The following is a 132,151-nucleotide window of genomic DNA, read 5'->3' as shown; positions in this document are numbered from 1 at the left end:
TACGGTCAATTTAGAGGATCAATTTGCCTAGTCCCCATTTGCATGTCAACATGCATACTCCACACAGCACAGAAAGACCCTGTGCCCGAGCCAGGACTGGAACCTGGAACCTTCTTGCTGTGAAGGGACAGTGCTAACCACTGCACCACCGTGCCACCCCATATCATGTCATGTCATGTCATATCATATCTTCACCTGTGGCTGCTGCCCAGAAGCACCATTCTTGCTGCCATCTGTGTAAAGACCCCAAAGGGAACGCTGCTTGACAGGTAGCAGACATGGGCAGCATGTAGGAGGCCTCTGGAAGCTGCACAGGGATGAGAGTCAGGTCATGTTGAACTTGTGTAACACATTCCACATTCATGCCAAGTCTGTGTGCTTTCCACACAACAACAGCTGCAAAATCCTTAAAAAATACAAGGGCTGAAAGCAAATATGCAATATCAGTGCAGTCATAAAAGAATCAGTAAAAAAGTAATCAATCGTCAAGGTATTTGGGACATATCTGCACACACACAAACAGGTGCACGCACGCACACCCCCTAAAGATCTTTAAGTCTTGACCTTCAATCAGCCCTTTAAAATTTTGTGGACCAGCAAACGTGTCCTTACAATTGAAAATGTCATCACAGTTCTAGTGTTTTGTAAAAGTTTGATTCACAAAAGAATAAAAAGGCATGTGTACAGAGACTGTGAAATTAACCACAGGGTGAATTGGACAGAAAGGTTTTGGTGGCCTCTCTCTAGTCCGCACACAGTATTCCCTCTACTTGGGATGTAATAACAAATGGCTTAAGAGTTATTAGAGGTAGTGTGAGGATGAGGTGTGGTGAAATAACAACTGTCTGTGGACCTGAGCGTCCCAGAAAAGTGTAACTGATTAGCATGTCTTTCATTTAATGATGTGCAATGCTTTGTGTACATCATTATGAAATGATTTGATATCATTTATATGGCTTATAAAATTAGGAACAAAAGATGAGTATTTCTGTGTTGTCGTTGTTTAGTTGCCCAAAATGTACTGATATCCATAATTGATTGTTATTGAGCCATTAAACTGGAAAATGTATAAGATCCAAGTCATCTGAAATGAAAGAAATACACAGTTGTGAATCGCCCGTATAATTACAGTATTATGTTGTATTTTTAAACAACAAGTGACAAATTGACTCAAGAGAGACATGAAAAAACAACCTTGTGTTTGTTTTGCACAGAAATAATTTGACAACATGTAATCCCATCCACACCTAGAGTGTCTCCCATGGTAATGATTGCCTTCTGTTGGACGCTGTGATCACTTGTCTCATTGGAGAGCATAACAGCCAGATGGGGCCTCCAGTCACCCCACTTTTCATTACCACAGCACTGGGCAGAGAACATCAACATCAAACCATTAGTTCATTAGACACAGACTGGCATCTTTAGACTACAATAATCAAAACCATGATAAACAGTCAATGTCTGGGTGTATTACCATGGCTACAGATGGGATTCTCCCAGACAGCAGCTGGAAAAGAGTCTGGAGGGGGTCGCTGGCTGTTAGCTGGCCTGTGAACCTGTCAACAGAGCCATGGAATCACTGCATTTCTCAGGTCTGATTAGAGAGACTATGCTGCTGGGGAACTTACTGATTATGTCAATAATCAATGAAATATATCAGCTTCCATGATAAATAGTGTACAGTAAAATGTTTATGTTGTTTGACATAGGGAGCGAACATCATCATATCAGTTTGTAAACCTGTTCCGGCAGCCTTCCAGCCTCAGCTTTTGTAGGTATTTGGTCATCAAGTAGGCAAATTAATATTCTGAACTGATGACAGCGACAGCTGGAATTAAAAGCGATACTTCCCAGCCAGGTGGTCTTCGCTTTTTAAGTGCTCAACAATAGGTTTCTCGAGCTCACGATGTTTTATCCTCCTGAGTTATTTCTTTGCGACAAAGAACAGCAATAGTGTCCAAAAGCATCTGTTTACAAACTCTAACACCCATTGTCCAATATAATTCTCATCTAAACACTGTATCATTTTCACACAAACCACAAATGTAAACCTCATGATGGCCGAAAGGAAACATAGTTGGCATCCTACTCTGGGCCACACAATAGTCTGTGCTGAGTTTTGAAGCAATCCTTTTCATAGACTGCTTTAGTCTGAACCAAAAAATGTGGACAGGCTATATAAAGGAATGAACGGCAACATCTTTCATTGCAAGCTACAGATATACTGAAAACTGAATGAGGGAAATTCTCCCCACAACACAATTTTAGCCAAAGCAATACATTTTTGGAAGATTTTGCTTTCCTCACCTGTTCAGCACAGTGGTATATGCCCTGTTGTCCATTTTGCTGGCCAGAAAAAGTGCATGTCCCCACAGGTCACTGCTCATTGCCAACTCCAAGGCCTCCTAGGAAACCACAAAACCAGCACAATATGAGATGCATGGCTACTGATAAGAGGAAGTTGATGTGGCTCTATTGTTATAGCTTTAAGATCATATCTAGTACTTTTTTTTTTTAAAAAAAAAACATTACTTGGATGTAACGTTCTTTAGAGACCAGGAAACAACCAAAATCAGCTTGACAGAACATTAGAGGACTAGATGTGGAAACCTTCTTTCTCCCAGCCAGCAGTAGTTGCGTGTACCCCTGCAGGGCTTTCTTTGAGGTCTCTGAGCCGATACTGGTTCCTGTGAGTAGATCCTCTTCTTGGCAGGGTGGAGCTTCAGCAAGTTTACCTTCACTGAAGTCAATGAGTGTAGGGGTTTCTGACCCCCAGCTTCCATTTGAATGTGAGCCTTGCATCAGCAGCTCAGCTATATCTGACCCAACTATTTGCTGAAACAACAGAAATACAGGGGAATGTGCTACAGTAAAACAAGATAATTACCTGGATGCTTGATGTCTAGCTAACTGTTGGATATACCTTCCAATGAATTGATCCACTTACCCCATTCTGTCTGCATAGCAGTATTAGTAATTTCCACAAGAGGGCAGCAGAGCTCCTATCATGCAGTTTGTCATCTCTCAGGCAGGAGCCTGCCATTTGCTGGGCAAACTCGATGGCATCTACTTTGTGCAAATCTTCCCTTCAAAAACAAGACAAACTGTCAAACACACAATTCAAACACTGAATGTGACATAGATAATAACATGCAAAGATGAACTTCTAAAGCTCTGGATAATGTCAGTAATCTTTTTGTTCAAATGATTCAGCAGTGATCTTTTACAAAACAAACAGCAAAGCAACACCTAGTTAAGGGCCCAGGGAAGTTTCTTATTTCCTGCTGCTCCTGTGTCTCACTCAAGATGACCTGAGTAAAGACAAAGACAAACAGGCCAAGTGACACATCTGAGCTGATCGTTTCCTCTCTGCTTCACCCCCAACCCCCATCTGCCTTTTCCAAACCATGAAAAATACATGAAAATTCCACTTGCAGACTATTTTCTGCCTGTGACTCACACACCTAGTGATATGTGCAGTGCAGGCAGATTGGTACAAAATTTGGTTTGTATATTCTAGGATCATGACATCCGGTCCAAAAAATATTGATTGTTTTTTAAGTGGGAAACTGTGTCAGAATAGACAAAAGCAACAGATAATTACCACATCACCTAATCCTTCCCCCTTATTGAAAAATCCAAAATATATAATTTTAAGTATTTTTCATATCACAAGTTTAACTGCTGAAATCCATTTGTCTTGTCTTTATGAAGTCCATTCTTGTGCCCTGGATACTTGAGTTTTCTCTGTCACATTAGTGTGTGCTGAGTAGTACAGCAGCAATGTGATGTGATCACAAATCCTGCTTGTAGACCTGCCTCATGAAATCAGACAGTCAATTTATTCATTTATTAATAAATGTCTTCCATTGTCAAACTCTCAAACTCAAACTACAGCTACAGCAAAAAGATGAAAAACAATATTATGACTTAAAGGGGGAGTTAAGTTGGTCTTGTGTTAAAAGGGTCTCCAGATTGACAAAACCAGACATCAGTTAGCCTCATGGTGGTGCTTCTTTATCACTGAACTCCTTGGGAGTCATATTTTTAATGTGACCACCGACGACTGTGACTGTCTTTCTGCAGAATAACTCAAAAAGTTGTAGATGGATATGGAAAGATGATTGAAATTAGCTGAGGAACAAATAATACAATTTTGGAATTGAGCTGGATCTGATGACATCACATTGCCTCAGTGGAGGTATAGACTCTCTTGGTGCACACTCCTTGTTTTTTTAGGGACTAGTCCAAATGGGTCATCATTTTAAAACCAATTAGATTTATTAACTTTCAATAAATAATAAACTTAATTTGAAGATAGAAAATATTATAAATCCAGGATAATGATGTACAGCCTACCTCAAGACTGTGAAGTTCCACCTGATTGATATGCTCCTGCATGGAAAATCCAGGCGCAACCCGTATGAGCTGTCCTGCAGGCCCAAAGCTGACAACTACATGAGGGATTGAGTACTTCAGAGGAGCGGACGTGTGATCCACAGTTGCATGATCTGATGACATGAAGCGTAAAATAATTTGTGCCACAATAAACATAACGTCAACTGAACTTTGGAATAAACAATATTGGCTGATTACTCACCTGGTTGCGGGGCGTTGTCACTGTCAGCTCCATTCATGTACTGACTCAATTCACAGCTGCTGGACGATAACCCTGAGTTTTTGGACTGATCTAAAGTCTCACTGTAATAATAGGAAACCTCTTCATTCTCCTTTGAGGGATTATCCTCGTAGTAGTCTTTGAGGTATGGCTGGGAAGTGTCTTGCAATTGGTCATTCCTAAAATTTAAAAAATAAAGCTTTCGTATCCTGGAGATTTCATGATGAAGGGAAAGCAGTAACAGGCAGGTTAAGTGATCCGACACAGCCTTAGTGTCAAAAGGAACATAGAAAAATAAGTGTAAGAGTAGATACAACATTTTTTATGGTTTTCCTACATTCGGAATTCTGTCGATATTTTTGTGATTGAAATATTATTTTAAACAATCCCCTTGCATATCAACACACCCTGCCCAACATTAAACTGTTTACAAATACATTTAAAACTCCTCAAAATCCAGCTCACTTCATATTCAAAACCTGAAGATGAACAATCACATGGGTAATGGACATTTTCAGCAATATACACACAGCTCCTCAAAGACAATGTGCTTGGAGAGGCCAAACAAAAAGGTATAAAGGCAATGTTAAAGTATCAGAAAAGCACTTCCACATCTTGGTTGGAAGGTAGCAACCCATAAAGCAATTTAAGAGAAAACCTGCCCTGGAAGGTCCTGGAACAGCAGTCAGCACTTTGCTAAAGAAGACAACAACAGACCATGAAAGGAAAGAGCTCTCACCAAATAGGTCCACACCAAACCTGCGACCACTACTGCTCACCTATGCCACAACACAAAAATACCACCTGAAGACCCACAACAACCCTGAAACATGACCAAGAATAACGGCCATTATTGTTGTTAAGTCCACTGGACAACAATTTTTTCTGACCCAGAGAAAATGAGACAGAAATTGCCAGTAACTTTTACATATTTTTGACCTGACCGGGTTTTCCTTGCCACAGAACTGGCCGGATATCACCAATAGTGTTTCCAAAAATACAAAATTAGAAACATCTGCATACAACTCACAGTTACAAAGCAATGAAGTCACAAACCGGGAGTGTAGAGGTTCACCTGTACTCCTCTGTGCGGTAACTCTCTGGGTATTCCTGCCTGGATGATCTTTCATGGTAAAAATCATTCCTCCATAAGTCTTGAGGAACCCACTGGCCAGCATCTTCATAGTCAGAGGAGCATTCCATCTCATTAAGTAACTTATCGAAAGCTTTACTGACTGAAAGAGTTGTGTTGAATCACTCTACCTTTTCGTCCCTGCTGCCTTCCATAATAGTCATGGTCGTAATAAGTGTAAGCCTCCCTGTAGTCCCAGTGACTGTGGAGAGTGTAGTCATATCCATGCCTGTAAACACAAGAGAACCCTGGTGAAATTACTGAATGCATTATATAATATATAATTATACATAAGTATATCATTTTACTAGCAAGTTATCTAGTATGTCTTTGCTCATATGTAAATACAGAACTACTAAAAGTAGAAGATTGATTGACAGTCATGATATTGTAGGGTGAGTCAGGTTGGTACATGATTATGTAAGTACGCATCATGTTTCATTTTTAAAAAAGAAAATCAAATGTATTTTGATTTAAAAATTAAATAAAATATATTCATTTGATTATTTGGTATTGTTGAAATACAACAGCTCAACGTGTGATGGAGGATCTGAACTGAACGTGTTGAGATAACGTTTTTCATTTTAGCTTGATTTGAAGTCTTCCCATCCAAACATGCATAAAAAGCAGGAAGGAAACTATTTACACTGAACACCATCCCACTAACATGGCAATAAATGTAGAGATGGACTTACTGCTCCCAAGCAAATTCTGCATAGAGTGTTGTGGTATTTGTCAAAATTAAGTTGATTCCTCTGTACGTAAATAGCATCGTCTGACTCTTGAACATGTCGTTTTAGATTTATCAACATTTTCCAAAACACAGCTGGTTACAAAACAGAGCTAATTTTGGATCCCGCATCATAATATTCCAATCCAAGAGACACTGCAATGTTTGCCTTTCACAGTGACTTGGACCTTTCATTACCAAAATCTTTTCAAGTCATCCTTGAGCCCCAGTGGAAATGTAACATTTCTCTTTCCTATTTCTCCTTATCTGCTTTCAGTGGATCAATCATGCATGCTAGGTTTTTTAGTTATGTACAGGAAGTCTGTGAAACATGACTCTCAGGAAGTCATTTTCCTGAAGAACAAAAAAGCCTTCTCCAAAAAAAAACCCCCAAAAAACAGGAAATGGGACCCAAATAAGCTTCATGTAGTAAATCAAATCAAAGACAGTGATTGAAACTATACCCATTTCATTTAGAATGTTAAAACATAAACTCTATTACTGGCAAAATGAATAAATCAAAAATCAGGGCTTAACAAAAGAGAGAACGTTTGAAATTTCAAAGTGCCCTTACACATTATTAAAATTGCAGACGATACAATATCTGCTAAAGTCAAAATGCCATTCTTAACAAAGTATTGTACAACTGCATAGATTTCCTAGCCTGACAAATGCTGTTCTACAGAATACAGACTTAAGAAATTATCTTTGTTTGGTACAAATCCAACAAAAATGTAACTATAAAGTGAATCATATCACAATTCAGTGAAAACAATCGCAATCGTCTTCAAAATCCTTCAGCATTAAAAAAAATCAATATCAATTTACTGTAGACCATCATGTTAAACATCAAAATTAGCATGAGCTAAATTCAGAGGATCAATAAACACACCTGGACTGGGGTCTTTGGTGTTCTGGTGGGCCATAGTTGTAGGAGTACTGCTGAGGGTTATAAGGATACTGCTCGGGTCTGGCAGGAGGCGGACCGGTGAAGTGGGCTCTGTAGTGAGCATCAGCATGAACCCAGTTCCTGCTCCTCTCCCTGGAGTCTGCCAGTGGACACCTCCGCTCCATGTCTAGGTGGGAGTACCTGGGGTCCTCTCTGTCTTTCGATTTGTGGTGGTGACGGCCAGACTCAGGCCTTCGGTGACCTCTGTGATCCATGCTGACCTTTTTACCCAGAACCTGCCTGCCTTAACATCTGTTACTAAAGATTTGCATTTTCTACTGCTGTAAAATCCCAACAAAAATAGTAGGATAGTTCAAGTTTGTGTACTTACCACTCACGTACATATGATGTAGTCAAAGTACATCCACCAGTGCCACATAGTCTCAGACAGGACTCACAGCTGATAACAAGTTAGCATGATAACGGGAGGATAAAGGTCACGGACTAACCGCAATTATGCTGCTGCAAATTAGCGCGTTAGAAAGGAAACCTTAGCTGTTCGGTAGCTGTTATTTACACCTTAATAAAAGCCTTTCACACACACTATCCCCGAACAGTGTGTGTGTGTGTGTGTGTGTGTGTGTGTGTGTGTGTGTGTGTGTGTGTGTGTGTGTGTATCCCAGCGTGTGAACCCGCGGAAGGTAAACAGTGGAGTACGCCCTGAGGAGTTTGACAGCTGCAGTCCTACAACGCCAGGAAAGAGGAAATCACGTCCATCCTCAGAATAATTAAACGAACAAAATTAAAATCTGAGTGACAGAGACATCGCAAACCGTGTCCTCGGCTTGCAGGGTTCATGCGGGAAAATGTACTACTTTTAGAGGCGAGTCTTGCCACGTTGCCGGTGTAGTGAAGGGAGGATGCAGTCACTTTCACTCCGTCAGAGGAGGCGGGTCTCGGGTCAGATTCAGAGTCAGTTTAGGAACTCCGAGCGGGAGAATGAAACTGATTAGGAGTCAGCGCTGACAGCTTCAGGGCTGAGTGGTTGGTAAAAGGAACATCCACCAGAAGCTCTGTAACTTTTCTTGCCTGTCAAGTTTGTTCTTCATTTTGTATCCTTGCCGCCTGTTTCATGTGCAGCCTATCCCAGCAGCCTTGGGCATGAGGCAAGGTTTACCTCAGACAGGTAGCCAGTCCATCACAGGGCCAACAAATGTAGACAGACAACCATTCACACCTACGGTCAATTCAAAGTATCCAATTGGCCTAGTGAGTTCCATTTGCATGTCTTTGGACTGTGAGAGGAAGCCAGAGTACCAGAGAGAACCCACACAGGAACAGGGAGAACATGGAGACTCACACAGAAAGATCCTGTGCCCGAGCCAGGACTCAAACCTAAAACCTTCTTGCTGTGAGGCCACAGTGCTGACCACTGCCCCACCGTGCAGCCCAATTATGTTCACCAGGTCTTTTCACAACCTTGAATTTCTGACTATTGGAAAGAGGGTAAAACAGTCAAATTCCTTCAAAACTACTGTTTCTCTTGAAGCAAGTCACAGACTGTTGAGTTCTTTTACTCCTACTGAAACTATGTTATGTTGCCATGTTCTTGTGCTAAAAGACATGTCTTTTTAACCCTAAGTACCTCCCATTCCCTCCTCCTGAAATCTACCACATTGTATGGGATATATTTATATTGTATATATGTAGGCAATTTTAAATGTAAATTTCAATGCCATGATAATGAGAGAAAGGTGGTCAAAAACGTGTGAAAAAAAGATGCAATTAAAACCGGTACTTTCAGAGAATTGAACAAGGAAATTTAAATGAAATACAAAGAGTACCAGACTTACTTGTTTGTGTGTACCAGCGACTTGTTACTTGTGCTGTTTCCATGCATGTCCTTGATCAACCTTACAGTAACACTCATGAGGGTGTGACAGGTGACATCATGTTTATGTAACATGTCATCTGTTTACTCATTTGCATGTACTCACTACCCTTTTACTGAGGCCAAAAACATCCACAAAGTTCAATGACTAAGAATTATATAAACAGGAGGCAAAGCAAGGCAATTTCATTTATCTGGCTTATTATTTACACCAACCCAATTCAAAGTACTTCACATAAAATATGTATATAACATGGATATAAAATACATAAAAAGAACACAAACAATAACATCCAGAGTATATTACGGTGCAATGTAGAGTCAGAGAGACCCAGCTGAATCGTCAAGTCTTCAGCCCACTTTTAGAAGTAGGCAGAGTTCGTTCAGCTCTAGTAGCTTCCTTCTAACGTTGTTGCCGCATAATAACTGAATGTGGTGTCAACCTGTCTGGCTTTAATCAGAGCTGGCCTGTATCTGATGACCCATGAGGTCATGGCTCATACTTGAGACAACTCAGAGATAAATAGGTTGTATTTTTACAGTAGCGATACCTACTGGAAATTAAAGCTTTTTGTGTCTTGTGTGTCCATGCAGCGTCTACAATGATAATAGACTGATAATGTTTTAGACTTGAAAGACTAAGATTAGAAAAGAAAAGAATGAGAAGGTATGAGACAAGTTATCCTTTACTGGCATTGTATTCAGTACACAACAAAATTTTGTTCTGTGACTCTGAGGCCAGCAGCAAGTTAAAAAGTAAAAAAAAAAAACCCAAGATGAAACACAGAGAAACAACATTTAGTATAAATAGTAGGTGGGGTAGCACAAATCTTCATGAGAAAATAATAGATACCTGCAGCATTTTGAAGGTTAAAATAGTGCATGGGTTCATTAAGTCTGAAAACATTAAGTCTTTCAGTATCTGAAAGAGAACAACAGTGCTGTTTTACAAAAGTGCATCAGCAATACATGCATGCATTAGTGTATATCACTTTCCATTTTAGACCAGTAATTCACGATATTGAAGTTATCTAGATCGGAGTCAATAATAATAATAATAATAATAATAATGCATGAAAAACTAGTGACAGTACAGTTAACTAATGTTGAAAGCTGGCTTGAGAGATGAGGGAGTCGATCTTGAGACCAAGAGCAAACGTAAACCGACTCTTCCCTCCAGTCTCAATCTGCATCGGAGGTGTGATTACATGCAGTAAATCACTGGATCAAGGACTGCGGGTGTTGTGTAAACGAAACAATACTTCGTACCTCGACTCGCTTTGTTGTTGAAACATCAATACTTACAGTACGCTGTCTCAGCCGCTGGATGTCGCTGTTCACACAATGACACACGGCGAGTGAAGCGTGTATTTGCATGGGACCAATGGAACCAATAGGACTGGGTTATGCAAATGAAGGTTGAGCAGGACAAGGATTTTCCCACAGAACACAGCTGTAGACCTACAGAACGTGAGAACGCCAGCTACGGTTCGGTTACAGTCAACACTGGATATTATTGGATTCCACACCGCTCGGATGTGCAATATGACTTTTGAAGAAACCAGCGGGGAAAACTCTTCTGAAAGGTAGCTGTTATTTACATGCCGTCTGATTTTTTGAAGCTCGAGGGGATTTTAGTGTGTTTTTGTGTACTTGTTTTGGACGCGAGGGCAGAGTTTTTGCAAATATCGTACCGAGGAAAAGTTTAGCCTGTTCCATTGTTCGCTGGTTATTTTGCTCTAATCTGCTGTTTTGTTTCATTCTGCAATGCCTAGGTGGTCTGCTAATGCTAGCATGTATTTTTTGTTGTTAAGCTGTTGTTTTAAAGTAGCTTCTACCACTGTGTTTATGTGATGGTAAACGCTTTCATTGCTAATCGAAGGTATACTCAGTAGCATGCACTGTTACATCAGTAGCCTGTTACCATGACTCATATGTAGCCTAGTACTCACAAACGAGCTTGCTCTGACCTGCTGCTGTAGGTGTTAATCAGTCGCAGTAAATGCTGTAAATGTGCTATTTCAGGATGGAATCGGTGGCCAAAGCCTTAGAGGAGGTACTGAGCTCTGCGTTGCCTCAGGGTTGCATTACTGTTGGAGTCTACGAGGCAGCAAAGTCCCTCAATGCGTAAGTTTCAAAATAAGTAGCTCGATTTGTCAAACGGCTCACAACACAAGAAAGTTACACTTCCTTTCTTAACCCCCTCCTTCTGCTATCCTGTCTTTAGGGACCCAGACAATGTGGTGTTGTGTTTGCTGGCCTCAGATGATGAGGAGGATGTGGCTCTTCAGATCCACTTCACCTTAATCCAGGCTTTCTGCTGCGAGAATGACATCAACATCCTACGGGTGAGCAACATGAGGCGTCTGGCAGAAATCGTTGGTGGGGTGAAACCTGGAGGAGAGCCTGTGGACCTACACTGTGTTCTAGTCACTGTAAGTCATCACATGCTCATTTCCTTTGATACAGTAAAGTGTTGCATTGCTGAGGGTTTTTTTTTTTTCACTGCGATTTCCAGTAATTCCATAGGGCTGTTACTGGTTGTTCCATATGAGTTATGATTATGTCATTAAGTCATGTGTTAACAGCAGTTGTTGGTCTTCTGCAGAACCCTCAGTCATCACTATGGAAAGACCCTGCACTGAGCAAAGTGAATCGCTTCTGCAGAGATAGTCGCTGCATGGACCAGTGGGTACCTGTCATCAACCTGCCTGACCGATGAACCCAGCTTGGATTTTAAATGTATTGTGTGCATTTGGGGGTAAATAACTGCACCAGGCCTGTGTTAATGTCTGTGTTCTTTGGAGAGGGCCCCTCAGAGAGAGAGGGGGGGGGGGCGAGAGAGAGAGACCAGAGGGGGAGAAAAGAAGGACATGAGGAAGAGAAATGTTTCAACAATTACGATTAGGTCAGGGTGAATTCATCGGCCAAGGAAGGAGTGACTCAGCAATCTGGGTTACAGGATTTCCACTGAATGACTACGCCTTTCTCTGCTGGGAGGGAGAGAGAGAGAGAAGCCTTAACGGGAAACTGAATCATGTGAGGAGATAGGCCCACACGGTGGTGAGCACGAGCGACGCATAACTGGGAAAGGAAGACAGAGCCCCAGTTGACAAGATTCCAAGAAATGTGGCGGTGGAATGAACCAATCCAAGCTCTCAGCTAGAACTCCTCTTGTTGACCAAGCATTTCTTTACCTGCACATTTATTTAATATTTAAGACTTGTCACTTTGCTAATTCAAAAGGGAATGTTTTCACAGTTTAATATTATTTTAAGGGCAATGCAATATGTTGACTTGTCCACTAACTGATGTTTCTATTTGTTATCAATTTATTGAATGATATTTATTGTGCATAGTTCATGGAATTTTGTTAAATTGAATGAACAATAAACAAGCAACACTCCACTGCGTTGTTTTGTTGTGATGATTTCCAGGAAGGACAGGTTTAGCTCGCTTCAGGAAGCTGCACTCCTTAGGAGTGCATACCAGTCACGATAGCAGTCAGCCTATACGAAGCTACACATGTTGTTTTGTCCTGGCATGTAACTGGCCAGGTCATAGTGTCTACTCAATACATTTCTAGCACATTCTGCAGCTTTCGTCTCCAATACTAAAATGCTTGGTGTCTCCAGGTAGCCTTTAAGACTTAAGTTCAACTAACATCTTGAACATTTGGTTCCATACTGTTTTTGTGTTGTGGGATAGGTTGAACAAGGTTTACTCCTGCATGGGAACTGTAGTAGAATGTGACCTTTTGCACATTCTGGGGATCTGGTTGCACTGAGGGGAGGAGGATTCCCATTGTCGCTGTCTTGACAGCTCATTCCTCAGCCCTCTGAGCCTGTGCAGCCAGGGCTAAATTTACTGCTGAGTGGATTAAAAATAGCAGACGGGCAAGGAGGCAAAGACAACATGATGAAGACCTGATTCAGAGTGTGCAAAGAGAAAACCAGAACTTATTGTTGATTGTGCAAAGAGGGGAGGCACAAAGCCTTCTACACAGAGGGTCACAAGACAATGGGCGCATGAGTCAGGGCTATTCAGGTGTTCATTGCTAGAGCTGTACAGTACTTTAGCGTCAAGGCTAAAAATAGCCCACTGAATAGAGGCGTTCCCCAGCACCACTGACTCTGACAATAATAGCACTTGTAATTAACAGGCTGTGTCCTCAGAGGGGCTGACCTGCTGCAGCCTGGGATACTGAGGGGATAAGCCTCTGTGGTTGGGCTTTCAGATGGTGGATAATTAATGTACCCTTACAGTAAAACATTTTTTTTTACCAGAATTTCTCTCTAATGCCATTCCAGAGCTGTGTAGGTAACAGTTGAGGAGGGAAAAGTGGGTCAAAATTTAAGACAGGCAAGAGGAGGGGGAGTGGAATGTAGGGTGTGCCACTTTTAAGCGTAATGGATTTGTGTCCATTCAGTTTGACACTAAATGGCAGAACTACAGTTTCCAGTACACCGTTTCCTAGATGAAACATGAAAAAGGCAACAAACAAAAAAAATCTCTAACACTTTTTTGATGAAGAGTGTAACTTAAATATTCGACATACCGGAATGGGAGTTAAATGACACCTGAAAGCCCATTACATCATGTAAGAGAGTGTGAAAACAAAAAACCTGAGACAGAATAACCCCCGTGGAAGTGAAGGGTCGCAAAAGTATGTGAGATACTGGAGACCTGGGAATGTCGGCTTATCACGGTGCTCCTTTGCCGCAGTGAAGGGTAACACAATCACTGTTACGAGTCCATCATCTGACTCCAGTGAGGATTACATCAATGCCAACAACAAACATGGTCTGACCTGATTGTGGGTGTAACATCACACCTGTAAAGACTTAGAGAGGAGAGGGAAAGGGCTGCTGTGAGCAGTGATTATTATTGCATAACAGACAGGCCCTTGCACCGGGAGGAAGAACTTGATTAAGAAATGAAAGGAAGCCGGAACATATTTGTGCTCTGACCTGACAATACCCTCATCCACCTGATTGACAATGTTGAGCTGTGATTCAAAGGATAGACAATGACAATTAGACAACAACAGGCCTCGCTGGAATTATTTGTGCTGATGACTGGGAACTGGGTCAGACTAATGTTTGCATAACAGAACTCTTTCTTCAAGCAGGAAACAACTACCTTTAAAATGCAGACTTCATGTTTGCAAAACTTAGACATGTCATATTTGATAGCTGCTAGTTATGTTATAATGGATTGTAAAATGACTGTCTATGCTGTTGCATAAAGTGCAAATTGAAAGACTGAGTCGTTTTGCCCATAGAAACACTTGCGGAAAGTTATAAATCTCTGTCCTCTGCACGCTGCAATATAGTTTATGTAGCCAACAACAAATAAACTCCCACCGTCTCCTGCCAAGAAGGCTTCTATCTTCTTTTTATTTGTGTGACCATGTGAATACCAGGTCATGATGATGTATAACAGAAATACGAGTGTACCAATCGTTGGTGCCAATAGCAGAAGCTGTGGAATGAGCTGCCAATATTAACAGACAGTTGATACAACAGCAACTCAGAAGACACATTAGCAAGATTAGCATTCACTCGAGCCTAATATTTTCACACTCTTTCAGATCTGTTTGGGTCTCTACCAGGTTCTGAGTAATAATGTCTTTGTAGCTGCAGACAGATTCACTGTTTTCACCAGCTGACCACTTCAAATTTGTATGTCCGTCATTTTGCTCTGGAGAGTAAATGTGCTGTAGGTTTATCGTCTTTTATAGTGAAAAACTGCTCCATGCTGTACACGGAATATTGAGAGCAGTGGTAGTGAACTACAAAGTAGAGCTGCAGACTGTAAAAGCAAAACAATGAACTGAAAGACACTCAAATACTTTGTATAAATGAAGGGAGCAGTGGAATTGGCTGAGGAAGGCTTTGGATGATATGGTGAAAGTTCCACACACTGAGCCACAGAGGTATTATAATGAAGGTAAAACACGCTATAAAACTAAGCATTCCTGAACTGAGCTGGATTTTGTGAAGTAGGCCATTTATGACTTTTTTTTTTCAAGCAATATTATGAAAAAAAGGAAAAGTTACTTTTTCTCTCTCTTGGACTGAGACTGTGATTTGAACAAAATTTTTTAGTTTTATTAGTTTTGGATCTTGGGAACCACTTTATTCTTATTCAGAGAATTTAAATTCTGCAATAAAAGCAAATGTTAAAAACAAAAAACTGCAGTCAAAGCTGGTGTTAAAAGTGTTGCATATCTTGGTAAAATATCAGTCCATCTGAAGAAGCACAACTTTTTAGGGTTTTATTTTTCACAGGCAGGCAGCATGGCTCAGAGGTAGAGTGGCCGTCCAGCAAGATACTGAACCTCTAATTTCTCCTGACGGCCCTGCAATGGACTGGCAACCTGTCCAGGGTGAACCCCGCCTCTCACCCAATGTCAGCTAGGATAGGCTCCAGCCCCGTGACCCTTTAAGGATAAGTAGTAAAGAAAAAATGGTGGTGCGGTGGTCAGCACTGTCACCTCACAGCAAGAAGGTTCCGGGTTCGAGTCCCGGCTCAGGCACAGGATCTTTCTGTGTGGAGTTTGCATGTTCTCCCCGTGCCTGCGTGGGTTCTCTCTGGTACTCCAGCTTCATCCCACCGTCTCAAGACATGCAAATGGGGCCTGGACTGGACACTGGCTGTGAGTGTGAATGGTTGTCTGTCTCTATGTGTTGGCCCTGCCATTGGACTGGTGACCCATTCAAGGTGAACCACGCCTCTCGCCCAAAAGCTGCTGGGATAGGCTCCAGCCCCCCCGCAACATTCAACAAGATAAGAAGATGGATGGGTATAAAAATTGGATCGATGGATGGATTTTTCCAGACAGGACAGGTTCTCTCTTCTCTTCTGTGCTGCACTAAGGAACTGAGACACACAGAGACCAGTTGACTGTTAGCCATTTGGATATCTCCAAGAAAGGTCACCAAACACACTTTTCAACTAAAGTGTTTTGCATTAATTTAATTAGGGTTGTACATGTTACTTACGGACCTACCAAGATCCTGATTCTGATCTATTCGAGCCAAAATGGAAAGAGGAAGAACTACAGGTTTTGGAGCTTGAGCAGTCAAGACTTTGAGCATGCTAACCTGACCATCCACTTCAATTCATTGTGCTAAGCTAATTAGTAGTTGGCAGGTCTGAGTGTTTGTGTCTCAGCTCTCAGTGTCTATCCTCTTCTCTGGCTTTTGGGAGGATGGACAATAAGTTTATTTCCCAAAATGTTGGCATGTTTCTTCAACACAAAAGCAGTGGTAAAACAGCAATAAGGAACAAAGACGCTGATATTATCCTCTCTCTTTCTCTCTCACGGCCAACACATAGACACACACAGGTAGAAATTTACAGAACACACCAATAATCAAAACAATACATTTAGGTTTAATCCAAATGGTTGAATCAACATCACAAAACATTCAAATAAGATTTTTTGACTGAACCAGAAGAGGCCAGAAACATCAAAGATGTATTTTTGTAATTCATTGTTGAACATTGGGTATTTCTAATCAGAGTTCACATATTTATGATAAATAATTCATAATTATGCATTCACAGCACTTGTGTGGGTAGGTAGCTGAAAGTAATTTCATTAAGGTCCAGGCTGGCAAGGTTGTAAATTTAGTTGTTTTTTTCCCCCCAAAAGCAACAACACACAAATGACTTATAAAACAGCTGTACACCACTGGCCATAGGAATGAACTCATAGTAGAATTGAAGCAGAGCAGATGTAATCATGAAATGTTTCAAAGTAATATAGTCATCTGGTGTTTACATAATACAGTATAACCTTTTGCTGAGAAAAGAAGTGTAGAAGTGAGACAAAATAGGTGGTGTGATTTCATTAAACTCATTTCAACTTACTTCAGTATTTTACTGAAAACAACATGCTGACCATTTCAGGAAATATACTAATTTTCCATCCTCCCCAGAGCCAGAGTGTATCCCTCTCTTCTGTGTGTACGTAAAGGAGCAGAATCCACAATGAATGGTAGGTACTGGAGAGTGTTGGCATACCTGCCTCAAAAGTGACTAAATACCTCTGGATCTTGATAGAAGTGAATCTATCTTGTTGTTTGGCTTTGGGGACAATGGACAATAGAGATTATTTCCTGAAAAGATTCATTTATAATTTTTTTTAAATAAAAAAAATACTTTGATTTGGTTTGATTTATATCATGAATTAATTTCAATTGTATGAAAACATGAGTAAAATGGCAGATAGACTATCCTGCAAATTTTTCAAATCTGTAGTGAGTGTTAAACATCTGAAACTAGACACAAAAAATACACACAAAAAAAACATCTTGGCTGATCATGTTAATGATTTGACAATAGAAAGTTGTTCATGTAATGTATAATGCTCTAATGGAATGTAGTAAAGGAATGTCTCAGAAAACAGGAATGCAGTATCACCCCCATCCAAAAGTCCTTGTAACACACTGTAACTGCATAACAGAGGCAAAAAACCCAAACATTTAACTTAATAGTTTGTCTCTAGAAATGATCCAAAGGTACAACTGTCTGACCCACGTTTTTACAAAGATGAATTGTTGTTAGACGTCCTGTGCTAATTTGCATTTAAGAATCAGTTGGCACAGCCTGCTTTAGCTCGGTATCATTCTACAACGGAGAGCACACTTGCACACTTCCCGAATGTCATTATCTTCTGTTGATTATCACTTGCACAGAAGCTGCAACTGCTTCCTAAAGCAAGGTTGATGAAGGCTTAAAGCCTACATCTGACTGGACTCCTGATTGTGTGCTAATGCATGCTGGGATCATCAGACAGTCACAGACATACACTACAACATGACAGATAATGACACAGAGGATAAAAAGTTTAGCAAGGAGACAAACTTCAAACCTGAAATGATCAGTGTTTGTGCAAAAGCTTTGATTCAAGGCCACAGCCAGTTGTTGACCTCATGGTGTTCTTTGGTGTAACTGACTGAAAGGCAGAGGGGGACACTTTTAAATTTTGGCATGCATGTAAAGAACTAAGGGGTATGAGGCCATAAGGCAAGTTGTGAAGAGTAGCATCATCATCATCAGCATTTTACCACATAATACCCTGATTGATAAGCAGCAAAGCTTCAGGTGGTCCACTACAAAATAGTGCAAGGCTTCTTGTCCTTGAAAGGGTTCTCTGAAGCAGGGACACCCATGAGCAGTGGGTCTTGCTTGGCATGGTCTCCACAGTACCGCATCAGATCCGATGACGCTTTGGACACCTGGCAATGAAAACTCTTTACACACAGATCCTCCTTGACATACATGTGGCTGAAGCAGGCACATAGCCAAATCACTTACACTGAGTATAATATACTTATATAATAAGAAGTATAATTTCAAACATTTTTTCCCAAATGTAGTTTATATAATATAGCTTTATAGTATGGTTTATCTTTTAATGTACTGCAAAGATGTATATATGTATGTATGTACGTATGTATGTGTAAATGTGTAAGAATGTGTACTTATACATTCACATACACGTATATATACACATATGTGTATATATCTACATATGTAAATGTATGTGCGTGTGTATACACACACACACACATATATATATATATAAACTTGATATTACTTGTAAACTAGCTCTGTATATATATATATATATATATATATATATATATATATATATATATATATATACAGAGCTAGTTTACAAGTAGCAAATACAAATAGCTCTGTATATATATATGTATATATATATATACACATACAGAGCTATTTGTATTTGCTACTTGTAAACTAGCTCTGTATATATATATATATACAGAGCTAGTTTACAAGTAGCAAATACAAATACGCAGCTCTAGCTCTGTATATATATATATATATATATATATATATATATATATATATATATATATATATATATATATATATATATATATACAGAGCTAGTTTACAAGTAGCAAATACAAATAGCTCTGTATATATATATATACATATATATATACAGAGCTATTTGTATTTGCTACTTGTAAACTAGCTCTGTATATATATATATATATATATATATATATATATATATATATATGTATATATATATATATATATATATAAGTCTATTGCTTATGTAATACTTGTCCACTCTGAAATTTATATCAGTAAAATATACTTTTAGTTTTCTTTCTGTGTAGGAGTAGTACATTTGAGTTCACAAATAGCTATATTCATGTTAAAAAAGGGTCAAATCACCGCACACTGGTAAGCTGAATTATTGATTTATTATAGTGAACAACGTGTTTCACTGTTGCTTCGTCAGGTTAATTCTACAGCTCGTTATATTCACGTTTTATTTTGTACTGCAATTATACTGTGAATTACACAAATACTTAACTTAAATATTTTTAGTTTACTAGTTACATATATCAGCACTACTTAGGTAAAACTTGGCCATTAAAGTTTTTACAAGTATACTGTCACCAGGCAACAAGAAAGCATATTGAGTATCATGTTTATTTACATAAAAGTAGTTATATCAAACAAGTCTGGCAAGTTTTAAGATTATGTAAGTATTACGCCCAGTAAAAGTTAACTAGTGTTACATAACCTGTTGACAATACAATAATAGTACAGTACACAGTAGACTAGTATATCACAGAAATACAAAATTGACCAAATATACTTGAGACTTATACCTTATACTTTTCAGTATAAGGATACTTGAGCATAGCTTGGAATCACTAATAATTATATAAAAATGCATACTGTTTTGTTTTTAGTTTAACAGCCTTCTGCTGGGAGATCAAATGTGTGTTTTTGAAGGTTTGAATGCACAAGCACCTTAATCCTCTCGATCCTGGCTTCTATCCTCAGCTGCTGCACCATCCGCCTGGCCTGCGCTAGACTGCTGGAGCTCTGCATTGTCACTGATATCACAGTCCTCCGACAGCTGCACCAGAACCTGTTTCAGACATAAATATTATTACAGCAAGACTCCAAATTCATTCTGAGATAAAGTTTTTATTTGCATAACAAAAAGCTACAAAACCTTAGTGATATAAATCTATTCACATGCCTTTGGCAACTACTTACACTACCAAGGATAAAGACACAATATAACCATCAATACTGCAGAAGTTAGTACTGCCATAATCAGGTCTGCCCAATCCAGATCAATCTCTTTTTCATCTGGTAAGAGTAAATATTTGGTATCTGAATCAAATCCTGCAAAAGTTAATAGGTCAAATAAGATACCTACAATTAAAACACAATTTATTTGATAAAGGAAATGTGAGTTAATTTAAAACATCACATTTAAATAAGAAATTGACCAAGTTGTGTCTCATACTGACTCACAGGGTGAATGCATGAAGAGCTTGGCACCAGTTGGCAGTAATTAATAATCATTCAAGTGAGACTACAGGGATGTTGCTCTAATGTCAGTCTACAGCACGACAACTTCCCAGAAGAGGCAGTAAATGTGCGTACAAAATGTGGCCCAACCTAACTGAATCCTGTTTCACAATCCCCGCCACTAACTCACAATGGCTTTCTTTTCGAGGCTCATTACATCATTCCCTGTGAACTGCACGAAGAAGAAGTTGCACAGCTGTAATTTTCTACCTTTTACTCCTGCCAACTGTGGAGCAGCAGAGCTAAAAGGGGAAGCAGCCTAGTGATGTGACGTTGCTTTTCTGCTTTCTGTGTAATTTCTAGGAAGACTGAGAAAAGAGGACATTTCTAACAGAAGGAAATGTAAATTGTATAGTGCAAAGCTCTGTCAGCTTTTGTCACTGATGAACAATACAAACCAGAAAGTGTCTCTGTGGGACTGCCAGTAATGATACCCGATATGTGCTGTAGTAAGTGTTTGCTTTTAGCTTTGGTGCACAATATTATGGGGGTGTGGGGACACTGAAACGGAAGGGGGACGGACACGGACAAATACAGAACTGACTACGGAAAAGAAGCAAGACAGTGCATCCCTCTAATCCCCCCACCCACCCACCCACTCCTTTCCGCTTCCTCCACAGGAAGCAGAGTCGCCAGCTACCCTCTGAAGTATAAATGATTAAATATGGGCCAGAGCCCATGAAGAAAGAAGCCTACACAAGTACCAGTAACCAGCCTGAGCCAGTAACAGAGCACTGCTGACTTTTTAGGTAGCTGCTCTGCAGATTGCAAGATGACAATAAAACTAAGCACAATGATACACGACAGTCCGGTTGTTCTGTGCTCATGAACAACAGCAGTGTTTCAAGCCTTCAGCTGTATTGGTCAGCATGAGCAGAGAAAGAAAAATGAACTGTGTCAAAGGAGGGTCGGTCCTCAGTCTTTGACGTCTGGAGGGCCTCTGTATGACGGCAGCATTAACTGGAGCACCGTGGGGTGAAATGAGCCTGACAGAGGCACTATCTGTTGTAAAAGTTAAACAACTGTTTTACTGCATCATTGTTGTGTTTCTGCAGCTTACGACTTGGAGGAGGCACTCCTTACCTCACAGTGCTTGATCATCATTGATATTTTTCTAAAGAAAGATGCAGCAGTACACAGCTAAATTTCAAGCCAACCTTTTATTTTTCAGATTTTTAATTACCTAAAACTCATCTGTTTTTTTACCTCCCCCGAGAGGGTAATGTACTTGGTGCTTGTCAGCAGGATTACATAAAACTACAAGGCAAATTTTCCCCAAACTTAAAGTAGCAAGGGTAACAGACAACCATAAGGGTTTAATGGAACACCTTGAGGGAATTTCTTCAAATTGAATGCAAATCCAGGATTATCCAAAACAATGTGTTGGTCAAAGGTCAAGATCCCTGTGAGCCTGCATATGCATGTACAGTTGGTGGAGGTATACATGTAAAGCTGCATTTCTAGTTTATATTGATTTTGATTGAGGTCGCCTCTGTTGGAGTATGTGCTCTCTAAAGACCCTCTTCTTAATTTGGCACTTATTCTCCATTTTTTTCCTTTTCTGCCTTGAATATATGTTTTCCACTTGCAATTATATGACAAAATAGTGAAAACAACAAATGATATTTTCTTTTTTGCCTGATTTAGCTTTATAGGGACAGTTGACAGAGTTATGGGGTAGAGAAGAGATGACATGCAACAAAGGGCCAGACATGAACTGCACTGAGCTGATGAACTCTTGATATAAGTGTCATGCTGTAGCAGGAAACACTGAAATAAGCAGGACACTTTGACGGTTTCCCAGTGCTTCAACCCCTGAGGTGAAACCTGTAAAGTCATTTAGAATCCATTCTAAATCATTACAACACAATGCTGTGTGAAACTGTAGCAATTGTTCTTAAAAATATAAGCATTAATAATGTGTCCATGTTAATATCATTAATGCAATCATTATGCAAATATCAGGACTGTTAGTAGAAAGTCAGTGAGTGAGACACATTCATCTATTCAGTCACAGATCAGAGGTTTGAGGAGTACCCTCCCACTCGTTCCAGAGGTGCCAGATGTGAAACATTGTCTGTGACAGTCAGTCTAGCAGAGGTGAAGGGGTTTACAATGCGCCCTTCCAGTTGAAATAGGACCGGCTTATCCACCTGGTGTGGACAGGGGATGGGGATGGATGACAACCAGAAGAGGGCTCGACAAGGACAGCCAAAGAAAACCTGCATTTTAACCTGTGGGAATATCATCAGATATGGACCCTTTAGTGAGGGTAGGGTACTTTAATCTGATACACTACAGCTTTAAGCAGGATGCAGTTTATACACTTCTCAAGCTGCGTAGGGAAAACTATATTTTAAGCTATTGCCCAATTTTAGCCATCTAATTTTCTTTTTGAAGTAGAAAGAAGTTATAATTCCAGTAAAAAAAACACAAACAAGCTTTGAAATGTGTCACTGTGGGCTATGAATGCAGGATATGTCTTTGAAAGCCCTGTAGACATAAGAATGTCGACAGTGCCTACAGCTGTCTGCATCGTGCATGTGAATTTGTGTGTGCTCAATGTAAACATGTGGCACAGAGAAAGCATTGATACACCGATTTTAGAGTACATTTTGTATATTTTAAGTCTGACAGCAGAGTCATCCCTTTGATGTGGCTGTGGGGATTTGCACAGGTGGGCACCTCTACAGCCAAGAGAGAGCAGGTTTATAAGGGTTGCCCTGTGGTGTGTAATTCAACACACTGCTCAGATCTGCTGCTTGAATAAATGCGCTCATTGCATTAAAATGGGTTGCATATGCATTTGTGTTCTGACTGAAACAATATTGGTTTATTCTACATGGGTTTTTTTTTTAATATCACAATCACATCTCATTACACATGCTGCCATTATGCTTTATAAAGAGAGCCATAGCCACTGTTGATACCACTGTAATTCATATTCACATAAATGTCAATAGCTCATTACTAAGGCTGCCAAAATGTTTACTGTCAGCATCATTTTATCTAGCAATTATTTTTTTGAATCTTTAATCCATAAAATGTACAAAAATGAAGAACATTTGGTATCATCAACATTATAATGTACATTAAAATTACATTTTTAAAAGATTTATTGATTTAGTATTCACAGGTTTTGAAAGGGGGAGGCAGCATGACTTGGACGAAGCTTGGCCATCGAGCAACAGAAGGGTCGCTGGTTCAATCCTCACTTCCCCCGGTGACCATGTCAAAGTATCCTTGAGCAAGATACTGAACCTCTAATTGCTCCTGATGGCCCTGCGATTGACTGGAGACACATTCAGGGTGAACCCGGCCTCTCAGCCAATAGCAGCTAGGATAGTAATAGTTTCCCGTCATATAACTAACTGACCAATCTAACTTATTTTGCTAGCAGCAATTACATCTGTAACACACCAGTTGTGAAAAATGCATAATGATATGACAGTAATTATACTCTGTTATGACTATATATATATATATATATTTGTTTGTTTGTTTATTGATAAACATAGTCATAACAGAGTATAATTACTGTCATATCACTTTGTATATATAAATCTTACCACTGATGTGCCCCTGGATAAAAAAACTGACTGGATGAGGGTGAATGTTCATACAGTGTTTAAACAAGAGTTGCTCAGATGAACATAACCTCCTCTCCCAGTTTCTTCAGGCCATGCTCATCACTCATTCAGTGACCGCTCAATGACCCAAACACTCGTGTGTATGAGGCTCCTGATCATATCTTGGCTCATGATACTCGTGAGAGGGAAGTGTTTTCATGGTTTTCTACTCTAAAGTAAAAGGAGTTGTACGAGCTTAGGTCAAGGAAACCTCAAGGTTGTAATTAGCAAATAACTCAAAAGGTTTTATTAGTATTATAATCAGTTCTAATGTTTGATCAGCGATCTAACTCATCCACGAACTTCTTATGTTGATGAATAACCCTGACACCCAGGTGGGACAGTGGTCTTGCCTGCCATTACAGGGCTAATAGTTTGGCATTTGGTAAGGTATCCTTACCCTTGTTTGCAAGTTGGAAGCCAGTTGACAGCATGTGTCCTGGTCACTGCACTAGCACCCTTCCTGGTCAGTCTGTTCAAGGGGAACTGGGGGGGGGGGGGGGGGGGGGGCACTGTGATCCTCCCATGTGCAATGCCTTTTTGGTGGAGAGGAAGTTGAGGACTCCACCTACTATAAAGGAAGCACACAGTGGTCTGGGAGGGTCTGTGGGGGTCCCCAGAGCGGCAGACGGCAATGACCAGAAAGGCTTAGTAGGGTGTACTGGCAAATGGGGATAAAAATGAGGGGGACATGCAAGAAACAATTGATAAGTGAAAAATGTAAATTAAGAGTTAACAGTATTAAAATACATACAACTCCTTTTCTTTAATGTAAAATGAGAAGAGCAAAGTTGATAAGTTCAAAAAGAAAAAGTTCTGCCAAGAGAAATTTCTTTAAATGACATTCATAATAAAAGGTAAATTTGTTTTCATGTATATATGAGATTGCGATTATAGTTCCATTACAGATTTCAACTCCCAACTCCTAACTCCCTTTTGTTTAGTATAAGTCAACAGAATCAAACTAAGAGGCATTTTGTTTACATGCAAATGAGGTGTTCATTCTGTGACTGATAACCAGAAGGTGGGCTGAGCGCTGCAGCCTAAATGATTACCTATCAGCTGTCCTGTTCTACTTTAGTGGCCATGGGACACCAGCAGCACTATTATCTGTGTTTTACACCCCTAAACTGCCTGGCAACAACACCAACCCCATCCTGCTCCTGGACTGGGATCTGCCTCGGCTTCTACAATAAGCTCTGAGGCTTAGGCACATTGGAAAGGCATGGTGACAATGCAGACATGCTATCAGTATTGTGACACACTCAGGACCGCTATTTGGGTATTGTGTGCAACACAGGCACCGCGACAGAAGTTCAGAGCGTTTACAAATTTAACTGCGCCCCCATCAGCGCCACTCTCAGACAGTCTGATGCTATCAGGGAGCCAGACTGTCCAGTGATGCATGCAGAGGAAAGAGACAGAGGAACAAACACACAATGTCGCCTCTGAGGTTTGGTGGAGACAAACTGCATGAACGTCACATTCCAATCTGTGTATTATCGATGACACACTTTGTTTTTAATTGATTCTTGAAAGTTGTCAAGGGTGCTGTCCAAAAAAACTGTGTGAAGTCAGCCAACATGAAAAGAATCGCTTAAAGCAGTATTTGCACTGCAGACAAAAACAGGAGATGAGGCTTCCAAGCGGCTGAGTCACAAACTGTGAGTTTCTCCACCACACACCTTTCCCAAGAGTGCTGCAGTAGCGTGCACAAACACCTTTGCTGGGAGTGAGGTCAGCTGAAGGACAACAGACTCACACTCGAGTTTCTGTCATCCTGTCTTTTCCTCCCACCTGGGTCCCACATGCAGGAAAAACAGGTTCTTTTAAGTGTGTGAGATCACACAACCTGCAGCCAGCCATTACAAAAGTTCATAGCTTTCAGAAATATACATGTAAATCCCAGACAAATTCATTCATCTATGATCTTTCATTCTCATCCTGCAGAGACAACGTGAATACCATGCATAGAATCTGTCTTTCTATCTTTTATCTCCATTCACACACCTGAAAGTCAAAAGTAAACAAAGACCTGAGACATGTGCTGCTCTTTTCTGCATGCACGTGCTGCTTTAACTGACTTCTAAGGAGCATGTAGGTTTGTCACCAGAGGAAGTTATTTTGACTTGATGCACACAAAGCTCCACCAAAAGTGGAGCTACATCCAGATGGCCAAATGCAACGCAGAGAGTTGGTCATAAACATGAATGAGGGAATAGTTGACGATATTATGCAAAGGTGTTGCATGCAGAGGAATGACACACTGTTGCACCAGAGAGAAGCTTCCTGGACTGATTACCAACACCACCTGTTGACCCCTCCTTAGTATATCAATGCCAAATGGTACAGAGGTCATATCTTAGTTTGGTTCACTGACGTAGAGAAGACAGCTCCTCCCAAATGCAATGCATACTGTTTCTTCACACCATGCAGTAGAATAACACCATGCAATAACAATGAAAACAGCAATTACGTTTGGTGCAGGCCAAGAGGTTTTTGAGGGGTTGTTCTGTAATAGGAAATGTTCACATTTTTTTTACTGTCATTTTGCCTAGTAACAACACATCCTGGTGACAAACTTGAAATTCCTGATATTTGCATACCATCGTGAGTTGAAATATAACACTTAAAATACTATGGAGCCATCTGTGGTGCGTAACATCACCAGGGTGACCTACCGGGCTGCAGTGTGTGTTTTAACCTGTTAGTGCTGTCAACAGTTGTTTGCCAGCCATGTGGTCTGAGGAGTTTACTGTGGAGATTTTAAGCAGGATAAAACAATTTGAGACAAAGGGGGTTTACAGGGTTATTTCTGTTTTCTCCATACTGTATTTTCCTCAATTAGACATTTCAAACACCTCATAATTCTGCTGTCATCACTACAAATCCTCTCAAGACTGTCTGGGCCTTCCAGTGGAAGGATGCACATGGCCACAAGAACAGACCGTCATGCACAACAGAGTGTAACAGCTAATGAGCCCCAGAATCAGCCCAGTCTGCTCCCTGATCCAATGCTGTGTGAGAAAGCCTTTGCCTTATCTTACTGCACACACTCACCCAAAGACAACAGAAACATGCAAAGTGACTCTAAGAGCAGAAAACTTTATTGTTAAAAAAAAAAACACAAATTGCACAAATCTGCATGATTGTGTGCTTACATTCTGTATGCAAGGTGGGCAAGGCTGCTATTTCCTGTGTAGAGAAAGCGGTGACATTTTTATGCCATTGATATGGCTGCACTTTGTCTCCACCCAATCATGGGAGAAAAACTCTCACCGCCCAAAAACGCTCTCAGCAGTTGACTGAATTCGTTGGAATCCCCCAAGGAGGGAGAAGATGAGAACTGGATGAAAAGAAGGAAAGAAAAAAACAGCCCACTCTCTCCCACCAATACTTCCTGGAGCCCGGGGCAGTCCTGGTTCTGCAGGTCTCCCAGACAACTGAGCTTTGTCTAGACAGCAACCAGTGCTCTCTGCTCACTGGATAGGAATTCAGTAAACCCCGAGCCCCTCATTCTCACACCACCTTTAGCCTGCATGGCACCAAACTACCAAGTAACAGCACTCATTGTTACAATAATCCAGGATTTCCCTTCAGACAAATGTATGACGATAGTTAAAGTAAGCATTTGTGAAAATGGGTAAATTTCCCAAAGAGGGTGGAAATATGAAACTAGCTGCAGAAAATTCCTCTCATTCCACCAGCAACTGCGTAAACCAGGGCTGTGTGAAGGCTACTGCAAACTGACACATCAATTCCAGAGGCCACAGCATGGGCGGTTTTGCTTAAGGATAAACATTAGCAGCTATCCGGTCATACTGCTGCACATTTTCTTGCCACCCCAAGTGCTCTCACCTTTTCCCTACTTCCCCACACATTCATATGACTAGCTAACTGACATACCCGCCCACCACACACAGTTGCAGTTTCACGTGCAAGCTAAGTTTTCCTTGCTTTCTTCATTTCACTGATTCCATCTCGGGGGTTGTAACATTTTCCTGCAAATGTAGGTAGGGCTCAACAGGACACAAAGATTGGTAGAAACACAACAATGTGTGTTAGGCAAAAAAACTAAACACGTGCAAACAGTCAGAGGTACATTTATTCTTCACAAAGTACTGGGTCAGTCGTAGAAGGGAAAAGTGCATGCCTTGACTATGAGAGGTATATTGAGGTGGTTTCTGTACTTTCTTTTGTGAGGGAGATCATGTTTTCTGTGGTTTAAGTGGCTGATCTAATCAGCACAGAGGGAAGGTGGTAGTGGGTGATAGGGAGGTTTCTTCACTGCTGCCACCTGGATGCTTATCATGATGAACAAAAGAGAGAGACAGACCGACGGACAGACAGAGAGACAGAGGGAGGGAGGGAGGGAAGGTTTGGAAAAAATACAAAGCCTTCTGACCTCACTAACAGGAATGACTCTCCAACCTCCCCCTTCTCCTTCCTGTGAACTTTGGAGCACCTCAGCGCTGAGTGAGCACTAAACGGCACATAATGAGCAGCCGTGGGGGAGGCAGAGGAGATGGCTGTGAGCGTCAAAGCCACCGGGGCGGACTCCATGTCCATGTAGGGAGGCTCCACAAGTTGTTGCAGCTTTTGTCCCATGACATCTTCCTGTCTGGAAGTTACCTGATTGCAACTCTGCAGTCTTGACACATTAGTAATCTGGCCTTTGGCCCTAAATATTATTGCCAGAGGGAGTGCATAAATACACAGTGAGCTAAGAGATTCAGAGGAAGAGAAACAGGTATCATTAATAAAAGAAGGAATCCAAGTTATCCACATCACCCAACTATGCACAAGGGTCACTGCTGCTTAAGTGCTACCATGTTGTCATGAGATGCAATCCTATGGAAATAAGAGGCATTCCTGATTTTCTAGTGTTTTGATGTGATTTTGAGTCCTGAAATCCATGGCCACATTTGGGAAATCCTTTCAGCTTTTGCTGAGGAGTTCAGATAGACTTTGGCCAGTGTGCAAGCTAAAACAAGCTAATAGGCTACTTGGCAGCTCCATAAAAAGGCTTTTAATGTCTCTGAAGTTTTCCAGGCAGATATTCCACACCTCTAAGCGTGAAAAAAGGACAAAATTAGCCTCTCACCACAGGTTAATCAACATTGTTATCACCCTCCTGGGGCCTGATACAAAAATTACACACTATTTCTTCAACTAATATGGCAAAAATTAGGTACCTTAGAACAGCAGTTTGTGATGGTTGACACAATCTACCAATTTCACACAATGTACGGGAATACCTGGTGATGGTGCAGGTTTTCAACTAACAGCCCAGTTCCAAAGCATTACTTGTAATCACACAAAGATATATACGTGGCTTTTTAAGGACAAGGGAGAGACATTGAAAAAATTCTTGCCTTTCTTCTGCGAACTCTACATGTTCTCAGCATGTCAGTTGCACATTTAAGACATGTTTTAAATAGAATTAAATACTACAAGTAGTACAGTAATAGCACAAATGGCAGTAGAATACCCCTTGCAAATTTAAATACATTATGTTGTGTATACTGTGTGTTAATTTGCACGCTAACCACTACAAATTAAGAAGTCAGTCAGAAAAATACCTGTGCTCATACCCTCCCGGTGCTAATTTATAGTTAGGGTCTAACAGTAGTTTTTGAACTCTAGAAGCAGGGTTTTTCTTGGGGCAAGTGAATCTGGTCCTGATGCAGCAACCTGTGCTTCATGTTCATTGTCATTATCAGTCACATATAACTAGTCAAAACAAAATTAGTCAAGTCAACTCAAGTCAATTTTATTTGTATAGCGCCAAATCACAACAGAAGTTATCTCATGACACTTTACAGGTAGAGCAGGTCCAGTACCACAGTCCTTCAATGAATTTACACCCAACAATTCTCCATCAGCAAGCACATCCTGCAACAGTGGCAATGAAAACCTTCCTTTTAACAGGCAGGAACTTTGAGCAGACCCAGGCTCAATGGGGACGGCCTTCTGCTTTGACCGGTTGGGGGGAAAGAGAGCAGGAGAGCGGGGCAGAGACAAAGACAGATAATGGAGGAAGACAGATATACAGAAGGAAACAGAGGGTCAGAGTTCAAGAAGGAGAGAAACGGAAAGAGACTGATGGACAGATGGGGACGTGAGCAGGTGGAGCTACAGGTGGCAGCTTGAGCCTCTTCAGGTCTGTACCCTCCTCCAGCAGCACCCGGGATCTGGGATGTGGGGGGTCCGAAGGCTCCGGAGAAGAAGATGAGTTAGTAACACATATGAGTATGATTTATTAACACATACAGGGGGACAGAGAGGAAAGAGAGGTGGAGAGAGATGCCCAGTGCATCATGGGAGATCCCCTGGCAGTCTAAGCCCATAGCAGCACTAACTCTAAGCTTGATCAAAAAGGAAGGTCTTAAGTCTGCTCTTGAACATAGAGAGGGTGTCTGCATCCCGGACCGAAACTGGGAGGCAGTTCCGCAAGAGGGGAGCCTGACAGCTGAGGGCTCCCATTCTACTTTAAGAAACTCTCGAAACCAAAAGTAAAATGAATGATGCACTGTAACTGCTGGGTGAGTAAATGCAATTATTTGAAAATAAATTAAACAGGTCAGCTTAAAAGGCGATTATGTATCAATGAAATATTCACAATTTTTCCCCCTGTCCTCAAGTGGACAAAAAAAAAAATAGTTAATGCAGGTTTAAAGGACCATGCAAACATTTGGGAATACTTTTTTTTTTTTTTTGCTGTCTTGTGTGGAAAACCTGTCAAGGTGGCATGCTGACTAGACGCCCAAACCGCCTCAACTGGCTCCTTTCAATGCAAAGGAGCAGTGACTTCACTCCAAGTTCCTCACAGATGACCGAACTTCTCGTCTTATCCCTCAGGGAGAACCCAGCTACCACCACCACCACCACTGTGGAGATGTTTGACTACCTCAGTGTCTTCTCTCCAAGGATATTTAAGTTGATTTGCCATCATCTTCCAGCTCTGCCTCTGCTGGTATAGAGGGTGGGCTAGTTGGGTTCAGGAGGTCCTTAAGGGTTGCTTCCACAGCTGACTACTTCCTCAGTTGAGGTCAGCAGTGCCCCATCCCTGCTGTACACAACTTGGATGGCTCCTGGCTTTCCCTTCTTGAGGTGCCGAATGGTTTCCAGAATCCATTTGGTGCCAAGTGAAAGTCCTCCTCTAATGCCTCTCCTTAGCATCAGTCACACCCAAGGCTGTTGTCCCACAGGCCCATCAATCCCTTGCAACTGCCTCTGGAGGACCCTGGGATAACATTTCCCCAAAAGTCTCCTTTTTCAGTCAGTGTTCACCAGGAGGGGTACAGCCCCTTGAGTCCCCTAAAACCCTGAGACAGAGCCACAGCTCAGCAATGGAAGCTTTGAACTTTCACCACTCTGGTTCAATGCCCTTCTCCTTAACAGGGATGCTGGAAAAGCTCTGCCAGAGGTGAGAGTTGAAGGTCATCCGAACACAGACCTCTTCCAGACAATCCTTGTTCTCCCACCCAACGTAATTAGGCTTTCCATGTCTATCCAGAGGCCTCCCTTGGCATCTGACCCAACACACCACCAGATGGTGATCAGCTGACAGCTCAGCCCCTCTCTTCACCGAGTGTATAAGATATTAAGCCTCAGGTCTGTCACTCATCAATCATCAACATTCATCCAAGGGTGCCCTGGTACCTGGTGCTGTGAAGAGAATCCTTATGCTCAAACATGGTGTTCACGAAAGAAATGCCATGACTTGCTCCAAAGCCCAAAAACAAAACACCACTTGGGTTCGGATCCTTTTCTTCACTATCATGCCCTTCCAAGCGTCTCCGTTGTTGTGCATTTGCACACTGAAATCCCCATGTAGAACTATGGGGTCCCCTATGGGAGCTCAGTGCAGGACTCTGTTCACAGTACAGACATGTCCCCAGAGACCGTTTCTGCAGCCTGGCCCCTCTGCCTTCACCACCACTCTTAGGATAGTGCATCCAACCCCAGTGATTCTCCCTGGTAGTGGTGGGTCTGTAGGGATCAGAAGAGTCCACATTGCTCTTTTTGGCTGTGCCCAGCCAGGTGAAAAACCCAGCCATCAGGTGCTCACCAATGGGCCTACTTTCTGAACCTGGCTTGACATGGGGGCCCCAGGCTTTCTTTAACAACAGGGTCAGTCAGTCAGTTCTGAATCATTCTTCGTCTGGCCATTCACCTGAGACCATTTTGCCAAGGGAGACCCTATCAGGAGCGCAAAGATCCAGAAAAAAACAACTCCCAGGTTCATAGGCGCACACAAACCTCTCCACCATGTTTCGGGGATGGTTCCCATCCACTACCATTTACTATGCTAAGCTAACTAGCAGTCAGCTGGGCTCTGAGGGTCTCAGCTCCTAAATGCAGAATGGTTTATACATTATTTTGTTGCGTTGCTCTGAGGATTTCTCATGTCGACTACATAAGAAGAGTTCGGCCTTATAGTTGTGTTATTTGATGGTAAGAGTATTGTCACAGGGGTTAAGCTTGCATATGCAGTAAACATACACACAATGCATGGTAGGAGATCATTTACAATGCAAATGCATAATATATACATACTAATCACTAGGAATGGTGCAGCACAGCATGCTTGCATACCTTGCTGCACTCTGTGAACTCCAGTCACAGAATTTTCTGTGGCACAAATTGAACATCTGCTGGTTCATTTCAATTGCTCAAATCCTGCATGCGCTGTGCTGCAATTGCCGGTAACACTCAACAGCTTTTTTCTGGAGAACATAAACAGAACATAATCTGATGATGAAAAGTAAACAGAAAAGTTTTGAATACACATTATCACAGTTTAGTAAATCATTGACATGAGTGAGAACATTTACACAATCATAAGGTCATGAAGACCGGGTAAAGTCTTGTCCTAAAAAGGCCATGTAACTGTAGTTGCAACTCAGTGCAAAAGTAAAGGAAGTAAAGGACACTCACACCTAGTCTGGTGCACAGAGTTCAAATGATGAGTGGGTCTTTTTCAGTCATGCATTTTGAAGCTTTATAATGCTGTATTCATTCAAAGCAGTGACCAGGATCTCACAGGGAAAGTATGTGAGGGCCGGTTGCGGTGGTTTGTTTTCAGAACAGTGTAACTCCAATGGAACGCGGGTGCAATGCTGAGCAGAATACCACCCTGTTCCACTCCTAATGAACATCAATCAAAGGCACATTTTTACAGCGGGACAGACCACCCGCTGTATACTTTCTAGTCAATGCAATTAAAGAAACTTATTTTTGGACTGGAAAATATTTCTTTTGCCACTGTCTGGTGAAGGAAAATGTTTCAGGAGAAAAAAATCAAAGCAGGAAAGGGCCGCTTGTAGAGAAGAATCCCAGGCATGTAACCAGTGGCTGGGGTAGATTTTCTGGGCAGGGTGACATCCTGACTGTTGCTCCTCTCTACAGTACCAGACGTTTATGTTTGTTAACTGGAAGCCGACATTCCCTGGAAGGCTTCCACCCCAAAGATCAGGGTGGCTGGAATTCTTGTCTTGGAGACACGTGGCACAGGGGCGTCTCAAAGTGGACACATGCTCAGATAAAGCAAACTGCGTGGACTGTTTATTGTTAGGAGCCTGCTGTAAGGACTGGAGGTTTTGTAATAGCAGACAAATTGTTGCTCCACAGAAGCACCTTCCTCTCGAAGATTTTCTACGCAACATCAACTAGAATAAAGGATAAAAACTTACAGATTCAATTACATTTAAAAACACAGTACAGCTCTGGGTTAATGCTAATGTGCTCACAATGACAATACTAACATGACACATAGATATATCGGGCCTTTCAACATCACATTTTAACATGTTCTCTTGCTCATTTTTTTTGCCAACTAGCACTTAGCTAAGGCTACACCCATTCAAAGATGCTAGCAGAGTGTTCTGTTTTTCTTTTTTTTCCCAACCACCTTATTACTCCATCCATTCTGCTATGCTTAGTGCATCTGTGCTTAGCTAGCCAGCTGCCTCTCATGGCACCCTCATCATTGGACATCACCGCAGAAATTATGAGGACACAGAGATGCAGAAGTGGAGCAAAGCGCAAAGGGAGTAGGGTGACGACAATAAAGACTAATAGTGGAGAGGGCATTTAAGATGTAAAGTATATTTGTCTGTTATTATGGGCGACAAATTTGCATGATACTGTGTCATCCTTTACAGTGGCCTATTTGATCCAGAATCCTTTTATGACAAAAGCGTTTTTAGTTTTAAGTTGTACAATGCACTCACAACTACTAAGGTGCCAAGGAAATTTACTTAAAAGGATTTGGAAAAAAGGTCTCTGCACAATTAGATCCATGCCATCCTTTTCTTTACTTCTTCCCAAGCTCTCGGTCAGTTGACCATCATTAAGGTAATGTACACCACACATACAGCTGAGACACAAATACGTCTAAAAATGAAGTAATTTTGCATTATTTTGATTTGCTATGTTCAATAAATTCACATTGAAATCTAAGTTGAAAGCAGCAGTCATTGCAATGAAATTCCTGGAAATGGTTGTGAAATTCTCAAAGCAGTTCTCACAAACTTCCACAGGTGCAACAGGATTATTTTAGTCATGAATGATGAAGGAAGGAAATCTAACTAGAAGCAGACAAGAACACCTTCTAATGGTTTGGTTATGTATTTGCTTAACACTTGCAAGCAACACAAAAACAACTAAGTCCTACAAGTCCTACTGTGGACCAACAATTACATCCACACTTGATAATATGTCCCAGGAGGGGTGTGTGGCCTCTAACATCTCAGAACTGTTTCATTCACAGTAGTGGTTTAGTATGGAGCCCCGGGGTGGCCATAGAGACAGAAACATTTTTGTAGAGGCCACAAGATGTAACTAGTTGCCTCAATTTACTCATGTTATTCTTTTAAACAAGTTATATCTTGTGACTATATTTTTTCTCTCTGTGCCCACATTCTTTTTCTCTTTATGTCTACTCCAGGGCTCCATAGCTTTGTGATGGCCAGTTTGGACATTTTAGTTAATTCCCACAGAGCATCATATGGAAAAGACATTCATTATCTTTCATTTACAAAGATTTTCCAGGTGAAAATGGAAAAATCATAAATCCATGGATGAAGGAGCCATTGATACTATCTGTGTCCTGAGGCTTAACGTGTGGCTGCTTCTCCAGACAGAATAAATATCTGCAAGCATTCAGGACCTATGGAGGCCACCAAAGCACACTGATGCTGTCTGAGGCACCACAGAATTAGAGTATATGAATGTAACAAAACAACAACAACACATTTGTATTGTAAAACTCTTGAAGACTGGGATTTGTTTTACCAGCAAAGTGCAAAAGAGTTTGAAAAGTTCCATCTTACAGATCAAACTGGGTTTTTTGGGGTTTTGTTTTTTTTGCTTCCAGGAAATAAATGAGAGTAGGACAAGCGTTGCAAGATGGCAACACAACCACATGCAGATGATATGATGTGTTGGAAGCAGACGTAACAGTTCAACACATGCGCACACAAAAAAAAAACCCGAAAAAGAAGTCACAACCAGTGCCAAGTTTCTGGTCATGTCAGGCATAAAAACTGATGATCAAATAAGTATTAACCACATTATTTCCTGCACGGGGAAGAGACACTCCCACCTCTTCCCATAGTTAACAAATATGTGTGTGTATGTGTGCACCAGAGGGTGTGGGAGGAGGGTTGGGGGTTGTTCAGGAAGCCGACATAGTACAACCGAGCAGCAGGCAGGAAGATGTCCATATATGAGCAGGCCTTTATAAAACAGGATGGGGGACATGCCTGAGGAGGCCTGACATGTCCACTGGGTGCCTCAATAATGCAGCAAATGTGTACACCTCCTCCTACACCCATGATAAACACAATGAAGTGCTCAAGAAATGAGGCTGCACCTGGCTCAAACTGTCATTCAAACTGACTGCCTGACTACCCACCTGCAATTATGTAATGATCATAATAGTCAGATCTCAAGAAGATACGTTATGAGCCACAGAATACACCCTCCTGATGCCCAGGTGTGTATGTCCAGAGAGCCCATAAGCTAATAAGCAACAGACAAATATGTACATTCATCTAACTTGAAATTGATTAAAATGACAATTCTAGATCCTTCTATATTGTTATGATTAACTAGATAATGACGGTAAATGATCAAACTATATTATATAAAAAAGAGTTTGTTTCCTCATCTTTACTATTCTGGCTGTGCAGTCTTTCACATGTGAAAGTGTTTCACTCTTTGGTCATGTGGGCAGTGATGCATAGAGATACTGCTGCCATCAAGTGGACAATATACATAACTACAGGACATAAGCGTGCAAATTCACTGGAAATGTCAGCTGCGGAAGAGATGTAAGAACGTCCATGTCATTTTCATCTGGTATTGTAGTTCTCTGAATACACAACAATCCAGACCATTATAGAACAATTAGTGTTCAATGGCATTCAGGTCTCTGCTGGGATTGCTAGGTCAGATTTTTTTCTCAGTTAGAAGGTTTAGACTGCACACGCCAGTGCAGTCTTAAGAAAATTAAAGTTATATATGATATATGTAATGTCAAAGGAACATCCAGATTGAAATTTTTCCTGTGACCGGCCTTTGGTGCAATCACATACATAAATGAAAACACATAGATACTTCCTATACAAAAAAACACCTGGATAATTAACTGGAAATAATAGAAAGCGAGTGACCAAGTTGCACTGCTGCAAAGATGGCCTTTTTGAAACTGGGGCTGTCTAAGCAGTAGAGAGGCAAAGATATTTTAAGTGCCTGGTACTACATAATCAGAGAAAAAAGAAAAGAGCTGTAGTCACTGTTTTTGCTCAAGAGGGAATCTGCCAGAATGCACCAATCTTGTCTTCTGAGACGCAGTCGATGGATTATTGGACCCAACGTGCAACGTTTTTATGAAGTTTGGAGCCAGTATATTTTTGATCTGTTTGCTGATAAAAGAAATGAAATTAAAGATACCCTTTGCTTCTGCTGCATCTGCCTGTCTGTAGTTGAGATATGTCCCGCCCTAGTCACTAGTTTGATTTACTTTTGCTGAATTACTTTATAAAAGCTACGTTGGTAATTTATCTGATTCTAAATTTTATTAGACTTCATCAGAAATGTTGCTGGAAGCTCCTTGCACTTTTATGTTTCTAAAGTAATGTTGAAAATTGTCTTAAAATTTTGTGGTGGAGTTTGTTTTGGACACCAAATTGTTCATTCTATTGAAAATGTTTTAAAATGAAATATTTATTGAATAATTAAAAAGTAAGATTATTGAGAATTTAAAATATTGGCTAACTGTCTCCTTGATTACTTATAATTAGTATCCGTACTGACCCTGACAAAAACAAAAAGATTGGTCCCCTCCTACCTCAGAGATTTGTTTCAGTATCGTTGGCAAGTAAGAAATCAAAATACAGTTTCTATGCTCAGACAAATGATGCCATAATATACAAGTATTGACCTGTGACATATTCATCGAATCCAATCCAGCACTGTAAATATCTGGGACTCCAGCAAACATGGGTAGATGGTGGTAACGTTCTTCAGTGACGGTAAGACTCTCCAGCTCTTGCCACTTAAAAGTGTGAAAGATTAATACGACTGACAGCACGACTATTATGTTGCCCCAAATTTAAAATGGATATCGTTATATTATTATCATTTTTTGGCCACAATAATCAAACAAAGTGTTTTTATACAGTGTGTAGTGTAGCCGCACTGCCTCTTAATGGTAAATGGTAAATGGACTCAATTTATATTTATATATTCTACCTAAGCGGCACTCAAAGCGCTTTACAGTGTCATCTCATTCACCCCTTCACTCACACACACACACCACACACACACACACACACTGGTGATGAAGGCTGCCATACAAGACACCAACCTACTCATCAGGAGCAATTATGGGTTCAGTATCTTGCTCAAGGACACTTCGACATGGTCACCGGGGTCGAGGATCGAACCAGCGACCCTTGGGTTACTAGATGACCACTCTACCCCCGGAGAAGATTGTTTACTGGAACTGCAGAATAATTCCAGCAACATATTTTACCATCATTTTAAACACAGAGCAGGTTTTAATTACTATATGAGAGCAAGCATTATTTTAATGCATCTCACAGGGTGTTGCCCTTGTTGGATAACATGGGACTGCTCAACGGCTACTCTGTGAAGTACATGTATTAGCCCAGAGTTTACAAGTAGCAAGTACAACTTTAAAACTTAAACTAATTCATGAAGTAAATTAAAAACAAATGTTATTTTAAGGCATCACTAGCCCTAAAGTTTGGAGGTCAGTGATATCTTGTGTCTCTTATGTTGAAACCGAAACTACAACTGATAAATACATCTGGCACTGTAACACAGTAAAAGTAAAAATAATGTATCAAAGTTATACCAAACTCTTTTAAGTTCATCCTTGTGTTCCAGAACCTCAAGGCATTCCAGAGATATTGTGTTACCATGAATGGGAAGTACAGATGGATCGGTGGGCGACCCAAAAACATGCCTGCAGTTTTTGGTGGTGCAGAAGCATAAAAGTCATAGTAGCACCTCTTAACTTCAGAGAACATACCTTCACCAAGACATCTTCCTAAAAAACACGTGCTTCAATTCAACTTTTTTTAAAATCCAAAAACAGCATCTTTTCACTTTGTTGAATGGATCTGCCACAAATTCAATGTGTTCTATCCCTGTCCATGATACTACCTTCTGCCAAGTTTGGTGGCAATCTGCAGTTCCAACCCGAAGTCTCCCACCAGATGGCAGCATACCACTTGCAGTAAATAAAGTAAGGTAGTGACAGGAAAGATATCTTGGATGGATTCATTATGATTGGACAGTGAAGCAAAGTTTGTCATGAGATCTTCCAGTCAGATACAAAGATAGCTGTAGGAGGGCTGTCCCTGCTCCAGCTGAACCCAATGAGAGCTGGTCTACAGACAAGGTCACTGACCCGTGCGGGAGATGTCAGGGATCATGCACCAGGACTTCAGGGCTGTGCAATCAGCGTCAATCTGAAAGAAAAAAAGACAAAACACTAAAGAGTGTGACCTGTAGACTCCCATCAGTATTGTGTACCCCAATGAATAGAGGTTTCCCTTCAACTGAAAGGGGTTGAATGGTTTTGAAATGGTATATCACATTTTTCATGTTCTTCAAGAACATTTTGCAGTGTACAACTCACGTTACAATTACGTCATTAAATAGATATTAATTAATAAGATATAGAAAAATAAAGATTAATACATTCAATGTCAAAGGATTTGTGATTAGTAGTGAGTTGCAATTATTCAATAATGTATGTTTCAATAGGAAATGATAAAAACCAAAGGAATAATCCTCTCAAAATTTCATCACTGCTTTCCTCATGATCACATTCTCAATCCAGAAAATGGACAACAGGGCCAATGTCTACCTGATATTATCTTGGAGAAATACTAGATTTGCTACCTATTTGCAGTGGGCCCCGCCCGCCCTCAACTGGACAGGCTGTATAGAGGGAGGGAGACTGGGCAAATGGATGCAAAAAATCTCATTGATGTTGCCATGTGTTCTACAATTGAGAGTCGGTCCGAGTGTCTTAGTTTGAAAACTGAACGTATGCCATGCCGATTGTCAGTTCTCCCACCACTTTTGATCTGCATTGTGCCATAGAGAGAGTGACACATCAGTGGGAGACCAATGTGTCTGTTGTGTTGCTTTGTGATTCATCATTAAGATTTTGCTTTAAAAAGGGCATGATTCATTTAACCTTTTACAAGCATCAAGTTGTACTCACTCATTGTGTTGGTATTTTTGTCAAGTTATTTTCTTAATATTCAAGTATTGACTATTGAAGCATATCTATTTTATCCTAACTGCAGGACGTTTTTCCTTACATATTCTGAACAGAGAATTCTAGTCTAGTTTTATGTGGAAAAAAATCCATCCATTTTCTACCACTTATCCCATGAAGGGTCGCAGGGGGGCTGGAGCCTATCACAGCAGCCTTCGAGTGAAGGAACCAACCCTAGAACCTTCTTGCTGGGTCATTTAGTGAGAAACAGTTTTTATTGGAATCACAAGACATATGCGATTCATGCTATGGAGCGGAACTATAAATTGGATTAGTCAGGCCATAAACCTATTAGGGGCAAAAAGATCTTGCATGAAATTGGAACTACAAGTTGGATCAGTCAGGCCATAAATTTATTGGGGTAAAAAGTTCTTGCATTCAACCTTGTAAAAAGAATACTTTTCTGCTTCTGGTGGACTTGGCAGTGTGCCGAGTCCGTGAAAAGAACAGTATATAAAAAACAAATCATCCTTCTTCATCAGAGCAAGCAGTAAATCATGATTCGGAAAATAAATACTAGTTCGCGAAATAAAAATTGGACACCACACACACTTGTCAGACAATACTGCTAATACCAGGTAAAGTTGGGACATTACATAATTAGGACCAATTAAAAGCTTAATCAGAAACAGGAATAAATAGATTCCCTTTTTTTTAATATGGAGGGTTAGCTATTTCAGCTGACTGATCAACAAAAATGTATTTTTGGGAACACAGTCAGCTCAAAGATGCTGCCGTATCATAACAGAAATACTCATGTCTGCTTCAATTAAAAACACTATCATAACAGAAATACTCATGTCTGCTTCAATTAAAAACACTATCATAACAGAAATACTCATGTCTGCTTCAATTAAAAACACTATCATAACAGAAATACTCATGTCTGCTTCAATTAAAAACACTATCATAACAGAAATACTCATGTCTGCTTCAATTAAAAACACTATCATAACAGAAATACTCATGGTCTGCTTCAATTAAAAACACTATCATAACAGAAATACTCATGTCTGCTTCAATTAAAAACACTATCATAACAGAAATACTCATGTCTGCTTCAATTAAAAACACACTATCATAACAGAAATACTCATGTCTGCTTCAATTAAAAACACTATCATAACAGAAATACTCATGTCTGCTTCAATTAAAAACACTATCATAACAGAAATACTCATGGTCTGCTTCAATTAAAAACACTATCATAACAGAAATACTCATGTCTGCTTCAATTAAAAACACTATCATAACAGAAATACTCATGTCTGCTTCAATTAAAAACACTATCATAGCAGAAATACTCATGTCTGCTTCATTTAAAAACACTATCATAACAGAAATACTCATGTCTGCTTCAATTAAAAACACTATCATAGCAGAAATACTCATGTCTGCTTCAATTAAAAACACACTATCATAACAGAAATACTCATGTCTGCTTCAATTAAAAACACTATCATAACAGAAATACTCAAGTCTGCTTCAATTAAAAACACACTATCATAACAGAAATACTCATGTCTGCTTCAATTAAAAACACTATCATAACAGAAATACTCATGTCTGCTTCAATTAAAAACACTATCATAACAGAAATACTCATGTCTGCTTCAATTAAAAACACTATCATAACAGAAATACTCATGTCTGCTTCAATTAAAAACACTATCATAACAGAAATACTCATGTCTGCTTCAATTAAAAACACACTATCATAACAGAAATACTCATGTCTGCTTCAATTAAAAACACTATCATAACAGAAATACTCATGTCTGCTTCAATTAAAAACACACTATCATAACAGAAATACTCATGTCTGCTTCAATTAAAAACACTATCATAACAGAAATACTCATGTCTGCTTCAATTAAAAACACTATCATAACAGAAATACTCATGTCTGCTTCAATTAAAAACACTATCATAACAGAAATACTCATGTCTGCTTCAATTAAAAACACTATCATAACAGAAATACTCATGTCTGCTTCAATTAAAAACACACTATCATAACAGAAATACTCATGTCTGCTTCAATTAAAAACACTATCATAACAGAAATACTCATGTCTGCTTCAATTAAAAACACACTATCATAACAGAAATACTCATGTCTGCTTCAATTAAAAACACTATCATAACAGAAATACTCATGTCTGCTTCAATTAAAAACACTATCATAACAGAAATACTCATGTCTGCTTCAATTAAAAACACTATCATAACAGAAATACTCATGTCTGCTTCAATTAAAAACACACTATCATAACAGAAATACTCATGTCTGCTTCAATTAAAAACACTATCATAACAGAAATACTCATGTCTGCTTCAATTAAAAACACTATCATAACAGAAATACTCATGTCTGCTTCAATTAAAAACACTATCATAACAGAAATACTCATGTCTGCTTCAATTAAAAACACTATCATAACAGAAATACTCATGTCTGCTTCAATTAAAAACACTATCATAACAGAAATACTCAAGTCTGCTTCATTTAAAAACACACTATCATAACAGAAATACTCATGTCTGCTTCAATTAAAAACACTATCATAACAGAAATACTCATGGTCTGCTTCAATTAAAAACACTATCATAACAGAAATACTCATGTCTGCTTCAATTAAAAACACTATCATAACAGAAATACTCATGTCTGCTTCAATTAAAAACACTATCATAACAGAAATACTCATGGTCTGCTTCAATTAAAAACACTATCATAACAGAAATACTCATGTCTGCTTCAATTAAAAACACACTATCATAACAGAAATACTCATGTCTGCTTCAATTAAAAACACTATCATAACAGAAATACTCATGGTCTGCTTCAATTAAAAACACTATCATAACAGAAATACTCATGTCTGCTTCAATTAAAAACACTATCATAACAGAAATACTCAAGTCTGCTTCAATTAAAAACACTATCATAACAGAAATACTCATGTCTGCTTCAATTAAAAACACTATCATAACAGAAATACTCATGTCTGCTTCAATTAAAAACACTATCATAACAGAAATACTCAAGTCTGCTTCAATTAAAAACACTATCATAACAGAAATACTCATGTCTGCTTCAATTAAAAACACTATCATAACAGAAATACTCATGTCTGCTTCAATTAAAAACACTATCATAACAGAAATACTCATGTCTGCTTCAATTAAAAACACTATCATAACAGAAATACTCAAGTCTGCTTCAATTAAAAACACTATCATAACAGAAATACTCATGTCTGCTTCAATTAAAAACACTATCATAACAGAAATACTCATGTCTGCTTCAATTAAAAACACTATCATAACAGAAATACTCAAGTCTGCTTCAATTAAAAACACTATCATAACAGAAATACTCATGTCTGCTTCAATTAAAAACACTATCATAACAGAAATACTCATGTCTGCTTCAATTAAAAACACTATCATAACAGAAATACTCATGTCTGCTTCAATTAAAAACACTATCATAACAGAAATACTCATGTCTGCTTCAATTAAAAACACTATCATAACAGAAATACTCATGTCTGCTTCAATTAAAAACACTATCATAACAGAAATACTCAAGTCTGCTTCAATTAAAAACACTATCATAACAGAAATACTCAAGTCTGCTTCAATTAAAAACACTATCATAACAGAAATACTCATGGTCTGCTTCAATTAAAAACACTATCATAACAGAAATACTCATGGTCTGCTTCAATTAAAAACACTATCATAACAGAAATACTCATGTCTGCTTCAATTAAAAACACTATCATAACAGAAATACTCATGTCTGCTTCAATTAAAAACACTATCATAACAGAAATACTCATGGTCTGCTTCATTTAAAAACACTATCATAACAGAAATACTCATGTCTGCTTCAATTAAAAACACTATCATAACAGAAATACTCAAGTCTGCTTCAATTAAAAACACTATCATAACAGAAATACTCAAGTCTGCTTCATTTAAAAACACTATCATAACAGAAATACTCATGTCTGCTTCAATTAAAAACACTATCATAACAGAAATACTCATGTCTGCTTCAATTAAAAACACTATCATAACAGAAATACTCATGTCTTCTTCAATTAAAAACACTATCATAACAGAAATACTCATGTCTGCTTCAATTAAAAACACACTATCATAACAGAAATACTCATGGTCTGCTTCAATTAAAAACACACTATCATAACAGAAATACTCATGTCTGCTTCAATTAAAAACACTATCATAACAGAAATACTCATGTCTGCTTCAATTAAAAACACTATCATAACAGAAATACTCATGTCTGCTTCAATTAAAAACACTATCATAACAGAAATACTCATGTCTGCTTCAATTAAAAACACTATCATAACAGAAATACTCATGTCTGCTTCAATTAAAAACACTATCATAACAGAAATACTCAAGTCTGCTTCAATTAAAAACACTATCATAACAGAAATACTCATGTCTGCTTCAATTAAAAACACACTATCATAACAGAAATACTCATGTCTGCTTCAATTAAAAACACTATCATAACAGAAATACTCATGGTCTGCTTCAATTAAAAACACTATCATAACAGAAATACTCATGGTCTGCTTCAATTAAAAACACTATCATAACAGAAATACTCATGGTCTGCTTCAATTAAAAACACTATCATAACAGAAATACTCATGTCTGCTTCAATTAAAAACACTATCATAACAGAAATACTCATGTCTGCTTCAATTAAAAACACTATCATAACAGAAATACTCATGTCTGCTTCAATTAAAAACACTATCATAACAGAAATACTCATGTCTGCTTCAATTAAAAACACTATCATAACAGAAATACTCAAGTCTGCTTCAATTAAAAACACTATCATAACAGAAATACTCATGTCTGCTTCAATTAAAAACACTATCATAACAGAAATACTCATGGTCTGCTTCAATTAAAAACACTATCATAACAGAAATACTCATGGTCTGCTTCAATTAAAAACACTATCATAACAGAAATACTCATGTCTGCTTCAATTAAAAACACTATCATAACAGAAATACTCATGTCTGCTTCAATTAAAAACACACTATCATAACAGAAATACTCATGTCTGCTTCAATTAAAAACACTATCATAACAGAAATACTCATGTCTGCTTCAATTAAAAACACTATCATAACAGAAATACTCATGGTCTGCTTCAATTAAAAACACTATCATAACAGAAATACTCATGTCTGCTTCAATTAAAAACACTATCATAACAGAAATACTCATGGTCTGCTTCAATTAAAAACACTATCATAACAGAAATACTCATGTCTGCTTCAATTAAAAACACACTATCATAACAGAAATACTCATGTCTGCTTCAATTAAAAACACTATCATAACAGAAATACTCATGTCTGCTTCAATTAAAAACACTATCATAACAGAAATACTCATGTCTGCTTCAATTAAAAACACTATCATAACAGAAATACTCAAGTCTGCTTCAATTAAAAACACTATCATAACAGAAATACTCAAGTCTGCTTCAATTAAAAACACACTATCATAACAGAAATACTCATGTCTGCTTCAATTAAAAACACACTATCATAACAGAAATACTCAAGTCTGCTTCATTTAAAAACACTATCATAACAGAAATACTCATGTCTGCTTCAATTAAAAACACTATCATAACAGAAATACTCATGTCTGCTTCAATTAAAAACACTATCATAACAGAAATACTCATGTCTGCTTCAATTAAAAACACTATCATAACAGAAATACTCAAGTCTGCTTCAATTAAAAACACTATCATAACAGAAATACTCATGTCTGCTTCAATTAAAAACACTATCATAACAGAAATACTCATGTCTGCTTCAATTAAAAACACTATCATAACAGAAATACTCAAGTCTGCTTCAATTAAAAACACTATCATAACAGAAATACTCATGTCTGCTTCAATTAAAAACACTATCATAACAGAAATACTCATGGTCTGCTTCAATTAAAAACACTATCATAACAGAAATACTCATGGTCTGCTTCAATTAAAAACACTATCATAACAGAAATACTCATGTCTGCTTCAATTAAAAACACTATCATTACAGAAATACTCATGTCTGCTTCAATTAAAAACACACTATCATAACAGAAATACTCATGGTCTGCTTCAATTAAAAACACTATCATAACAGAAATACTCATGTCTGCTTCAATTAAAAACACTATCATAACAGAAATACTCATGTCTGCTTCAATTAAAAACACTATCATTACAGAAATACTCATGTCTGCTTCAATTAAAAACACACTATCATAACAGAAATACTCATGGTCTGCTTCAATTAAAAACACTATCATAACAGAAATACTCATGGTCTGCTTCAATTAAAAACACTATCATAACAGAAATACTCATGTCTGCTTCAATTAAAAACACTATCATAACAGAAATACTCATGTCTGCTTCAATTAAAAACACTATCATAACAGAAATACTCATGTCTGCTTCAATTAAAAACACTATCATAACAGAAATACTCATGTCTGCTTCAATTAAAAACACTATCATAACAGAAATACTCATGTCTGCTTCAATTAAAAACACTATCATAACAGAAATACTCAAGTCTGCTTCAATTAAAAACACTATCATAACAGAAATACTCATGTCTGCTTCAATTAAAAACACTATCATAACAGAAATACTCATGTCTGCTTCAATTAAAAACACTATCATAACAGAAATACTCATGTCTGCTTCAATTAAAAACACTATCATAACAGAAATACTCATGTCTGCTTCAATTAAAAACACTATCATAACAGAAATACTCATGTCTGCTTCAATTAAAAACACTATCATAACAGAAATACTCATGTCTGCTTCAATTAAAAACACTATCATAACAGAAATACTCATGTCTGCTTCAATTAAAAACACTATCATTACAGAAATACTCATGTCTGCTTCAATTAAAAACACTATCATTACAGAAATACTCATGGTCTGCTTCAATTAAAAACACTATCATAACAGAAATACTCATGGTCTGCTTCAATTAAAAACACTATCATAACAGAAATACTCATGTCTGCTTCAATTAAAAACACTATCATAACAGAAATACTCATGTCTGCTTCAATTAAAAACACTATCATAACAGAAATACTCATGTCTGCTTCAATTAAAAACACTATCATAACAGAAATACTCATGTCTGCTTCAATTAAAAACACTATCATAACAGAAATACTCATGTCTGCTTCAATTAAAAACACTATCATAACAGAAATACTCATGTCTGCTTCATTTAAAAACACTATCATAACAGAAATACTCAAGTCTGCTTCAATTAAAAACACTATCATGACAGAAATACTCATGGTCTGCTTCAATTAAAAACACTATCATAACAGAAATACTCATGGTCTGCTTCAATTAAAAACACTATCATAACAGAAATACTCAAGTCTGCTTCATTTAAAAACACTATCATAACAGAAATACTCAAGTCTGCTTCAATTAAAAACACTATCATAACAGAAATACTCATGTCTGCTTCAATTAAAAACACTATCATAACAGAAATACTCATGGTCTGCTTCAATTAAAAACACTATCATAACAGAAATACTCATGTCTTCTTCAATTAAAAACACTATCATAACAGAAATACTCATGTCTGCTTCAATTAAAAACACTATCATAACAGAAATACTCATGTCTGCTTCAATTAAAAACACACTATCATAACAGAAATACTCATGGTCTGCTTCAATTAAAAACACACTATCATAACAGAAATACTCATGTCTGCTTCAATTAAAAACACTATCATAACAGAAATACTCATGTCTGCTTCAATTAAAAACACTATCATAACAGAAATACTCATGTCTGCTTCAATTAAAAACACTATCATAACAGAAATACTCATGTCTGCTTCAATTAAAAACACTATCATAACAGAAATACTCATGGTCTGCTTCAATTAAAAACACTATCATAACAGAAATACTCTGGTCTGCTTCAATTAAAAACACTATCATAACAGAAATACTCATGGTCTGCTTCAATTAAAAACACTATCATAACAGAAATACTCATGTCTGCTTCAATTAAAAACACTATCATAACAGAAATACTCATGGTCTGCTTCAATTAAAAACACTATCATAACAGAAATACTCATGTCTGCTTCAATTAAAAACACACTATCATAACAGAAATACTCATGTCTGCTTCAATTAAAAACACTATCATAACAGAAATACTCATGTCTGCTTCAATTAAAAACACACTATCATAACAGAAATACTCATGTCTGCTTCAATTAAAAACACACTATCATAACAGAAATACTCATGTCTGCTTCAATTAAAAACATTATCATAACAGAAATACTCATGTCTGCTTCAATTAAAAACACTATCATAACAGAAATACTCATGTCTGCTTCAATTAAAAACACTATCATAACAGAAATACTCATGTCTGCTTCAATTAAAAACACTATCATAACAGAAATACTCATGGTCTGCTTCAATTAAAAACACTATCATAACAGAAATACTCATGTCTGCTTCAATTAAAAACACTATCATAACAGAAATACTCATGTCTGCTTCAATTAAAAACACTATCATAACAGAAATACTCATGTCTGCTTCAATTAAAAACACTATCATAACAGAAATACTCATGTCTGCTTCAATTAAAAACACTATCATAACAGAAATACTCATGTCTGCTTCAATTAAAAACACTATCATAACAGAAATACTCATGGTCTGCTTCAATTAAAAACACACTATCATAACAGAAATACTCATGTCTGCTTCAATTAAAAACACACTATCATAACAGAAATACTCATGTCTGCTTCAATTAAAAACACACAACGACCTTTTCTTTGTCCTTCGATACCGATCACATCACTTCCCTCACACGGAGCCACCCACTGGATGGGAGGCATTGAAAGATTATTAAATGTAATGACATAAGTTTTAGTAGGATACTCATTCTCCTTCCATGTAACACGCAGCCATACCACAGAGCCCAGGAGTGTTTTTGTGTAACTGTGTCCTGCTTCCATCAGCTCTACACAAAGCACATCTATAAATATCCTACACTCCAGCAATGAGGGACATAGGTCATCCTCACTGGTGACTACATGTGGACCTTGTCACTTGGAGAGCAACAGTAAGGTAGAACATTCTGCTTAGGAACAGATGCATAATAAATAGGTCATTAATTTTCAAGAATAAATAAGCAATAACAATTCATCCTGTACAGGGCTGCACAATTACTCAGAATTAATAGCAAATTGCAATATGGTCTACTGCATTTTCAAATTGCAGAAAGGTATCATACTATTTGAGACCAATTGTGTGAATAATATAACCATTTTAAATTAAATGTTGTAGTGCTGCAGAAACGCCTTGCTGATACATTATATGCTTCAGGTGTAGGACAATATATTCATGCCGTACAGGTCTCCACAAAAATTATATCATTTAATGGGTTTTTCAATGAAAATGTATATAATGGTGTAAAATTTAACATTTCCTTAAAAATTGCAAATCAAATTGCAATTGTGATATCTATCAAAATAACAGTGATTTGATTCTTTTTTTAATGTAGTTCTAAACTTGTATGGTTTTCTTGATTTAAATGGCAGTGATTATGAGCTTAAGAAGTTATTACAAACACACACCTACAATGAACATACACATATTTATACCTAAAAGTATCAGTCAAAATGATGATCTAAAATTTATAATGTATTGTTAAGGGCTGATGCTACACATTGTTTCATTGTGGCAAAAGTAGACAAAGGACAAAAACCCAGTACTTGAGTCAAAGTGTATATACTCCTAGTCAAATATTACTCCACTGCAAGTGAAACTGAGTTAAAGTACTGAGAACTTGCTTTAAAAATTATGCAATTCTTCAACACATTGCCGTATAGTTTTCACAGAGCATTTAAAGAACCATGTACTGAATCTCTGAAGCCACCAGCTGTAATGAATAACCTCCTTGTGGTACCATGATGGGACATAAAGCCTTTAGAAACAGCTCTTAAATGTATCGAAATGCAATTGAATTGACAGTGAATCAAAACAGGTATCAGCTTGAGAGAGAAAAAAGCAACACAGCTGACATCACAAATTGGTAAATAAAAATAATGACAACTTCATCAGTGCAAATACTATACAAATGTACTAAGCACAGTACCCATGTACTCTACTTAGATACTGTGCATCAATGTCTCAATCAAAGAGGTCACGTGATCAAGTGGATATTGGTTTGTCTGACAGCAGATTTACTAAAAAACAGCTGTATATTAATTTTAAGTAAATTTGGTTGGATGACAGAGGTCCAAGCAGTGGTGTTGGCTGAGCAGGAACCAAATGCAGAGATGATACAGGATGCACAGAAATCAAAACTTTGAAAAGACCAAAATAAACAGAAGACAAGTGATGATCGGGTGCCAAGAGGGCTAAAAGCAGTGGTTGAAGTGACATGAGGATGTGACAAAGACTGCACCCAAGGGCAGGAAAAGAGCTGACTGGGAAGAAACACAGGGAACAGGGCTGTGACTGACAAGGACTAACAACCTGACAAGAGATAGGTGATACACTGAAAAAAGTGGGAAATGTGAAGCTCGAGGCCATAGTAAAACAATATCTGAGATGAGTTGACTAAAACACAAGGAGAAATACAATTTGCAAACAAACCAAGAAAAACAAGGAACTCAACTTCGCCATCGTCGTCATCCTCAGTCGCGGGGGCAGCAGCCTCAGCAAGGAAGCCCAGACTGTCCTCTACCCAGTCCCTTCCTCCAGCTCTTCCAGGGGAAACCCGAGGTGTTTCCAGGCCAGCCAAGAGATATAATCCCTCCAGTGTGTCCTGGGTCGGCCCCGAGGCCTCCTCCCAGTTGGGCATGCCTGGAACACCTCCTGAGTGAGGCGTCCAGATGCTCCAACCACCTCCATTCCACTGTGAGTCCCTCCCGAATGACTGAGCTTCTCACCATATCTCTAAGAGAGAACCCAGCCACCCTGAGGAGGAAACTCATTTTGGCCGCTTGTATTCACAATCTCGTTCTTTCGGGCATTACCCAAAGCTCATGACCGTAAGTGAGGGTTGGAACGTAAATTGACTGGTAAATTGAGAGCCTCGCCTTTTGGCTAAGCTCCCTCTTCACCAAAACGGACTGGTTTAGCACCCGCAAGACTGCGGATGCTTCCCCAACTTAAGATCAGATATACAAAACTTAAGTGTCCATGAATATACCAGTTAAAGTCAATACTGAAGAGCAAAAATAAATTAAACATGTTACTGATAGGACTCTGGCAGAATCCCTTCCGCAGATGCCCCCCCCCCCCCCAAAAAAAAACACAGCATGCAGGTAGACAGGGTCTGGATGAGGAATCGCCGGGGCAACAAAAAGTGTCCTGGAGATCAAAGTCCAAAGGGTTAAGTGCTTGGGGGGGGGCAAAACAAAATCTTGGTGGGGGACTTTGGCTTAAATCTCAGAGGGCAGACCAGAAAGCAGAAGGCAACCAAGGAGGGGTTGCTGTGGAGCCCCCTGAGAAGGATAGCCCCAAAACAAGTGATAAAGGCAGAGCAGCTCTGGTGAACCACCCCAGAGCTGGAGACTGGCAAGGAGTTCCTTTGACAAGTCAAGTCAGTTTTATTTGTATAGCACCAAATCACAACAGAAGTTATCTCATGACACTTTACAGGTAGAGCAGGTCCAGTACCACAGTCCTTCAATGAATCTACACCCAACAATTCTCCATCAGCAAGCATCCTGCAACAGTGACAACGAAAACCTTCCTTTTAACAGGCAAGAACGTCGAGCAGATCCAGGCTCAATGGGGACGGCCTTCTGATTTGACTGGTTGAGGGAAAGAGAGCAGGAGAGCGGGGCAGAGACAAAGACAGATAATGAAGACAGATATACAGAAGGAAAGAGAGGGTCAGAGATGAAGAGAGAGAGAGAAAGGGACAGAGACTGATGGACGGACGGGGATGTGAGCAGGTGGTGCTACGGGTGGCAGCTTGAGCCTCTCCAGGTCTGTACCCTCCTCCAGCAGCACCCAGGATCTGGGATGTGGGGAGCCCGAAGGCTCCAGAGAAGAAGATGAGTTAGTAACACATATGAGTATGATTTATGTATGACACATACAGAGGAACAGAGAGGAAAGAGAGGACGATAGAGAAGCCCAGTGCACCATGGGAGATCCCCAAGCACTCTGAGCCTATAGCAGCATATCTAAGGGCTAGGGACAGCCGACAGTGAAGCCAGAGCCTCTCTGTTGGAAAATAGTGAGGGACAACAAGATCAGGAGGCAGCGACGGCCACCCAGCCAGAACAGGATCAGGTGATGGACAGGCATCTGTCAGCTGCACCTGAGCCAGCACTGGATCACAGCCGGAACGGGAAGTGGCTGCGGTGGCTCGGTCCACCCAGCTGGAACAGAAGCATGTCTCTGGGGTGCATGTGGAGGCACCCGGGGCACAAAGGGAGCCACTGGAGGTGCATGAGAAGCCACTTGTGGTGCACCAGGAGGAGCTGGTGGAGTCTCTAGGGAAACAATGAGCCACTGGGAAAGCATGTGAAGTCTCTGTGGGAGCAGGTGGATTCCCTGGAGAACCTGGAAGCTTGGCAGTTGAGTGAAATCAGTGTCCATGATTACCTCTTCACTTTCTCAAGCTGCCTCAAGGAGGCCAAGTGTAGACGCAAGAAATGTTCCCTCAAAAATAGACCACTGGGCCCACAAAGGGCTTGCCAGCGGCTCCAGGAAGGCAGACCTGAGGAGAAAGTCTTTTTCTGCATCCCTCTGGAAAAAACTCAAAAAGAATAATTCTCTCTCCTTGCTGCTCTGCTGGGTCCATCTTTGGTCAGCTACGACTGTCAAGTGGTGGTGTTGGTGGAGCAGAGCCCAATTGTAGAGAATGGAGGTGACGTAGGATGTGTGGAACTCATAAACTTTAATGAACCAAAAAACGCAGAACACAAGAGATGCCCAGGCAAGAAAAAGGTTAAATAATGGGTGATGATCTGGCAAAGACTGACTCCAACAGCAAAACCTGAATACATTCTCAACTAACTAAGGAGCTTAAAGAACAATCAATCAAATTTTAAAACTGATCCAAAACTGGTGTTTACAGTTCTTTTTGGAACTTTACTTTCTCTGTAATAATATAAATGTAATTTCAGTCAATTTGAAATACTTTGTCATGGTAGTATACTTTGGCAGCACGGTGGTGCAGTGGTCAGCGCTGTCACCTCACAGCAAGAAAGTCCTGGGTTCGAGTCCTGGTTCAGGCACAGGGTCTTTCTGTGTGGGGTTTGTATGTTCTCCCTGTACCTGTGTGGGTTCTCTCCAGGTATTCTGGCTTCCTGCCAGGTCCAAAGACATCAAGAGGGGACGAGGCTGAATTGACTGCAGGGGTGGCTGTGAGTGTGAATGGTTGTCTGTCTCTATGTGTTGGCCCTGCGATGGACTGGTGACCTGTCCAGGGTGAACCCCGCCTCTCACCCAAAAGCTGCTGGGATAGGCTCCAGCCCCTCTGCGACCCTTAACAGGATAAGTGGTAGAAAATGGATGGATGGATGGTAGTTTACTTACTAAATATGCTTATCAAATTGACCTTGACCTTAGACAAACAAAATCTTTTCAGTTCAGCCTTGAGTCCCAATGGATGTTTGTACTATGTTTGAGGATATTTATGATATATATCATGAGTAGGACAGGTGGAAGGACAAAGGACAAAGAAGCAAGAAGTCCAGCCTTCTGCCTACGTCATGCGTGCTGCTAAAATCAGCAAATGAAATGTGGTACACTCTTCAACTTTGACATAAAATAAGTTGCCATGTCCAACCTTGCGTTTTGCATCTAAAATATTTCAGAAGGCAGTGTGTCAAGTTTTGAAGACTATAACCACACTTGACTTGAACATATTGCAGGGGTTATGTCAAAGGGTCTGGCTCCCTCTTTCTCTGACACATACTCTACTCCCACCAGCATTATCAGAACTGGATTTCTATAAATGAGGTCGCCAAGACAACTTCAGGAAAATCCAGGGTGTGTTCGGTTTGTCAGCTCAGTTTCCAGAAAACTCATTAATCAAAAACAAGACCTTAAGATTTTTAACGACCAAAAGTATGTATATGACAATAACCTAAATGCAACTCTTTCCAGCAAACGTGATCAAAAGTAGTCCAAGTGGGTTGAAAACTGCCCAGCCTGGCAACACTGGGGCTTCTGGATTTAAAGAAAAAAGGCACCATCCAATAAGATGTTGATTAAATAATTAATTTAAAAGCAAATCAGTGGTAACAGGTTTTGGTTTTGTTTTTTTTGGGGGGGGGGGGCATATATCAGTGGAAGAAAGTGCCACCCTGGACATGCTCTATCTCTGCCCCTGTCACCCAGATGAGTTCTCAGGTACTGAAATTGGGCAATTACAAGTATATTGAATATCAGGATTCAGTATAAACTTAAAAATCTTCAAAACCTTTTTAAAAATCATCTTTGTCAAATCAACAGGTCATTTGGATTTACAGAAATGATATTGAAATAATACACAACGATGTACTTCCAGTTTGACCAATAGAGCTCCCACCATTTTGGTTGTGACATTTTAAACATGAGCATGTGATCCTGATGCGAACAGTATGCATAACATACCATGAATTCAAATATGCAAAGTGTTTCAAGAAGAGACAAAATATCCCATTCTGACAGCTGTTAATAACCTGTCGATGTGTAATAGGAAGCAGCCCTAAAACAGAGCCTCCTGAAACTCAGCAACTATCTAAACCCTCATCACTCTGTTACGCCTCCATGAAGAGGGTGAAAGAGTTCTGACATGTGGCAAAGCAGGAGAACATTTTTTCATATTTCATCGTGGACTAACGGGGCTCCGACTCCAATGTGTTGACTAGAAAGCATTCCCTGACGGTCTTTGTGACCACAGCAGTGACGCAAACACAAGCTTCCTGGAGGCTGAGCGTGGAATTCGAGACGAGGGATAAAGGAGAGGAAGGGGTCACCACTCTCATGAGATTAAACTGTGCTAAGGTTTGCACCAGTGACTCTGTCGTAACCAGGCAACCAAGCCAAACCGACGTCAGCACCAACAAGCAACTCAAGAGAGTCACACTGACCTGCCAGAGGCCATGAATGGATAATTCCCCCTGAACTTTAGGAATGTGTCAAACACCTACTGTTGGTTATACAAACAGTGTTTTTATCTAGTATTTCAATTAAGGATTCCGCATACAATTGACTCTGATTGTGTTTGAAGCACATAAATGATGATGATTACCTCGAAGATTATAAAAATTATGCTCAATTACAGTTTTGTTAATTAATAATAAGATAATAAGACCATGATTATTTTGGTAATACAACATTGTACAGGAGCGATATATATATATATATATATATATATATATATATATATACGTGTGTGTGTGAGTGTTTTTGTATTGTGTGTGTGTGTGCGGGGGGGGGGGTACACACCCTGGACAGGTCACCAGTCCATCACAGGGCCAACATACAGAGATAGACAACCATTCACACTCACAGTCACACCTACAGTCAATTTAGAGTATCAATCAGCCTCGTCCCCTCTTGATGTCTTTGGACTGTGGAGGAAGCTGGAGTACCAGAGAGAACCCACACAGGAACAGAGAGAACATGAAAAAGATCCTGAATACATATATTATGAGTGTTTGAGCTGAAAAGTGATCCTTGAAATGTCACTTTTCCTACCTGTCTTGTTTGCCTTATTGTTTTGTTCTTTTTCCCGAATTCTCATTTTCCATCCTTGTTTGACAGAGAGTAAGCTCTAACTTTAAGTGCCGTTTACATGATTTAGTGTTACAAAAAGACAGAGGAGGAGCCAAGAGCAGTTAATCTGACCATTACAACAGGTTTGTGACAACAAAGGCCACAAAGTTCCTGCATACATTGCTCAAAAACTGGAGCGTAAACAAATTACTCTAACAGTCTGCAGAGACAATAATGTCCTGTTGCTTTCACTAATAGCCTGCTAGCTACCTTGTAGCATGCTAATATTAGCTTGTTTCTGCTAGAATTTTGTTAATGCTCATCTCAGTGCACAGCAAAAGTTCATTATTAGAAACTACGGAGCAAAAATAAACAGTTGGAGAAGCTTCTCAACACAATTGTAATTACTTGATAGGCTAATGTAATGATAATTTTTATTCATGAGCACTGCCCCTGTCACATAAGCTATAACTTGAAACAAAACAGACATCTTAACTGTAGACACAACAAGCTGTAGCATGGCAAAATCCCCACCAAACACAGCCAACCGCCTTCACATTAGACTTTTTTGCTCCAGCTTATTTATTTTTATTTTTTGCGGATTTTCTTTAATTGTTTGATTTGAAAGAATGATCTGATTGTTTGCCTTAAATACAAAGAGTGTTCATCACTGCTAAAGCACAGCTTTGGAAACCATCAGTGGCGTTCGGGTGGTGGTGCTACACGAAGGGTGGCCCAAAGGTGCATGAGCACCAGCATCTGCCACCGTTCCTGTCATTAATGAGAGGTAGACTGTATTCTCCCTCTACAACCACCTGTAACCTTGGTGTAACCATTCAAAACACTCTTCACAACCTTGATACCGCTGAATGACAGAAAATCCACATTAGTGGTGAGAAGACACATCAATACCGTTGTGTTTGTGTGATGGTGAATGCAATGCTTGAACAGCTGATGTTATTTAAAGATGTTATTTATATTTATGTTAGTCCAAAAATATATAGGATTATTCGTGACATATCCGTGCTGAAACACTCACCTCTCTCAGAATTCGACGGTTTGTTTTTGTGTTTTGTTTTTTGGTTTGTCTGGGTTTTTTTTAACGGTCCAGCCATGAAACAATCCAGATGTAGATCCTTCAAAATAAAAATGTACCTTTTAAGCCGAGTCGAACCACGCGTCTGGACTTGGAGACATGTTCGGTGATCTCTGATTGAGCGGAGACGGTCGCGGCCAGACACCTCGGAGTCATCTGCTCGCTGCTGGCGGCGATCCGCACAGCGTCGCCCCTGAGTGGCAAACACAAGACAACACCGTCCTCTGTTGGCAGCCTTCCTGCATTCAAGGCTTCAGAAATCGGTGACATTGGCCGAGGCGTCGAGTGTAGGAAATTTAATGTGAACATTTATTCGTGTACTGTTTTCAGAAATATTTGGAGCTACCTTACCGGAGGAGGACAGTGGTGGAAAAAATTTACAGAAATCCCATGTATTCGTGAAATATAGCATTAAGAATCACTCATGTATCTATATATCATTTTGATTTACAGTAAATTAAAAGAGATTACAAAATTTTCATTAAAATGTGTAAGATAAAATCACTTGTTTTAGGTTTGATTTTTGGTTTGATTTTTGTTTGTTTTTTGGCTGTGTGACTTCATGGAAAAATGCAATGACTATGTGGCAGGGGATACAATGTTACTAAGTTGTGGCCTGTTACCAATATAAATGCCAAAAACTTTTTTTTTGTCTGTTCTGCCCCGTTTAGTGCACCCCATTTACAATCTATTGATTGGGCATAACAAAAGTGTAAGTAAACTTGTTTTAATAAGTTCAAGCACCATATACCCAACCAGAACAGCACAATGCCAACAATGCATCAGCAGCACATCAGCATGATTCGATCCTAATGTGTTTATTATGTATTCGACAGTATTTAAGGTACCAAAGCTACAACCAAACTTTCAGCCTGAGGCTACAGGTGACAAAATAAGTTGGAAGAGAAATTCAACCTTCACCTGAACATCTAATGATGAATGTGTTAAGTTAAACCTTACCTGCCTGTTATTAAGACACACAGAGATGTCCCCATGAAGTTTACATCATTCCTCGTTACCAGACCTCACACAATGAAGATTCAATGACTCAATAGTCTAGTAAACCAGAACAGAGAATGGGGAGCTTTCTGTGTTGATTCAAGATCCCATCTTTGTCAACGGCTACCATAATGAAATTTATACAAGGGGCTGAATGACATCATTGTTGCAATGTTTTTGTCACATTTTCAAATGAAATGAGGAGAGACAAGAGGATTTGGCCACTGCCACAGTCTGGAACATGCAGATGTGTATCATACAATGAAAACACAAAATAAAAGCCCATTTAGAGTACTGAAAAATAACGGGGTACAGTATTAATGAAACAACACTTTTTTCAGGTAGAATTCAAGTCGAATTCAGTATAGGAACCCTGTTAATACATATTCAACTAGACCTGTGAGCAGGTCTAAGTGAGATCCAAGTCATGTGCAAGTCAAAATAGTTCTGGACCTTGGCTTGGAGTTACAAGCCTGATGCATTGACTTCGCTTGTAGCCCCACCTAGTGGTTCAAATATGTATTTTGCTTCTAAAATACATGAAGTTGCCTTTATCAGTCTGAAAATGTTTCATGTACATTACTTTTACAGTTTAAGCTGCAGTTGAACTCCTAATTCAGGAAAAAATCAAATCAAATCTGAGAGATTGCAATAGGGTTCCCAGCACTATATTACATCTGTGCTTAGACCCCTAACTATAAGAAAGAATTTTTAAAATGGTTGAGTAAATATGCAAATCTATTCCAGGCTTTTATCATATAGAACAATATTTCAGTGTTCATTGCAAGTTATTTTTTAGTGTTCAAAGAGCAGTACTTCTATTCATAATACTTATTTCTAAGTCAATCGAGAAACATATTAAACATTTTGCAGTTTTATACTTTTCAACCGATAAAATTCCATTTTAATGTCTTGAAAATGTCCTTAGAACTGATCTTCCTCTCTCCAAATTGTGCACAGAGCATTTCAGGTCAGTAGTTATTCCTCATCTTCCCCGAGATCCTGTATGCCTCTGTCGGCTGCGTCCCTCGACTCTTCGGCTTCTCCAGCACATCTGTAACATGGCAAATAATCATAAACTAACAGCTGTGGAACATATACATTATGTAAATGTACCCTCATAAAAATATATTTTGAACTATGAAGTGGAAATGTGACAGACCTGTATGTCGACTGTCTCCTGACTTGTAGTGCTTGTAGGAGGGGGCAAAGAGGAATATGATGGCAAACACATAGAGGTTCCACATGCCATAGATCCCTGTGAGAAAGGCACTGTGGATTTGAAGAGTATAGTCTCCCCAGTGCCATTGACCATCACTGACCTGGAGAAAGAGCAAAACATTTAGAAAGATTTTAGGAGCTCCACTGTAAGGAGTCCTGGAGTGTCCATACAGACAGAAAGAGAGAGAAAGAGTGAGAAAGAAAAACTGTTGCAAAAAGATATAACTTGTTTCCTCAAATGAATCAATTCATAGCCATGAAAGATAACTTTCATTTGACAATTCTCAACCATAACTCGCTTCCATGATTTACTTTATGAATTCAAAATCGTTTCAAAATTTAATGAACTTGTCACTGTGAGATATTACTTGTTCCAACAAATTAAATAATATGTGGCCACAACATACAACAAATTGCCACAATTTTATTCATTTTTTTGCCATCGACTTGTGGTACAATAAATGCACACATAATTTTACTGATCTCAATATAATGCCCGTTGCCTTTCCATGTATTTTTGTGTACATGAGAACATTACTAGCATTTCTATGGTTACGTTTTTTCCTTTAGAATTTTCTAGGTTTCTTGCATTCTGATTTTAATGACTGAATATTTCCAAGAATTAAAAACGAATCACTTTTTGAAAGGGTTTACTTGCATTATGCTGTTATATTGTCATATCAGTTTCATAAAATTCTCCTATTATTGATAGAATTTCTGGGAAACATCATTCAACATAATTTGTAATCACGACAGGCTTATATAGACCTCCATGATGAACTTAATGAACAGCTCTTACTTGAGTTAACATGAAGGAGATGACAGTCATGGCTGCACACACCAGAGTTACCAGCATCAAGAACTTGAACCTGTAGATGATACCCTGACAAAACCAATGAGAGCATGAAAGGCCAGAATAATGCTTCAGCTTTCATATCATACATTGCAAAAATGTGACTTACAAAATATAAAAATGACACTAACTGAGGGCTGTGCTCAAATAAATGACAAATAATTTCTTGAATCAAGGTATTCTGGTTAAATTGTCAAAAAAGGTCTTTTCATCCTGTTGAAATGAAAAGTTATGTTACTGCATGAGATTATATCAGTGGTTCTCAACTGGTGGATCAGGACCCAAAAGCAGTTCACTCCACTCCTCTTTAAGGGGTCGCACAGGAGTGGAGTGCACAGGGAAAACATGAACAAAGAATTTCTGTTCTGGTTTTTGTACTTTGAAGAACATGTATTTGCCATGATCTCATGCAGTGGCAACAGAACAGAACATTGTTACTAGACCACCTTGATTTGATCACTTTTAAACAGGGAGAAACACAACACTAAATAAATTGAAATATGGGTTTCACACAGGAGACAAACATGTACGGTGGAGTGCACAAAAGCTGTTGAGCATGTCTAAAAGGACTGGAAATATGGTGATCAGACTGTTTTATGTCAATACGATGATGGAGGGTCGTTAAATATGGATTACTGAAACTTAACAAGCCCTACAGTAAATGGTTTATTTCAGCTGAATAAGCCTGCTAATTAAATGTTGGCAAGAGGAGATATTGTCCTCATCTACTGCCACCTGCTGGTCACTTTGGTTCACCATTATGCTGGTATGGTGTTTTGTAAGGTCATACTCTGTTGTGTTCTGTCTCAGGTCCAGGCTTCACTATTTTCCATTCAGTGCATATGGTAGGAGGGAAATTTCCCCAAATTTGGGTAGCAACTTGTCATTAATGGAAAATGTGGATCCTAAGGCTATTCCAGCTGAGAACCACCATCATATACTGACTAGAAATGAGAAAAAGCCATTCGGTTCGATTTCGTCAGATGCAATTGGTGATGATTCCAACAAAACTAACCTTATACCAGAGTCTCCTTGCTTCAGGCATAGCAGGAAGTTGCTGAATCTTCCCGCCAATGTTCCTGAACACACAAACTACCATATGACACAGGGAGAGGAAGTAGAGACAAACAGCAGTTCCAGCTACAGTAATTAGGGTGATCTATAAGGAAAGTCAAGGGAAAAGTATGGATGGCAAGAAAGAGTTTGACATTTGTGCAAAATATTGTGGAACACTGGAAATATCTGAAGGATACGACAACCTTTGTCCCAGATTTCAATGCCCATATGCTGGAGAAAGGGTTGGTGAAATGATTCCCCCTTTAAGAAGAAATAAAGCATATTTAAAGTAAAATATGACACACTTGCCTAATCTAAAGCAATCCTGTTCATACCGTTCATTCAGGGCAAACATGAGTAGAACTGATGAGCTGAGCACCACGAGTCCAACCTGCCAACAGTATGCTGAGAGCCGATTCCTCTGACATCGGTCCTGCAGGGAAAGTTGTTGAGGGAAAGAGAGTTAGCGGCATGAAAGCATTCAGCGACGTACAAGAAAAAATAAGACGCTAACCATGAGGTGTTCACCACAGAAGATGATCCAGAAACAGAAGAGTGTGGAGTAGAAGACGCCCTGCTGGATGTCCTCAAATAGTAGTATCCACATCCAGTCAAAGCCAAGTGAGAGCCACTCCACCGGCACGTTCAGGAAGCTCATCGAGATACCCAGGGCAAATATCAGCCTGGACATGGCAAATGTGCATCATTCCCAAACCAGTCCTCAGCAGAATGAAAGTGCTTAGTTTTACTCTTAAAGAACAAATAAGTTCGTGCTGCAGGTGGAGTTTTGACCTGGTTGCACAAGGACAATCATGCACTTTAGATTCCTGCTCTTAACATACCACCCCGAAGCATCTTAAAGGGTCAGATAGAGAGTTCGTGGCTTTTAACTTCTTACTTACTGACTAAAAAAACCTGGTATATACTGTGACACTCTACCTGACTCCAGTGGTCTGAAAGATATTGCTCTATAATCGCATGTCTGATGCCTCCAGATAGTGTTCAAGACGCTGGAGGGTAAATCAATTATTTGTTAAAAAATGTATATTAAATGTTCACATCAAGATACAATTCGTGATTTTTAAGTAGCTTTTTATTTGGGTTCAAGCCAAAGTCCAACTGAATCGAAATAATACATTACATATTTTAACATAAATTCAGGGTACTTTACAAAAAAAATGTTTTTGAGCAATAAATTCCTCTAGAATGAATTTTTGCCAATCAGCTTAAAGTGATGAATATTAATTTCAAGTCTACTTCTCGTGCAGGCAGCCATGCTAGTGACTATAAAGCTTTAGGGAGGGTTTTATTGAAAAAAGGGATATGAAATAAAAGTTATGAAATATATTAACCCACCTATAGCAATCAAAAACCTGGCATTTTCAAAACTATTGTTATCTTTTGTCAGCCTTTTCTGTTTAATTTTGAGTAACTTACCAAAATTTATCTGAAATTTTGAGCACTTTGGGGTGCCCTAAAATTATTACTTTGTGGCCACTCATCAGTAAGTATTATTAAGGAAAAAACATTTAACGGATATTAAGCTGTCTTTCTTTATTGGCTCCTACTTTTCCAGGAGGACTGGAGCTCTTGCCATGAGGCTGATCCTGTGCCAGTACCAAGCTGTTGCCCCAAGTATCCAGGGTCCGAACACAGTCTTCATGCTGATCCACACTTTAGTGAAGCCCCCGTTCTGGTGGATCCCCTTTAGAGAAAGAAGATATTACATATATGAATGTGACTCATGCAGGCTTCTAGAATTGCTTTTGAAATTTCATTAATAAAGGAGTTTGGATCAGAAATAATAACTCACCACAATGTAAATGTCCTTTATTTCTCCAATACCAACATTCACTGTGTCATTAACCGGCAAGCGTATGTTGATAAGAAAATATTTGTGGGCCACACTCCCCAGTTCCATAAATGGTATGGAGTCACATTGATAAAAGTGTCCTTCATTTTCATATATCTGCACAGACATAGACGATTACATGTTGCAAAGCAGGAACAAATTAGACACAAATTCTGTGGCATGCGTTAGCTGCAGGTTTACCTTAGGGACTGCTAGTGTGCACCTGAGAGGCCTCTCCTCCACTGACTGAAATTTGGTGGTCCACTCAGACCCAAGATCATCTCTGTATGCCAAACCTGCATCAATGATGATCACGTCATCTTCTACACACAAGGGGACAAAATTCATGATTGTCTACTGTGACCTGAAATATATTGTAAATGACAAAAATGCTATCTTACCAATCTGATTGATCATTTTAAATGCAATGTCGAACTGTAGAACAGCCAGCATGTACTGAAACCAGGGGCTCATCTCCTTGTGGGGGAGGGGCACATGGACAGCAAACACGATGTCATTAGCGTCCAGAGTTTTGGCCAAAGGCTCATCAAAACTGTCGATCTGTTGGCACCGATCTGTACCCCATGGCATGAACCAAACACGAGACCTATGGCGGTTAATACATTTTGTTGCCAAGTAGCGAATGGCACTGGTGGGACTGGGAGCTGCAGCAAAAACAAATCGCCACATCAGAGACACTGAGTTCCGTTTAAAGCAAGTGAAGATGCTGGTTTTGGCAAGTGAGGACTCATCAGGAGGAGGAAAATGAGAGAAATGAAAAAAGAAGACAATAGCTGGAGAAAACAAGCAGGCCAGAGCAGGAAGAGACCACAGGAGGAGCAGATGAAGTAAATGAAAAAAGGAAAAAATGAACGCGAGGGACAAATAGGATTCAGAAAGATACAAAATGATTTACAAATTTAAATGCATTCTAAAGCATTTTATCTTGACTGTTTGAATGGATCAAAGAAGCGTCTCGTTATATTACTGTGGATCTTGTTCTTTCACGAGCTATGAACAGAATCTGGATCTGCACTCTCATTTCTGACCTGTGGATGAGGTCAGCTAATGTGAATAATGTCAGCATTGGCACCCGATTCAGCTATCCCATTTCTAGTAGATATATTCTTAAAAATGACATATTGGCTGATATGATTATCATCCTGCATCCCTTACATTTTCATGCACCAACTCAAACTTATCAGTAATCGCAAGGAGTTCAAAATTCTGACTACTTACCAACTAATGCCCCGACTAAAATGGAGAGAACTTGGAAAAACAGAATAAAGAAACCCAAGAAAATCAACTTCTTGGTGCTCATGTTCTCTATGATTGCTCCGGCCATTACTGCAAGATTTCAAGAGTGCCAACAAGATCCAAGCGAGATGAGCACTACTGCAGCTGAACGACTCACAGCTCCTGAAGGCTTTATAACCAGCATCACATGACATGAGCAGGAGACAGGAGGGGCTTTTAGATTTAGACAGTTTATCCAACACACAAAAAGTGTCTATAAAACATTATTCCTTTATTGCTGAAAGAATACAACTTTGTAGTATAGGCAAGTGAATGTGTAGCACAAATATGTCTTTACACTGAGGATTTGACCACAGCTACAATGCAAAAAGTTCGACACTGCACCCGAGGAGACAGGGAATACCAAATTCTGCCAGGATATCAAAGCATCTTATAAAGTCATAGGTTACTCATCTTTCAATGCTGGAATAACAGGAGCACCTATACCTTTAAAAAAAAAATCTGGGCTGTTAGAATGTGTTCTACCTTTATACCTACCAGACAAAAATGTTCTTCGTTTAAGTGTTGCTAATACTGTGGGTGTTTAAAGTAAAGCATCTGAATGAGCAAAATTTAAACAAATTTATTTATTTACGAAACAAAAATAGTATCCACAACCCCGTGGAAAGATATACCACAAGGGGAGGGGGAGGGCAGGGCAAAGAAACCCCTATAAAACTGACTGGGAAACCTCAAGACACGGGAAGCAGCACTCGAGCTGTCCTATTGCAGAACCAAAAGAGATCTAGAACGACGGATAACATGACTCAACTAATGTAGGAGGAAGGTAACACTTGCATTATCACCAAATTTCACCAACATACTTCAGGTAGTCGTCAATACGTCCACAACACATCCAGGAATCCACAGTTTACTCACAACTGAATATCAACATAAGAAACAAAAGTAACTGGAAAAAGGGGAAAGATGAGATTAATCAAAAACTTCATTAAACAGTTTTTCGATTCAAATAATGTTCAGGTACTGGTGTCCAAATCTTGAGATCCCCCTTCATCTTTCTTGTCATTGTTCATTCCTATGTGCATTTCCCACGTTACACTGATGGAGACCCGCAGTCACACACACACACGTCAAGGTTCTCTGCATGTGACGACACTGGGAGACTTTTGTGCCGTGTCATCATTTTCCCAGTAGGGGGTTCGGATTAGTTAAACGTTGTCCTGCGATCACATGTCATCCTCTTCATCTTCATCCTGAGAGGAACCGGCCTGCTGGGCAGCGCTAGCGGAAGCTGCTGCCATCTGGGCCTGTTGGGCCGCCTGCTGCATCTGCAACCACTCCTGCTGGGCCAGTTCAGCCTGCTGCTGCCGTGCCTGCACAAACACAGTCCAACAACACCAAGCAGTCACAAATGTATTCACACACTGTGAAAAACACGGTTAGAATAAAAATAACACCTGTGTCCAGCTGTGTCACCAAAGACAACAAGCTGCAACCTAATTTCAAATTTCATCATAATGAGCCATCCTTTGAGGCGCAATACTCTTGATCAATTCACTATGCGTAACATGAGCGAAATGGTTGTTACAATGAAAAATCAATACAATTGATTGGAACAGCCAAACTAACCACTATTTTTATGTGGTTCATGTTAATGGCGGAGTACAGTGAACATACACACTTCCGCCTGTTTTAATGTGTGTATCTTCCAGCTACTTTTCCAACATCTTCATATAATATGCTCTGAAAAAGACACATAATAGCATCAGAGCTCACTGACTTGTGCACCGCAATAAATGACCCCTGTGCTCCAGAGGCATTTTCATACCTTGATAGCATGCAGTATGTCTGTCAGTGGCTATTCAAACATGCACGGTTTGAGTGAGCTTACATGTTTATCTATTGAGTTGAACTTTGGAGGAGGCAGGCCATGAAATCAGCTGAATAAAATGTCGAAAAATTAGACCAAAATATTGGCTCCAAAAAACTGACTCAGCCCACTGCCAACAGCAGATATATTTGTCCACTTATCAAACCCCACAATATAGCAGGTACAATGGACCCTGTGTGTTCAGTAGGGGGCAATCAACACACTTGGAGCTGCGAAACACATTTTAGTCTCCTACCCCCCCCCCCCCCCCCCCCAAAAAAAGCTCTGTTTAAGCTCTGCTTCTATGCCATGTGCAGTGATGATGCCAAGGGGCTGTCAGAGCAGTGAGTGATGCCTTGGCTCTCAATGTGGTTAAACTCAGCCTTGGCAATGTTGAACTTGGCTGTGGCCAGGTGCTTGGGCTGAGTGTAGACAGGAGAGCTGGTGGTGGCAATGTGGTGCTCCACCCCATGCTTGGTGGTGCTGGCTGAGAAGGTGGCCCACGCCAGGCCAGGAAACTTGCAAAGGCGGAGGAGAAACTCATCCCAGGTTGCCAGCGTGCTGGTCAGCCTGACAGTCTCCAGCCCACTGATGGTTACAATGATAAGAACAAAAAGTCATATAGTCATTCAGATGTCTAAACACCCACCAGCAGCCCACAAGTACAGAGGAAATCCTCTCCATACTGTCCTTATCAGCCTCCTTGGCCACGGTCTGAGTAGTCAGTACTACTGGTGTTTAAACAGAGCAGCACGCATTTGGGAAGGAAGATGCCACATAAAAAGTTGTCTGATCAGAAAGTGCAGCTTGTGCCTCCCCAGTAGGACCAACACTTTATCCATCAGCTCCAACAGCGTGCAATCACCGAAGCCAGACAGCCCATTCAGAGTCTGAAAGTCCAAAAGTCTCTTGCAAATTATTTTTGTATCTCCACTTGTTGTTCTCCTGAGGACCCTCAAGGATGTGAACCATCCGCTCTGCTGTCTGTCCACTTACTAGTGCCATAACACACTTGATTTTATAAGCTATAATGTGAAAAAAAACATGAAAAAAGGACTATATTTTTACGTTGGCTATTCTTACTACTTGTTATAGAAGAAGGTTTTGCATTATTTTAAAGTATAAATAACATAAATTTTACAATAAAGCACCACAATATCCTTTACTCCCACACAAAATGTTGAAATATAACCAACAGCACACCCCTGGAAGTTTGTAGGTGAGTTAGCCTGATTTAATTCAGCTTAGCGTTCATTTACCACCCTTTTACAGGCATGCAGAGACTGGGGATAATGCCAGTCTATCTACAGCCGCTACAGCAGATTTGTTGTTAGTATTCTATGTTTCAGATCATACCTTGGCAAACAGTTCCTGTTGTTGCCTAAGGAGCTCTTCCTCTGGGATACCGAGATTCTCCAATCGAGAGCTGGCCTTCCTCCTCTTCAAAGCAACAGTTTTGCACTCCTGCAGGACATCTTTCACCTCTGTGATGTATGACGCGAACCCGAGGCTCTCAAGAGCTGAAAGAGTGTGAAAACATGAAGCACAGCGATGAAGTTATTGAAGTAGTAAACTGGTGGCGGAGGGACACTCCCCCTTCCTCATTAAAATAGATGGAGGCTAAATATGGTCCGGGACTCACCGTTGATGACATGCTCGGGAGAGATGGTTTTCTTGTCGGACTTGTTGCATATTTCATTGGCTTCCGATGATATGAGATGAATGAACTCAGTGCAGCAGTTCACCACAAGCTCCCTGGCGTCGTTGGCCACTCGTACGTTCGGGAGTGTTTCTTTAATCATTTTGTTGATAGCTGCTCTTGGAATGGTGAGGTCGTCGTCGTTTCCAGAGGAAGAGGCCATTGTGGCCAACAAACCAACGAAATGAAAGCTTCGGTTCTCGACTTACAGTGGTGAAATGGTGGCTAAATTTGCTGGAGCTTCCTTACAATCATAGGGTTAATGTATAACAGATAATGGTACCGCCAACATCAAACTAAACGTCCCTTCAAAGTTAGCCGGTAGACGCGCTTGCTAACTTGAGCTATGCTAATAGCAAATGCTACAGGTTAGAACGAACGAGGAACGTTTCTGTTCTGTACACAGTAGATTTTACACCTAATTAGATGGTATCGGTGCTCGTTAAAGCACAAGCAAGTGAAAACCTTAATAATGAGGTATGTATGGTTGGCTAGCTCGCAACCAAGCTAGCTAGTAGCCGTGGTCCGCAAGAAAGCCACAACCCAGAAGACAAGTCAAAGCGCAGGCTGAGAGCATGGCTAAAGCTAGGCTAACAATGAACTACCTTTGCCAGATAGACATTAATAAGTGACTGGGCAGCGACAATGAGCTGAACATCACCAGAAGACTAATATGTACGATTTCTGACATGAACCAAACATGTCGAAAAACCGTAAAGCTGCTGATAATAACTTTAAAAACGTTCTGGGCAACAGTAGCTTACTTTCATCCGGATGTAGTGTGTCGTCAAAATGAGTTCGACGTGATTTAGCTCGTGTTTATCGCCATCTACTGCTCACTTGGACTAATAAATACTAACATTTTTGGGGAAATCGATCTTAATCCATAATACTTTATTCATTTATTATGTCTTCCCTCTATTTTAGAGATATTCAAGATAAAATCTGATGTAATGATTAGGCTTGCTCTAAACACATAAACTACCCAGCCACCCACATGTCTAACAGTAGCACACATCCCCATTCTTGCACATAATTCCACACCCACACAAGCACATGGAACAATAGTCAACAACAAATCCAACACTCCATTTGACACACTTTTAAAATGCAAAACATGCTGCTGCTACATAACAGTATTTGCATTGTTAAATTATTATGAGCCTTAATACTTGCACACTAACAGATAAGGGTACCGCGCCAATGTGTGAAATTAAATTTGTCGCTATTTATATTTTTTATCCATACTCCTTATTTATTTGCTTTTTTTATATTGCATTGCTGTATCTATTGTTGCATTTTATTGCACTATCTATTTCCTACTGTTTTCTATTTGGCATTGTTGTACAGAGCCACAACAAAATTTTGTTGCAATTTACTTGTATTCTGCAATGACAATAAAGCTTATTCTATTGTATTCTATTCTAATTCTTTGCCTGATGCATTTAATTTGTTGCTTCCCTCAGTTATTTTATAATATGAGACTTAAGGATGAAATAAGATAGTCCTTCATTTGTCCAAACACTTGAATGTGTAACAATTATTGACAGTTGATAGAGTTTGGGAAAGGAAAAGGAGACAATATTGTCCTCATTTTTATTTGTTCACAATTATAGTTCTCTCAACATTATAGCAATTTTTTCCTCTAGATAAGAATGAAGGAGAGAGGATTACAGAAAAGCTCAACAGATGAATTTATCTCCAAGGAACAACAAACACAAGCTGTATCAGTTGCTCTTGTCTTTTTCCAAGGTAAAGCTCTTTCTACTCCTCCAGCGCAGCAACTTCAGGAAGTTGAGACTGGCGTTGAAGACCTTATCATGTTCAAACACCATTTTATAAAATGTGTCAATCGGGAGGTCACCGTTGGGGTCAGCATATTTGAGAGTGGTCATGGGGGTGTAAAGTGTATTTGTCTGATGACGGAAGGGAGGATTCTCCATGGTGATGATCTTGTGAGTATGCTGAAGGGAAAACAAACATGAAGAAACATGTCAGTGTATTCGTGGCAGATTAGCTGAGCTGAAGCGTGATTGCAGGTGATCATTATACCTCTGCTACATCCTCTGCAGTTTGCCCAAGAGTCTCAAAGATTTGTTTGTAGTTCTTCAAGTATATGTTGGTGAACATGTCAGCAGTAACCTTGTCAGCTTTACTGAGATCAGTCTTCAAGCCTTCCTCATAGACTTTTTGCTCAAACTCTGTTATCACTGGACCGGGCTCAATCAGACTGATACTGCGGAAAGAAGATACACAAACACATTCATTTACCGCTCTCCAGAACTGAGTAACAGTTGTTATCTTCTCTCAAACACGACAGTAGTGCTGCACAGAGATTTGTTAGGACTGGCCTCAAACCTGGGTGTGTTGTGTTTTGTTACAACATACTTTGCATTTGTGTCTTACTTGAGATTAAACCTCAGGGCTTGTACTGCCAAGCTCTCGCAGAAGCCCTCCACTGCAAACTTGGATGCCGCATACACGTCATTGAATAAAATTCCTTAAAAACACACAAAAAAGAGTTGTTACTGGACAGTGTTCCTATGTCAGTAAGATTCTGCCACGATGACAATCGACAATTGACTTACCCTGAATTCCCATGACGCTGCTAATCACCACAATATGGCCTTTTTTTCTCTTTTTCATGTCAGGTAGGATTTCCTTCAGCAACCGCACAAGCCCAAAGAAGTTGGTGTCCATGACAGTCTTCATTTCATCAATAGACTGACACTCAATTGGTCCGATCAGACCCATCCCAGCATTACTTACTGTGGCAGGAAGGAAAAGGGCAATATTGGAAAAATATTTGAAAAATTAAACACTGTCGTGGAGGAAGTTCTACCGAAGCCTATTGCATTTACCTGAAATAAAATAAAGTTCCCAGTTTGTTTGTTTTTTGTTAAAAAAGAAGCCAAAATCATTTGTTGAGAAAAAAAATCTCAATAGTTCCTTAAAAACAGAGTAGATATTTCAAATGTAAATGTGTGATATTTATAAAGGAAAAACAGGGAATTTACTTTTTATGAGGCGAATGTGATACGCCTCCATAGATTTCACATCCTATTGGTGGCATTTAAATGATTCAGACTTACTGAGAATGTCCACCCTGCGCTCAGGTAGGCTGTCCACACAGGCTTTGATAGAGTTTTCATCACACACGTCAAGCTGTTTGATCTCCAAAGTCCTGCCAAGCGTTCGACCTGCTGCCTCGACCAGCGCTTCACCCTTACTCAGGTTCCTCATGGTTGCATAGACTACAAAATCACAACATCATAACATAGACAAACAACATTATATAGAACATAAATTTGATTAGATTAAATATGCATGTGTGTGAAACTAAACTCTACCAGGTCAAGCAGCTTGGCACTTTTTACCTGTCCTTCTTCATTTATCATCACAAATTTAAACTAGATCGCACTCTGAGGGTGAGTACCTCTGCCACAGTGACATCTGCCAAACCAATTGTGAAAAAAATCCCTCTTTAGTACATGAAATGGATTCTCATGAACATTGAATGGGTCCTTCTTGGACTCATGCTTATGCCCCTCCACCAAATTTGGTGAAAATCAGCCTTAAATTTTTTACATTGCCCTGCTAGCAGACAATCAAATAAATGAACAGACAGCAGCAAAAAAAATAAAAATAAATTGCCCACTTGGCCGACAAATATGTATTTCACTTGATACCCCAATGGAGTCTGATACCACAGATGATTCTTTTAATATCTCGTGCCCAGTTTAATAGAATTAACAGTATTTATGTAACAATAACAAAAGATACATGCCACATGCTGTCCATCCATTCTGGGAATGGTGTCTTAGTTATTCAAGACCATCCACATGCCTGAGGACTGTTCTTTCCTTTGAAGGTTGAAGGCAATAGTTCCAGTAAAAAAAAAAAAAAAGTAATTGGAAGACTATTTGTCAGAATAACCAGAACAATATTCCAGAAAAGAGACTTTTGGCACATGTACACATTTTATGACTTTGCTAAATTAACCCTATAGGCACATGATATAAGTTTCTAACTACAATAAAGACCACCATTGTTCTTTGTGTTTAGGATTTTCTTAAAAGAATTGGTTTCTTGGCAAATCATCTATTACCTGTGCAGCTTTTATCTGTACAGCAAAGCTAAGCATGCATATCTGAGTGTAGTTTTCAATAGTCTCCAAAAGCATTTGTTGTAAGTTTATTGACCTCAGCCAAAAGCCTGTCCACCATATATGGAGAAAACTGCCCCATACCTTTTCTTTAATCCTTCTGACAGTCAGACAGCATTGAAAATATGACCTCCGGCTGAGCTAGAAATCAGTCATTCTAATCTTGACAACTCACTATCATTAAGCAGAGTGTGATCTACATTATTAGAATCCCAAGGCAGCTGGAATATTTCTGTAATTTAATAGATAAGAAAGAAAATACTCAGTCGAAATTTAAATGGCATAGATCATCCAAAATTGGTAATCACTGGTCCCTCAGCAAAATGGAAAATCATCCACACATTTGTCTCTACCATTTTTGTACAATCTTTAAACATTTAAACCCTCCTTCATTCTAATTAGTTTAAAATTATTCATATAATTGTAATATTATTGATACATATACACTACAGATATTTTAAAGAGCTCCTCTCTATAATGGTTGGACCCAAAAAAATGTCATTTTACCCATGAACCTCTTCTTCTCATCTTTTGAGATGCGGGTAGCCAAGGCAAGGCCAATCCCTGAGGAGCAGCCTGTGATGAGTACCACCTTCTGGTTCATTGTACACAGTCAGAGACTGTCTAAAACTCCAGCAGCCAAGAACAAAAGAGAGGAACTAACATGCAGGAGGAGGCACTTTTAAATCCCACTCCTTAATCCACAGGTCTGCAACTCAGCAGAAGCCATAATTGTCACCGGCCCGGCACACACACACACTGCTGCTGATTGTGGATTTAGGCTCATGAGGACATGTTTTGTCTTGCAGTGGATCACAAGGTGGGAATAACATGGGACAAAAAACAACAAACAAACCAAAAAAAAGAAAAAAAAAGACATAAGACCATTGTCAAAAAAGCTGATATTTATTAAAATGTATCAAATACATTCTAAAAAAATATTTCTGCAATCCAAGCTAAGAAAAGAAAGTTGCTGTGAAATAAAAAAAAAAAAGCTATGATTTTAAATGCCAGCACCTTATTTATAAACATGCAAATTTTCTACATTTCCAAGAAAATGTGGCCACACCTGATTTGGAAGACATAGTGCATTATGCTTTTTTCTTACTATTTTTTTTAGCTATGTTTGTTGACCCTTTACTGAACAGGAAGGAATCAAAATATGCTACAAAGAAAACACTAAAAGCATTTACAGATTTCAATACAGTGAGCTTGGAATGTCAAAGTTCTATTGAATATTACTTTCATTTTTTTGTATATTCAATACAAATATAATTGAGGAATGCATAAAAATGATCCAATGCAATGCATCGTAGCTGTTAATTTCCAAAGAATCTCTCTAGAATGTTCTTCAAAGTAAGACAAATAGTATATATTTATCGATTGAGTGCTATGAGATACATTTTTTGACTTTTTAAAAACAGTAGTCGGACTACACTTCAGACTTTGTTGTGTTGTTTAAATAATCCCTCTGAGATGCGAAATACATCAGACTTGCAAAATGATCAAATGATTGACTCACTACTGAACTGCCATCCGCTTACTCAGAACCTGAAATTGCAGACTCAAAGTATCATACAGATGGATTATGCTGCAGGTACAATAATGCTATATGTGTGATTCTTGCAAGTTTTTTTTTCAGTTTTGTAAATATTTTTGAATATGAAAATTTGATACAGGCTTACATAACTACTTAATATTCCACATCTTGGGGTCCCAGGTGAGGAACCACCCAGTGAAGGTCACAGGCTCCTCCCCCTGTTTAATGGAAGTGATGGGAATATCTTGACGTCCAGATGGATCGCACTTGATGTATTCTTCAGCTGAAATGACGACAAAGATATATTTGTGAATGAAACCTGTTGCTTCTCCTCATCTCTCATATACTTGTTGTTCATACCGATTTTGAGCGATCCAGTTTTCTCAGCCTCATTGGCATCCTTTCCAGTCCAAACAAAGATCTGTTAAGAGACACAATTCAATGGAATTTAGAGAAATAAAAGTTGGTTGTAAAAAAAAAATATATATATATAACTATCATCATGCAAAGGTTGCATACCTGATCCCAAGCATCCAGAATCATTACATCATCAGTTGCCAGGTCGAGCTGTGTGAGCTCCCCAGGCACCTCCTCCGCCTAAATATAGAGCAGCAAGTGGTTAAAAAATTGGCTTTTAATGATTATATGTATGAAAATACTTGACCAAATGACATCACTTCCGTGATATCTCACAATGAGTCTGCCAGTCTTGTTTGAACAGCCAAAGAGTCTTGGTGGCCTGACTGTCCTCTGCAGTGCCCTGGAGGTTTGGTACTCTTTCTTCCCACCCAGCGCTGTCCAGAAGGTAGCTGATGATGAGCAGGAAACACCAGTTTTAAATATGAAATAATTCACTGTTATCCAGCAAAGATCACTTTATTTTTTGCACTCACTAGGCTCCTTGGTTTCAGCAATCTCAGTAGCAGTACCTCCGAGCAAGTCAGCAACATACTTAGCTGCAGTAATCTCCTCCTTAGTTGAGCCATGTCCTTTCCACAGGAACAAGGAATTAAGGGTCTTCAGCACAAACACATCATTGGTGTTCAGAGAGGAGGCATCGGGCTCCACCTGGATCATCAGCATCCAAAGAAAAAGATGGTGTGAGTCTATCAAGTTCAGATTGTGTATGTTTAATTTTATTAACTAGACTGACCTCAACAGCCCTTGTAGCTTCAGTGGTGCTCCTGCGGATATGAAAGAGCCGGGTGCTGCTGGGCTTGGTCTCGCCACCCTTACGTGATGTCCCACCAAGGTAGATGATCAATTGCTTGTTCTTAAACAAGCTTACAAGATGAGCGGGTTCTTTGCCCTGAGTAACACGAACCTGCGTAGACACAGCAGATGAACCAGCTATACCTCATGCATGATGAAGACTGGGGAGGTAGGAGCTGGTCCCCCTGTGCTTGAATTGAGCGTGAAAGTCATTAAAGGAGAAACTAAACTTAACCTGCTCTCTTCCTGAGAGTTATGTAAGATAATGTGTAAGGTTGGTTTTTGCGTGCTGCACTTTTTTTTAAACTTATTTTCAGGTTGCAGGTTTTGCATTTGCTTATCATGCAAAGCGATGACAAGCTAAGTTCCTGACATTAAAATTAAATTTAATGAACAGCTAAGCATACAGAATCATCATCTCATCAAGTCTTAACCAAAGTGTTAAGTAGCACTGAATCCATCCATCCATCCATCCATCCATCCACCCATTTTCTACCACTTATCCTGTTAAGGGTTGCAAGGGGGCTGGAGCCTATCCCAGCAGCCTTCGGGCAAGAGGCAGGGTTCACCCTGGAAAGGTTGCCAGTCCATCACAGGGCCAACACATAGAGACAGACAACCATTCACACTCACAGTCACGCCTACAGTCAATTTAGAGTATCAATCAGCCTCGTCCCCTCTCGTATTTCTTTGGATTGTGGGAGGAAGCCGGAGTATCCGAAGAGAACCCACGTAGGCACAGGGAGAACATCCAAACTCCACCCAGAAAGACCCCATACTTGAGTTGGGGCTAGAACCTGGAACCTTCTTGCTGTGAGGGAACAGTGTTTACCACTGTGCTGCATTAGTATTGAACAATGTTTCCATATTAGATGCCTTACTTGAGTAGCTACTCCTCCCATGGAATCATCCAGGTCGACAGTGAGGAAGGCTGAAGCACACAGTTCATCCTTGGTGCACTTCCTCCCTTGCCTGAGGTGAACAAAGTAATCAGAATCAGTCTACCATTTATCCACTTAAATATCCTTACATTCACTGAATCAGTTACAGGTCCTACCAATGGTTCCCAGAAGAGATTAAGAGAATAAGAACATTTCTTATTATGCTGCATTAACTGAGAAGGATTGGGAAAAAAAAACACCAACGGGCTGGATAAACCCTAACCCTGGATAAATAAAAGTGAAAAAAAGCTAGATTGGTGATCAGCAGGAAGCTGGACACATTGGAAACTGTGGTGTAGAGGGCCACACTGAGTCAACTAAAATGTATTATGGACAATAGCAGACACCTTCTGCACAGCCTCCTGGTGTGACAGAGGAGTAGCTGGAGCAATTGGATCCTCTCACTGACTTGCAGAACCGTGTGCTTCAAGACATCCTTCCTGAATCAATCATATTATATTGGAGTGGAAGAATGGTTGTTGTTTATGTGAGCTGCTGGACTTGTGAATTTCCCCTTGGGGCTGAAAAAAGTTTTTCAACAAGAAGCTAATTAACTCCATCCATCCATTTTCTTCCACTCATCCTGTTAAGGGTTGCGGGGGGGGGGGGGGGGGGGGGCTGGAGCCTAACCCAGCAGCTTTCAGGCAAGATGTAGGGTTCACCCTGGACAGGTCGCCAGTCCATCGCAGGGCCAACACAATATACTGCAGAATCAGTATTTAGTATTCTGATAGTATTCAGCTTGCATTTAGAACAGAGTAATGCTGTGCTTAAATTAGATTGAGGTGAAACAACAAATGTTCCCCAAGGTGCCCTAACTAGCACATCAATTCATACAATAAAGGTGTACTAACCAGGTGTAGATAATACGCTTCTCTCGGCCTCCTGCATTGTAGGAGTACAGCAACAGGTAGCAATCACCTCCGTAGAACTGTCCATGAGTGGATGGGTCCACAGGTACCTTACCTTTTCCCTCCACGCGCCACACCTGCAGACACCCACCATTGTAAGGGCTCCCTCTTAACCAACATCAATATTCAAGATCCCAATCTTGGTGACCATACCTTAAGGTTCCCTGACCCATCATCCACCATGCCGTAATGGGCAGCCATAGCCTTGTTATCATGAAGCTTGGTGGCATCAAAGGGAATTTGCTCCACACGAGCAATCCTACCAATGGTGTAGGCTGCACTGGGGCCTGTGGTCTCATCCTTGTCCAGCCAGTTGAAGAAGAACTGCTTGAAAAGCGTGGTCTCTCCGCCGCCTGGAACAATCTGGATCTGTCAGTAATACATAGAAGAATCCCATGTAGTCAGCAGGGAATACAGGGAGGAGGGAGAATTCTGTTCTTTTAGCACTTTGCTACACTGCCACCTTACTGAAGTATTTTGGGGGTACTTCTTCTCTTTAATGAACTTTTCACCCGCCATCAATGCTGCTTTGCGCTCCTCTGTATTTGCGTGTTTCCCTGCAGATTGGATTTAGCATAGTGGTTGAAGTATTGAGAAATTCACAAAATGGAGTGTATCCAAAAGCATAGGATTGCAGAGGTGATTTGCGACATGCCATGGTGTGATACCTTTCCAGACAAATATCTTTTTGTCTCCACTGTTGTCCAGGATGTAGCATTCATTCTGGGAGAGCATATCCTGTTTAAATGGGGTGTTGTTAGCTTCCAAAGTTATCTTCATGGAGCCAGTAGCATCAGAAATCTAGACAAAAGAAAGATAAAAACACATATCATCTGAATCTTTTAACTTCTGTAATTTTCCTGCACAGGAATTAGTTAAAAGGCAGATTATTTACCAAATAGAGTGATGCCTGGCTCTTGCTCTTCAAATCGGCAGAGACATCATCACAGCTTCCTGATGGGAGATTTGGCTTGGGTCCAAGTACCTAAACATGTTCACACAGAATATTTAAATTTTCTCTAACACTCTAATTTGCTCTAACTCATGAGCTTTTAAAAGTTTGATCTAAAAGATTAAAAAAAACCACCTACTTTAATGACATCTTCTGGTTCAAAGCCTTCATCAATTATGCTAATGGCAGCACGGCCGCTTCGCTCATTATCCCGAATATCGTTGGCCACCTCAGTACTTTTCAGGCGCTCAAAGGGATTGCTTTCACTGCCACACCACTGGTAAATGTCCTGTCAGTTGAGAAATGACATTTAGACCTGTAGACAAGATCAACACATCTAACACTGGGAGTTGGACACTTGAGCAAGGAGGCCAAAACCCTTGGGCACTAGTGTCAGTCGCCAGTATATCTGTTAAGGTGTTGGGGAGTGATATTTACTCACAACACAGCACTACCCTCTGGCCACTGTTACAAATTCAACACAGCAAATTTCAACAGATTTTAGAAATAAAGGCCCTATTCTCAATTACCTTTCCAAGGTCAATGATGAAGCAGTCGTCTTTGTTGAAGCTGGACCAGGCCATGTCCACCTCTTTGGCTCTGATGGCCCGACGACCTTTGATATGCAGCAGGCGCTTGACGTTTGCCTCATTTGTCACTACATGCTGGAAACCTGAGGCTACTCCACCTTTCTGTGACAATAGGAGCAAAGCATGAGAATAAAGATGGAAGCAAAATGTCCAAACTCCAGTAAATGTGACCTGGCTAACTTTTCTTCGCTTAAGGACTAGAAACAGCTCACCAAATCTGGTCCTCATTAGCACTGAAGTTTGCTTCACTTGAACATAAGCTGAAGCATGAGAATAAATATTAAAAAGACACTTTGTATGTTTTGGAGCTGCGAGAAGATAGATTTGCCTGCCTGTAGGCTCATTGTTTCCCCGTATCTAATCTTCATCTTTAAAGCATAAACTTTCTCTTCTAACTCTCAAGAAGAAATCCCCAGTTGTTGAAATATTCTTTTAAAGATTTGAGAGGATTAGCATAATCAGGCCAGAGCTGCTACATCTATGACGCTAACATTAAACAATGGCTTGATCTGTTCCCCAGTGGCTAATGTCAGTAAATGACATCTGCAGCCCATTGCTGGTGTGGTATGTTTCTGCCCAGATTGTTCACCAGTTCAGGCACTCCAAGGAAACCCTCAGCGGAAAACCAGAGGGAATTACCAGTAATGACTGCAAAAAAATCTCAAAAAAGCACTGTGAGGAGTTTTCTTTCCCATTTAAACATATTATATTCATAAAAGACATCCAGTTCAAGTTGTTCAGTTAGTTAGTTAGTTAGTTAGTTTGTGGCCTGGCGGGGGGCGGGGCCTCATTCCAGGCCTGGGGGCCTTGAGGCCTGACTGGCGTTCTTGGGATGGGTGGTCTGCCTCCCAGTATGGTGGTTGGGCTGGGGTTGGTCGCAGGCCTTGCCGTTGTGCGGTGGACCCCTAGCTGGCGGTTTTACTATGTCTGAGATGCCCTGGACTACGTCTGCATCTATGGAGAGTTCGGCCCCTGTATGGGCGGAGGAAGATGAGGGTGTGATTTATTTACTTATTCATTTATTTTGTCTGGGGATGGTGGTCCCGGACGCAGGCGCCTGGGGCTCCCTGTGTTCTGGTGGTTTCTGGGTACCCTGGTGGCTTGGTCCTGACCTGCCTGCTATCCTGGACTGGGGGCGTGTTGTTCTGGTCCCCCACATCAGCTACAGTCAGCTACCCACAGCATCCAATGACAAACCCTAGCATACACATACACACACACATGCGGTGCACAACTGATACATAATCACACACTGAGACATTTATTTTAAATCATATTAAACCAAATGGTAAATTTGCACTGGAAATTCTGCAACCAATGTTTTTCCTTTTTTCAGTTGTTACTGTTTGTTTGTTTTTTTTGCTATTGTTGTTTTTGTGCCCCCCTCCTGTCTTCCCTATCCTGTCCCTGTTCTCTCTTCCTATCCACTCCTGAGTCTCAGTCTGGTAGCTTCATCAATGAATACCTTTAAAAATACAGTCAAACACAGATGATGATAGCAGGAGTTTATCAGATTCCTCCTTTGCAGCATAAAACTGCTTCAGTACAACAAAGCACCAGGAACATTTATACTGCTTGCCCCAGCTGCTGCACAGGACAGGTTTAAACAAAAAAAAAAAGTTGTTGGGTTAGTAGGTCAAGATCTGTACAGAAATTAATCTCAAACCAAAACCTTGTATTTGATGCCATGCTTGAAGTAGCTCATAAATGTTACGGACTCCTGGTTCTGATACTCAGTGAACTGTATTGGCTTTCCGCCCAAACTGTCATCCAGCTGGGTCATGAATATGGCAGCAGCCCCTTTCTCATCCTGGGAAGCTTCTTCACCTGTAGAAATATAGAGTGATACATAGTTATTACAGACAGAATGGCTGTTAGATCTGAGAGATCATCGACATTGCGGTGTCATCACAAAATCTACATACCAACCCAGGTGTGAACACTGAAAGAAGGAGCCTCGGTTGTGTAGAGCAGTATGTAAGCGTCTCCTGAGAAGAAGTTTCCATAGAGTTCAGGAGGAACAGGTTTTAAATCCATTTTCTCCACCCGCCACACCTGCAGGCCGGGCTTCTTCCCTGCAGTTTCAAACTCTTTGTGTAACACCATTGTGCTCTGGCCCTGGGAGGAGACATGCACATTTCACAGCAAGTAACATCAAATAGTGATAGTCATCACCAGCTGTAATTAAATGAAAAAGGAGTCCACTGGAAATCATTGCAAAATTAAAGTTAATTTTTTAAGCCCTCCATCAAATTCATCTGAAATCTAACTTCTCATATTTAAGCTGCTGTTGTACATGAAAACTAAATTAATGTAATAATACATGACACAATTTTAATGAATTGGTTATTTATAGACACTTATAAAAATGAATCTATATAAAGTGTGCATATTTGTTCAAATTTTTTTTATAACTTCTTGTTCACATTCCTGTCTTGTAATGTATTTTACTTAGTTGCTCTTTTTTATATTTTTGGTGTCCTTTTGCTGCTTTAACACTGGAATGTCTCCATTGTGGGACCTAAATAAGTGATTATAAAAATAATTGTGAATTTCAGGCCTGTTTCAAAGGATTGTCTAAAGTAAGATAACACAAACCAAAACTGAGAAAAAACATAAGAGAGTCTTGATTTGGTTTTGGTAAAAGTGCACTCGGACATTCATATTCATTTTTGTTTCAGCCCCAGAACACAAGGCTCTTCCTGAACTGATTATACAGCTTCTGCTTCATAATCTGAAATATGCGTTGGAAATGTGTGTCTATAAAGTGAAGAAAATGCCTTGGTGTACCAGCCAGGGAGTGTCCCTGTTAAACTGCTATGCAAAGTGTTGGTGAGGTGATGAGGGCAGGAAGAGCCACTCCCCTGAAGGCTCTCTATTTTTCTACAGCACATTTTGTACAACAAGCAGAAGCTCAATATGCTTCCAGATGTGTGTGTGTGTGTGTGTGTGTGTGTGTGTGTGTGTGTGTGTGTGTGTGTGTGTGGGAGCGTAGGGTATAGTTACCAAGTCTAATGTGCTAAAGCTATGAGCCAGAAACATGATGAAAGACTGTTCAAATCTACACACCACAGATGTTTTTAAATAATATGTTCATGTACTGTAGGAATGCCTAATTGTCGTGTCTTGTGTTGCAGAAGGCAACACATTTAGTGAGACCAGTCAGGAAACCATTGCAGTGAATATGCAGATGAACATCTTCCTCAAGTAACAGAAGTAAGCACTGCAGAACTTCGCCATTACATTCTCTTAAAATACCCAACAGCAGCGTCCCTTACCTGGAGAAGACAGGAGGTTGCCTTGTGTGAAGAAGCTGACAAAGCTGCTGCTGGTCTGTCAACAGTACAGTCTGCACTGAGCTCTGTTATATATCCTGGAAAATGGCGAAGAAGAGGCGTGTCCCTGACCCAACCCACGTCTGTGAACACCCCTGCATGCAGCATTGAAAAAAGCATGTAACTTCATGCAACAATGCTTTAACTGGTGGCATTTTATCTATTTGTTTTTTGCCCTCTGACCCCTCCTGTTTTTGCTCATTAATTCACGCCACATGGGAGTATCTTCTTAGGTTTTGTGCACACATTTAAATATCAATGTGACCCTGACTGATTTACTGCAAATATGCAACAGATGGGTATTGACAGGTACGAATTATAGAAGTAATGATCTTGTCTTTTAATATGCTCTACTCTTAATAATTCTTTTAATTGCTGCCAGTTTAATGTCACTAATCAAGCCTCTGGAAAATAGGTAGCAATTGTCCTTCACATTTTTTGTATTATTATAGAGTGTATATTAGTATTTTTTTATATGAGGAAATAAAGAAACCCTTTTACAATTATAACCATATTTATATTTCATTTACAATTCCTGCCATTAAAAAGACAAAAAAGATGATGTGATTTAGGCTGTGCTATTGGACTCCTAGCGTTGGAGCGCGGACCGGCTGCCACGAACCGAGCAGTATGATCAAATCAATTTTAAAACACCGACGGTCTCTGAAGCATGGCTTCGCTGCCTGCAGACGCTTTCTCATTAGGAGTGTTAGATTTTCAGCAACTCATCCTGACAGAAAAACGTATGTACAGACTGAAACCACCAATTTAGACAACTAAATTATTAAATATGTACGATCTGCCAATGTTTCAAACGGATGGTTTTAATTGACCTTGCTGTAACAAAATGAGAGTTTCTCTGATGCTTTTATTCTTTACTTCATGTGGTGATCATGTCATTAAACACATAAACATCTGCTTTAGTAAAACTTAGCTGGGTGACCTGCAGAAAAAAAAGGTATCCAGACAAGTTCAGACATGTCCTCTCTCAAGCCTCAAACAGACCATATGGTCTGGTTTGGTGTTACAAGTCACATGTCTGGCCTTTTGTTGTAGGTGAGAAAGTTGTGGGGAACCCAACCCCTTTATTTACTTGTAGATATATCACAGCCGACTAGGCACACACTTTGTTGACCGAAAGACACAACAAGACCTCAGAGGACCGTACCACTCTTTATTTCTTTTCACCAGGAGAAAAATCTTCATTTTTTGGGAAAATGGCTGATTGCAACGGTAAGCAATTTCTTGGATTATGTATTGTTGTCTTTAACTGATACAATGATAAATTACTAGTATGCTTTTAAACATTTTTTGTTAAAGAAAAGTCATGACTATAGTTGCGAATGTTGAAATCGTACCTCCCAAACTACAACCCCTTCTCAAGCAAGGCATGTAAAACAATTTAACCAACATTCTGTAGGAATTTTTCAACAAGTCACCATTAATCAATCAGAAGGACCCACAGAGTCTATTTTGTGCTGTTCACAATCATAACACCATGGCCACAGAATACTACAAGGGCAAATACCCCAACCCGTCTGTCTACGGCTTTGATAAAATGAGTGTCGGCAACCAGAAAAAGTTTATGGAGCGGTACAACAATGTGCGCCGTGAAACATTTGACCTTCAAACTGAAATGTGCAAATGCTGCATTAATGATGTGGAAGTGTTAAGAATGGCCTGCACAATCTACCGCGTTTTTAGACTGTACGCAAATAGACCCCTACAGTTTCACCACACTAGCAGGCAGTTGCATGGGTGTCTATAAAACACTTTTTTTTAACCCTGCGACACACTGCACTGAGAACATACACATTCAACACACTCTTAATGGGGGCAAGCGGAAGATCGGTCCATACTTTGTGGATGACTTCTGTGAGTCAACAAAGATGTGTTATAATTTTGCTCGGTGTTTTTACCACGGATGTGTCAAATGATACCCGGAGAGTGAGGTGAACCCTGCATCCAAAATTTCTTATGGGGATCTCTTCCATCAGTTTTCCAAACGCGTGTCTACCATAAGGTTGCAGCATGGACCCACGCCAAGCTTATGTTCCTGCTTTGCTGCACCTGTGCTGAGGAGCTAAATCAGTCGAGCGAGTACAGCAGCAATGCTATCCTTACACAGATGCAATATCTCCCGTCATCACTGACATGATGGGTGTACATAGCTGTATTTTTTTTAAAACTTGTTCTTTGCGGGTCTAGAGTGTAGTTTCACGATCGCCTTCCCATACAGAAACAGGATGTGCTCATTTTGATCATTTTTAAATGACATCTGTATGTCGTCTGTAACAGATTTGGAGAGCGACGTGTAGTGTGACTTGTCAAGTCAATGTGGGCATGTGTCGTTGGCATGTGTCTATGCTCGTCAGATACATTTATACACCGCAAGAGTGGAACGTGGCTGTCACCGACCAGCTGGTAATCCACAATATCGCTATAAATAAAATTTTGTATCGCCCACCATGAATGTCTGCTGGGTGGGGGGCTATGTATTTCATTGAAACAGCCGGTGAAAAAAATCTCAATCTCCTCGTCTGGGATAAAACCCAGTATTTCAGCTAGTCGCCCTCTCAGTGTGACGGTAGTATTTTGAAAGGCGCCATCTTGCAGTTTGTTTGTAATCGATTCAAACCATCTTATGTAAACCCTATTGTTGATGTTGTTGTACGCAAAGTGTATGTAAGTCCATACGCAGTGTGCGTGTTGAGCTTTGCATCAATCTCATTTAAAATTTGGGAGACTGAATCATAATATCCCACAGTTAGCGTAAGGTGGGCGTCGGAAGCGGGGAAACTTGACCAAATCCTGGGGTATTGGACTTGGATAACACCCACTTCGTACGGTTAATTTAAAACAAGAGGTCTAGCCAGTTTTGTCCTGTAGTTCCATATGTTATTAGGGTAAACCTGCGATGACACATTACTTGGTACCGTGATGTAATAGCCGTTCTTTTCATCCATCTCCTTCGTCTTCGTCTTCGTCGTCCTCCGCTTCATCCGGTGGGTCCGGGTCGTGGGGGCAGCAGTCTCAGCAAGGAAGCCCAGACTGCCCTCTCCCCAGCCACTTCAACCAGCTCTTCCGGGAGGATCCCGAGGCGTTCCCAGGCCAGCCAAGAGATATAATCCCTCCACCGTGTCCTGGGTCGGCCTCGAGGCCTCCTCCCAGTTGGACATGCCTGGAAAACCTCCAGATGGAGGCGTCCAGGAGGCATCCTCACCAGATGCCCGAACCACCTCAACTGGCTCCTCTCGACATGGAGGAGCAGCATCTCTACTCTGAGTCCCTCCTGAATGACTGAGCTTCTCACCCTGTCTCTAAGGGATAGCCCTGCCTACCTGCGGAGGAAACTCATTTCGGCCGCTTGTATTCGCGATCTCATTCTTTCGCTCATTACCCAAAGCTCATGACCATAGGTGAGGGTTGGAACGTAGATCGACCAGTAAATCAAGAGCCTCGCCTTTTGGCTAAGCTCCCTCTTCACCACAACAGACTGGTTTAGCACCCGCATGACTGCGGATGCCGCCCCGATCCGCCTGTCAATCTCCCGCTCCATCTTACCCTCACTCGTGAACAAAACCCCGAGATACTTAAACTCCTCCACCTGAGGTAAGACCTCCCCCCCCGACCCGGAGTGGGCATTTTCATCCATCTCCTAGTGTGTCAAAATGCCAAGTGATTGACAAGGCGCTAGGGCTCTGACATTTATGAAACATCGACAATATCACTGGCGGCAATCCAACTATTACATTTCTCAGGCCACCCCAACCACTTTACCAGGGCAAAGTTTCTACCTGGCTCTTTTTTCCTCTCTGGTATTTCCTTGATTTTAAAACATTTGTTTTTATCCACTATCACATCCTGCAACTCCTGTGCATAAAATGTTCCTTTAACCGGCTCTCCCGCCATGTCTGTTTATCTGTACGTGGGTGGGTCTCTGGCCATGCATTCTGTCAAATATTCATCTGGAAGTCTGTTCATAACCCTTTCTAAACACACCACACAGCTTTGATGTTCACACAGTATCCCCAACCTTATATTTAAAATCTGCAATTCTGGAATTCGGGGATGTTTTGTACAAGTTGTGAAAGACTATGGCCTCATTTTCACTGTTCACGTCACAAGGAGCCATTTTAATTGATCTGAGAAAAGATTTGTTGTACGCATCAACCAGCTCTTGGATCACATCCACATATCACCTTGAATTAACAGATGTTAAATACCTCCACATGCGTGTCTTTAATGTTCTGTTAAACCGCTCCACCACGCTAGCCTTGGTCTTGTTCAGGGTTGAAAAATGTATGATGTTATGCATCTTCATCAGCCGCTGAAAGTGTTTGTTATAAAACTCTGTTCCCGCATCCAGCTGAAGTTTTACAGGAACCCACCCTTTGCTCAAAATGTCATTAAACACCTTGGTCACAGAGACCCCATTTTTAGTTCTTAGACACCGGACCCCCACGTGGTTACTGATCAAATCTATGCATCATTAAATATTGCACATTGTCATTGTCTTCTGAATACTGGCCCATGTCAACCAGATCTGCTTGAAATTGCTTGTCAATCACACTACATGCCAGGACTCTATTTCTGTGAAAGCATTTAACAGCCCTGGCATGTAGTGTGTATGCATCCTGACCTACTAAAAAAGTTTTGGCTGTGTCTAAGTCTGGGGTAGCAGCCCCTGACTCCCTAGCTGCCTTGCGCAGACTGTTTATACCACCAAGACCCCCTGAGTGTGCAGGGTCATAATAAATATTGTGCAGTATGGTGTTCATTGCCTAGCCAGGTCACAAATGAATAAGTGTTGGGTTAAACAACAAGGTTTTATGTTTAAAATTCACACACAAAGATACAATCTAAAGAAAGATATTTGAAATAATAATAAAAGAGTGAATGCTAGTTACAATCTAAAGACATTAAAAAAATAAGAAAAAGAGTCTGCAGATCATAACAATTTCGGAGCAACTCGTGGTTTGGGTTGCAAAGTGTGTGAGATCATCATCAGATCAGCGAATAACGACCAGAAGTTTTCATGCTCACTGACTTTGTCGCTCTGCTCATTGAGTTTAGCCATAAAGTCGCCACCCTGCACCAATTCATCCAATATAGACTCCACTGCTCCTGCGATTTTCACAGGGTCGCAAAGTATGTGTTTCAGAAACAGATAATTTCTGATTGTTGTTGTGAAATTGTCGCTCCACAATTTTTTCAAAATGGCTTTGTAATTTGCTTCAAGATAATGATCTGGGATTTCTTCCAGGCAGGAGTGTTGATGCTGACTCGGATGGTCAACGTGACATCCGTAACACTCATCTTTCCATAGTATAGTCACCACCATGGTGAGCAGGTGGTAGAGGGCAGATTTCACATGCTGCACGAAATGGCCCCTCAGGTCTTTATGCATGAATGTCTCTACACTGTCTGTACACACACCACTGTGTGTGGTAGCGTCTTCCGGAGGTGGGTTGGAACGCGTGGATGAAAAGTCCTGATATGGGTGGCTGTTGGATGGCGAGGGGGTGAATGGCATCGGCATGAGTTATGGTGAATATTCTCTGGGGGGTGTTGGGCTGGCGGTGCCATATGGACGTCTGTAAATAAAGAAATGAGAGTAGGGCGTTCACATCTGAATCACGCGTAGACATTTTGTCTTCCTCCCCTGGGCTATGCACTTCTCCAACATACCTATCATTTCTTATCAGATGTAGGAAGGCGTCAAGCCTTCGTGTTCCTCGGACGGATGGAGGAAGCCGTCACATGCGTTATCCCCTCAAGATTCAACAAATTATAAAAAATAAGACATTTTCTAACTCCTCAAACCCTTTGGCAAACGCGTCCTTCTCAGTGACTTCTTGTAGGGCACTAAACACCTTGCACAAAGTTGGCCTGTTGCACCACTGTAAAAAAAAAAAGTCTTCAAATTATTTGGGCCTTTTTTTGTTCTATTGAGACATGGTGTCAGGTAAAGCATAGCACCATTGTGACAAGCTCTGTATGATTCAGACCCTGATGAGCTGTGCCATGGGGACATATACCACTCACTGTAGCTCGTTATACTGTAAGGCTACTGTGGAACTTTGAGTGTAATATATCATAAAAATGAGCCCAATCACGAACAGACATGCCATGCACAGCGCCGACCCCATACAAGACAACAAAATAACGGCTATACCAACCTTTGTTCGTTTCCGAAGCGGAAATAACTCTGACTGTATGGCTCTCTTGATCAACAAGCCGTGTATTTCCTCCCTGATTTGTCTCCTACTACTGTGTTTACTACAGAGTGGAAACAAGGCAGCTGGGCCCTGAACTGTAAATGGTAACCTATGGCAACGGTCCTCTCTACCCAAGGTGAGACCGCACATCCTCGCCACCGAGGGAGGTGAACCGCTAGCCGACTGACCTGCAGCAGAGGGGGAGAGGGGCTGTCGCCCTCTGGTGTGACTGTCTTTTGATTTGCATTGTTTTGGGGACAAAACAAAGTCTTAATTGCGCGTAATAAATGCGCATTTGGAACATTCACATAGTGAACAACAGGCACCATTACTGGGGCACTTGTGTGTGAGGGGGGATTGTGCTTGGGAGACTTTGTTTGGGGATCGCAGCGCCTCTCTGGACTGGAACCCTGAACAGAACATAAACGTGGTCTCTTTGACGGTGACAACTGAGGGACAGCAATGTTTCCCTGCTGCTGAAGCCCCTCTCGGGTCAATCCTAAGGTTAGGATGACTGCTTCTTCTTCCTGCAGGACGCTGAACCCTTCTGGGGGCCTGGGGAAGGGTCCTTGTTCCAAGCAGACGGGTGTGGATTGTGGCGTCTGCTGCTTCACCGGTTGGGGCCCCGAGCTAATGGCCGGCGCTGTACTCTTAGGGGGAGGTGGTGGAGCCAGTTTATGTAGACTGGGTGACTGCTTGGTTTAGCGTCACGTCTGGGGATGATGCTGCTCAAAGCTTCGGTCTGTCTCTTCCTCAGCTCAAACTTAGCCTGGATGGCGTCGAGTGACTGACCAAACAAACCCTCAGCCGACACTGGCTCATCCAGATAGACCGCTCTGTCCGGAAGGCCGGAGAGAGTCAGCCACAGGTGCCTCTGCGCAACCACTGTGGAGGCCATCCCTCTGCCCAGGGAGAGCACTGCACAGCAGGATACATGGAAGATGTAATCCGTGGCGACCCAAACCTCACTGAGGAGAGGAGACATTGGACTGTCAGGAGGCACGAGTGACCTGAGCTCCGCTAAACCATAGCCTGATAAGTTTGAAGCATGGTGACGGAGCTCAGCACACAGGCTGTGCTTGCCTGAGTGCGGTAAATCTTCTCCAGCTGAGACGTGGAGAACCTGCAGGGTTTGGACGGGAGCGTAGTGGGGCTACTGACACCATGGTTTCCTCCATGGGCAGGGGGTTGACTAAACCAGCTTTTAATCAGCTCCATCCAGATCCAAAAACTGTCCATAGCCGGGCACCGTGGCACGGGTAGACAGCGGCTTCTTCCATGTCGAGGTCAGCTCCACAACAAAATCAGAGATAATTGGCAGGCTGTTCTTCACAATCGTCGGCTCAGGAGGGAGAAAAATCCGCGTCGGTTTTTGAGCCGGTGGAGGAGGGGGCCAGTCCACTTCCAATTTCTCAGCTGCACAACGGTACAGTGAGTGGAAGGATGTGTCGACCTGGTCAACCGGCGCAGCAGCGCCGACAACGGCTCCTGTTCATCCTCCGACAAACCATGCATGTTCAGGCCGATGTCCAGCTCATCATCGTCCTCTTGGTAGCATGCTAGCCCAAGTAGTGGTTGGCTAGCGCCCTCGGAGGGGGCCGGCTCAAACCCAGCTAACTCGTCAGCCCAGTTTCCCACAGGGTCTTCGACAAAAGGCTCGTCGCCGCCGAACTCAGACTAAGCCGGGTCCTTCGACTCGGAGAGGAGAGCGTCCAAACGCGTGACGGCTGTCTTTCCCAGGACTTTCTCCAGAAAGGGCTTTGCCTACAGAAGGCCCATGCTGGCCCAGTGCGGGCTTGCCCATACAGGGCCCAAAGGACTTTTTTGACTGTGGGCCCACGCTTGTTTTTTGTTGGCAGCCCATGTCTTTTCCCGCTTGTTTTTTGGCAGGAATTTAAACAAAGGATCAGCAACAGGCAGGTGCAGCCGGACAAGAGTGAAGGGACTTCGGCTGGATTTTCTGGTAAATTCAGATTTATACTCTTTGATGATTACAGTAGTTCAATAGGGTGAGTGGGTCATTGGACATTTCTGAGACATTCCTCGGTTATATAGTTCTCTCTAAACTATGAATTTCAACTTTGTAATTTGAACTGTTTTTCACTGGATGTTAACCAACTTGGTACTGCTATCATACATCCTGGCTGTTATTTCACAAAACTGCTCTGTAAAACAGCATCTCTATCAGTCTGCAGGGTCTGTGGGATATTACTCATGCAGTGGCAATTTTTTTTCGTCAAAAGAATCCGTTCTCGGCCAATTGGTTGTTTCGCTTGTGAATGGCCGCGCCCTCGGGGCGGGTCCCGTGCAGCTTGTCTTGACCCCTACACCTGGCTGATCATCATCCCCGATCAGAAAATTGATGTTAATTTGTCACAAAACATAACGGCGGTAGCTAATGAATGTAGGCAATGTAGCTCGGCTGCAATAGGCGCTGTAGCTCGGCTGCCATCGATTCCGAGAACTGCAGTGTAGCTTGCTGCGCACACGCAATTTATTGCTTAACACGCCACGCTTGTTGACAAAACGACATTGACACTGATGATTGCATTTGGTGTGGTGTTACTGACATGAGCAGCAATGCTTTGATGCTGAGAACAGAACGAAAGACCCACAACCAGCCGGAGTGAGCTCTGCGTCTCCACTGCCGCCGATTTGTTTTTGGGTTTTGTTTTTTTTTTTTTGCCTGCACGAAAGCTGCAGCCGCCTCGTGTCTCACACATGAGAGACTCCTGCTCGCGTCGCCCTCCCACAAGATCTGTGTACTCCCGCGGTAACTGCCTTCTGCCTATGCTCTCACATAGCTCTATCCCAGTATCTGGGCGAACCTGTCTCGCATTTTATTAACTGATGACGTCATCGCCCCTGTATTGGCTATAGGGAGGAGGCTCCCTGCTGCTCGTCTTCAATGTGTGCATCCCCCAGAAAGCTCCGCCTTCATGCCAGAAAGACTGGTTGACGCTGGGAGATGCCACGGAGCTGGCAGAAAGCACTGTAAAACCTGGACTGGTACCTGTCAGCCCTGCCCCTCCTAACTGTTGAGGCCGTTCAGGCATGTCGATATTTTTTTGTTCTCATGGTGACTCAAGTGTGTGTGTGTGTGTGTGTGTGTGTGTGTATGTGTGTGTGTGTACGCGTGCATGTGTACGCAGCTGACATGTTTTCCCTCATGTTACTTGGGCCTTTTTCTTTTTCAGCTGTTCTGTTCTATTTCCAATGTTTCTTATTTTTATTGAAGCAGCCTGCATTTATCGAGTTATTTCTCTGTTGTTGCAGTTGGTGAGTGCATCCATTTTAGATGTGTGAAACTAATGTATTTATGTATAAAACAGATTTGATTAACAGAGACGTTACTTGCAATATCAACGTGGGTTCAAGGGCCTAGTGAGGGCTTAATGAGGGTTAAATAAGGGCTGCCTTCTGCGGGCCCTCGCAGGGCCAGTGCAGGCCTCCCGTGGGTTTAGTTAGGGCTGCCCACTGTGGGCCCTCGCAGGGCCAGTGCAGGCCTCCTGTGGGTTTAGTTAGGGCTGCCCACTGTGGGCCCTCGCAGGGCCAGTGCAGGCCTCCCGTGGGTTTAGTTAGGGCTGCCCACTGTGGGCCCTCGCAGGGCCAGTGCAGGCCTCCCGTGGGTTTAGTTAGGGCTGCCCACTGTGGGCCCTCGCAGGGCCAGTGCAGGCCTCCTGTGGGTTTAGTTAGGGCTGCCCACTGTGGGCCCTCGCAGGGCCAGTGCAGGCCTCCTGTGGGTTTAGTTAGGGCTGCCCTTGCGGGGCCAGCACTTAGGGGCTGGCGTATTGCCATTGAGCAAAGTCTTACAGGCCCGGTAAGGGCTGCCCCCTTGGGGCCCCTAGACCGGCCCACACTGGGCCCCTGCTTGCTGGGTAAGTTTTTCTGTCAGGATGAGTTGCTCAAAATACAACACCCCTGATGAGAAAGTGTCTGCAGGCAGCGAAGCCATGCTTCAGAGACCGTCGGCGTTTTTAAAATTGATTTTATCATACCACTCCATTTGCGGCACCCGGTCCACAATCCAACGCTAGGAGTAGTCCAAAAGCACAGCCGCACTCATGCTCACACACACACGTGCGCATGTGCGCTCGCTACCACAACGGTAACAATGAATGTCAAAGTTATGCTCAAACACTGGCGAACTTTTCCACTCCCATAATCCTTTGCGACAACGCCGCAGCGGCAGGCTCTGCATAAATTGATCAAATTATGCCAAATAAAACATAATTTAATAGTTTTATGAAAAATGTCACGTATTAGATATGAAACTCAATGACGTGGGGGCGTGGTCACACGCACAAAATCACGTGATCACACTCACAAAAGACGGACGAAGTCACGTGATCACACTCACAAAGCAACATCATCACGCCCCCAGTGACTACTTACTTAAGCAAGCTCTGCAATAATTCTGTCTTGGTATCACAATTACATTCTTCAAAAAAAGATGGAATGGAGCGCTGGAGTGGCCTTAGACAGAAAAAAAAGTCTGGTCATAGAAAAATTATGTATGTATTTTGAAAAAAAGTATTTCTACCCTCAATTTAGTCATTTTGAAGCACAGCTATACAACTTATTTCCTCACTTTGTGTTTTTGTTTGTTTTACTCTTTTTTGGGCGATGTAATTTATTATGGCATCAAAATAACTGAATTCATGGAACAATTTACATTTTTTGGCCTTAAAATATATTTTTTTGGGCAGCATGGTGGTGCAGTGGTTGGCAATGTTGCCTAACAGCAAGAAGGTTCCAGGTTCAAGAACTGGCTCGGGCAGGGGATCTTTCTGTGTGGAGTTTGTGAATTTATGTAACTAGGCTAATTGGATACTTAAAATTGACCGTAGGTATGAATGTGAGTGTGCATGGTTGTTTGTCTGTGTTGGCCCTGCAATGGACTGGCGACCTGTCCAGGGTGTGCCCCACCTCTCGCCCGTAGCTGCTGGGATAGGCCCCAGCCCCCCCGCGACCCTTAACAGGAATAAACAGAAGACAATGGATGGATACCATTTTTTTGGCCACTGTAAGATGTAAATTGTTCTCACAAGTTGATTAAGATGTATAAACATACATATTTATGTGTATATTTAGTTTTTTATATATATATATATATATATATATATATATATATATATATATATATGTGTGTGTGTGTGTGTGTATGTATATATATGTGTATGTGTATATATATATATATATATATATATATATATATATATATATATATATATATATGTATGTATGTGTAAATAATTGTGTGTGTGTGTGTGTGTTTATAAAAGTACAGTTCATGGCAGAACCATCACACCATCCATCCATTGATTTCCAACTGCTTATCCCGTTAAGGGTTGCAGGGGGCTGGAGCCTATCCCAGCTGCCTATGGGCAAGAGGAGGGGTTCACCCTGGACAGGTCACCAGTCCATTGAGTCTCCGATTGCATGTGTTTGGATTTTCATCACACAAATAGTGTCATTTAAAAAGCAAGAAAAGATCTTACGCTGGTAGCTCCTCTGCATGAAGCCCTTGAGAAGCATTTTTGTGAATTGCATTGACTCTGGTGACTCTATCGGACATGACAGCCATGTTATTCTAGGCCACTCCAGAGGAGCTCCAGCTCTGACTACCAGCACAGCTCTGTCACTTCAGCAAACACACTCAACCCAACCATGGTACACCGCAAAAAAACAAACGATTGCGCCCTTTGTCATCATGACATTTACAGCCATACAGCCACAATTAAAGCAATAGTCATGGTCAATCATTTAGTTTGAAAAAATCTCAACCACAGCAGAACACGCTGTCAAGAAATGTATTGCAGGATAGGAACCATGAGTGTACATTATGTGCCAAATGTACTTGGTACCCATTTATTATCAAGGCATTTTGACCAAGACCAATGTGATGGAACAACCAACCAACAGAGCGTCATTCCCAACTGTGGAATCATACGATTCTGTATTTCATTTTTATGTCAAAGTTAAGTATAACAATGTTTATTTTTAGTTGATGGTGGTTTGATGGTTTGTTAAGGCATCTAAAATATTCCATTTTTGACTTTCAACGACTTATAGCCATCATCACTACAGAAAATCGGAACTCACAAAAATGCAAAACTGCTGCATCTTTCAGTCAGTGCCCTATAAACAAACACTGCATTATATAAAATTGTAAAATTTTATTGTTTTGAAAATTGCCAACTTTTAAAGGAAAACTCCAATTTTGTGAGAAATATGCTTTTTGTCTATCATGCCCGGAGCCAGACATGAAGATGGATATCCTTCCGTCCTTCTTCTAGTTAATGTGCCCCCCTCCCATTAGGGAGGATCTTTAGTTAGCACAATCAATGGCACTGGGCATGTGAGCATAACTCATGCCTGCTTAGCTACCACTGGGCCACATGGCTCAGGTCCAGCAATTTTGTTTGCACAGAGCTGGCCATGATTGGGTGCAGTAGCTGCTTTTGTAGTCATTAACAAAAGTTTTGCGTTGTTGGCGAGTTAACATAACTAAGAATGGGGCTTTTGAGGTGTCAAATCACTGTGTTCACTTAGGGGTAAGTGTTAGAAGTATGTGTGTAATTAAAAAATTATAATATCTCATATTAAAAATCGTTTCATTCATTCATCATTTTTTAGTGAATATTATTCACAGCTCTAGTTATATTTAAGCAGGCAAAGACAGTTTGGATGAAAGGTGTATTTTATATGTTTTGACACAGGTATGCTAACCTGCCTTTCTCACTGTGTGTCATTGTGCTAAGCTAACTCATGGTCTCCCTGACTCTCTCAGCTCCCTAATGCACATACCAAAGAGAGAAGGGTATTTTCTTTAGTGACTCCGGGGACAGTGGCACATTTCCCAAAATATGACATCCAGACAAACTGCATCAGAGAAAAGGAGCAATGGTTGCAATTTAAACCTGACAATCCCTGACCAAAAGTCTCCCACAGAAATGAGTTTTGGATGTTTGTGATGTAACAAAAGAAAAGGGTGAGATGGAAGGCAGCTGACTGTGTTCAAAACTGATAAAACTACTTGTCCAGATTGTGGAAGCTAGGCCTGACAAGGTGATAACCTGTAGATACCATGTATAGCAGTGGACTCCTTTTTCTGAGCTTGAAATTCTTATATTGTTGGTATTTCTTTGCTCCTGCCTCATTTATGTGTCTGCCTTGCTCTCTTGCACAATTACATTGTTGTTTTTAGCATTTATAGGGTCTGGGTGTAATTGTTTGGCACTAGGCTGTCAGCAGTGGGACCACTCTGACTGCCATGTGACAGCTTGATCTCTACTTTGAGCTCTCACAGTCACCTCAAGTTAGGGCTGGGTCCATCACTTCTACTATGAGTGCTGCATCAGCACATTCTGCCTCATTTGTATTGTCTCATAATCCCTGTCTAGGCCATAACAACGTGTCTCTGCTAAACACACATAAGCTGGTACACATTCAGACACACACAAGCTGAACAGGGTGGATGAACGTCCACAAACGGGCTACTTGTTCTAACTTGAGCAAGAATTTTTTTTCACTTATTGCATAACTGCAAAGGATGTGAGCTGCTATTACAACCAACAGAGCCACAAAATGTCATACCTTTTGCAACCCTCAGCAGAATTTCATTGGCACCTTACTGCAAAGCCTTGTGGCTTGATCAGGAGATGGATAACATGCTTTTCCTCCAGGCAAAGCATATCTGTATAACCGAATCAAACTTGGCTGCAAATATTATTAAATTTACTTTTAATTATCTCTTGCTCTCCTCCCAGTCTTTGATAGATCATTCAGTCACCCTGAGTGGTATTTTGAGAATCAGGGCAAGTTCATTTCTGGATTTTGCTGTTTTATGTTCCTGCATTCAGCTGCACGGTGTGTAACACTGTGGCCTCACAGCAAGAAGGTTCTGGGTTTGAGTCCGGGCTCGAGCGCGGGATCTTTCTGTGTGGAGTTTGCATGTTCTCCCTGTGCCTGCGTGGGTTCTCTCCGGGTACTCCGGATTCTTCCCACCGTCCAAAGACATGCAATTGGGGACGAGGCTAATTGGATACTCTAAATCAGGGGTGTCCAAACTGGTCCAGTAAGGGCCGGTGTGGCTGCAGGTTTTCATTCCACCCGAGCAAAAGCAACACCTGATTCTACTTAAATCAACTAAGCTGTGTCCACACTGCTCATTTGTTGAATCAGGTGTTGCTTTTGCTTGGGTGGAATGAAAACCTGCAGCCACACCGGCCCTTACTGGACCAGTTTGGACACCCCTGCTCTAAATTGACCATAGGTATGACTGTGAGTGTGAATGGATGTCTTTCTATATGTGTTGGCCCTGCAATGGACTGGCGACCTGTCCAAGGTGAACTCCACCTCTCGCCCATAGCCGCCCCGCAACCCTTAACAGGAATAAACAGAAGACAAGGGATTGATGGATGGAAGTTCCTGCATTCTAATTTCATTTACCTGTACCTCAAATCTTCAAGTGCCAGCTGCTTCTGTCACCTTCCTGCCTCCACTGTCTTCACCAGATCCACTCCAGTCTGCTCTGCCATCAGTCCATCCACACCCTGCTGCTTCACTCTGCTCAGCCTGCCTTCAGCTTCCAGGACCCCTGAGACCCCATTCCACCTCTTGGTCAGGCTTACAATAAAACCTCCTTTAAACCTACCTCGTGTGTTGCGTTTGGGTTCACTTGTGACTGTTAACATAACAGAAGAGGGAATTCAGTGGTCTGTCATTCAGAGCTAATTTATTCAGGCACTGCCTTTTTCATTTTACACAGAATCTGGTAATTGAACATCCAGAATGATCATAAAGTAACAGAGTGCATTTGCAGTTCTCAAAACCCAACATAGATTTGTCTTCTTCAAACTTAAAGTGATTGGTGCAGTTCACTGGTGTGCAGACACGAGTGGACAGCGTGAAGACCAGGTTATTGTGTGCAAATCCTTGGGGGGCCTCCTGTACTCGGTATAATGTTATTGAATTCCAGCAGCCAGTTGCACAGGAAAGTGCTCAGGGCAGCTGGTCAAGCTTCTGAATCAACTCAACTCAACTCCTTGATGTTAACAATCCAGGTTGCCCTCTGTCCACCTCAAGAGTGTATTTTTCACAGTCATGGTTCATGAAATGTGCCTGAAATAGGGAAATGTCCAATGCATAAGTTTCCAGAGGTCTTTTTTTGTGCCAATTTTGGGGTATGCTTGGTGAGGGGCGGCCCTGTGAGTGTGTCAGGGCCTTGTGAGTGAGTGAGTGAGTGAGTGACATTTAGTAATTAACACCCCAAGGCTGAGGGTGGCACTACTAAACTGTATGGACGTGTAATTATTAACATTAACTCTGCCTCTGTTTCTTTTAGGCAGGACTCTGTGTACTTTGTCAGCATACCACTGGATGGCCATGACACACTAAAAAGTAGTAGACCATAATTAATAATATCATTTACCATTCATCATCCAATGACGCATGAACATGTCTGCAGAGTAAAAGGCCTACGGAAAGAACATCTATGCACTTTTGTTGCTGGTGGAGAAGAGATGTTGCTCATCATTTTAAGAAATATAGATTTACAGTGCTTTGATCTCTATAAACCATTTACTCACCGCCATAAAGTTGAGGGAGAGAAATATCATTTCCAACCTTTACTGTCACTTCATTCAGTGAAAATTTTTGTGAAAGACTTGAAATATTTCAAGTATGCCGCAACAATAAGGCTGTGAACACCACATTTCCGTGTACATTGATACATGTCTGTCACAACAGAGACATCTGTCACAGTGCATGATGATAATATGAGCTCCTTCCTACACACTGTCACACTGCGGTGAAGTCAAGTTGGGTTTTTGTCCGGTCTCCATGTTGTGTGTTGTCATTTCCTGTTTCATTTTGAAATTGAACTCTCCTCTTGTTTCAGGCCACTTGCCCTTCCTCATGTGTCTTGGTCTGATTGCTAAGTGTTTCCACCTGTTCCCCATGACCTTGTGTCTATAGATTGTCTGTTTCATCCATGTACATTAACACCAGCCCTTTGATCAAAGCCTTCTGTCTTAGTGCAGTCTTTGCTTGAGGTTTTCATGGCTTTTTGTTTCCTCTGTGAGGAGTGATCTTTTGTTTCTTACCTTTTCATAACTTAGTGCCTCTCATTAATTAGGAGTGTTTTTGTTGTTTATGCTTTTTATTTCCAGTTCTTGTTCCTCTGTAGTTGGAGTTATTTTTGTTTATCGATTAACCTTCAGTAACCTATTGTGTTTATTCCTCCTTTTAGTGGAGTGGTATGTATTTGATATTTTTCAGCCATGCCTCTTCTCGTACGGAAGAGGGGTGATCCTGTGAGATTGGTTCATAGCCCATATGTTGTTCCTTGAATTTGGAGTCACCTGAAAACCTTCAATAAATCTTTTATTGAAACACCTGTACCAAGTGTCCAAGCCCGGTGGTGACACACAGTGAACGTAGCACAAGCTCACATAAACGACAACCAAGAATCTTTTCAAAGATTCAATCTGCTGATGGCTTCCCCAGTTTTATCGGTATCTTGTAGTTGGTATATGCACTGCAACATTTCTGACATATAACCGACTAAGATGGCAAAAGGTTCTGTGGCTACCATGTGTGGGTGGTGCTACAATGCTTACAGGCAACCTTAAAATTGGCTTCAAAGAAAATGTTGTTAGCGTGCAGACTAACCAGTTTTCCCTCCCTCCTCCTTTTAGTGGAAATGTACTGAGGAAGATGTGTGAATGTAAAAAAAAAAAAAATTGAAAAATACATATGATTATCAATGAAATGGGAGGGAATAGCAGTTTTTTTTTGGTGATGTCATGGATGTTTATTATGTTGTAGAGATCTTCTGAATCTACATAGAACCTCACAAAGTAACAGTGTAGCACCAAAGGCATCACCTAAAGAGCCTCTCTACCTCATATTCTGTTCTACTGTCACTCACAAACAATTTTCTCAGCTATATGAACAATTTCACTCTGTAGGTAACAAATGGTGTGGTGCCAGTAACTGTGATGGATTTTTTCTATACAAGTCTGTCCTTCTGTATTGTTAAAGCTGCGTGTCTCTTCCTCTAACTTTCTACCTGCCAACAAAGGTCAGATCATTCACACTGTAAAACTCCTCCTCCTGCCTTCCATAACAGGGATGGGAGGATCACGAGAGCCAGGGTTCACACATACTCCTGTTCCTGACAGTGTACAGCACTTCAAATACAGGTGACCCATTAGTATCAGGCTAGTGGAAATTGTGTACCGGTTTCAGGGTGTTCAGGTTGGGATAAGAGAATGGCAATATTCAGTCTGCAGTTGTGCAGAAACAGTAGTGAGCTGGTCGAAATTACAACGTGACTGAGGGGAGTGTGCTTCTTGGGTTACCCAATCAATACTCGACTTATTTAATAGCAAAACCATGGTTATATAAGACATCGTCAGAATTACATGTTGTTTTGGTTTGTTGGCATTTACATTTTCATTTCATGCACTGTGGTTCTTGGGTGGAGATGTATGATCCATGTATTGGTGCCAAGTTTAATTCTTTTGACAGTTGGCCAGCAACTAACATGTTGCATCTTTTATATGAGACATTAAGATATCAACACCATTAGTCAACTATACAAGCTGGCCAACAAACAGTGAGCGTGCTACATAGCCTGCAGCCCTTCAGTATTATCAAATCAGATTAAAACCTAGAAATATTGCATTGCGGCTGCATGTTCCAGCGAAGCGTGCTTGTCACTGCCATGTTGACCTGCCACCATCAAAATCTTTTCAGTTTTGTTTTTGAGTCCCAGAAGAAGTTTGTCGGTGGCATATTTGAACAATGCAATCATAGTACTTCTGAGAGATTTTGGTTATGTTTGGTGACAGTGACTTTGACTTTTGACCATCAAAATGTTTTCAGTTCATCCTCAAGCACAAGCAGACGTTCTTATCGAATCTAAAGAAATTTCCTCAAGGTGTTCATGTTGTGTTGTACACCGTGAGAAAAAGAGTGGGGCGGATGGACAACCCTAAGCCCCAGCCTGCAGCTCTCACCAGTGTCAAGATGTAACAACAGAAGCCTAATCCATCAAAGTGTCTCAACTGTCTGCAATTTAAGTTGATAGTGTATGCACAAATATAATTCATAATTTCACTTATATATCTTGTCATGGCTGTTGTCCTGGTTAATACTGGTTTAATAGTTTTCACTTCTCGTTGTGCTGTGAAGCACATAAAGTTAGTTGATTTGTTTATGTTATTTTTGCTAATTATCCAAAAAGTATTACAAAAACAGAGATGAGGCTAAGAAAGTGGAATTTCAGTGCCCTCTGCTGGGCAAATTCTGCCCCCACATATATCTGTCAGTCGGAATGTGAATTAATCTTGTGGGAGCGCTACAACAAATTTGCTTTTGATTGGTTCTTCCCCCAAACAATCATAAATCCGCATGTCGCATTTACATATAGTCACATGGAATGTCAAAAAGTATGATTTGGAATTATTGGCAAAAAAAATACAACAAGAATGACAAATAGAATTGTAAGACATGATAACAAGCAATCAAAAAAAAAAACGTGGATGCATAGCCACACAATAGGTGGCATGTGGCAGCTAAAACGACTCCAAACTCTACCTGACAACTACATTACTTCAAAACACAGAGATTAACACGTTACGCTGTTACCAGATTTTATAGCTTTGAAATTATTTTTGATCTCATTGTTCTGTGTTCTTTTTTTCCTTTGGGAGAGGAAATTAGAGGAGAACAGGATTCGTACCACAGCCAGTTGAAGCAGCTCAACCATAAATGATGAGCAATCCATGTCTTTTCACAGTCACGTAGGGATAACGAGAGTAGAACAAACTGATCAGATGAAACATAATCCGCCCATAGCCTCACAGCATGTGACGCTCTATGAAACAAGCTGTGCTAAATTCAATATGATCACATCTCAGGCACAGGGAAAGCACAAATACAGCGTTCAGATGACTTACCACAGGAAAAAGACAATGATCTATTGATCCGAGAAGAAGTCACAACTCTGAATGAAATTGCTTAAGAAGTCAAAACGCTGAGAGATGTTGCTCTGTTATCTGAGGATACATTCCAGCATTTATTTATTTGTTTTTAGTGAGTGTCCCTGTAAACAAATACTAAACAATTCATTTTACAAAGTTGCTACTTTTTCCTATAAGCAGGGTTCAGACAAATTTTTATGAATAAATTTCCGTGACCTTTTCATATCTGTAAGGAAAATTTTCATGAGCATACATTCTAAGAACTGTCAGTTCAAACATTAAAAAGAAACTGAGAAATCCATGTTAAAACTTGATTTGATACAACATAGAAAAGGAATTAAAATATAGTTATATTAATCTCAGCTGGTCTACATATACTCTATGCAGGAATTTGTACAGCAAATTTTCATGACTTTAACAAAGTTGCGGGGCATTATTTGTTTTTACAAATCTTTCCCAGGCCTAATTTTCAAATTCCTTATCTTTTTGATTTTCATAACAATATGATACGAACCCTTTATGAGCAAAGTTACAGCAAGACGATAATCATCAAACAAGTCATAATGTGACACCATTTGGTTTGTAAGAATCTAGTAACATAAATTGCATTAAATTGAATTTCAGAAGTTACAGATGTTGGAATGTGAGCAGACTTGGGCTCATGAAGCAACACAGTTATGTGCAGAAGTCGCCAAAGAAAAAACGTACATCAGCCCGTTGGGATGAATACCTCCCATTATTGCTGCTGAGATGATAGAAATATCAGACATATTTCAAAAGATAAAAGATTCATAACATAAATTACTTATGTAGGAGCAGCAGTGATTTATAATCATCTTCATATTGTTTCCATGAGAAAGAGAAGCACTCAAACCTGACCAATTCAAACGTGTCAAATGAAGCCTTCAAAGTGTGAGATTAATAAGCCATGTGCAAAAATAGTGAAGGATGGAAAGGATATATTTGTGGGAAATTGGGAAGTAGGTTGATGAATAAAATGTTTAAAATTTCATGGCTCCAGAGAGATGAAGAGGAAATGCAGCAGCTCCACGTGCTTTCTTCTATGGATGTGATCTCCTCAGATGAAAACTCTGCACAGCTTCCTCAAGCAGGGTGTAAGATGTCAGGCATTCAGGTTGCGAAGCATCGGGGCCTTGCTGTACGTCAAAGCTTCACCTGAGACCTGCTGCCAGCTTCTCCATTGCGGCTTTGCGCTCCTCTGCCTTCTGCTGCGAGCGGCGCAAGACATTTCGCAGCTCCTGAAGGTGGTCCAGCGTTCCCACCAACTCACCTTTCACTGTTTTCATCTGGCTCTCCAGCATCTGTGTGTGATGGAGAGAGTTCCTTCTGTACCGCCTGCTGGAGCGCACTTTTTCCTCCAAGTCCTCCACTGGAGAAAGCAACCAAAAGTCACAATCTCAAACCACCGTCAGTTGTATAAAGATGAAATGCAAAAGCTTTTTTTGTGATACGCACCCATGTTCTCTTGGTAGCCCATGCTCTCTGAGCCTGACTCCGTCTTTTTTTCCATCAAGTCCTTGGTCTGCTGCAGCATCTTCTCCATCTTTGCCAGCTCTGCAGCTTTAGTGTCACTATCTCGACGAATCTTCAGCAACTCCTGCTCTCTCTCAGTCAGCTCACTGGGGAACCTATTCATGTTAAAAATGGAAACAATACAACCTGGAGCTTATCTCGGCAGCACTGAATGTCCTGCTGCCAACAACAGCCCTCGGTGAACACAAATGTGACACCTCTGTAACTAATTTCACCATCTGATGAGAGCGTTGACTTGTCCTCCTGCTGCTGCGCAACATGAAATGCTGATTTGTTTGCAAATGTACTGTTCTGCTAGTGGTATTTCACTTTTTATAGGCCATAACCTCAACCCATGTCTGGAGGTTATCTGAAAACACTCAACTCTCAGTACACACCCGCACACTTGGAAAGTCATAAGACTGGCTTGATACAGCCCTCAGGAAAAACTGATAATTCGAACACTTTCTCATTGATGGTGACAAAACTCTTAAGATGAGAAAAAGTGAGCTTGCTTGCCCCAACATTTTGGAGAATGAAAAACACAGATTAAAAACAACACAAAACTTTGAATGAATTATGTAGCATCTTTTGAAAGTGGATAAATTATAAAATTCTTTGCAAAGGAAACTGAACACCAACAATCAAAAACTGACAAAATCCAACAAAACCTGAAACACTGCAGAAACTGTAAATACCAAATTTCAGGTGTATGCTCCTCTGATGATTGTTGAAGTAATCTTGACATGTGAGCGCCAAAACATTTTCAATTCATCCTTGAGCCCCTGTGAACATTCGTGGCAAATTATATGCAATTCTCTCAAGGTGTTTCAAAGATGTCCCACAACTGAGGATGAGATGGATGGACAGCACAGTGGAAATTATTGTCTCTGGCTCACCAGCACAGATGCACAACAATACTAATTAATAACATAAAAGTGGGATGGTTCTTGATAGCCCCATTGTTTGATATGTGATTTTATTGGTGTGACAATAATACTTTTAATAATATAATAATAATAATATAAAAATTGACAAACATTATGCACAAGCAGTCACTCTCCCTCTCTTGTTGATGACACAAGAGAAACAACAGAGCAGCCTTTCAACAAGCACTCAGTCTGCGTAAAACCCCAAATTATAAATGGAAGACGTTCTTCTGTGTTCGTGTCAGTGGACTACTTCGTCATACCTATTCATGTCCACATTTATTTCTGCTGGCAAAAATGATCACGATCAAGGTTCATCTGCTGTATGTAAAAAGAGGTCCAAGTAAACGTCCCTTTCCTCTCTCACGATATGCCAATGTCTTTTCTTCACACGACCCTTGTTTTTGCATGACATCTACCTCTATTTTGTATGATAACCATAGTTGCAATGTGGGGGTTCAGCATTCTCCCCCAAAAGGAACATGGCAACTTTTGGGGGAAATATGCATAATTTCCATTCTTTTCAGTGCTAGACAAGACACCCTTCTGTACATTAGGGAGCCCCAGACCCCCACTGGATGGCTGACTGCTTGCTGGCTTAGCCGCATTGAATGCTAATGCTAAAAAACTGTTGAAAATTATGAGATGTTGTAGTGTTCGAGTCAGTTAGATATTGGGAACTACTTCCCTGACTTGTAAAGTGTTTTGATGCTATACCTAAAAAGCCCTATCATAATTTCAGGCAATAAAACAACATGGTTCTTCATGACTAGAAGAGTTACTGCTGCAACTTATCATGGACAATTTTGTAAGCCAGGATGGGGAGGATGACTTTTTGGGTAAATCAACATCCTGAAACTTTCTATTTGAATCATCTTGGATCTATCTACTTATCTGACTCTAAAAATGGCAGACAAGCATTGTTCTTTAAAAGTTTGTATGTCCCTTTAAGAACTATTTTGAAGTACAGTCACTCTCATTTGAGGACCATGAAATGTTGCACATTTTAGTCCACTACATTTTTTTCCAAAGCCTTCTTTATTTTTGGAAGTCCATCCATTCATCCATTTTCTACTGCTTATCCTGTTAAGGATCATTTGGGGGCTGGATCCTATCCCAGCAGCCATTGGGTGAGAGGCGGGGTTCACCCTGGACAGGTCGCCAGTCCATCGCAGGGCCAACACATACAGACAGACAATGATTCACACTCACAGCCACGCCTACGGTCAATTTAGAGTATCAATCAGCCTCGTATAAAAATAACATGTTATGTTAATTCATCCAAATGACTTTATACAATTAAAAGACTGAAAAAATCCAGCTCATTCACTTGGCTAAGCAGGGCAAATATTTATTAGAAAAAAGGGCGATGTGTCTCATAGTCAGAATTCAGAACTCCGCTGCATTATGCAAAACAAAGAGATGTTACACTTTAGGTTTTTTTCTGATTTGTCATAATTTTTCACCACACTCGACAGAAATCAAATGTGTAGTCAAAATAGCACTGCAGTATAGTATCTTAGGCTTGTATAAAATCAGCATGGAGGACAATGACTGTATTTTTTTTTTTGCCCCAGTCTGTTTTCAAATGGATCACAGGTTGAAAAAGGTGAAAGCAGAGCAGCAAGCGACAAGCAAGCAAACTTTCATGTCCTCCATGTATATTGTTCATCGTGAGTGTGTGTAGGGGATTGGAAGAGATGGATGTGGGCTGAAAATATTTTGTGTTCCGATCAGTGTGGATCAGAGCAAGAGCAACGTAGGTGGCAGCTGTGAGGCAACAGTGCTAACCTCTGCATCACCATGCCGCCCTATGTACATACATACATACACACACACACACACACACACACACACACACACACACACACACACACACACACACACACACACACACATATATATACTTTATACACTCCTGATCACAATTGTAAGACCAGTTAAGCAGGGAACAAGAGACCAAAAGTTCTGAGCAGGCAATTTATTGAAAACAACAATTTAACTGAAATAGGCTGTTCATCAGCTGATTAAACTTTTGATCAGTTGTTCATCAGCTGATCAAAAGTTTAATACCACAGCTCAAAAAAACCCAAAACCTCCTGAAACAGAAATTAAAGTGTCAAAAACAGTTGCCGTCTGATGGTTATTGGGCTGCAGTTAGCACCAGTAATGGCATTAATTTGGGATGAGGATCGTCCCGTGTCTTGACGGACAGCCATTTGGATCCTCCAGCTCAGTGCCGGTGAGATTGTTTTGGGTCTACCACTTGATTTTTTTTTTGTTCCATAACCCTCAGGATCTTTTAAGAAACGCAAAATGGCTGTCTTACTGCGTCCAACCTCAGCAGCGACAGCACGTTGTGAGAGGCCTTGTTTTTGCAGCTCAAAAATCCTACCACGTTCAAAGACAGTGAGCTGTTTTGCCTTTGCAATCAAGAGATCTTTTCTTTTTGGAATCCAAATTTTTGCACAGATTTAAGCTTTTAAAGAGTTTGGTCTTAAACTTTTGATCTTTGAACCTTCCTAAGACCCAACAGTGCAAAATGCAAATTCATGTCATTTTTTTTAACTGGTCTCAAGATTTTGATCAGGAGTGTGTGTGTGTGTGTGTGTGTGTGTGTGTGTGTGTGTGTGTGTGTGTGTGTGTGTGTGTGTGTGTGTGTGTGTGTGTGTGTGGAGAGTTGATGTGAGTGAATCGATCTGATTCACCGATACATGTTTAATACATATGAAATATACAATGACAGGACTGTCTTCCAGAAATCCCCCTCTTTGCGCATGACAGGAAAAGTCTGTGTTAGTCACATTTTGACCCTGATCTGGTATACTGTGTGTCATTGTTGTTGTTGTGTGAGAGGATGTTCAGGCTCTCTGGAACTTCTGCCTCTAGTACAACAGAATAATCAATAAACCTGAGTTTGAACTCACATTTTGATGTTTGGTGCAACTTCCAAGTTGAAACTTTATAAGGTTACATTTGCTGTACACATAGTAACATAGAATATGTCAATAGCAAGATAGAACCATAGATAGCATCTTAGAACCAATAGATAAAAGCATAGAAGCACAAGTTAGACTACACTAAGGCAACATACGGCCTGCAGGCCACAGCTGGCCTCTGTGCCAGTTCAGTTTCTTTCTCCTCAAAGGGGAAACAAATAATAAAATGCCTCTTAAAGGCCCCCTCGATCCCAATCAGTGTGTATGTGTTGTGCTGCACGAGAGCAGACCCTCATGCACATTTCAACTCGGATGCAGCACGTAGGCCCAGGTAATCTGTCATCAGGGAATCACAGATCACAACAATGGCAATGGGGCCAAAAAGATTATCCTGGGGGTGTTCAGCCTGAAATAAACCTGGAAGCAACCGTATTGAGGCCATAGACCTGCTGAAACTCTGTTGTCCTGAGAATTTCGTGAGCTGATATGTGCTTCTCCTTCAACGCTCACATCCATAGAATAATTGGAGCCAGCATTTTCATCTGCTAGGTGATAAGATATATTCTGATGCATATGATTTCAAAGTTTCTTGCGCATCTTGGGGACTAGGTTTCAGCAGTGTTTGGCACCATGTTGCCCTGCAGGTGCTGCACCCTGCAGCAAGTGCTGCACATACTGCATATCCTGTCCTGGAGTCTGTACTGAGTCTGTACTGCTATTACACGTGATTCCAACAGAGCTTTCAGCTGTCTGCTGGCCTACTGACTTCACATATTTCTCCATAATGCCAGATGAGAGCACTGATGTCAAAGACAGCACAGCTGTGGGGGGGAATTGCAGTGTGTGTGTGTGTGTGTGGGGGGGGGGGGTGTTGCAGTGTGGAAAGTTTTGCTGTCAAATCTGTTTTGTTTGTTTGTAGAACAAAGATACAAAAAAACAGTGTATAGGGAAATAATGGGACCATATCTCACGTGGTCTGTTGTAATCTCTCCCAACAGGACCAGCGTTAGGGAAGGTCAGCCTTGCTGCTTACTTTGTTCTGCTCCCTGCACTCCATGTATAAGCTAAGTTCTAGGACCATCGCTCTGCAAGTTTACCGTTACGTCAACCAATGGTTTGTCGTGTGTGAACTAGCCATAGTTCGAGGCTGTCCTTGGTAACATTAAGCTCCGTGAAGAAATGGCTCAAACATTTGCTGAGATTCAGTCAAAGACATGGAGCCAAAGACAGAGAATGAAGGGAAAGAAGAAACCAAACCAAGGATAGGTCTTCACAACTCAAGACAGAGACAATGAATGAAGGGAAGGAAGCAGCCACACCTCATCGATTCAGAGGTACTGCACAGTAAATTTCAATCTCTCCTTTGCTGGAGTTGCTCCAGGTGAGAGGCGGAGGGCTGGGGTGGGCTTTTTGATAGTTCCCAGACTCTCTGAGATCTCTTTTAGATCCGGTCAATTTTATGAAGTGCAAAATCACACACAAAAAAAAAATCTCTTGTCATAGAACCAACACGAGATTAGTCCAGTTGCTATTTTTATGCTTTTTTGAGACCAACTCTTTCAAGGTACAAGAGACAACAGTTTTAAGAAAAAGGATAATTTAAGAAATAATAATACTGTACATCCACAGAACCTTTAGAGAGGTGCAGAATGGAATTCAAAACTTCTCTTAAAATTTTTTATGGTGGTGTAGTGGGGTTTGTATTCTGTTATCCATCTAAAATATTGTGGGACAAAAATGGAGCAAGACGAGGATCAGTACTTGTTCAGATTTTCTTCAGTGGTCTATGTTGAGAGACCAAAAGGGGCTGAAATCCATGCTGAAATGGCCACTTGTCTGCTGGACAGCTAAACTAATGTTCACTCACAAACATAGCAAACATCCGCCTCTCACAGGTTCATGTTGTTATTGTTCGTGTGTGACAACATCACAAAATGTATCTCCATAAGATAGATCAAGTAAATTGTCTGTCTTATTACCGCTATTCCAACTCAGCAATCTGTTATTAGATATGTCAACCTGGAAACCAGTAGAACGGATTAGCGCGGCAAGAGAAGGTGATCAACCTACTGACCAGAGGGTATAAATGTTGTCCATTGCACCTTTAAATGAATGTAATTTAAAGAGACCCAACAGTTCCCCATGAGCAAGCACCTATGTAATATTGGCCATGAACAACTTCCTTGTCACAGGCAGAAGTGATGAGGATTTCATTCATTCATACTCTTTTAACTGAAAGTCAATTTTTGTGTCAAATCGACATTTCTCTAAAGTAACAAATAATGTTGACAACAGTGGCCACAAGTGGTAGTTACAGGATGGGGGCGAATCATAGGCTGTTGATGACAGGGTGACGAGAGTACGAACTGCAATCATCTATGGAGAAAGATGAGCTATGTGAAGAACAGCTTTTGACACAAGATCAAGACAGAATTGGAATCATGTCTTCAGATCCAGTGAAGTTTTCCTTTTATTTTCATAAAGTCTTAAGCCATGAACGAGAGCCAAAGTGGATTGATAGTTTGTTGTATGTGATGGTATTGTGATGATAGTGACGTACATCTCTCATGGAGCTCCTATCATAACTTCAACCAGACATATGTGAAAAATACATAAATTACATGATGCATTACATAAATTCTTACTTTCCTGCTTTTGCTGCTGATACCTAATTGCCTCCTGAAGTCAATGCTGGGACTTTTTACATTGTAGAGCTAGTTTAGAGCCAACATCTTACCATGCAAGTATTTGATGAGTGGCAGGGAAGAACACCAGCAGGAGACTCAACTTTAGTGTTTAGAATCTAGTTATCTAGAGATACGCAGGAGTTTGGACATGGCCAGCAAGTATGGTCCAGCTCGGCCTGCAGCAATAAAACATTACTTTGTAGACTAATCATGGAGACTAATCAAGACTGGCTTGGTTATCCTGTCACGCAGAACATCAACAATACCATAATTACTGGAGACTGACTGAGAGCAGATTAGATTGTTCAGATATTCAAGGTTAAAGCATCCTGTGATTCCCCACTGACCAGGAAGGCTGCTGGAATCTGGAATGTTACTTTTTGCTGCAAACTTATCTTGAAAAACGGGTGATTCTGCCATTCCAGCATGTCTTAATGCTATGGTGTGTCATATTGTCATATAAATGAACATCCCTCAAATTATAGCTCCTTTCAAAGGAATTCTAGCCAGGCCTGGTTCCAGTGTCCCTGCTATGGCAGCTTCACAGACAGCAAAATTACACATTGCTGGTTTAGGTATCAGGCAGGTCTTACAGACTGGAGGTTAACAATGGGGTATTGTTTACTTCCTGTTAATAGATAAAACACAACTGTAGGAATAAGTCAACATTACTAAAATCCCAATCAAATATGGATGTATGACAGAGGTTAGTAACATGTTTACAAACCAGCTTTTAGCCCCAACAACATAAAATAATGCTTTTCATGTAATGAACCCACGAACATCATAAGTTATCCAGTTGCCTACCACATATAAAAATTATAGTGTGACAGTAGATTTTGGCAATTAGAATATGCAATTAATATCTCCAACTTCAGTTTGAGACATCTGCAATGCAGCATTGATAAGTCATAAGTTTAACATATCTGTTTCATCCTTTTAAGATATCTTTTTAAATTCAAACTGGTCAAAACAATGCTGTAGACATCTTGAGCTTTACTGTAAAAATAGTGTCCCCCAAACCTTTGAAATTAAAACTACATCCCTGCTGCCCAGCCACTTATTTTCTTACAGTAACATATTTTTGACTCAATTCAGTGTATTTCATCAATGATCAATGCATCACTATATATCAGCAAATGGCAAACGTGGATCTATGTAACCTGTATGCAGTTGAAAAAAAAGTCTAAATTCATTAATGTATTCCAGCCTACAGGTTATCATATTGCTGTAATGATGGGAAAACAGCAATGTAGTTTTAAGTGAATCACTTGGTTTGTGAGAGCAGTTGTTCGTCCTGTAACCACAAGGTGGCGTCATGACAATGACTTAAATCCAGCTTGCAGAAGTCTTCAGGCCAGGAAACCATGAGGGAGGCCATCATGTTGTGTGTGAAATTTGAAAAAGATCTGACTATGTGGAGATACTACAGTTCATTTCAGGGGAAACAGGAATTTTGAACAACTTTAATATGGTTCAGGTCAACCCATCCAAGAGAAGTACATCAAATTTTGAATCGTTAATTTTACAAAAAGGGCAGTACAGTGGTGCAGTGGTTAGCACTGTCGCCTCACAGAAAGAAGGTTGGACTCTGTTGGTTCTGTCTGTATAACTGTGGCCTGAAATATTTTAATGGATAAAACTTGTGTACAAATGAATTCAAGTAAATACAGATATGTTTTTTAATTATGTATAATATATACACATAATTTTCACTTGAAAGCCCAGAATTCTGTTTCCTTGCCACTAAATGTATAAGTCCTTTCTTGCCTCATTCTACACCCTTGCACCGTCTGATGAAAATTCCCTTTGTAGTTTTTGAATAATTCTGCTGTCCAAGAATCCATCATCGTAAAGGAAAGAGGACCATAAGGGGGTCACGCTAAATATAAATCTTCCCTTCCCTCTACAGACTCATCAGGTAAACATTAGTCATCACATTTACATAAAGCACACTCAAAGAGAAACACACCATCTGCTGTGTTATTTTGGGTGAGAAAGGCATATTTCTGGAAATAGTGAAGTTGTGTTTTCACCTGCATCTGTTGGCGGCTGTCAGCAGCTCATGACAGTTGGTACTGGGGGGCATGTGGCCCAGCAAATAACCCTTTCAATCTGGGGGGATTTTCTAATATTAAAAAAAAAAACTAATAAAAACCTGTTTTCACTCCTGTCCCTTTATTTTTGTCTCCCATACCAGGTGTATTTGTTTGATTTCAAGACAAGACACTATCACTTACATCACACTCAGTGAGACAGACCATAACTACACAACAATATACTGTATCATGCAGAGTCATGTAAACAGAATATTTTGTTCAATATCCCATACAGTGAATTTTTCCTAAATTAGCATTTCCTGTTTAAGATGTGGGACATACAGCGGGTAAAATGAGTATCGAACTCATCACCAAAGGAATCAAACCTTAGAAGTCCAAAATTAGGTTATTTGTAATAACACGAATGACACAGGGAAAAAATATTGAATGCACTTAAATTTATTCAGTACTTTGTAGAAAAGCTTTTGTTGGTAATAAAAGCTTCAAGACGCCTCCTGTATGTCGGTGGTTTTAGATTTAATGGGGACTTCTACAGGTTTTATTGGAGTTATCGTCAAATTAAAGTTTCACTCTGATATCGCTCTTATTCTGTATGGCTGCTGGAAGCTTCTCAGGAACCTTAATGCAGACACTCACTGTTTCGGCTTGATCACATGCTGCTGCAACAACACACACACACACACACACACACACACACACACACACACACACACACACACACACAATAAAAGAAAAAGCCCTGGTGGTGAAATCCTTCTTGCATCAGTCCTTTCAGCTTTTAGCATTCTGTGGATTGTACTGTTTGTTTCTCCAGCTGGTTCAAGCTGTAAACCTCTCATACAGAAGAGTCACCATGAGGGGGGAGACTAACTACACTACGCTGTGTCCTTCTGTTCTCTCAGTAATGAGGCTTTACAAGAGAAATAGTTCACTTTTGAATCTCTATTAAAATTGACATCAATTCTCCAACATATGCACTTCACTTCTGATGGAGATGATTGCAGCATCTGTAAAAATGGCTCTAATTAAGATATGAAAAATATATGTAATATATAAAGAGAGCATTGCTGTCTATATGTTGTTTGTTTCTTTGACCCTTAGAGAGATTATGCAGAAACAGTGAGGCTGGATTTCCCCAAACTTGGTGGAGGGGTATAGCATGGGTCAATGAAGAACCCATGACATGTCGACGCTGATTTGTTCAACATAGCCTTCATTTGGTTGAGTTGCCTCAGCGGAGGATTGTGGTCTTTGAGTGTCTTGCACTTTGTTATTGGATTTTGCTGAATATTAATGGAAGCACAATATGATAGGCACTCTAAACAAGAATTATTATCATTAGTCGAAGGAATTAAACTTTGCTATGAAAATGTGGAATCTATGCAGATGCTTTCCAGTGTAAAAGATGATGTTTATAGAGGAAGGAAGGCTGCCATTATATTAGATCAGAGGCTTTCAAAGTGTGGGTTGAGCCTTTGGGCTCCAGACTCAGTGAGGTGGAAGAACGTAAGTTATCTAAGGTATCAATATGTCATAATGTCAGACAGTCTAAATGTATATGGATAAGTTTCAAAGATAAAGTAGTTTGAGGGAATTGTACTGTTTCCAATATTTCCAAGAGTAGTAAACTATTGAATGCCTGTATGTATTTTGGGGCCTGTGAAGTTATGAAAAACAGCAATATAAGAGTAGCTTGGCTGAATAGCTGATCGTGTATAGGCTTCCAGACACAATTCTATAAAAAGGGGACAAGAAGTGGTGCCTTATCATGTATTTTTACTTTTCCTCTACTGCGTGTGTGTGTGTGTGTGTGTGTGTGTGTGTGTGTGTGTGTGTTTGCGCCACTAACATCACCTCAGCAAGGTTATTTGTTTGTTCTTATATGGAAATAAAATTGTTTTATCTGCCCAGGGTGCCTCATGGTAATCAGCATTACATAATCACAGGAAATGCCGTTTGGGCATCTACTTTCGGTTCTTCCAGCTCCAAACTCAAAGCCCCTTTCCAGGGAAATCCAATGCAGTGAGTGTCAAGACAAATGTCTCTTTGTGTATTTTCATGCACATTCCTATATGCTGCACACAAGCTAATGTTCTGTATGTCTGCAAGCCCATTACTGTGTCATGGTGCATTCCCCAGAGACGCAGCCTTGTATCTCTCCATTTAAGGTGCAAGCAAGGGGTCTAACGCACCACAACACAATCCAAATGAAACCAAATTCAGATTTGGTTCACCAAATATCAAATGAATCCTAGTGCTTACATTTTAAGTTCGTATGTGATCGATATCAATTAGTGCATCAAACAGCTTCTTGTGCTCCTCTGTTGACACAAGCATAATGCAAGATATTGGACTCCATGAATACTTCATCCCTTCTCCCATGAGACTACAGTGCACTGGCTGAAATTACTTTTTGTTTTTGTATGTTGTTATTTTCAAGTCAACAAAGCATTACTAATATCCCTCGCAGCCAGTTTTCCTGAGCAGTTATGTGTGTATGGCATTTGAAAATGAGGCAGAGAAACGTTTTAAGATCCCTTTCACCATAGCAACTAGGTCTAGTTCTACAAGAATTCTGAATGGTTCTCTGACATATAGTAGGTTCCCCTATATCATATTGTAATAAGTAATAATAACAAATAATTTATGCCATTGATCTGCCGATTGTAGCTGTATAACAGAGACATTCTAAAAAGGGAGGCAATATAAGACAGCAGAAAGCCATCATACTGCGCATCAAGGGATATGATGTGATTGCTTAGTCCCAGTCTGGCACTAGGAAGACTGCCACCTTCACAGTTTCCATCCTTCAACAGATCCACATTAGACAGAAGGCCACTTAGGCTCTGATCTGGCCCACACCAGGGAGCTGGCTCAGCAGATCCAGAAGGAGGTGCTGGCTCTAAGTGACGACATGAGAGTCAGTTGCCACGCCTGTATGGAAGGGACCGGTATCCGCTGTGACGTTGAGAAGGCGAGGGATGAAGCCCCTCACATTGTTGCAGGAACACCTGGCTGAGTCCTTGACATGTTGATTCAAAGACAAGTCTCTTAGTACATCGGTGTGTTTGTAATTGACAAGACGGATGAGACGCTCAGCAGAGGATTTAAAGAACAAATTAACAAAATTTTCCAGGAGGTTCCAAACAAAGCGCAAGTGACAGTACCATCAGCAGCCATGCCAGCTGGATCCTGTCAGGATCTTGGTGAAGATGAGAAGCATGGGAGGCAGCCGTCAATTCTACATTACTGTGGAGAGAGATTAGAAGGTTGACACGCTCTGTAAAATCTACAAGTCCTAGGATCACGCAAGCTATTATATTTGTCAATATGAGGAGGAAGGATGAATAATTGTGGTTGTCAGTGTCTCTGAATTAGATGAAAAAGTATTTCTCTCTTTGATTCATTAAGGTCAACAAGCATTCCCCTGAAAAACAACAGAACGCAACAAATACAACACTGTCATCATGTCAATGTGGTTTTCAATTAAGATATGAATAACCAAAATAAGAAAATATATTCCGTCTAAATATTGGAAATCATGTTACATTTGTGATGCTCACAAGGTTAAATTTGATATATATTTTATTTTAGCCAGCTGATCAGAGCTGCTCACTTGCTGAATGTTTCTTAGTGTTTTTGTGCTACTTCTAGCAACATTTCCACCAAGCAGAGAAATCTCCAGCGGTATTTTTCCAAATATTTTGTGCCACTGAGTTGCTGTTTAAACCAACAAATCAGTGGTCGTGACTCAGGCGTGTTAGTCGTGACTCAGGCGTGTTAGTATAGGGCAGGGGTGAGCAACATCTGCTGCCAGATAGCCACACTGACTTCAATGAAGTGAGTGAGGGGCGACACATTGGGCAATCATAAGAAAACATGAAACATGTAGTTCTAAGATATGTGGACTTTGTACCTTTTACAGCTGTATGAGTCAGTCTGGTGAACTTCGAGGCTACAAGTGAAATTATTCCCTTTTTTTGCCAATTTCCCCTATATCAATTAGTTAAACCTTGGTTGAACGGTCCTCCAGTAGACATGGGTATTTCTTCGCTCTGATCAGCACTGATGTGAATGATGTAATTTCCCACCACCCACACACGATTCATCATCAATACACACTGTGGAGAACTCTGCCGGTAACCTTTGTGACTCAGGCACAAATTCAACATGCCTGTGTTCAGTGAGCAGTGCTAAAACATTACTCAGGTTAAGTTGGGTTCGAAAAATGGATTGAGATATAAAGTGGTACCACAGAAATAATGGCACTGCCCTCCAGACCACTATAGAAGCTTCTTGTCCATGGAAGGATTATGCGAAGAGGCAGGGACTAAGGGCTAAAGGAGCCTCTCAGAGATACACTGCATTTGCACTAAATTATTTGAGAAAAACTTTAAATCTATTTTGAGAGTGCTTGGATAATACCAGACTGGAAAAAGTTAAAGTACTGCTGATATTTGCATGTTAGACCATATTTATCATAGCTGTTTTTAAGCGATATTCCGTCTCTCTCTCTCTCTCTCTCTCTCTCACACACACACACACACACACACACACACGCACTGCATACATGAGCACATGCAGTCAAATATTTCCAGCAACCCACCAAAACAGAGACAGAATAATGCACCATCTGAATGTGTGCCACTTGAATTCTTCTTTGAAATCAATACGCCAACCAACCTTGAACGAATCACAACAGACAAAGTTTTGTGTTTTCTTCCATTGGGCTTTATGTTGTTTGAAGGAGCTACTTGTCGTTTCTAGCAAAAAAAAATACAACTTCCCTCCATTGCTTGTTTATTGACTGTGTTATGTTCAGAATAACCATCCATACTTGATACAACTGGAAACACGTATGCTGCACCAAAACCTTTTTTTTTTTTTAACAAGTATTCTTTCTGGCATGCAGACAAAGAAAAGACAAAGTCAAAATACTGTTGTTTCATGTGCTCATTTGAATGATGGTTTGTGTGTATTGATCCAGATCCACAATTTTTGAGTTAAACAAAATTGTTGAGCAGGAATTGATTGCTTTTGGAAGACAGTACCGTTTTGGTTTTTAGGTCTCAAGTTCTGTGCTTAGTGTGTTTTGTAAGGATTAACATTATTATCGACAGGTTTAGTTATATCACGTAGTTTACTCCATGATCTCCAGAGTAATTACATAAAGGAAGCCAGATTGAAACACACTTCTTGAAAATAACCTAATATTTTGTAATCCGATGATTCCTAAAGAATAAAGGTTGTCATCTCTCCTTTCTTACATTTTTCTGTCATATATGTGACTCTGTGACTTTATGTTTACGCTTTTTAAAAACAACGTTACATGAATATCACCGCTTGGTGTTTTACCATCTATAAGAGGGGAAAAGGACCTCAATAAAGATTTCGTGAGAATCATGAAATCAGCATGTAAGCTACTGTCTTACTGACGGGAAACCAGGGTCGCTACGTGTCCTCCTCCTTACGTAATTGGTGCTGAAGTGAAGCGCTGATGGTCAGTGTGAGACTCACTTCGCTGCAGTCGGCGGCGCAGCGCAGCTCCATGTGCCGCGCCGCCGCATCACAGCGCACATCCACGCTGCTGAGCCGCAGACAGAAGGAACCATCATGACAGCTACATGTTTGAATATTTTCCGAGGTTAGTCCACCATGTGCTGCTTGATTCTGGATCAAGGGCACCACTCCGGTTCTTGACTCTTTCAGCGGCTGCTGTGAAATGTTCTACTGTGGCCATGGCAAAAGCTCTGCTTCCATGGGGGGTCTTCAGAAAACCTCTGTACATCCAGGTAAGCGGGGAAATCCCTCTTCACTCTGGCCCAAAGACTGGTCGGTGGTCTATCCCGGCTCTCTGCATATGGGATACACTCACATACTCGGATGTGTCTATAATAATCGACATGCGACTATTACAGCCTATATTAGTGCAACCTTCACACTTTGCATATAAATGGAGTGGTGGTGATTTGCAGACAGGTTATTAACGGACACGTTTCTCTGTCTGAAATCACTTCGAGGCTCGACAGGAATCAACCTTCGAGCCTGATCACCGTTGCTGTAGTAACCAATTCCATGATGCATTCAGCTGCTATCGTCATGCATGCAGGGGGGCTGCTGTAAGGATGCAAAAGTTTTGCCCTACATACAGCATAGTGCTCCTTTGGCATTCTGTTGAAGAAAAACATGTGAGCTGTATTGTTCATTCTTCCACTAAGCATTGTCAAAGGTTTCATTCATACAAATGGCCCTGCTAATCCTCATGTGAGGAGCTGTTGAAGAACATTATGTAACAGTCTGAAGTGAGTGGAATTAGGTGAAGTCTACATTACTCATTAGTCAAATTAAAGTCCCTCAAGGATGCCTGGAGGTCTCAGATTTAGGAACCAAATTTAGAGCATTTCTAGAAAGTCAACCCCGTTTGAAGTGGTGAAGAAGCACCTCTGCACCACCATGTAAACTGAACTGGTTGCATCTGTTTTGAAGGAATTTTTTCCTCAGCAATGTTGGATTTTTAATCCCGACAGCAGCTGCTTGCTTCCTGGCTGTGCGCCCGACTTTCAGAGGAAGAGACAGCTGATCTCAAGGGACAGCCACCAGCTCTGCTCCGTTTTCTAGGCCACCTCTGCCTTTCAGTGACAACTAAAGAAGTGTCAGTGAGTGATCCTCAGAGGGAAGCTATTTCCACTGACACAAAAAACTAAAAAATTCCGTATGTGTAAAGGGTATATGTTCATATATTGATATTACGATCAAATATAAGCAAGTGCATGATGAAATCCCTCAACAAGAGATGCTTCAAACGTTAGTCAGTATCAAGAAAAGATGAGGAGAAGAATGTTGCACCAAATCATAATACATTAGACCTATCAGGATGAATCTAGATTTCAAGAGCTTTATGACAAGTTTGTTTGTTTTTTCCGAAATGTAGTGATCAAGAAATTAGCCCTTGCAAATGGCTTATATTGTTCAGACGTGAAAGCTAATTCAGCTGTCTATTACATCAGCATGCCGGATTTTGGACTGAAGAATATGTGAAAGTAGGCTTGTCAAGGAACATCAAGCCATATATCGCCAAAAAACTGTATTTTTCTTTTCAGTACTTACAAAGAGGCATTGAAGCTCACAATGACTATTTATTTCCTGCAACTCTTCTTTGTGACTTCAGCATCCAGAGAGAGCCAGCCACACATATTTAGCTTGTGTATATTTAGCTAATAGGGACTGACAATGAACAGCATCTATAGAGACAAACACATTTTCCATAAACATCAGCTTCCAAATTCAAACACGTTATCCAGTAGAACCCATGTCTTCTTTATCCAGCGCTATTCTTTGTAATCCACTGTAACACTTTGACTTGAGCTGAAAGCAAACGTAACAATAACACTTCCACTAAGGCGTTGCTGTGGACAAGCATGAGTGGGTTTTTTTTTTCACCTAAGTTACACCAGATGATTGTGGTCAATACTACCTTGAATGAGTGCCAAACCAGAAGTGTTATAGTTTGTCTGATTGTGCTCAGCGCTATCTTGAATAAGTTCACCACCAGAAGTGTTTTATGGTTTGTCTGTTAAACTCAGTGTTTTGTGGATTATAAACTTTGCTCAACCTTTCATGCACATGAAGGTGAGTCGCTAATGACTGAATTTTCCTTTTTTTGATGAAGTATCCCTTGAATGACATTACATTTTACTTTACACTTTATTGATGGTCCTTTTGTCTTGACTGTTTTCACTGATGTATTTAGTCCAGAATGTCCAAAAAAAACTCTGGAGTTTCCCCTCTTTTCTGTTATTTGGCCCTGGATGAGCTGACTTAACCAGAGGGCAGCCATCATTACTGCTGTTCATTCAAACTGTACATTTCCTTAATCTGACAATTGCTGCTCTGAAAAAAGTGTAACTTCTAAAGCAGACCATTTCATGAAGGGGCAGGAGTGAATCATCCATCCATCATCGTCTTCCGCTTATTCCTTACTAGTAAGGGTCGCGGGGGGGCTGGAGCCTATCCCAGCATCAACAGGCGAGAGGCGGGGTTCACCCTGGACAGGTCACCAGTCCATCGCAGGGCCAACATACAGAGACAAACAACCATTCACACTCACAGTCACACCTACAGTCAATTTAGAGTATCAATCAGCCTCGTCCCCTCTTGATGTCTTTGGACTGTGGGAGGAAGCTGGAGTACCAGAGAGAACCCACACAGGAACAGGGAGAACATGGAGACTCACACAGAAAGATCCCACGCCCGAGCCGGGACTCAAACCCGGAACCTTCTTTCTGTGAGGCCACAGTGCTGACCACTGCACCACTGTGCAGCCCGGAATGAATCATGAAATCTGGAAATAAATTTGCATTGTTGAACCAAAGATATTGAATGTCAAGATAGGAACCTCAGTTGCTTTTCTGACAAGAGTGCGGACATCATTTTAGACTGAAGAGGTTAATGGAAATATCACAGACTGACAGACAAGCAACTGAGAAGACAGTTTGGAGTCAAATGTGGCAACATCAAATTCCCTGACAAATGGCAGAGAATGCTGCACGCTAGTGTGCCAGTGTTGAAATGGTCAATTAGCTTTCATGTCTTTGCTATTTTGATTCTTTTGTTGAACCTCTGGCCTATAAGTTAAGGGGTTTCTGCTTAAATGCGATAATTATAATTAAGATATTTTAAAGTTTTGTTTTATGGCATAAGACTACCAGTCATTATCACACATCTATTCCCATTGTGTTTTATAAAAGTATTTGTGAATAAGTGGCTAAACAAGACTGCAGAGGTTGAGGAGGACATTAACTGTCATAGAAGAAGAAAAAGAAGCACAGATCTTAGTTGTGGTGATACTGAAGTCATGCGTGGGTGGTGTAGTTTGTTCATAGCCCATAGTTAGCTTTGTACCTCTAGTGATAGCATTTCAAACATCATACAGGTGGCTGAACAAAACATGTAAGTCTAATAAATGTTTGCTTGCCGTGGAGCTGATTTCCAGCAGTACAAAAGCCAATGTTAAAATCCCATCGGTTGAGGGAACCCAAGGCAATGCTAACTTCCAGGTTGGCCTACAAAAATACATCATCGTTGCACCACTCTATTATCAGCTAATTGAGAATTTATGATGATTCATGATTCTATGTGGTCATAAACAGGTTGCACAAAATGCCAATTGTTGGCATTGGCCAGAGATTAGGATGCAATAAAACACTAGTGTGCATCACAGACAGCAACATTGCATTAGAGAAACTGGGTGGAGAGTAATTTATCAACCTTGTATATGAAAACTCTCATTCAATCATCCTTGAATTTGATTGATTATATTGATGATGTCATCAAATGAATATACGACACAATTTGAGCAAAACCTTCAGTAGATGTCTGCTTGGCTCTTATTTTTTGTACATTTACAGCTACAACTGGTTGAGATAAGGGAGCAGCTTTCCCCTCACAGGAAGCTGCTGTCCTCTTGAGAATTGTCTCTGTGTCGACGCCACACTCTTGATGTTAGATTGCTAGATTTATGCAGACAAGTTGCTGATTAAGTAATATTCACATGTCGCAGTACTGAGTCACATGCGTGTTTCTTGTATTGTTTCGTGGGTGGGTGGGTGGGTGGGAAGGGGAGTTGCCTGCAGTCAGACAGTGATGAGTCAGTCAGATTCTTAGTGGATCTTTCTTTTTGTGAGTCTGTGATTAGTGGGTAGGCATGCTGAGGCAACTCTCTCAGCTTGGACTTCCCTTCTACTCTTTTTGGCTGGTTGTATATTTGCCGGTGATTATGGGAAAAGTTCAACAAAATCTGCTGTTCACTCTTCCAGCCCTCTCCTTATTTTATTTCATGGCTTTCTGCACAGCAACCAACAAAGCCCATTAAGCGGAAACCTCTGAGGGATAGCTTTATCATCATACATAATGAATGAATGTGTGCAGCCTGCAAAAACTGTTAGAACAAAAGATCAGCTCTAATCTCCTCTGCCACAGTGGCTCAACATTGGATGGCACTTTGTAAACCTGCAGAGCATATATATGTGTATATGTGTGTGTGTGTGTGTGTGTGTGTGTGTGTGTGTGTGTGTATATGTGTATATATATACATATATATATATATATATACACACACACACACACACACACACACACACACACACACACAGTATTTTTTCTCTAATAGGCTGTTATTTCCATTGAACAGTGTCAGGGCTGATATGGCATGAATTGTCAAGCACTCTACCAGGTCTGTGAGTGGGTTTGGAGCAAGGAGTTCAACCAGAGAGAGACAGATGGGTTCTTTCCACCCACCTCAGCATAGAGCCGCAATTCCCAGTCTCTAATTAATAGCTGTCATAGCAGCCACAATCAATAGGTTCTCATTAGCCATGTTTGTGTAACTCTCTCCTCTCACAAAGGGTCAATACATAATCCCAACACGAAAAGAAGCATCGGCAAAAGTTGAATTGAAAACCACAAGCTATTGACTCAATGAAGGCCGACCATACATTTGTTTCCCCATCGAGTGTTATTTCCATAATGCTTTTGCCGTTGATGCATTTCACGTAACAACTGGAGGTAGCCACAGTGCTAGCTTGTGTGGTCAGTGTTAAATTCACACTGGGTCAGTTTAGTCAGACATGCATGTAAACCCAATCAATATGTAGAGCTGTAGAAAGGTTTGATCACAAACATAGCCAAAGACATAAGTTTTCATTGATAATTTAGATCATTTTCTTGTTGAATATAATGGACAGGGAAACCATAGCAGAGCCCAGACAAACAACAAAAACAAGAAGATAAAAGAAACAGGGAAGCCAGCCTCGTATGCTGACAGCAGTACGCTCTCTCTCTCAGTAGACACAAAGAGGAATTATAAGACATATTAATTTACTGTTAACTAATGGTTCACGAGGCATTAAAGGTGCAATGGACAACATTTATACCGCCCGGTTAGTAGCACTTACTTTTGCCTCAAAAATGTATTGTATTTTTAACATAACTAACCACGTATGGTCAAAGTTGGAACAGTGGTAACAATTCATATGGTCTGTCTTGTAGAGGTACAGTTTGTGATGCTGTTGAACACTAAGAATTATAGTATTAACCTGTCAAGGGCTACAGTCGGTAACTTGTAAATTTACTATTGTTATTTAGCAAACATTAGCTTACCTGTCCATCAGAAAAGTGGCCACCTCTGCATTTCTCTTTAGCCCATTTTCATTTTTCAGTTTAGACCAGCATAGAAAAGCTGAACCAAAATGATCCTCGTCCTGCTTGTTTGTGGGTTCGACAGTATTTTAGACGGATAACTGAATGAACCATTACATTTCTAAGACATTTCTCTGGTTCATCCAATACCTGGCAATTTCTGCATTCCTGCAATCAGTGATAACACATAGATTACACACGATATCAGCGTGTTAATGCTATTGGCTGAGAGATCCTTAATAACCAACTCATTAGAATGTATATATTATTAACATTTTGGGCCAGATAAAAATAATATATGAATAATATTTTCCCTGTAAATCCAGACTTTCATTCTGCACCTTTCTAAATGTTTTGGGGATGAATTTTTTTAAAATATAAATTTTGTTAAAATTGTTGTCTTTGGCACCTTCCACAAACTATTATTCATGTACAATTAATTTAAAGCGTTACCATTTTTTCTCAATGCTGTCTCCTCACTTTCCAAATTTGCAAGTAATAACTTATGATTTATTTATTATCGCTTGAAAGATATTTGCCAACATTTTTTTAAGAGAAGTGATGAATCCATGTGTGATTTTGTGTCAGACCACATCAAATTATGATTGGAAATCAATTCACAAATTTTTTTTGAGCTTAGGAATGTTTGCTGCATGTTGCTCTGCCCCCAAGTGGTCAATAAAATAAAATCAAAATACAATTTAAGATATTTAGGGCCCTATTTCTGCAGTCTATGGCATCAGACAGCGGCGGATGGTGCTCTGTGTGCACCACGATTTCAGGATGTGTTCAGCCTCATTTTGGTATTTAGAATGCAAACCATGGTGCAAGGTGCACAAAGGCAATCATTCGACAGGTGGGCAATGTTTCCAAGCTTCCACGCAGACATCAATAAAACCACATTGCAATGCCGTGCATCTGCTTTTCTGATTGATGCGCCCTTTAAATAGACACATTATGCCACTGACCACAGACCAGCCTCTTCTTGGTCAATGGTGCTAACATTTTCCAGTGTCCCAAAGTAGCAATGCACCATGGTTGTGCCAGACTATGCCTCATTAACATGCTTTAGCACCTGCTGCCACAGGTGGTGGACAGGTTCATTTGCTAGTTAAAAGGGTGAGGATGTTTGAAACTCGCAATAACACTTGCGCTGTACCAAGTGCATGCTTAGCATAGGGCCCCATAGCTTCAAAATAATCACAATTAAATACCACCAAAATAATAATGGAATACAAACTCATTCAGTTGCTAAATGCTCAGATATGATGAAAGGAAACATAACCAATAATACGCTCTAATAAACACTCAATACAGTGAGATTACAGGCATCTGCCTGGACAGAAATGAGATTAAAGGGTGACATATGGAGGCTGTCTGAAAGCTTGCTCTTTTAATTATCCGTGATGTCGCAGTGGAAGATGGATGAAAGATCAATGAAGCAAGATATATTAAAAAAACAAAACAAAATGCATCTTATTTTCCTAAAATAAACTTTGAATCTGCTACTTCTAAGGTTACGTTTATTATTCTGTTGAGTGAGAGGAAAAGAAGAGAAGAGTGAGATCACCGAGGGAGATAGAGAAGAGTGTGTTAGAGAACATAAAACACAGCACAGGGAGAGAGATTGTGCCAATAAAGAAAATTAGAAGTGAGGGTGGATGTAGACAAGTCCATCATTGTCAAGCAAAGAGTGCAAGAATCATTAATAGGCAGAAAAGCAGGCTGCTAAAAGGTCTGTTATTTTGTACTTCAACTCTCCAGTTGGACGGATACTATTATGGATCCAAGCAGGCAATTAGAAGGGAAATCAAAAGGCAAGCTAATGACTCGAGTCGCTCTCAATCTTCCACTGTTGCCATGTCTGATCACAAACAGCATTTACTGTTAATTACAGAGCGCTTATTTAGGTGTAATTGCATCACTGATGTACTTTGTGATACAACGTTTCTAATTTACTTACAGGCCTGATTCCCTCCTAATATACCTGATGGCTGTATCATGTGCATATATTAAACGCATGGATATATCTATATCCATATCTATATGTATAACTATATCTACATATAGATAGATAGACAGATAGATACTGTACATGGATAGATAGATAGATGATCTCCAAGTGTTCCTCAGCGAGATTGGCGTGGTTTCAGAAAACAAAAACTATTTTGTAAAATATCTTCTGCTCCCAACAAAAATCTCACAGAAATAGTGACATCAATTTGCCATCAATCCTGTCATTCTGATAAATTAGCATTTGTCCATATTGTGAGAAACATGCCAACTTTTGGAGAAATATACCTTTTATCCATTGTGCCCAGATCAGACAAAGAGATGGATACCCTTGTCTCCTCTGTGCTGTTTTAGGAAGGTGAGACCCTCAGAGAACAGCTGACCACTAGGTAGCTTGATGTAATGAATGGTTGCAGATGGGAAGTGTTAGCATAACTGTCAAAAGTCAACAAGATTAGGGCCTTGGTTTATTAAAGTATCAGAATGAGAAAAAAAGAGGGGAAGATAGATAAGGTCTATAACAGGCTATTCTTAAATGTCCATATTGAAACTCAGTGTTGTCCGTCACCTCTCTGCTCTCTGAACACCCACTTCTTATTCAGACTCTCAGAATCGTAGACATTCCAAATTCAAACTGAGTTTCTCAAGTCAGCTGCCTCAATAATCTCTCAGCCCTATAATTGCACTGAGAATGTTCGACTTAGTGCAAAAGACCCCTGTCTTGCTTTCCATGAAATATATAGGCTAATATGTAGGGCAGAGTTCTTACCTTCTCTCTTACCTTCAAGCCTGAATGCCCCATTCAGACCAGGTCCCATAAAAAATGTCAAAATTACTTTGGCTAATCTATTATCCATCCATCCATCCATCCATTGTCTTCCGCTTTTTCCTATTAAGGGTCACGGGGGTGGGTGGAGCCTATCCCAGCGTCAACGGGCAAGAGGCGGGGTTCACTCTGGACAGGTCACCAGTCCATCTCAGGGCCAACACACAGAGACAGACAACCATTCACACTCACAGTCACACCTACGGTCAATTTAGAGAATCAATCAGCCTCGTCCCCTCTTGATGTCTTTGGACTGTGGGAGGAAGCTGGAGTACCAGAGAGAACCCACACAGGAACAGGGAGAACATGGAGACTCCACACAGAAAGATCCTGTGCCTGAGCCGGGACTCAAACCCAGAACCTTCTTGCTGTGAGGCCACAGTGCTGACCACTGCACCACCGTGCAGCCCCCTAATCTATTACATTCTGATCATTTATTCTTATAGCACTAACAATTATCTTAATTTTTTAATGATATTTTGTTTGAAAAATATAGTATATGTTCAATCATATTTTAGACCACGATTTTATTTAATGAAAAAAAAATACTTTCCTTGCAGTAAGTGAGCATCAATTTAAAAGAGCCTCACAGTTTGTTGGAGGGAATTCACGGGGCATTCATTGGCCCCAAACCAGTGGTTGATTAACAGCGGGTAAAGGTTTACAGTGTGCTCTGCACATGACGGATGGGTTTGATGAAACGGGCTCATGCAACCAATATCACTCATCTGCCTCGATTAGCTTGCAGATCACCTAGATGATTAGATTGTTTCTCAATAATCCAGCGTAATCCAGATAATTTAGATGACAAACTGGTAGAGTTTTTGCTTCAGAGTTGATGAGGCATAGGACTAATGAATGTGAGCTTCCTAACTCAAACACTAAATGTCATTTTTAAACTGTCTTTCTTTGACACGTCTCCCATAGGCCAGATTCTCCTACCTGCATATGAAGTACCTGTTCTTTTCCTGGCTGGCAGTGTTTGTTGGGAGCTGGATTGTGTATGTGGAATACTCCTCCTACACAGAGCTGTGTCGTGGGCACGAATGCAAAAACTCCATAGTGCGTATTCATTTCCTATTACCATACATCTAGGCTCAGTCCAAAAAGAAATGTTAATGCCTGAATTGATTCATCTTGTTTTCAGTGTGACAAATACAGAAAAGGAGTCATCGATGGTTCAGCCTGCAGCAGCTTGTGTGAAAAAGACACGCTGTACCTGGGGAAGTGCTTCACCACCAAACCTAACAGCCAGGTGAGATTTTGTATGTCTAAATCAAAAACCCCTTAATATCCAGCTGTTGTACTCATTGGCTTGATTTTCAAAGGTTTACTCTGGGAACTGGGGAGACCTGGAGGGAGTCATAAAATGCCAAATGGAAGAGACTCCTCGCTATGAAATGGGAAGTGAGGTGGAGCCAAGGAAGGAGACTGTGGCCTTCAACAAACCCACCAAGGGGACCTCTGTGGAAAAGTTCAGAGAGATGATCTTCGCCCATCTAAAGGTCAGGAAGAGCCTTAACACACACATGCATTGGATGTGTTCATAAAACACCCATGTTAAAGTAATGCCTGAACACAAAAAAGTATTTTATCCTACAAATTGTGACTCCAGAATGTAGAAAGAATCAGCAAGGTATATTTAGCTTGAAGCCCATAATGACTGATGGCTATCAACAACCAAACTGTTTAAAAAGATCTTTTTACAAACTATTAAATGCAATCTGGTATTTCATTCATGTCTTCTTTATGATTTGCACTTATAGTAATTCACTAAAACGCTTTTGAGCTCAAATTAAACCGTAACGGTAAAGTTCAGCACAACCGTGGACAACTACAAGCAAGTTGCTTCAACTGAATGCAGCAGGTTGCTCTCTTTTACAATAGCACCTGAACTGTCATTGCATTCATAACTCTATGTCTTACATTCATGCTCAGCTTGGACTTCCGTGTACATACGTTTATATTGCAATATTTTTTTTTAAATACTTTATTTTTCATGCAATAACACCACAACAAATTCCTCATGTAAAATCATACTTTTTCAGATTCTGCTGAACTGTACCATGCACTTGAGTTTGGAAACAAACTTTTCCAGAATTTTGCTGTTAGCTATCAGCTCCCTTTAAACTCAGCTTAATTATTTGTCTGCATTCTGGAGCCTGAAAGAAGTGATGCAGGAAAAAAAAAAAAAAAAAACATCTTTGTGAGCTAACGACACCTAGATTATTTGTGGGTACCTGAAGGCAAAATACACTATGGGTAAAATATTGCTTCTTGGTCAGGCCTTTACTGTCTTTACAGTCCAAAGTGGGGGATGATCAGGCCAACCTCGCAGACCTGGCAACCCGAGTGTTGTCAATAGCCGATTCCAATAAAGACGGTCACATCTCACTCCCTGAGGCTCGCTCCACCTGGGCTCTGCTGCAGCTCAATGAATTCCTGCTGGCGTTAGTACTCCAGGACAGAGGGCACACGCCAAAACTTCTGGGCTTCTGTGGAGACCTGTACGTGATGGAGAAGGTCCCATACTCACACCTATATGGCATCAGTCTACCCTGGCTCATTGAGGTATGGATACCTGCGGGCCTGCGCCGCAGCATGGACCAGTGGTTCACACCTTACTGGCCACACAAGGCCAAGATCTCCATTGGACTGCTAGAACTGGTGGAAGACGTTTTCCACGGTACCTTTGGCAGCTTTGTCATGTGTGACGTGAGCGCCACCAGTTTTGGCTACAATGAAAGGCATGACTTGAAGGTGATGGACGCACGGTACATTGTTCCTGAAGCAATCTTCCAAGAGGACATTAGGCAGCAACACTGTAATGAAGATGAGGATTGTCTCTATGGGGTTGACTGCCTCACTTCCTGTGACCTCACCAAGCACCGCTGCACACCTGAAGTCACAAGGCCAAATTTAGCCAAAGCCTGTGACACCCTCAAGGATTATATTCTGAGAGGCGCTCCGTCGGATGTTCGGGAGGAGCTTGAGAAGCAGCTGTATGCCTGTATTGCACTGAAAGGCTCTGTAGAGCAGATGGAGATGGAGCACTCACTAATCCTCAACAATCTCAAGACTCTGCTATGGAAGAAGATTTCTCACACCAAAGACTCCTAAAAATGAGCAGCCATCCCAGAGCTTCCAATCCAAGATGGCTAGTTTTACTGAAGCATGGGATGTGGGGGGAAAAAAATCATCTCTTATTCCATCTCTATATGTATTCACATTTTATCTTAAGGCAGGACTTTCATTTCCCAAAATATGTAATATCAATTTATCTAATTTACAGGGGAATGAACCAGTGATGTTTTTTGGAAACCAACACTGAATCAATAAATCTTAGAACTGCTGAATTTGCATTTACTCTTAACTGAGCGAGCACTAAAAACCTGCCCCTTTTACTGTCCATCTGACAATGGGTTAATATCACGGTATAACTAAATCTGGAGAAGTATCAGCAGTAGCACAACATAAATCATAGGGGGACAGGGTTCCTCATCTCCAAAATACCTTTTCTCTGAACCAATCATTTGAGAAAACATCCCTTCAATTTCCATCAATTCTACACAAAAAAACTAGGTGAGCGCGTTCACTCTGTCAGATGTTTCTGGGGTGGAAGCAAAACAATCAATATAGGATCTGTTCTGTCCTGTTCTTAGACTCTGAATTAGATATAAAAAGCACAGAACAGATCTGACTTTTGATAGATTTATTAGCACAAAATTTCTGCATAGGAAGCAGAGTGACCCCTCAATCTTCCTCCTCCTTTTCCTGAGCCCGGAGGAAGCTGGCTTTCTTCTGGGCAACACGGTCTTTCCTCTGAGCCAGAGAGAGCTTGGCACGGTTCCACCTAGGTCAAACATTAGCCTATTTAGCATACATCATTTTCCAACAGCTGGTCACATTTTCATTCTAATGTAGTGTAAAGCTCATCTATATGGTGAATACTAGAGACCCCAGCATTACAACTAAAACAAATGAATCTTACCTCTTCTTCTTGACTTCTTTGGGAGGCTTCTTTTCATGGACTGGATTCTCGCGGATGGAAGCATGAGCCTTTTTGTACATTTCCTCAATCTGAAAGAAAAAATGTATTCGGCCTCATTTCTGTGTTCCAATCATGAAACATTGGCAGGTGCAATATCCAAATCAAAGGAGTCACTTTTTTTTTAAAGTTCTTTTTAATGTAAGCTAAATGAGTAACAACTTTCTTTTCTAAATGAAGCAGTGTGGCACTAGAGATTTTGGCCCGACCAATAAGGGATTTTTGAAAAAAATAGCAGTTTGTGAGGGAAAAACAGTTAATTTTTGCGCTGAACTGAAAGTATAATATGTCCATGTTCAGAGACACGGCAGTGTAAAAGTAGAAAGCCAATTTCTTAAAAATAAATAACTTCATCAAAAATTATTTTAAATGGTCTCACATGGCCATGTAAATAAAGCTCAAGATAGTAAAACAAACAAGGTGGAGGCGCTGGAGCACCCTCTGCTGGACACTTCATATTAAACCATTTTTTAGAATCATCTTGAGACATTTGGTGTGTCCCAAATTGCATACTTCCATACTTAAAATTTTGAGTATACGCAACTCAAAATGGAAAAAAGTGAGGATAGTGTGCGAAAACTGAGTATGCAAAAGTACCTGGATGATGTACTCAAATCGGTCAAGATTTTGAGTATGCGACTATGGGCACTCGCTGCATTCGTTTCACTGATAAAAATGGCGTGCAGCTGTGGTGAGAGTCGGTCAACGCTGACTTGTATAGAGTCATGTTTACATTAAATAACGGGGACAAGTTTGAAATTCTGTGTGGACATGGGTTTGAAAAAAATAAAATGACTTGTCACCAAAATGTTTTGCGAAATAGATCACACAAATAAACTCTACATTCCACTGCATCTTCAGCCAATAGGAGGAGGAAATCACGTTGTTGGTGCCGATTGTGGCATAATAATGCGTGATGACCGTTCATTTCGCTCTTTTATGGCTTCTCAAATCAACAAACAAGCACAGGCAAAAGGTGGCGGTAATAAGCTGATGCGGTGCTCGGCGTAGAACAACACGTCACATCGTCATTTCCGGTGAGTGTGCCGCACGGCAGTATGCGATTTGGGACAGCACTGCACCCTCGAAATTCACGCACTGCGTGAATGAGCACATGGTACACTTAGTATTCTCAATTTTCAGATTTCTCCCTGTTAAAAGGGTTTTCTATGGAGTTTCTCCTCAGTCGGTGTGAGGGTCTAAGGAAGAGGATGTTGTTATGATGCCATGTGAAGCCTTTGAGACAAACTGGTGGTGAAAACGGCTCTACAAAGAAAATTGCCTTGCCTTAAGTATGCAGTATGGAAGTAAGCGATTTGGTACACAGCAGTTGTCTTCGTATTATGTGCTGTTAAAAAATATCAGCACAGATCAGAGGACATACATGCCAATAAGATATCACTGACAGACCCGTGATAGTATGGGTGGGTTGTATCGGCGAGGTTCTATAAGATGTGCCCTGGCCGTGAAACCACTTTCTCCAGATATCTGTACACACTTGTCTGGTACCAACCGAGTGAAACTTTAATTGTGAAAACTAGATGCCAAAAAGATCATTCCCACTAACACCACAAAGCGTGTTGTCATCACAATCACTTGAGTTTAGTGTTCCTAACTTGTCAGGCTGAAAGGTTAAAAAAAAGAAGTTTACAGATAAATTTAGGGGGTGTTAATATTCTGTTTTGTTTGCGTCACAATTTCAATTTCTCCACGACATGATACAGGTAATTTCCCAAGCCAGTGGAGGGTAAATTTTGACCAAATACTTGTATTTTCTTGATGGGTCTGGGTTTAAATACTGCAGCCTTAGCTGAGGCCAAAGTCCAAATGATTACACACAAAACCTGATATTCCAAAACACAGGATGCACAAATCAGTGTTAGTACTGGATCTGTAAACCATTCAGTCCACAGTTTAGTCTGCAGATTAGTCTAAAACACATTAACATAATTTGTGGAGGTCACTCTAATGGCCTTAATATGAATTTAAATGCAACACTTGAGGAGAAAACATGGCCTTGAATTTTTTTTTCCAGGAGAAAATGGTCATGTCTGTGTGATATAATCCAATACCACAATGTTATGTTATAAATTAAAAACTCCCCTAATGAGGCGATACGTTCACCTACAGGCTCAAAACATTACAAATTTGTCCAGGATTATATTGGTACAAGATACTGGGGCAAGCAGATGAAAGTATGCCATCAACTGACTGTTTTCTGTGAAATAATTGGAGGTAAACAGTGTATTAGGGTCTTACCGAATCAGGGGTGACTCCGTTCTTAATGAAGCGGGAGAACTGCTTCTTGTAAGCATCCTCATCCTCCTCCATCAGGTAGCTCATGTACTCAGACACGTTGATGCCCATGATGTGCTTGCGATGGACCTCAGCGTTGAACTCCTTGCTCTCTGTGTCATAGCCTGGGAAGCGCTTGGTGCTGGGCAGGAAAGAATAATAAATCCCCAAACTCAATTAACAGCTCTGCTGCAATAATTAATCTTGTAATGTAAATATGGAATTTTTGTCAATGAATTTCATTCAACAGAAGAAAGAAGAGAACCTTTGGTAATTATACTTCCTGAATAGACTCAGATACCATAACTGACAATCATTTACTGAGGTACCAAGTTAAATAATAGAAGTTTTTCTAGTTGGCATTTTTCCAACACCACAGACGAGCAAAAAAAACTTGTTTTGAACAGCCAGTAATGACACCCAGGATACTGTGAATATTACATATTGATCTGCAGCTGTTACGTGTGCAAAACCACACATTACATTGGCAACTACACCTGTAGTTACCAACCATAGATTAATATCCAAGCTGTGTTTTTTCTCAAACTTTTTCTCCAAAGATTTCCAGAGCATGCAACACGCCTGCAGGGACACATTCATCCGAAATCAGTTCACTTCACTCTGATACCTTGATGAGCAATTTAATTGATATTTGATACATTGCCATCAAGGTCTGACAGTGCAGTCACTTTAATGCAATCAAAGCCTTCAAAAGCAAGTCTGTACAGGGAGTTTGCAGGAAACTGCCTGCTCCTCTGCCACCAGTGCACAAGGGTTCAGTCTGAACTGGACCCATTTCTGTAAGCCGTCATCAAAGGTTAGTCACCGTTAAGGGTGAAGGTCCCATACGGATTTCAAATAACAAGCACATAATAAGTCCTGGCAGAACAGTGGTGCAGTGG

The 132,151-nt window shown here is 40.6% G+C and overlaps 10 protein-coding genes across 17 annotated transcripts in view; 2 read left to right on the top strand and 8 right to left on the bottom strand.

Moving 5' to 3' along the window:
• Positions 1-8,900, bottom strand: part of sec16b (SEC16 homolog B, endoplasmic reticulum export factor) — a 14,781-nt gene extending 5,881 nt beyond the window's left edge. For 2 of the 3 annotated variants that reach the window (XM_086223742.1, XM_086223743.1), the window contains exons 1-12: positions 7,373-8,900; positions 5,882-5,979; positions 5,694-5,796; positions 4,601-4,797; positions 4,360-4,511; positions 3,250-3,311; positions 2,948-3,086; positions 2,533-2,835; positions 2,308-2,405; positions 1,475-1,556; positions 1,248-1,365; positions 196-307 (exon numbers count right to left, since the gene is read on the bottom strand). In XM_086223742.1, coding sequence (XP_086079868.1) covers positions 196-307; positions 1,248-1,365; positions 1,475-1,556; positions 2,308-2,405; positions 2,533-2,835; positions 2,948-3,086; positions 3,250-3,311; positions 4,360-4,511; positions 4,601-4,797; positions 5,694-5,796; positions 5,882-5,979; positions 7,373-7,644 — 1,736 coding nt within the window. In that variant the 5' untranslated portion in view covers positions 7,645-8,900. The remainder of the gene's footprint in view (positions 1-195; positions 308-1,247; positions 1,366-1,474; positions 1,557-2,307; positions 2,406-2,532; positions 2,836-2,947; positions 3,087-3,249; positions 3,312-4,359; positions 4,512-4,600; positions 4,798-5,693; positions 5,797-5,881; positions 5,980-7,372) is intronic. The other variant, XM_086223744.1, reaches the window with a different exon arrangement.
• Positions 8,901-10,684: 1,784 nt separating this feature from the next.
• On the top strand, positions 10,685-12,687 carry gadd45ab (growth arrest and DNA-damage-inducible, alpha, b). Its single transcript, XM_086223721.1, has 4 exons — positions 10,685-10,846; positions 11,286-11,387; positions 11,488-11,695; positions 11,869-12,687. The coding sequence occupies exons 1-4, from the start codon at positions 10,797-10,799 to the stop codon at positions 11,980-11,982; spliced, it is 474 nt and encodes a 157-aa protein (XP_086079847.1). The 5' UTR covers positions 10,685-10,796; the 3' UTR covers positions 11,983-12,687.
• A 3,892-nt stretch (positions 12,688-16,579) lies between these two features.
• gng12b (guanine nucleotide binding protein (G protein), gamma 12b) lies at positions 16,580-57,232 on the bottom strand. Of its 4 annotated transcripts, none has more exons than XM_086223716.1 (4): positions 57,114-57,232; positions 39,234-39,294; positions 20,082-20,202; positions 16,580-18,511 (listed from the first exon to the last, which is right to left on the bottom strand). In XM_086223716.1, the coding sequence occupies exons 3-4, from the start codon at positions 20,160-20,162 to the stop codon at positions 18,386-18,388; spliced, it is 207 nt and encodes a 68-aa protein (XP_086079842.1). In that variant the 5' UTR covers positions 20,163-20,202; positions 39,234-39,294; positions 57,114-57,232; the 3' UTR covers positions 16,580-18,385. The 4 variants fall into 4 exon arrangements, with proteins under 4 accessions (XP_086079842.1, XP_086079843.1, XP_086079844.1 ...); XM_086223717.1 differs by having other exon boundaries at positions 56,998-57,214; XM_086223718.1 differs by lacking the exon at positions 57,114-57,232 and adding an exon at positions 49,051-49,187.
• Positions 57,233-57,882: 650 nt separating this feature from the next.
• LOC147250392 (protein wntless homolog) lies at positions 57,883-64,420 on the bottom strand. 2 transcript variants are annotated; one of them, XM_086225270.1, is made up of 12 exons: positions 64,275-64,420; positions 63,437-63,700; positions 63,237-63,358; positions 62,997-63,152; positions 62,752-62,888; positions 61,698-61,866; positions 61,519-61,616; positions 61,381-61,444; positions 61,143-61,286; positions 60,074-60,157; positions 59,216-59,375; positions 57,883-59,107 (listed from the first exon to the last, which is right to left on the bottom strand). In XM_086225270.1, exons 1-12 carry the CDS (start codon positions 64,378-64,380, stop codon positions 59,025-59,027), a joined length of 1,587 nt encoding a protein of 528 aa, XP_086081396.1. In that variant the 5' UTR covers positions 64,381-64,420; the 3' UTR covers positions 57,883-59,024. The 2 variants fall into 2 exon arrangements, with proteins under 2 accessions (XP_086081396.1, XP_086081397.1); XM_086225271.1 differs by having other exon boundaries at positions 63,237-63,331.
• A 122-nt stretch (positions 64,421-64,542) lies between these two features.
• On the bottom strand, positions 64,543-68,703 carry dr1 (down-regulator of transcription 1). The gene is made up of 3 exons (XM_086225274.1): positions 67,805-68,703; positions 67,519-67,682; positions 64,543-65,665 (listed from the first exon to the last, which is right to left on the bottom strand). The coding sequence occupies exons 1-3, from the start codon at positions 68,022-68,024 to the stop codon at positions 65,519-65,521; spliced, it is 531 nt and encodes a 176-aa protein (XP_086081400.1). The 5' UTR covers positions 68,025-68,703; the 3' UTR covers positions 64,543-65,518.
• Positions 68,704-69,429: 726 nt separating this feature from the next.
• LOC147250390 (retinol dehydrogenase 8) lies at positions 69,430-72,690 on the bottom strand. Of its 2 annotated transcripts, XM_086225273.1 has the most exons (7): positions 72,534-72,659; positions 71,239-71,314; positions 70,954-71,115; positions 70,450-70,629; positions 70,268-70,361; positions 69,914-70,097; positions 69,430-69,825 (listed from the first exon to the last, which is right to left on the bottom strand). In XM_086225273.1, the coding sequence occupies exons 3-7, from the start codon at positions 71,102-71,104 to the stop codon at positions 69,589-69,591; spliced, it is 846 nt and encodes a 281-aa protein (XP_086081399.1). In that variant the 5' UTR covers positions 71,105-71,115; positions 71,239-71,314; positions 72,534-72,659; the 3' UTR covers positions 69,430-69,588. The 2 variants fall into 2 exon arrangements, with proteins under 2 accessions (XP_086081399.1, XP_086081398.1); XM_086225272.1 differs by lacking the exon at positions 71,239-71,314 and having other exon boundaries at positions 72,534-72,690.
• Positions 72,691-72,913: 223 nt separating this feature from the next.
• Positions 72,914-81,581, bottom strand: scinla (scinderin like a). Its single transcript, XM_086225269.1, has 17 exons — positions 81,451-81,581; positions 80,098-80,290; positions 79,845-79,999; positions 78,113-78,274; positions 77,722-77,871; positions 77,526-77,615; positions 77,299-77,431; positions 77,099-77,187; positions 76,784-76,999; positions 76,574-76,707; positions 75,660-75,750; positions 74,720-74,890; positions 74,460-74,634; positions 74,260-74,375; positions 74,086-74,163; positions 73,927-73,987; positions 72,914-73,849 (listed from the first exon to the last, which is right to left on the bottom strand). The coding sequence occupies exons 2-17, from the start codon at positions 80,276-80,278 to the stop codon at positions 73,716-73,718; spliced, it is 2,136 nt and encodes a 711-aa protein (XP_086081395.1). The 5' UTR covers positions 80,279-80,290; positions 81,451-81,581; the 3' UTR covers positions 72,914-73,715.
• A 19,215-nt stretch (positions 81,582-100,796) lies between these two features.
• Positions 100,797-102,547, bottom strand: LOC147250388 (uncharacterized). The gene is made up of 2 exons (XM_086224146.1): positions 102,200-102,547; positions 100,797-102,113 (listed from the first exon to the last, which is right to left on the bottom strand). The coding sequence occupies exons 1-2, from the start codon at positions 102,378-102,380 to the stop codon at positions 101,896-101,898; spliced, it is 399 nt and encodes a 132-aa protein (XP_086080272.1). The 5' UTR covers positions 102,381-102,547; the 3' UTR covers positions 100,797-101,895.
• Positions 102,548-116,387: 13,840 nt separating this feature from the next.
• Positions 116,388-128,984, top strand: dipk1ab (divergent protein kinase domain 1Ab). Its single transcript, XM_086225250.1, has 5 exons — positions 116,388-116,663; positions 125,834-125,968; positions 126,054-126,161; positions 126,235-126,411; positions 127,211-128,984. Exons 1-5 carry the CDS (start codon positions 116,496-116,498, stop codon positions 128,024-128,026), a joined length of 1,404 nt encoding a protein of 467 aa, XP_086081376.1. The 5' UTR covers positions 116,388-116,495; the 3' UTR covers positions 128,027-128,984.
• Positions 128,604-132,151, bottom strand: part of LOC147250386 (large ribosomal subunit protein uL18) — an 8,712-nt gene continuing 5,164 nt past the window's right edge. Inside the window, exons 6-8 of the mRNA XM_086225251.1 lie at positions 131,214-131,391; positions 128,898-128,986; positions 128,604-128,759 (exon numbers count right to left, since the gene is read on the bottom strand). Of these exons, the coding sequence (XP_086081377.1) occupies positions 128,660-128,759; positions 128,898-128,986; positions 131,214-131,391 (367 nt within the window). The 3' untranslated portion in view covers positions 128,604-128,659. The remainder of the gene's footprint in view (positions 128,760-128,897; positions 128,987-131,213; positions 131,392-132,151) is intronic.

Source organism: Aulostomus chinensis, chromosome 14, assembly GCF_037954235.1.
Source record: "Aulostomus chinensis isolate RoL2024-O1b breed Wild chromosome 14, RoL_Achi_v1.0, whole genome shotgun sequence".
In the NCBI taxonomy this organism is placed as follows: Eukaryota; Metazoa; Chordata; class Actinopteri; order Syngnathiformes; family Aulostomidae; genus Aulostomus; species Aulostomus chinensis.
The sequence above is the reverse complement of the archived record's forward strand: the minus strand, read 5'-3'. Positions and strand labels throughout refer to the sequence as shown.

Coding starts and splice junctions, on each gene's coding strand:
- gadd45ab (XM_086223721.1), top strand. CDS start 10,797: ATGTGCAATATGACTTTTGAAGAAACCAGCGGGGAAAACTCTTCTGAA. Junction 10,847..11,285: donor GGGGAAAACTCTTCTGAAAG/GTAGCTGTTATT, acceptor GTGCTATTTCAG/GATGGAATCGGTGGCCAAAG. Junction 11,388..11,487: donor GCAGCAAAGTCCCTCAATGC/GTAAGTTTCAAA, acceptor TCCTGTCTTTAG/GGACCCAGACAATGTGGTGT.
- gng12b (XM_086223716.1), bottom strand. CDS start 20,162: ATGCAGAGCTCCAGCAGTCTAGCGCAGGCCAGGCGGATGGTGCAGCAG. Junction 18,512..20,081: donor CCAGGATCGAGAGGATTAAG/GTGCTTGTGCAT, acceptor TTTCATTGCCAG/GTGTCCAAAGCGTCATCGGA.
- LOC147250392 (XM_086225270.1), bottom strand. CDS start 64,380: ATGGCCGGAGCAATCATAGAGAACATGAGCACCAAGAAGTTGATTTTC. Junction 63,701..64,274: donor TTTAGTCGGGGCATTAGTTG/GTAAGTAGTCAG, acceptor TTTTTGCTGCAG/CTCCCAGTCCCACCAGTGCC. Junction 61,867..62,751: donor GCTCCAGTCCTCCTGGAAAA/GTAGGAGCCAAT, acceptor TGCCATGTCCAG/GCTGATATTTGCCCTGGGTA.
- dr1 (XM_086225274.1), bottom strand. CDS start 68,024: ATGGCCTCTTCCTCTGGAAACGACGACGACCTCACCATTCCAAGAGCA. Junction 67,683..67,804: donor TCCCGAGCATGTCATCAACG/GTGAGTCCCGGA, acceptor ACACTCTTTCAG/CTCTTGAGAGCCTCGGGTTC. Junction 65,666..67,518: donor AACAGGAACTGTTTGCCAAG/GTATGATCTGAA, acceptor GTGTTTGTGCAG/GCACGGCAGCAGCAGGCTGA.
- LOC147250390 (XM_086225272.1), bottom strand. CDS start 72,630: ATGAACCAGAAGGTGGTACTCATCACAGGCTGCTCCTCAGGGATTGGC. Junction 71,116..72,533: donor TGAGAAGAAGAGGTTCATGG/GTAAAATGACAT, acceptor GTGATTTTGTAG/TCTATGCAACCATGAGGAAC. Junction 70,098..70,267: donor GCCCTGAGGTTTAATCTCAA/GTAAGACACAAA, acceptor TTCTTTCCGCAG/TATCAGTCTGATTGAGCCCG.
- scinla (XM_086225269.1), bottom strand. CDS start 80,278: ATGGTGTTACACAAAGAGTTTGAAACTGCAGGGAAGAAGCCCGGCCTG. Junction 77,188..77,298: donor AAAGATATTTGTCTGGAAAG/GTATCACACCAT, acceptor TCCAATCTGCAG/GGAAACACGCAAATACAGAG. Junction 76,708..76,783: donor ATGGGTCAGGGAACCTTAAG/GTATGGTCACCA, acceptor GGGTGTCTGCAG/GTGTGGCGCGTGGAGGGAAA.
- LOC147250388 (XM_086224146.1), bottom strand. CDS start 102,380: ATGAATAGGTTCCCCAGTGAGCTGACTGAGAGAGAGCAGGAGTTGCTG. Junction 102,114..102,199: donor GGGCTACCAAGAGAACATGG/GTGCGTATCACA, acceptor TGCTTTCTCCAG/TGGAGGACTTGGAGGAAAAA.
- dipk1ab (XM_086225250.1), top strand. CDS start 116,496: ATGTTTGAATATTTTCCGAGGTTAGTCCACCATGTGCTGCTTGATTCT. Junction 116,664..125,833: donor GAAAACCTCTGTACATCCAG/GTAAGCGGGGAA, acceptor CGTCTCCCATAG/GCCAGATTCTCCTACCTGCA. Junction 125,969..126,053: donor ACGAATGCAAAAACTCCATA/GTGCGTATTCAT, acceptor TCTTGTTTTCAG/TGTGACAAATACAGAAAAGG.